General features: G+C 36.4%; 4 protein-coding genes across 8 annotated transcripts; all 4 read right to left on the bottom strand.

The window, feature by feature from the left end:
* Positions 1–22,361: 22,361 nt before the first annotated feature.
* Positions 22,362–24,384, bottom strand: LOC107773897 (protein RGF1 INDUCIBLE TRANSCRIPTION FACTOR 1-like). Of its 2 annotated transcripts, none has more exons than XM_075235991.1 (4): positions 24,182–24,384; positions 23,523–23,759; positions 23,098–23,238; positions 22,362–22,811 (listed from the first exon to the last, which is right to left on the bottom strand). In XM_075235991.1, the coding sequence occupies exons 1-4, from the start codon at positions 24,182–24,184 to the stop codon at positions 22,440–22,442; spliced, it is 753 nt and encodes a 250-aa protein (XP_075092092.1). In that variant the 5' UTR covers positions 24,185–24,384; the 3' UTR covers positions 22,362–22,439. The 2 variants fall into 2 exon arrangements, with proteins under 2 accessions (XP_075092092.1, XP_016448809.2); XM_016593323.2 differs by having other exon boundaries at positions 23,523–23,768; positions 24,182–24,382.
* Positions 24,385–82,213: 57,829 nt separating this feature from the next.
* On the bottom strand, positions 82,214–82,663 carry LOC142172428 (uncharacterized). The gene has a single exon (XM_075236039.1). The coding sequence runs from the start codon at positions 82,661–82,663 to the stop codon at positions 82,214–82,216; it is 450 nt and encodes a 149-aa protein (XP_075092140.1).
* A 2,607-nt stretch (positions 82,664–85,270) lies between these two features.
* LOC107773976 (putative methyltransferase At2g41040, chloroplastic) lies at positions 85,271–103,798 on the bottom strand. Of its 2 annotated transcripts, none has more exons than XM_075236633.1 (8): positions 103,478–103,798; positions 102,543–102,643; positions 102,319–102,459; positions 98,859–98,940; positions 87,633–87,826; positions 87,404–87,515; positions 86,522–86,626; positions 85,271–85,639 (listed from the first exon to the last, which is right to left on the bottom strand). In XM_075236633.1, the coding sequence occupies exons 1-8, from the start codon at positions 103,658–103,660 to the stop codon at positions 85,511–85,513; spliced, it is 1,047 nt and encodes a 348-aa protein (XP_075092734.1). In that variant the 5' UTR covers positions 103,661–103,798; the 3' UTR covers positions 85,271–85,510. The 2 variants fall into 2 exon arrangements, with proteins under 2 accessions (XP_075092734.1, XP_075092735.1); XM_075236634.1 differs by having other exon boundaries at positions 103,490–103,796.
* A 7,876-nt stretch (positions 103,799–111,674) lies between these two features.
* LOC107773629 (putative flavin-containing monooxygenase 1) lies at positions 111,675–135,396 on the bottom strand. Of its 3 annotated transcripts, XM_075236629.1 has the most exons (10): positions 135,284–135,396; positions 134,712–134,846; positions 132,625–132,721; positions 131,827–131,948; positions 126,754–126,818; positions 124,250–124,715; positions 122,162–122,399; positions 120,312–120,490; positions 113,085–113,446; positions 111,675–112,240 (listed from the first exon to the last, which is right to left on the bottom strand). In XM_075236629.1, exons 6-10 carry the CDS (start codon positions 124,688–124,690, stop codon positions 111,886–111,888), a joined length of 1,575 nt encoding a protein of 524 aa, XP_075092730.1. In that variant the 5' UTR covers positions 124,691–124,715; positions 126,754–126,818; positions 131,827–131,948; positions 132,625–132,721; positions 134,712–134,846; positions 135,284–135,396; the 3' UTR covers positions 111,675–111,885. The 3 variants fall into 3 exon arrangements, with proteins under 3 accessions (XP_075092730.1, XP_075092733.1, XP_075092731.1); XM_075236632.1 differs by lacking the exon at positions 126,754–126,818; XM_075236630.1 differs by lacking the exon at positions 135,284–135,396 and having other exon boundaries at positions 134,712–134,886.
* Positions 135,397–144,179: the final 8,783 nt, after the last annotated feature.

Genomic DNA, 144,179 nt, shown 5'->3' with positions numbered 1-144,179 from the left:
TATCCTGTTTCGCCTAATATCGCATGTCTACATGTCTTAAATGCTTATTTGAAATCTGTACAGCATGCTTAGTTGAATTTTTGTTTTTCCTTGATTTGTATTTAGTCTTAAATTGTAGGATTTTTTGTTATTAATTGTTGTTTCCGTCGGTTTTGAGCAGTGTCTTTACTTTTGGGACCATGAGGCGGTACCTCGGGAGATCCCTTGTTGCATATTTACTTTTGGGACTACGAGGCGGTACCTCGGGAGAACCCCGTTGCATATTTACTTTTGGGACTACGAGTCGGTACCACGAAAGATACTCTGTTGAGTATTTACTTTTGGGACTACGAGGCGGTATCTCGGGAGCGCCCCTGTTGTTTACCCCTATTTGTTGTGTAGTTTCCTCTTCTGTATTTCTCGTTGTTAAATACTCAGTCTTTCATTATATTACTATATCTTCTGCACATGTTTGTGTGCACACCCAGGTACCTCCTACCAGCTCCGTTATTAGTAGAGAGTCGTACTTCTGCTGTGGAGTCTTCAAGGTATATCTGCCAGTGTCCGCAGACCTCGGAGTCCCCATCTATCCTTTTATGTTGTTCTTCTTTATTTTTCCTAGATACTGATGTATAGAGACATTTAGAACAATTCCTTAGAGCTTGTGACTACCGGGTCTTTGGGAGATGTTATACTCAGAGTTGTTGGTTTTACTTGTATATGTCGAGCGGCAGTTTTCCAGCTTTATCTATATATATACTGATATTGTTAAGGTTTAGCCGTTATTTCTGTTATTATTTCAGTTATTCCGCAACTGTTAGGCTTACCTAGTCTTAGAAACTAGGTGTCGTCACGACATCTTACGCAGGGAGATTTGGGTCGTGACAATGCACACATCCATCTTCTTTTTCCTTTTTTTTCATCTATGTTTTTCTTAGTTTTCTACTCTGATGTTTTCCTTTCTATTTTCCCCATATTCAGCACATCAGTTTCTTCAGCAAATATAAAAAGGAAATTATAGAAAATTACTCTCCTTTTAAATTACAACCCTTTTGCATGCCGGTCAAAACTCCATTCTTACTCCTCTAATTAGTTCTGCAAAATTATCATACTTCTCCTCTTAAGTTTGACAAATAAATCCCCAAAAATACCTTATCCTTGATTAGCTCCTCCTCACATAAACCAAAGAGAAAAAGAAAATAGTGGAGTGCCACCATATATGCACACCAAAGAAAATCAAGAATATACAAAATCATACCCAAATATGGAATTTAAAGTATTGTTCATTCTATTAAAACCAAAGAGGTACACTTCAAAATATACAAAATATTTTATTATTCATTCTATTAAAACCAAGTAGACACAGCAGAGGAAATCAAGAATATACAAAATCATACCCAAATATGGAATTTAGAGTGTTGTTCATTCTTCTAAACCAAAGAGGTACTTATAAAACACATTCATATTGCAGCCAACATCATTAGGAAACAAAAGAACATTAGAGAAATGAATCGTTGTGAGAACCGAAACTCACTCTTCGGCACTATTTCTTTAAAATTTTGACACAAGCGAGTTATTGTAAGTATGCTTGTAATCTTTGGAGGGTCTACTTCTCTTCTGAGTTGGGGGAACCAGTTATTTCTCTGCAACAATTCCTTTTCCATCAATTATATTTTCGTTAGACTTACAGTAATAAAAATAGGAAAATAAATCAATGAAGTGATGGAATATAATGGGGAAAGGAACGTGGGTGTATTCGAGGAAGTAATTGAGTAGTTACTCAAGATGAGGGGATTCGTTGTTCTCAAACAATAAGCAGGTAGAGTTACCCCAAAAAAAAAACATGAGCAGATAACCTATAGAATATACAGAAAATTGTGAGAAAAAACTCATTATTATCTAAAAATCAATTGGAGAACCATATAGTACATATGAATGTATTCACATGTCTTAATTAAACTCCATTTACACTTAAAGAATTTGTGAATAACCTAGCTCCTTTTATTTATCATACACAAGAATTTCATAGTCAACGATTAATTTAAAATGTTTCCAAACTTTAGCAACACAAGATGTAATAAAAAGCAAACTATTGTGCACGACTTTCAACCAATATGCAACATTGACTAAATAACCCTAATTAGTCTCAAAAGCAATTGTACAATAATAAGATGAAAATGGGGAGGTGAGAAGCTTCACTGGAATATCTGCTTGGACTCATTGTTTCTTACGCTGTAACCTGCTCCAACAACTGACGCAAATTGGCGGCAAACCAACATAAGCCTCGCAATGAGAAAAGAAAAAGAGAAGATACCAATAAAACCTAAAGTTTCATCCCCTAAAAACGATTGATTTCTTCTTCTCCCTGGATTTCCGCTTTGAATTATGATGCGTCTGCAGACAAGTTAATGATGCTTTTCGGTTGTCCAATTTGAGGGACGACAGCAACGTTTCTCTCTACATAGTCGTGACTTTTGAACTTTCACATTCAGTAAGTTTAATGAAAAAAATTAGGTAATAAGTCAAAAAATGACAAAATCTATAAATTGTTATAAATAAAATTGTATTTAAGGTGAATGTCTATATTTTAGAGAGATTCTAGGATTTGTTACTTTATGACTAAATCACTTTTTCCCTATAAATAGAGGGGTTCTATTTCATTGTAATTAATCCCAAAATCAATTAGAATTCTCTCTCTTTCTTTGCAATATTCTTCTTTATTGTTTCATTATACGTTATCAGCTCTACCATCTCAAGAAACTCTTTGAGAAGATTAAGCAAATATGAATATCCCACAAAGAAAGTTTGGATCAAAGTTCAATTGTAAAAATATTTGTTTAAGTGATTCATATACGACGCATACGATATTCAAAGAGAAGAAATATTTCTCTCATTTAAGTACGTGTAAGGCAGATGTTACTATAATTTCTAGTAGTAGTAATCTAATCGAAGGCTCTGTTAGGGCTACTATAACTCTGCCTAGGGGAACAATACTCATTATAGATAATACAATATTCTTTTCCAAGTCCAAGAGGAACTTGTTGAGTTTTAAAGATATCCGCCGAAATGAATATCATATTGAGACAATAGATGAGAATAACCTTGAATATCTCATCGTTACCAAGAATATCTCTGGTCATAAAAAGGTTATTGAGAAGTTCACATCTTTGTCTTATGGCCTATATTTGGCAAGAATGAGTGCAATTGAGGCACATTCTATCGTAAACCAAAAGGTTACTGATTCCAATACTTTTGTACCTTGGCATGATCGTTTGGGATATACTTGATCAATTATGATGAGACGGATTATAGAAAACTCAAATGGGCATCCATTAAAGAATTTAAAGATTCTTTTACATAATGAATTTTCTTGCGCTTCTTGTTATCAAGGCAAGTTAATTATTAGACCATCACCAACAAAGGTTTGGATTGAGTCCCCTACATTTTTGGAACGTATACAAGGGGATATTTGTGGACCTATTCACCCACCTAGTGGGTCATTTAGATACTTTATGGTCTTAATAGATACATCTTCTAGATGGTCTCATGTGTGCCTATTGTCATCTCACAATCTGGCGTTTGCAAAATTAATGGCATAAATAAACCGATTACGGGCACAATTTCCCAATAACCCAATTAAGTTTATTCGACTTGATAATGCTGCTAAGTTTTCATCCCAGGCATTTAATGATTATTGCTTATCAATTGGGATAAAAGTAAAATATCTTGTAGCTCATTTTCACATTCAAAATGGCCTTACAGAGTCTTTAATTAAACGTTTGCAATTGATAGTGACACGCCCCGAACTCGGGGAGCGCGATTGGCGTTCAACCGAGTGAACCCGGTCAAGTAAGCATGTCAGATACTTTCTACCCAAACACACTTATGAATAAAGAGAATACATATTTTCATTAATTAGACAATAAGGAGATCATGTATACAATACCAATTCATTACCATTAGTTACTTTATTTTAAAGTCTCAAATTAAACAAATTTTCATGGTCTGAAGTGGAACAAGTAATTCAAATACAACATAACTTGTTTGACTTCTCCAGCACTAATATACAACCCAAACTATATCTACGAAGTCTCTAATATTGCCGGTAACAAAGCCCTAACTATACCTCAAATACAATACACAAGGAACAAAAGATACATGACCCCGAAATAAAGTGGTGCTACCAAGTCAGCTCGGAAGAGGGTGTACCGCTATCACTGATCAATGTCTCCTGCTGTGGAACCACCTGCATCCATTGAAGATGCAGTGCCCCCGGCAAAAGGGACGTTAGTACATTACTAGTATGAATGATAAAATACCCTCTCAATAGAATGATTAATATTACAAGCAAGAACAATCATATTATCAGTGGAAGCCTCAAACAACATCAAACCTCAAGTTAGGACAAAAACAGTGTTCAAATAAATTTCCATATCTTAAGTTGGGAGATCTTTAGTACCAATATGCCACCGTTCACAATACTAATATCACCGTACTTTTAGCACGGAGTCTGATCACGACCCGATCGGCTAGGCCGTCTCATCCGACACATCAACCACAATCACAATTTCAATTATAATTTCCAGCACAATCACCACCATATATGCGGCATGGCATCCGATCACGACCTGATCGGCTAGGCCGTCTAACCATAATGATATGGGAATCGACATCATCCTTTTCTACCAATCATCTCGTTTCATACTTCTTTCACATCTTTTCATTTTATTGGCACTAATGGTCACAACTATAAAATCATTCTTGGCACGTCGACCGTATTTAGTATTTCATACTCACCTTTTTTACTTTCAAACATCATCATCATTATCAACAACAAGGAATTTCAAATCAAGGTTTTAGTACACATGTGAACAAAGAGTCTTAGGCACATAGAGATTTTTCACAAAATTTAGCATAATAGCCTTCGTTTGAACTTGACTTGAAGTCAAAACATTTTTAATGCACAGCCCATACTTTGAACACATTCTCAAATGATAACATAACATGATAAAAGTATTTGGGATATATATTGAACATATATCTTTGTAACGACTCGTCCGGTCGTTTCGAGAGTTATAGCCTCGATTTTTCCATTTCTTCTTCCTTTTATGCTTTTCAGCTATATTATGATGTATCGGGTTAGTTGGTTCGGGTCCGGAGTGATTTCAGAGTGAATTGAGACGCTTAGTCTCTTATTTAGAACCTTAAGTTTGGAAAAGTCAACCGGATGTTGACTTATGTGTAAACGGTCTCGGGTTTGAATTCTGATGGTTCCATTAGCTTTGTTAGGTGATTTTGGACTAAGGAGCGCGTCCGGAATGTGATTTGGAGGTCCATAGTTGAATTAGACTTGAATTGGCGAAAGTTGGAAACATGGAGATTTCGGTCGACAGTGGAAAATTTGATATCGGGGAAGGAATGGATTTCCGGAAGTTGGAGTAGGTTCGTGGTGTCATTTGTGATGTATTTATAAAATTTGAGGTCATTCGAATGAGGTTTGGTAGGTTTCAGCGTCATTTGCGAAATTTAAAAGTTTAGAAGTTCTTAAGCTTGAATCCGAGGGTAATTTGGTGTTTTGATGTTGTATTGAGTGATTTGAAGGCTCGACTAAGTTAGTATGTTGATATATGACTTATTTGTAGGTTTGGTTGAGGTCCCGAGGGGCTCAAGGTGATTTCGGATGGCTAATGGGAGGTTTGGAATATGGAAATATAGCTGAACAGCTGCTGCTGGTGGTGTTTTTCCGCACCTGCGGAGGGGGAGCCACAGGTGCGAGGTCGCTGGTGCGCTTGGTGAGCTGCAGATGCAGACATAAAAGACTTGGGCTGGAACCGCAAGTGCATAAGATTGGTCGCATCTGCGAGCCCGCATATGCGAGGCTGAGTCGTAGATGCGAAAGTGAGGAGGACTGGCAGTTGCCGCATGTGCGAGGTCTTTTCCGAACCTGCGAGAACGCAGAAGCGGATAGGGAGCGCAGGTGCGGAGATGGGCACTTAAGTGATTTTCCACTTATGCAAAAATTTGTCTGCAAAAGCGGCTCCGCAGGTGCGCATTTTGAGTTGCAGTTGCGAAAAACCTGGACAGAACATATAGTTAGAATACTTCGCGAATTTTTGTTCATTTCCACCATTTTCAAGTCGGACCTTGGAGCTTTTAGAGCGATAATTTGAAGGGGATTCAAGGGTATTCACTGAGGTAAGTTTCTTGAGCTCTATTATCATTAGCTATGGTATTTTCCCGTTAATTTCTCACCTAATTAGTAGCATTTTTGGAGTGAAATAAGGGGTTAGGGCTTGGGATTTTGGAGAGAGTAATTTGGGGAGTTGAGGAACCAAATGAGGTCAGATTTTGATGAATTTAGTATGGGTAGACTCCTGAGTGAATGGGCTTTCAGGTTATGCGACTTTTGTCGGATTTTGATATGTGGGCCCGGGGGCCGGGTTTTGAGTGAGTTTCGGGATTTGGCCTATAAATTGGTATTTTCCTTGTGGGATTCATTCCTTTAGATTATATTGATCGTATTTTATTGCTCGTTGATAGATTCGGGTCATTTGGAGGCCAGTTCGAGAGGAAAGAGCATTCCGGAGTAGGAGTTCTACATTGTTGAGGTAAGTAACAGTTTTAAATCTGGTCTTGAGGGTATGAACTCGGAGTTTGGTATAATGTGACTGTTTGGAGGTGGCACCCATGCTAGGTGACGGGCGTGTGGATGTACGCCGTGAGGGATTGAGACTTGGTCCGTCCCGGGAGACTGTGAAGTCTAATAGCCTTTATTTGTGTTTATATGCATTCCTGTATACTAGAACTTGACTGCCTTTCATGTTAGAAATCATGCTTAGGCTATATTCCTGCTCCTGGTAGTTATATTCAGTCGTAGTGATTCTTGTACATGTTTACCTCAGTCTCTGCTATTTTCCCTGATTATATACTGTAACACTTTTATTTGGGTTGTTTTTCCTTTCTTTATTGAGAGCTATGAGACTAGAGAGGTTCATGACTGAGTAAGACCGAGGGGCTGGTTGTGAGGTATTGTTCTATGGCATGTGAGATGTTTGTGCGGATTCTTATGTTTATTCTATGGCACGTGAGTTGTCCATGCGGATTCAGATATGATATTATAGCACGTGAGTTATCCGTGCAGCATGTGAGTTGTCCGTGCGGATTATAGCGCTTGGGCTGTAGGAGCCTCTCATGAGTTTGAACACCCCTAGTGAGCGCAGGTACCTATTGAACGTGTGCATTGAGGGCTGAGAGTTGGGTGTTGAGTTATTGAGGGTGTGAGTGACAGTGTATGTGAGGTTTCATCTATTTCACTTTGTTGTTGCATTTAGCTGATAATTTTTTGGCTGGAATTGGTAATTATGCAACTGATCGTTTACTCATGTTTACTCTTAACTGTGAAAATTATCAACTGAATTGTTCTGTATAGCTCGTCACTACTTCTCAATTCCTTATTTATTTCTGTTACTTGCTGAGTTGGTTGTACTCATACTACACCCTTTACTACATATGCAGATCCAGGTGTGTCTGAGCACGGAGATTGTTGAGTCCAGGCCTGTTTGAGTTTCGGAGACTGCAAGGTAGCTGCCAGCATCCGCAGGAACTTGTTACTCCTTCACATTTCTTTTCGTTTTGTACTGATATTTAGACATTGGCTGTAATAGTTTTAAATACTTAGACGCACATGACTTGGTGACACCCCGATGTTTGGGGCTCGTTTTCCGCACTTTGTTCCAAATTTGAGTTTAACTTTGATTTTATGAAAACTTCCTGATATGGAAAGCTTTACTTTACTTTTATATTTAGTTTGGAAGTATTTTTGGGAAGGTCGGCTTGCCTAGTACCACCGATAGGCGTCATTACGACACGTTAGGTTTTGGGTACATATATCTTTCAACACAAGCTTATTCGGAATAGCCAATTTTATAATGAACAACTCGGGACTTGCATAAATTACATGAATACCGTGGGATTCAATTCTAAGAGAGGAGTTTAGCCAACATACCTCGATTTGAGCTTTCCTTAAATTACTACAACGTTCCAAAAATCCTAGCAACTCTAATATATTTTGAGACATAATAAAATTGTAACACAAATTAGGAAGATATTCATGGTTTCAGCTCATTTGAGCATTTTATCAAATACTAAGTGTGCAAATTTGGCTACAAGGTTCTTCTACAAGCTTTTCTTCATTCCACAACCCAATATTTACTTATTTGAGCTCAACAATCTTCCCACAAACCTTATTGGTACATGAATATATACATAATACTCTCACACCTTAGAATCATACTCTCAATCACCCATCTTTTACCCCAAACTCGAAATTGATGAATTGGGGAAAGAAATTCTTACCTCTTAGAAGTCCTAGCAAGGTCCTTGTGAAATCTCCAAGCTTTGAGTAAGAATTGATGAACAAAATGGCAAGGTTTTCTCTTTCTCTCTCTAAGATACTCTCACCTCTCTCTAAAAATATAAGATGAAACCCTTAAAAAATGACCCCTAAAGACATTTTATAAAAATGGGATCGGGTTATAAAAATCAAAAAAATAGAGCCCTGTCACAGATCTATGGTCTCATATACGACCACATAATGCTTCTGCGGTCCGCGGAATGGGCCGCATAATGGCCCTCCGGAACTGGGCAACACTGCCCCACTCTGCGACCGGTCTACGGTCTGCAGACTTGTTCTGCGGTCGCATAATAGACCGCAGAACCTTCTTCAAACCTTTCTCATGCTGGTTCTGCGATGGGATCTGTGGCCTACAAAATGGTTATGCGGCCGCATAATGGACCGCATAATGGTCCTAAATTTTGGCTCAAGTTTTTGCTTAACTCTGTGACAGATATGCGGCCCGCAGAGTGATTCTGCGATCGCAGAATGAACCGCAGAAATGCCCTACACTTCCGAAGATTTTTTTCAACTCCCCAACGCACCTCATACACGTAAGCCTACCTCGGCATCATTAAACCTTAAATTCCTTTGCAAAATTTTATGGGGCCTTACAGATAGCAAGACCGTAACTCATGAAAACGAGGTTACCTACTTCTCTTTGGGGTCATGCTATTTTGCATGCAGAAATGCTAGTTCATCTCAGACCGACAAATTATCATAAATATTCCCTATCACAATTAGTTTTGGGTCATGAACCTAATATATCTCATTAAATTTGGGTGCGCAGTATATGTTCCTGTAGCACAACCATATCGCACCAAGATAGGTCCCCAAAGAAGGTTAGGAATATATGTTGGGTTTGAATCGCCCTCCATTATTCGCTACCTCTAAACATTAATGAGAGATTTGTTCACTGGTCAATTTGCAGAAAGTCTATTCGATGAGACATTTTCCCAAAATTAGGGGGAAAATGGTGAAACCAAACGAGAATTTTTGTGAAAAATACCTACTGGGTACACGTTGATTTACGTACTCATGTTGTATTTCTGCACTAAATGTGTAGGATTTGACAGGTTTATTTGATGATTACCTTGGCGCGTAGGCGCACATGTTGAGGAGACTTCATGTGAGCTTCACTTCAGACAACGCATCGCATTCCACCGAGTCTCCATTGTACTAATTATTTTATTCTATCTTATTACATCCAGAACAGATGTTGTATTATTTTTATACTCCTTAGAAAATGCTCATGCACTTGTGACACCGGGTTTTGGGGGTTCCTACTGGTTGTTCGTTATTGTAGTTCACGTAGTTATTATTATTTTACACTGTAAATTCCATTTTAAACTATTTAAGCAATGGAGATTATGATTTCGAAAGTAATAAAATGAGCAAATAAATTAATAAATCAACGTTGACTTGCCTGACAGTGGCGTTAGGCGCCATCACGACCTATAATGGATTTTGGGTCGTGACGGCTTGGTATCAGAGCATTAAGTTCACTTGAGTCTCACGAGTCATGAGCAAGTCTAGTAGAGTCTTGTGGATCGGTACGGAGATGTCTGTACTTACCTTCAGGAGGCTACATGGTTGTGAGGAGCATTTCCCTTCTTGATTTCCTCATCGTGCGGTTTGATTCCATTGAGGCTTGTGTCTTTATTTCCTTCCTACTCGATCTTCTGCAACGTGAGACACTTGTTATCAAATTGGGCGTCGAGTAGTTGTATTGAAACTACAAACGTGGTGCAGGATGTTTTTCCCTACGTGTTCTGGCAGGCTATTATCGTCTCCTTGTGGAAGGGTGTTCTACCATTTCAGTTTAGTATTTGTACTTCCTATGGTTTTGAGGATATGCACAGATTGCTATGACGTTCATGAGTTATTATCGCCCCGCGTTGGTATAATGGTAGAGTGCTTATTTATGGGTCGCGGTAGTGAATGTAGGATTTCTCAGTGCTTTATTTAGAGGTTCAGCATTTAAATCTAGCAAAGGAAAGGCAATCGGACTATGGATGTTCAGGTTTTGGTTGATGGAGTAACGAGACTTGGTATCTTCGAGTGTGGTAGAATTTTCATTATGATGCAGTGGCGTCATCCCTGTTTGAACGTATTAAGGATTCGCCTGTGTTATGGTCTTCTTTGATTTATGCCTTCGAATCAGGGTGTTGTGAAATGGTGCCTAAGACGCGGTCGTCAGAGATAGCGGTGTGTAGCGATTCTGAATCGAATTGGTAATTCTAATGTTGATGGCTCGAGAGAGATTATCTTCCAGGAGGCTTAGAATTGGTAGCAATTTATTAGTTCGGGGGCTACAGGTATGGATTTTGGTTTGAGGCAGCAATTGGGCAGTGAAGAATGAGGAAGGACATGGCGGGAGGCATCTCATAGTGATTGGATTACTAGCAGGCCAAGTATGAAAAGCGAAGGTCAAGAAGTTGCTAAAAGGAGATGGTTTGACCAAAGTGAGAGTGGTAGAGTAACATATGGATTTCTGTGGTAGGATGGCCACGTACCTTGAGAATGATTGGAGTTATTTGGGAGGCATGGTGGAAAGTGACTAGGTCCACAAATTAAAATTGGAATAGTGGTTACTGTATGGAGAAAGATTTAATATGGCAGAAAGGAGTTTGCTTGAAATGAAGAGGGGTTTGAAAACTTGATTATCATTTCAGATGCAACATGACTTTGAGTTTGGAAGGTATTGTCGGACTTTCAGTTGATGTCAATGGGGAAGGAACAGACTTGTACAACTGGTGGACGAACATGGGCTCAGGAGAGTTTTTATTGATTTCGAGGTAGTTATATCCAGTGCAACATCATTTAGGGAGATGTCGGTATGAAATTTCCACAGGTGGGCTATCTCCTGTGAACAGGTTAACGGTTATGTGATGTTGATGAAGCTTCTACGAATAATTGTATTTGCTACCCGGTAAGAGGTCGGATATGGGATTGTGGCTGATGATTCAGAATGTTCATGAGATGTTTAACAAAAAGTCTTGAGAAATTTGGCGGGTTAACGGTGCGAGATCATGGTAATTTAGAAGGAGGAATCGTTGTGGGCTCTACATTATGTGATGGTAGCTTAAAGCTAAGTGGGGGAGCTCCACCGTCTATGATTGGATCGCGTGGTTGTCTGCTTGTGCGGTTTCTGGTTATCAATGCGTTGGTGGATTATTTATGACTGAGAAAAGAAGACATCAGGAGTAATTTGAGAAAGTAACTTGATGAATGTGTGCTATACTTCGCATTATCGATTGAGGTGCAGGTCTGGGAGGATTCAGAGTTTATGCTTCTTGTGGATGTAATGTAAAAGGAAACGAATTCAGCTGGTTGCTTCTTTGAGAAGGGTGTTCATGTGCTAGCAGCACGTTGGAGTTGGATAATATTCGGGAGGTCAGAGTGGGTGACTCTCAACAATGGTCTTAGTGGGTTCAACAATTAAAGTGCAATGCCTAAGGGTTTCGGTTCTGTTGTGTGGTTAAGTATCGAGTTGTTGCAGTGGATTATGAAAGGAGCTCGGAGTGTTCCATGTTATCATAGGGTCTGCGGTGCAGTATAAGAGGAAAGGGAGAAATAGCTTCGGATTCGCGGAAGTCCTTGCAGAATGTGTGTACCAGTTGGAGATGATATTGTGCACTTGAGAAGGGTGTGAGATGGTTCATGGGCATTGAGACGATGTGGTCTCGCGATTCGGGTCACTCGAGATGAGTGCAGATTGAGTTCGTTATGTTGTTAAGGGAGCTATTATTATTTCTAAGACAGGTCAAGAGTAAATTTAAAGAAGTTGGGTCGGTGAGTAATGGTTGAATCGACATGATTGTGGCAATGATCAGTTCCTTCGGTGTATGAAGTTATACATGTGGTTTATGATTGTACGTGCGGGCTCGACAGCCACCACAACTTGATTGATTTAGGAGGTATTTGATTCTAATGGCATCGTTATGTGTAGATGGATTTCGGAAGAGTTATGGTGGTTTAGACCATAACTTGAGGTTTGTATTTTCTGTGGTTTGGGGAATTCAGCTGCGTGTTGCATTGGTTCTTCTGAAAAGAGCTGAGTGAAAAGTTTCTCGCCAATGAAGTGTTTATTCTACTGGTAATTCAGGGGTTATGATGAATTCTAGTATTCCCGTGTAGCGGCATGATAGGTGCAGTGAGCGACATGGGAATTTGAAAGTTGAGGATCAAGGTTGCAGTTCGGTATTGTCAAAAAGGTCACGAGCTCGGATGGGTAGGGGAGAATTCAGATGTTAAGAGTAAGCTGGTATTTTCTTTAGTGTCACCTGAGAATAGAGTTCTGTGGAAGAGGCATTGTGTATTAAATTGCGGATTGTGGTTCGCCTTATAAAATTAGTAAGGTTGGTGGTATAGAGGTGCAGATTTTGCCAACTGGTGCGGAAGGTTGTGGGAGTGTACACCACGGGGAGATTTGTATAAGTGTGACATGTTAGTCACTTGATTGTCAAAAATTGAAACCAAGTATGGAGATTTTTGGTACTATCGTTAATGTGGGAGTTTGTCCCGGATTCGGCGGCTGCTCGTGTGTGTCATGAATGGGGCCATTGTGGATCCTTGAAAGGTTATTAGCCCAGCATAGTAGGATCAGCATCGGCTTGAGGTCCGTTGATGGGTCTAATGTGAATGTGTGCTCTACATCAGGCCGTGTGTGTTCATTCAGCATAGTGTTGCTTATGGAGGAGTCTTCGGACATTGGATGTTATTCTCGTCGTCAGTATTCCATGTAAATATCTATTGTGCTATGTGGGTTGTGAGACGGCTTGAGTATTCGCACATGTGTTGGGGTCCCGTGAAGCTTGTGGTGGTATATGAACAGGATGGCTCTCGAGATGTAGGTCATTTATTACACCTTAGTTGTGCTCGGGTTTCGTAGTGTATGGCACTATCCGTCTCCCCGGGATTTGTATTATGCACTTGGCATGCTTGTGGTTGATATTCGGGCAATTTCATAAGTATAAGCGTTACTCCTTGATGTGTGTGTTTTCTTCTTGATTGTTATGTGTGGATGGGGTAGCACTCCGCCACGGGTATATTGTTTGGATCGGGTTGCACGCCGCAATAGTGTCATGTCAGATCGGGTTGCACGCTGCAACAGCGAGATGTCGAACATAGTTCCTTACACTCATTTTTGTCTGTCTTGTTTTTTTTTACCTGAGGTAGGTCCACAGCATCTATTCAGCCATTTTATTCGTTACGCATGCTGGGTAATTCCCTGTCAGAGTTCATTCTTCCGTATGAGTTATATTCAAGTGGTGACTTATTGGCGCTTTGATGGTGCTGCATAAGATTTTGGTTAGTGTTTGAGGTGGCTTATTGCCTGAGCAGCTTGTACTGGGTGAGATGAGGTTATTGGACCTAGGATCAGTGCAATCAGATTTATATAAGGTACATTAAAGAGAAAATATTGTTATTCAGTTAGAATGAGGAAATGGTCCTGTCAGGAGGAGAGACTCCGTAATTTGTTGATTCGGTAGGCGATTATTAGTTTCTACACATCTCTGACATCGTGGCAGTATTTCGAAGGTTGGAACAGGACTTATATGCATCATGAGAGGTATTACGGGCACCAGATTCGTGAAATTCTAGCTAGTGTGGTCAGAGGATGTTATTATGGGGAACCGACTTATGAGGTGCAGGGCATGATTTCAACATAGGTGCATGATTGTGTTTTGGTACAGTGTGTGTTGATTGATACGGAGTTCGTGTGTTAATATCTGGTCTTGTAAAGAAATTTGGAAGTTGTAATTTGGTTCTAAAGCTTGTTAGCTAAGGTTATAGGGAGGATCTTCGGTCTGGCTCAAGCTAATGTTCTCCACTGGGTTGTGGTGGCACGGGCAGGTGATCGAGGTGTCAAACAGCGATTTTGGACAACTCCACAGCAGTTCGTAGCACGTTCGAGAACGAACGTATGTTTAAGCGAGGGAGAATGTAACGACCCGACCGGTCATTTTGAGCTCTAGCGCGTCGTTCAGCGGTTTGAGGCCCCGAGTAGCTTCACTTCATGTATTATGAATCATACATGTGGTCAGAATTAAATTTTGGGAAGTTCGGAGTTGATTTGGGAAGAGAATTCTAATTTCGGAAGTTTTAAGTTGGAAGAATTAACTAAGGTTTTACTTTTGAATAAACGACCTCGGAATCGGGATTTGAAGGATCCAATAGGTTCGTATGAGGATTTCGGACTTGGGCGTTTGTTCGGGTTGAGTATCGGATCACCCGGGAGCATTTCGGCGCTTATTATGGAAGGTTGGCATTTTAAAGGCTTAAGAATTTTATAAGTTTGGTTTGAAGTGGATTTTGATGTTATCGATGTCCGTTTGGGGTTCTGAGCCTTGGAATAGCTTCATTATATTATTTATGACTCGTGAGCGAAATTTGAAGTCATTCCGGATTGATTTGATACGTTTCGGCACAAGATAAAGAATTTGGAAATTTGGAAAAATAATAAGTTTGATTCGAGGCACGATTCATGATTTTGATGTCGTTTGACGCGGTTTAAGGCTTCAACTAAGTTTGTATTGTATTTTGGGATGTGTTGGTATATTTGATTAAGGCCCCAAAGGCCTCGGTTGGATTCTGAATGGTTAACGGATTGATTTTTGGACTTAAGGGAAAACTGGAAAATTTCTGTTGCTGGTGTGATTGCTTCTGCGGAAGCCTGGTCGCAGAATCGACCTCGCAGTAGTGAGATGGACTTCGTAGAAGCAGCCAGGCATAGATGAGGCGGGGGTCGCAGAAGTGGGCAGGTGGACCGCAGAAGCGATGTCGCACCTTCGGTGAATCGATCGCAGAAGCGAAAATGTGAGGGAGGGATGCTTCGCAAAAGCGGCAGTGTTCGCCGCAGAAACGAGTCCGCAATAGCGGACCTTTTGTCCACAGAAGCGAGAGAAGAAGCAGAAGCGAGGAGGAGCATCGCATTTGCGGAGCCTCAGAAGCGGCTAATGGACCGCAAATATGAAAGGTCGATGGGCAGTGTGTTCTTTTAAAAGCGGGATTTGGCCCATTTTCTTTCATTTTCACTTGGTTGGGGAGATTTTGGAGAGCTTCAAGGGGAGATTTTCATCAAGCAACACAAGGTAAGTGATTCCCACCTATTACAAGTTAACTATATGGTTTGTATATGGATTTAAACATAAAAATTAGTAGGAATTTGGGAGTTTTGGTAGAAATCCTAGAAATTGGTATTTTTGAATTTGGACCACGAAATTGGACATGAAATTTGGAATAAGTTATATATTTTAGTTCGTGGTGTTAGGGGTAAAGTTTATCTTCGAAAAGTTTCGAAATCCGAGCACGTGGGCCCGAGGGATGTCTTTGTTGGCTTTTAGAGTGGAGTTGGGGATTGTTAGGAATTGATTAATTATGAGCATTTGGAGTATATTTTGATCGGTTTGCACGTTGTTTGACTAGTTTTGAAGAGACGGGCATCGGGTTGAGGTGTTTGAGTGGTGTTGGAAATGGAACTCGTAAGTCTTCTGTCTAACCTTATGAGGGAGAAACTACACCTAGGTAATATTTCTTGTTATGTGTAACTAGTTGTGGGTGCTACGTACACACGAGGTGACGAGAGTCCGTACGTTGCTAAAGTATATTTATGTCCGGGTAGACTTAGGGATGTATCATGTAATAATTGAATTATTTGAACTCATTTTGCTGGCTTAATTAATTGAAGTTATAATTGAAATTGATTTGCAAATAAATATATGTACACTAGGCCAAGCCTTAACACTTTGAGTTGTGGGCGAGTTATTTGAGAAACAGTAAAAATTATATTCATTTTGTGCCCATGTATTGTATTGTAAACACATGTCTCGTAATTTGTTAACTTCCTTCCTTTATTGTGGAGCGGGCCGAACGCCTCGACAGTATATAGATGCATCTATGGTTCGTGTCGTACGACCCTTGGCAGTATACACATTATTCTGGATCGGGCCGAATGACCTCAGCGAAATCATGCGTTATAACGCTATTAGTCCGAATATTCACGTGATAAACCTTTCACTGATGCCCAGCATTTTATATGGTATTCCTTATTTATTTCAGATTGACACTTGACATTTTCTGAGCTGTTAAGGTAGAATACAAGATCTAGAAATTCATGCTTAAAAGAACTAATTGGAAGATTATGTAATTTGCAGATTTACCCCATTGTTGTCGTATTCTTCATATATGCTTATGTTTTATTATATTGCTTTAATTGGACCTTTAGTAAGTGTCGATGTCGACCCCTCGTCACTACTTCTCCGGAGTTAGGCTAGATACTTACTGGGTACGCGTTGATTTACGTACTCATGTTGTACTTCTGAACTAAATGTGCGGGATTTGACTCGTTCATTTGATGATTACCTTGGCGCGTAGGCGCACCTATTGAGCAGACTTCATGTGAGCTGCATTTCAGGCTACGCATCGCAGTCCACCGCGTCTCCATTATACTAATTATTTTATTCTGTCTTATTACATCCGGGACAGATGTTGTATTATTATTGTACTTCTTAGAAAATGCTCATGCACTTGTGACACTGAATTTTGGGGGTTCCTACTGGTTGTTTGTTATTATAGTTCACGTAGTTATTATCATTTTACACTGTAAATTCCATTTTATACTATTTAAGCAATGGAGATTTTGATTTCGAAAGTACTAAAATGAGCAAATAAATTGATAAATCAACGTTGGCTTGCCTGACGGCGGCGTTAGGCATCATCACGACTTATAGTGGATTTTGGGTCGTGACAATATCATTCAGGTCCAAAGTGAATAAAGAGAACTGAGGCCCAAAAGATATACATCTCTGAGAAATAATAGAAACAGCCCGATAAACTTAGCCAGCCCGATATTTGTGTCTGGAGTGTTCTGTGAAATTAGCAGAAACCTCTTCTCCGTCAACATACTTGTGGTTGTGGAAGCATAGGAAGAAACTAAAATTTATAATATGGAGCTTCCTTTTCCGATGATATGAACAAGATGATAGTTGATATAATGGGTAATATCATGTCATTATATTGCTGGCCAAATATTTTCCACATATTGAGAGGTTCACTTTTAAGAACTGGACATAGTGGACATGCATCACTCATGGAGCATCTTAAAGGAATTAAACCGCCATGAGAAGATATAATACCCTTTGTACTTCATAAATATCGTTTGAGAGATTAAAAATAATGATAAATTTTAATTAGATATCTTATTTCTCTAGGATTTTAGTTCAATTGGTCCCAACACCATCTTATCTCGTCAATCTCGATTGATCTAATAAATATATCAATTGATATCTCTTAAAATTTATGGAGACGGGGTACAATTGTTGAGACTTACTTAACGGAAAAAAGGAATTAGCCTCGCACGAATTCCATCACTAAATAATATAATGACGGATTAGTAACAGATTATCAAAGAAATCATGTTAGCTATGTTAGAGTTATTCATTGCTTGCAAAGAATGTACGATGTAGATTATGGAGGGTACCCTGGAGCATATATGGGCTGGTAAAGCGATTTTTTGCATTATTGTGCTAGGTTGAGGTTAGGTTGGACATATAACTAGGACTTAGTGTTGGTTTTGCAGGTTCAACTAACTAATCCATTTCTTTAATTTGGACTCAAATTATGCATACATATGACAAAATAAAATAAAATGTATGTATATAATAAAATCAAATGGAGTTTAAACCGGACTCTAGATCTAGGGGTGTCCATGGTTCTGTTCGGTTCGGCCAGTTATTTTATAAAATTTGTACCATACCAATTTTTCGGTTATTCTCTTATGTATAATCAAAATTAGATTTTTCGAAACCGTCCCGATCATGTCGGTTTCTCTTCACTATCGGTATGATTCGGTTAATTTTCGATATTTGTTTAAATATCATGTAAAATTCACCAGTAAAAGTAAAATGCAATGACATACGTTCTTTTATAGGACATAGCAAAACTATCTAGACATTTTTACTGTTTAAAGGGTGATGAATTAAGAAACATGAAAGATGGCTAGAGTATAGATCCGTCAACTATTCTACAGTAACGTAAAAGAAACCAAGCAAAGGCAAAGAAAATATAAATCACACGAGTTGAAAGATATTAACCAAGTTGGGACTCAAGAATAAAGTTTATAGAAGATTAAATATTCAAAAAGATAAATCTAAATTATGTGGAAAAAAACATATTCAATACATTATAGTTTGTTACTCATAATCGGTGGAATACTTTGTGTCTCCAATGAAGATACTTGAAATAACTTAGTTTAAGTAGAAGTAGCATAAGAGGTTTTAGGAATTAGTAATTTGAGTTTAATTACTTATTGACTTGTAACAATTTTCATAATTCCAAAACCCAAAGAAAAATTTAATACTTTATTATTTTTAAACATACTGTATAAATATATATTTCACGTATAAAATTTATTCGGGTGGGTTCGGTATTTTTTCGATTTAATTTTATAAAATAAAAAATATGCCCTAATTATCGATTCGGTTATAGATTTATATAAAAACCTATAAAAAACCTAAAAATCGGTTTGGTGCGATAAGGTTCGGTCAGTTTAGTGGATTTTCGAATATCCATCGACACCTATCTAGATCCTATGATTCGAGAGTGGAACATATTTTCCAAGAAGGAAACACTTCTGCTGATCGATTAGCCAATATCTGTGTTGAGAATGAAAAAGATCTTCATTTAAAAGCTGGTGGATTACCTCTCCTGTTATAAGGTTGCTGCTTATTAACAACACGAACTCTCCGTATGTAAGAATTCATAGGAAATAACTCACGCATTTTTACACAAATATCATATTCATTGTTTACTTTGTTTAGTCATATACATAATTTATACATTAAATATACGCAATTATACATATCTATTCGCGCATGTATTCACATCTATTCGCGTCATGCGTTCATGAATACAGTAACGGCAATCACCTTAAAAATTAGTTTGGCCAGCTATCTAATAACGAAAATAATATCAATTAGCGTGATACAATCCTAATATAACTCAGCAAAATCAATTCTAACATGCCTCATTATCAACCCAATTAATTAGAATGATTTTTCAGTTGTATTTAACTTTATATTTAGTGTGTTTCAATATTTTTTTACTATTGCATTCATTAGATTCAATGTTTGTATTTACTGTATTCGCTATTTTATATTAAGTGTATTCAAATGTATTTGTATTAACAATATTTTAGTTATTCCTAATATATATTATTTCTGTTATATTCAATATATTTCATTGGTTGTATTCACTGTATTTTTATTTATATTCAGGGTATTTTACTGTATTTTACTGTATTTTAAAATTAAATGTATCCACTGTTTATATTCTGTTCTATTTTAATATTTGTATTTAGTGTATTTCAATGTTTATATCTTGTATTCATGCATACTATATGTACAGTATGCATGAATACAGGTGTATTCAGTTGTATTAAAAAAATACAAACCTTCAAAATACATAAATATATGCAAAAAAAAAATAATGTATTTATATAAAAATATAATATTTATACAAAAATATAATGTGTTTGAGTGAAATTTGTACAGAATACAATGTATTTGTATCATTGTATGTGACTAAAAAGCAAAGAAGAGAAGAAAGTTCGTCGGAGATGGCATTTTTCGGACAAGACTCCTTGTATCGCTTCACTACATCTTCCATTACAATTTACAACGCTTCCAATTCGATTGTTTCTTCCTCTTTTCTCTCTTACTTACCGCACTAAGAATCCCTCTTTCTCTTCAATCTCTCCGACACCCAAGATATCTTCGCTTTCTTTTTTTGATCATGGGTTTACTTTCATGTTTGAGATTTTTAGGCCTTCTTTCATGATTTGTTTCTGTTTCGTGTATCTATGATTCAGCCTATATTGCTCGAAGAGAGAGAGAAGAAAGAGAGAGAGAAAGAAAGAAGAAAAATTGTGAGAGAGAATCGTATGTTAATTGAATGAAAGAGAGAGGAAAAACATAAATAGCGTATATGCCTCAATGATAGTAAATACCATATATAGATATTTTGCTATAATATATAAAAGGTAGCTATAAAAATAATATTTTAAAATAATTTTAGTTTATAATAAATAGGATGTATACCTTTGCTATATGAGGTAAAATTTCGTACAATTTTCTTACACTATCAAAATAATTTAATCGGTAATAATAATTAATATTTTTTTATCAAACTATCAATTAATATTAATTATAAAAGTTTTGAAATATAATAAATTTAGCGCGACTTGATCGTGTAAATATTTTTACTAGGGGTGCATATAAGTCGAGTTGGTTAAGATTTTTTAATCTCGACTTTTTTTGGGTTTGCGGGTTTTTCTTGGTAAAGTATTTATATACACAAAATATGTAACTTAAACTTCAATATTTCTTTAGTCGTAATAGGATACAACTATATAATATATTTTTTAAGAAAATAATATAGTAAAGTATTCAATAATAAAGATAATACAATTGTATTTAATAAATATTAGTACTAATTAATAAGCCATAATAAAAATAAACATAATCTAAATGTACTAAGTCATGCTAAAATAAGTAGGCTAAATTACATGACTAAACACTAAAGAAAAAAATGAACTAAGTTATGCATTTTTATTACAAACCAATGCAAAACTAAAAAAATAGATATACAACATATTGTCATTTCTAGTATTAAATTGAATTTTTTTTCTTAGCATTAGTATTGATCTGAACTTTATTTGAGTTAACAGATTAAGTACAACCATAAAATAAAACTATAAAAATTAAAAAATATTTATAAATTACATTACAATAAATATTTTATAAATTATTTAAATATAATATCAATTTAGTTTGATTTTGGCTTAATTATTTTTCGTTAAGACCAAATCAAATCAATTTTGGTAGGATTTTTTTTTCCAATGCAAAACTAAATCATAACGAATTGTTTTATTCCGTTTGACTAAAATGATCGATTTGTGCAATTTATCGATGTTTTCTATTACCCCTTACAATAAAAGTTGAACACGATAAGATAATTGGAGTACAAAAATGGTTGACTGGTCAATAATAAACACTAGTGTAAACAACTAAACAACCTCTGCTCCACCTCCATTCGTTTTTTTTTCTTTTTTTTTTTTACTTTTTCCTTTCCTTCTTGTTCTTTCATTTCTACTTTAAATATTAATTCTCTTTCTCTTAATTTTTAACTTTTTTCAGGTTTTTTCTCTTTTTCTTCTCTTATATTATGGTTTGTTCGTTAGAGTCAAAGTCAAAGAAATACTACTACAACTGAAATTATTGTTCCCCAATTTTCAAGCTTTAGCACGAGGGGGTGACAAAGATCATACTTTGACATGACTGTTTTACAATTTTTTAATTGCTCTTCTACGTTTAAACTTTTGTTAATACCAAATACTAATTGTGCTAGGTTTTTAATAAAAACCAATTGATCATTTTATAAGCTAACAACATATCTGATTATGATTAAGTAAGCTGTTGTGTTTATCAAATTAAATATTTTTTCTTAAATGGTTTAAAAGAAATTTCTTTTAGCTAATATCTTTTCAGTTTCATTAATAAATTGTTTCTACAAGTATCATGATAGTAATTTTAACTAACCGAAAATAGTCTAACAAAAATAAGAAATTAAATCATGTGAGTAACCAAAATCAAGCAGTCTCTAATATTTTCTTGAAAAAAAAGATAATTTATTTTTGACTGAACAAGCAACTATTTAAATGACACCTTCATGTGGTACTAGTACAACAACTTGCATGAATAGAGATCAAGCTAGATAAAAAGAATCCCTTCGAATTCCTAACTCAGCTATTATTATGTCATGTTAGAAATTTGAAATTTCCTTGTAGAAAACCACATAACCTAGAATCACGTGATGCCATTAAGACAAAACACCCCGACCAAGTAATTAATTAATCCCAAAAATTGTGTGTGTGTGTGTGTGTGTGTGAAAAAGGAGGGGGGTGGTCATGAGCAGTAAGCCAAGAATATATAAAAAAATCCTAGTTGAAGTAGTCAAATTAAGGAAATTAAAATGTGAGAAATTTTGGTGGCTACTAAATTAAATTCTAACACAAAGGAGACCTATGAGGAATGCCTTTTCTTCTACTCATACTAGTAGCCATATCCTCATCACTACTTAAGTTCTTATAATTACTATTAACTACTGTTCTTCCACATACATATAATCCACTTCTCTTCTTCCTCACAAACTCAGTGCATGGGAAAGTACTAGTACTCATCATCATCATCATGTTCTCCGATCCCGACGAGTCGGACATCGACGAGCCCCAGGGTTCGTCGCTGTCCACAATCGTCGAATGGGCCGTGTCGTCGTCGGCCATGTCTTGAGGGATAAAGAAATCTGGACTAAGTTGTAAAGTTGTGCATCTCCTTAGGAATGGAGAAATGTCCTTGTATTGTTTTAGCACAAAATCCACCTGATCATAAATAAAATTCAAAATTATTGGCACTCTACTAGAGAATTCTTGTCACTTGACCAAAATTATGTAATTCTTTGATTAAATTTACATGGCCCTATATATGTTAGGTCTTACTTAAGCAATTTCAAGAAATCTTAACTTTCAAGCATCAATAGAGCATTTTTGAACCATATTTTATATGAACTGAATTATGCTAACTTAGGCGAAAAATATAAGAATTATGGTTTAAAATCAAAACAATATTCACCATATAATAAATGTTATAAGTTACAAAGAAAATTACCTTGCACCCTAGAGAGCAATGGAGAAAGGGTTCTTGAAGACTTCTATCACAAGAAGTGCAATAATTTCCAGATCCTTTGAATTGCCTATTTTGAGGTCTTTTCTTGATAAAAATCACCTTAGCACTGTTTATTGTGTATGCCTAGTTTGAATTATGAAACAAATTATCAGAAATATTCAACCATCAAGAAAACTGTTGAGCAAAACTATCTTAAAATAATTAATGATTATCAAATTTCTTGTTGAAGGGCCGCCTTGGAGCAACGGTAAATTGTTTCATGTGATATATAGGTCATGAGTTTGAACCGTAGGTTCAGCCACTGATGCTTGTTATAGGCTGCCTATATTATAGGCCCTGTGTGAACGTGAGATGGTTCGTGCTCAGGCTGCCTTTTTTACTTGTTGAATAATTAATTAATTTAGTACCTGGACATTTGAGCAATCTATGAGCTTCTCCAAGTCTTCAAGTCGAACAACATCATGATAAACATAACGTCGAATTTGAACTAATCTGTGGAAACGATGAGCCATCACACAATGAGGGCAAATACTTATGCAGCAATCCAAACAACAAATATTCTTCTCGTTCTTCTTTGCACTCTCGTGAATTGGGCATGGGGCAAAGAATTTTTCTGTGCACATTGCTTCCAACCATGCTGGCTTCTGAATTCCCTAAAATCAACATACCATAAGACAATTGAGGAACTAACATACAATGTTCTCGCGCATTTGATATTTCTAAAGATATTTAAGTTCTATGTATTGATGGTTTTGAAAAATTTTATACACAAGTTCAATTATGATATAATTACACGTAGATAAACATAAATTGATAACTTGAATTAGCTTGCTATGATATATTAGACTACACGAATACTGTCAGTTTATATAGCTTAAGTCGTTCGGGAACAAAATTCAATCACGAAGAATGATGAGAAACTACTACTACGACAAAAGGAGGAAGTAAACAACTCAAGATTCTACGTACATCCGTTATAGAGGGTGCGGGCGGAGGACGGGGTGAGGGAGAAATAGGGCAAATAAAAGTGGAACTGAAGAATGAAATAGAAGCAAAGATAGCGTACCATGATCACATAAAACAGTAATACACCTTGACTCACAAAGTACTAAAGAGGAAGCTAAGCAATGAGAAAATGGATTTGATTAGAAGAAAGAGAGGGACTATAGGGTATGGATGTTAGTGTATTTATGGAGAATCACAAGAGAGGAAAGGATATATTTATTCCTCGGGTACATAACACAAAACATTTTGTCAAGAGGCTCAGTTGCAATATAAATTATACAGAACTTATATAGAGAGAGAAAGAGAGAATAAATAAAATATAGAAAAAAAGGGTAATATATGAGGAGAACGTGGGCGCTGTTCCTGTGTCTCCCATTGCATTTCTTCCCACATAAACTAATTTTGTCTATCTCCTTGTGTTGAGAGCTTAAACCCTAAACAAAAGGAGAGTTATTGAAAGAGCTGCCCCACTAATTTTATTTGGAATTAAGTTATATATATATATATATATATTGTAAAACAATTTACGTTATTAGTTTGGTTTAACTTGTGATAGTAGGTTAAATAGTTATATCATCTTTATCAGGTTTAAATTAATTTTTATTATATAAATTTATTTTTAACTATCTTATAAATAACTTGATTATGCAAATATTTTTATACGCATAAACTTATTGAGAATATATGATGTTGATGCTATGAGGGGTTGAGAAGAGGTAGAGGCAGGCCAAAAAAGTATTGGGGTGAGATGATTAGGCAGAATATGACGTTACTTTAGCTTACCGATAACATAATCCTTAATAGGAAACTGTGGAGGTCGAGAATCAAGGTACACAGCTAGTAGGTAGTCGAGAGTATTAGTGTTAGTCTTTTTTTACATGTTGTTCTTTTTGTTTCGATCGATTTCTTACCATCTTGTTGTTGTTACTGTTTGGTGCTATGGTATTATTTTTTTAAAAATAAATTTAACTGTTTTTCGTGAGCCGAGCGTCTATCGTAAATAATCTCTCTACCTTCAAGGTGGGGTAAGGTCTGCATACACAATATCCTCTTCAGACCTCACTTGTGGAATTACACGGAATTTGTTGTTGTTATTGTTATTGTAATGTGTAAACTTAAATTATATTTTATTTGTAGTTTTTTATCAATTTTTACTTTGCTTTTTGATTCTCATATCTCGGTAAATTAGGTTGGAGCTAGCTAGCTAGCTTCTTGTCTTTACTAGGTAAGTCAAGAAACATATATTAGTCCAATTTATTTGAAATTTTCTAATTTTTCCTCCCTCTTGTCTTTCCATCTCTTTTTCATTTTTGTTAATTATTTATTCTCCGTTTTTTCGTATAATCCCAATTCACAGCTGTTGGTTCAAAGTTTTCTTGACTAATAAAAGAGCAAGAACTTTAACCGTCCACTGGCTGACAGTTGAATTGTTATTTATTCGCGCATACATGGTGCAATCGTGGTGGAATTATAGCCATCTAACATATTTATTTAACTTCTATTCTATACACACACTGATGTCGTGAAAGAATTTGTATAAATATTAGATAGCTTAAAAACATAATTACAAGAAACCGTCCATAAAAATTGGAGGTAGGAACTAAAAAATAAAGGTCACTCGCTATAACAAGTTATATTGTATAAAAATTTGTGAATAAATGACGGGAAAAAAATCAGAAATAGTCATATTTATAACTCGTCATTGAAAATTAGTCATAGTTTCAAAATTAATCGAAATTTTGCCATTTTTTCATGTGAAAATAAAATCTGAACAAAAACACCCTTAAAAATTGAAAAAATTCTAGCATAACGTGTTGAAGTTAAAAAAAATTCACATATGGGATTTCAGCATAATGTGCAAGAATTCATAATGTGCTAGAGTTCCATGTTGGAAGTGTATACATAGGAGTTCCCTAATTCAGCATATTATGATGGAACTTTCCGTATTTCAGCTGAATATTTTTGTCTAGGTTTTATCTATGCATTAAATAATTGCTAATTTTTAATAACTTTGCAAAAACCGGCTATTTTTTAATAACCACCCATAAAATTGGCCATGCCATGCCACTTTGACAGGATTGACCTATATCGGCCAACAATAAACAATGAATCTGACTAATTACTTTTGTAAAAATCCCAAAAATTATTAGCCCATATAAGTTATGGTACAGAGTGATAAGTATCACCCGATCCTTAATCAGAAATATGGAGATCAACCCTAGGAATAAATTCTTTAAGGGACGCTTTACCTAGAAAGTGCGACTTTCCAGCTCAAATATGGTTAGTCGGCCACAGATAGAGAAACTAAAACAAAATTTCTAAAAGCGATGCTTTTGTTATCTTCTCCGGTATTGGAAATTGAGTTAGCAATTACTAGTTAAGTTTCTTTCTGAGATATTCAAATTAAATCATCAGCAGCCGGACGTCCACAAGAAATAGTTTAACATAAAAAATAATTTTATGACTTTACTGATGTAATCGGTAAAGTTTAGTCTATGTATGAAATTGACCTTCACATTTAATTATTTCACATTTAATTATTTAACTGAATAAAAATGAAGGATAAAAGGGAAAATTGCACGGGTATTTACCGTCTATCCTTTTATATACTCATATTAGTATTTAGTAGTTTACATAATGCTAACATATGCCATTGTATGGGTAAAATATATCCATACTTAATGATCGTACAAGAAAGCAATACGTGGAGCCGAATACAGAAGGCAGTCGAACCCGAAGGCAATGACTTCACTTGTCATCGGAAAAGAATAATATTCATAAAGGCGAAATAAATGTTTGTCATCCGGTAGCATTCAATGAAAAATATTCTACAACATTAAGTGCATGATCCGTTAGAGAATATGGCATTCACTGTCTGCCGTTACACATTCTTCAATGGCCCTCACAATTGTTATTTAAGAGAGGCTTGATCCTAGGACCTTGTTCCCTAGGTGTATCTATAAATAGTGAGCTCTATCATCATTGTAAATGGACGAATTTTCTTACAAGCATACATTATACTCTATCAACAACTCAATAACATTTTACTTTTCTTGCTTATTTATATTGTTCTTACTGCCTCTGATATCTCTGTGCCTGAGATCGAGATATTTGTTGTTTTATTTCAATCTTAAGGCTAGTCTTATATTTATGTCTAATTCATCTGTTATTTTAGGATCAAATTGTGATGACTCGATAGGTCATCTTTAATTTTAACCTTTATTTCTGTATTCTGAGACCTCGAATAGCTCCATTCAGTCTTACTCGATTTGCGTGCACAGTCCGTATCCTTTTTTCGAAAGGTTTTTATGAGAAAATTTATGAAAATGTAAAATTTTGCCTTAAAACTTATTTGGATTGATTTCGGTCAACGTTTTAAGCAAATGAATCCGGATCAGTATTTTGATGGTTCCGATGGGTCCGTATCGTTATTTGAGACTTGGGCGTATGTTCGAAATTGAATTCGGATGTCCCTAGCTTGATTTAATGCTATTTGTCGAAAACTAGAAATTTAAAGGTTTAAAGAATTTTTAAGTTTGACCGTAAATTGACTTTATTGATATCGGGATCGGATTGTGATTTCGAGAGTTGGAATTGCTCTGTTATGTCGTTTGGGACTTACATGCAAAATTTGAGGTAATTCCGAATTGAATTGATGTGTTTCGGTATGAGTTTTAGAAGTTGGAAGATTTAAAAATTTATAAGTTTGATTCAAGGTACGATTTGTAGTATCGACGTTGTTAGATGTGATTTGAGACCTTTAGTAGGTTCGTGTTATGTTAAGGGACTTGTTGGAATATTCGGACGAGGTCCCAAGGGGCTCGAGTGAGTTTCGGACGAATTTCGGATCAATTTCATGCATCTCGTATTGGCCTCAGTGCGGTATTGATGCAGGATATTAGGGTGATTGCATATGCATCACAGAAGTTGAAGGTTCATGAGAAGAATTACCTTGTTCATGACTTAGAGTTGGCAGCCATTATTCATGCGCTGAAGATTTGAAGGCACTATCTTTACGGCGTGTCATGCGAGGTACAGATCATCGGAGTCTACAATATTTGGTCAAACAAAAGGATCTCAATTTGAGGCAGAGGAGGTGGTTGGAGTTGTTGAAAGACTATGATATCACCATTTTGTACCATCCCGGTAAGGCCAATATGGCGGCCGATGCCTTGAGTAGAAAGGCTATGAGTATGGGCATCCTTACGTATATCCAGTTGATGAGAGGCCTCTAACTGTAGATGTTAAGGCTTTGGCCAATCAGTTCATGAGGTTAGATATTTCGGAGCCCAGTCGTATTCTAGCTTGCACAGTCGCTCGGTCTTCTTTGTATGAGCACATCAGAGAGCGTTAGTATGATGATCCACATTTGATTGTCCTTAAGGACACGGTGCGGCACGATGGTGCCAAGCAGGTTACTGTGGGAGACGATGGAGTTTTGCGAATGCAGGGCCGTATTTGTGTGCCTAATGTGGATAGATGTCATAAGTTGATTCTTGAGGAGGCCCATAGTTCTCGGTATTCTATTCATCCGGGTACCGCCAAGATGTATCAGGATTTGCGACAACATTATTGGTGGAGGAGAATGAAGAAGGATATAGTTGCATATGTAGCTCGGTGTCTAAATTGTCAACAAGTAAAGTACGAGCATCAGAGGCCTGATGGTTTGCTTCAGATACTAGAGATTCCTGAGTGGAAATGTGAGCGTATCATAATGGATTTTATTGTTGGACTCAAAGGAAGTTCGACGCAGTATGGGTCATCGTGGATAGGTTGACCATGTCGGCACATCTTATACCAATGACAGTTACCTATTCTTCAGAGAGGTTAGCTGAGATCTACATCCGTGAGATTATCCGTCTTCACAGTGTGCCCGTGTCTATCATTTCTGATTGAGGTACGAAGTTCACCTCGCACTTTTGGAGGGCCGTACAATGTGAGTTAGGCACGCGGGTTGAGTTGAGTACAACATTTCATCCCGAGACGGATGGACAGTCCGAGTGCACTATTTAGATATTGGAGGATATACTTCGCGCTTGTGTTATGGACTTCGAAGGTTCTTGGGATCAATTCTTGCTGCTTGCGGAGTTTGCCTACAACAACAACAGCTATCAGTCGAGCATTCAGATGGCTCCGTATGAAGCATTATATGGGAGGCAGTGTCATTCGCCAGTTGGATGGTTCGAGCAGGGGGAGGCTCGGTTATTGGGTACAAATTTGGTACAGGATGCCTTGGATAAGGTCAAAATTATTCAGGATCGACTTCACACAGCTCAGTCTAGGTATAGAGTTATGTCGACCGTAGAGTTCGTGATGTTGCATTCATGGTTGGAGAGAGGGTATTGCTCTGGGTTTTGCCCATAGAGGTTGTGATAAGGTTCGGAAAGAAGGGCAAGTTGAACCCTAGGTATATCGGACCCTTTGAGATTCTTGAGAGAGTGGGTGAGGTGGCCTATAGGCTCGGTTCGCATAGTTTATCACCAGTTCATCTGGTGTTCCATATGTCCATGCTCCGGAAGTATCACGGTGATCCGTCCCATGTGTTAGATTTCAGCTCAACCCAATTGGACAAGGATTTGACTTATAAGGAGGAGCCGGTAGCTATCCTAGCCCGGTAGGTCCGATCTTTGAGGTCTAAGAGTTATACTTCAGTTCTAGTGAAATGGAGAGGTCAACCGATCGAGGCAGCTACTTGGGAGAATGTAATGACCCGATAGGTCATCTTTAATTTTAACCTTCATTTTTATGTTATGAGACATCGAATAGCTCCATTCAGCCTTCCTCAATTTGCATGTACATTCCGTATCCTTTTTCCGGAAGGTTTTTATGAGAAAAATTATGAAAAGGTAAATTTTACCTTAAAACTTATTTGGATTGACTTCGGACAATATTTTGAGCAAACGGACCTGGATCATTGTTTTGACGGTCCCGGTGGGTCCGTATTGTGATTTGGGACTTGGGCGTATGTCCAAAATCGAATTCGGAAGGCTCTAGATTGATTTAACGCTATTTGTCGAAAATTAGAAATTTAAAGAATTAAAAAATTCGTAAGTTTGACCGTAAATTGACTTTGTTGATATTGGGCTCGGATTGCGATTCCGAGAGTCGGAATTGCTCTGTCATGTCGTTTGGGTCTAACATGCAAAATTTGAGGTTATTCCGAATTGAATTGATGTGTTTCGGCACGAATTTTAGAAGTTGGAAGATTTGAAAAATTATAAGTTCGATTCGAGGTGCGATTTGTAGTATTGATGTTATTTGATGTGATTTGAGACCTCGAGTAGGTCCATGTTATGTTACGAGACTTGTTGGAATATTCGGGCGAGGTCCCAAGGGGCTCGGATGAGTTTCAGACGAACTTTAGATCGATTTCATGCCTTGGATCAGTCTGGTTTTGGTATTTCGCACCTTCGACAGTTTGGAGCGCAGGTGTGACTTTGCTTCTGTGCGAACTGTGTCACTTCTGTGACGTTGAGGCAAGGGAGGAAACTTCGCTTATGCGAAGCTTTGAGCACATGTACGATGCCTTCTTCTGCGGCTCCTCTGGGCGCTTCTGTGCAGTCGCAAATGCGACTTAAATAACCGCAGATGCGGATCCTGGCCTGGCAAGCTGGCTTCGTAGATGCGAGCCTTCTTTCGCAAATGTGAGTTTGCAGAAGCGCAAACCAGTCCACAAATACGAAAGGACCTGGGCAGAATACTTAAGTTCGGGGGTTTGGTATTTTTGTTCATGTTTTAGATTGGAGCTCGGGTTTTGGGCGATTTCAGAGGGATTCTCCACGCGTTTGTGTTGGGTAAGTATTCTTTATACGAAATTAGTTATATTTGTTGATTTCATACTTATTTACATCATTAATTAGTGAATTGAATGGAAGAAAATTTGATTTTTGTAAAATCTTCCCAAAAATGGAAAATGAGGATTTGTAGGGGATTCGATATCGGAATTTGATAATTTTTATATGGTTGGACTCATATCGGAATGAGTGTTCGGATTTATAAATTTTTGTTGGGTTCCGAGATGTTGGCCCTGAGTTGACTTTCATTGACTTTTTTCGAAAATGATTTAAATTGCACCTCTTTTGAATTGTGAGTAGTTTCTAAAATTTAATTTGAATTGTTAGCCAATAAATTTCTAGATTTGGTTGGTTTGGAGGTGTTTTCGAAAGGAAAGGTCGTGGTCGAGTGATCGCTTGAGTTGTGAAGCAACGTAAGTATCGTAGTTAACCTTGACTTGAGGGAATATGACTTGTTTGCCTATTTGCTACGTGATCAAATGTTTGGGTACAACGTATATGTGAGGTGACGAGTACTTATGCGTTGTAATTGAGTTCAATCATGCGGGTGAAACTTGTTTCTTTATGATTTATTGCCTATTCAATTACGATATCTATGCTTAGGTTAGACTATTACTTATTTTATCATTCTTTTTGTATTTATTGCTTATTTAATAATTGTTGAATATTTTGGAAGTTGAGGTTGGTACCCTGGTATCATATTGGACGATAAATACTAATCCCCTCATTTAAATTATTTTCCAAATTTATATTATCCTTACTCCATGGTAAGGAAGAGTATAAAAGCACGAAGGGTGATGTCATGCCATTTTTATATCATCATTTATTGATTTATATAGTCAGGAGGAGAGTTAAAGCACGAAGGGTGATGTCGTGCCATTTATATCATTTATTCATTCATTTATTCAGTTAAAGCACGAAGGGTGGTTCCATTCTATTTTTATATTATCAGCTACCTGTCTTCATTATTGATGATTTATTTGGCTGCTACGTGATATTTCTCTTGCCGTAACTATCGCATCTTTTCCCTTTTGTATGTTCCCTCCCAATTTGTACATTGTTAATCATTGTGTTCATTACTGCTTCATATATGTACATACTTGCACATATTGTTTACGTCGGTGTCCTGTCATAGCCTCTTCACTACTTCAACGAGGTTAGGCTCGACACTTGCAGAGTACATGGGGTCAATTGTACTCATACTACACTCTGCACTTCTTGTGCAGATTTTTGAGTCGGTCTTAGCGGCGGTCAGTAGATTGCTCGAATTGATTGCAAGTTCGGAGATTTGAGGTACAGTTGCACGGCGTTCGCAACCCTAAAGTCTCCTTTTTAGCCTTATGCTAGTTGTTTATTTCATTTTGGAGAGTTTTATTTTCATTCAGACCATAATTTGTATAAATCTATTCGTTCGTGCACTTGTGACACCTGATTCGGGGATGTATTTAGATATTTCAGTTATTATGACTTTCCGCACTTTATTCCAGCCTTATTACAGTTATTTCAGTAATTGACATCAGTTTAATTCGATTTGTTTAAAAATAGCTTAAGACTATTCTAACGTTGGTTTGCCTAGCAAGTGAAATGTTAGGTGCCATCAGGATACCGAGGGTGAGAATTTTGGGTCATGACACAAATTAATTCACTTGTCAATAAATCACGTGTAAATTCAATTATACCGTTTTACGGGTAAACAGTTTGGCGCCCACCTTGGGGCATAGACAGTAGTGTAATTTAATTGATCCCTGCATCTATTACTAACTGGTTTGATTCTTTGTTCTTAGCAAAATCATTAAAAATGGCAGATCATGGTGTTAACAACACATACCACACTGAGGCCCAAGGAAATCAGTCAGCATGAAGATTCTATCAACGATACCCGCAACGAGGGGAACGAGATCATGCCAGTCCATGGTGGCCGATATCCGCAACATGTTCAAGAGGCGACTCATCATGATGTTGAAGAAGAGAACGTCGTCGAAGCAGTTTGGATCTGGCAGGAGCAACAGGATGCCATTATAAGCCATCTTACAACTGTACTCATGCGGTTTACGAGGTAAATAGACGTTCAAATAGATCAAATTCACGGTGCACCGCTAGTACTAAAAGGACATGATTCAAAGAAGTGCACACAATTTCCTTTCAAGCCAAGCATGGCAGCAGAATTGATCCCAAAGCGATTTAAAATGCCAGACGTGCCAAAGTATGATGGGACTTCAGATTCTCAGGAGCACATCACCACCTATACTACAGCAGTGAAGGGGAACGATTTAGCTCCCTACGAGATTGAGTCGGTCTTATTGAAAAAATTTTGGGAGACCCTAACGAAGGCAGCCCTGACATGGTATTCGCTCTTGCTCGAGCACTCTATAGACTCCTTCGAGGTGCTCGCGGACTCTTTCATCGAGACCCATACCGGGGCCAGAAAGGTATAGGCTCAAAAGGCCTACATATTTAGGATTGCATAAGGAGAGTCCGAGTCACTGCGGGAGTTGTGACTAGATTCCAGAAGGAAAGGATGTTGATACTGGCATCCAGACAAATGGGCGGCTGAAGCATTTACCAAGGGTCTGAACCCGAGAAGTTCCAACGCTTCCCGGAAGTTAAAAGAAAGTTTTCTTAAGTTCTAGGCGACAACTTGGGGGGATGTTCACAACCGCTACGAGTCTAAGATAAGGATTGAGGATGATCAGCTTGGGTTCCCGGTGTCGTCCAAGGGTCGGGATAGGGAGAAGAGTAAAGAGAAATCGAAAGATGGTTTCGATACAGATCAACGATCTTTGAGAGGTCGGTTTTGCCCTATGAACGGGATGAAGGACGCGGTAGAGGTTTTTGGTCAGCGGATAGATTTGCAATCGATAGGAGAACTGATCACAGCCAAAATAACAGGCCATTACAGAACAAGGTAACATCAGATTCTTCTTACCCTAGGCTTTCCGAATACAACTTCAAGGCAAGCGTAGTAGAGTTGGTTTCAGCTATGAGGAGCATTAAAGAAGCGTGGTTCTCGAGGCCAATAATATCGGATCCCAGCCAAAGGGATCCTAATTTGTGGTGTGAATACCAAGGGACAAACGGTCACCAGACTGGGGACTGTCGGCATCTGCGCGAAGAGGTAGAAACATTGCTGAAAACGGCCATGTCAGGGAATTTTTAAGTGACCGGTCTAAAAACAACTACAGTCGCAATCGTGGTAATGCAGAACCTTCGAAAGTAGGGGAGTATTCCCCGCGCCTCACGATCAACATGATTTTCGGGGAGGGGGGGAAACGATATTAATATGGTTACATTCAGGGCGGAAAAAATGACGAAGGTGTCAGTAACCCGCATCAAGAGACTAAAGGAAGTCGCTGAAGATGACATTACTTTCACGGAGGAAGACGCAGATGGGTTGTTGGTACCGCACAACGATGCGTTGGTAATTTCTTTAAATATTTTAGATTTTAAAACTAAACGTGTTTTGGTGGACCCGCGGAGTTCGGCCAACATCATAAAATGGAAGGTATTGGAGAAAGCCAAGCTCACCGAAAGCATCATTCCAGCCATAAAACTCCTCGCCGGATTCAACCAAAAAAGTTTGACAACCCGAGGAGAGATTCTGCTGCCCACAAATGTCGAAGGGGTGACGAAGACGACCCTTTTCGAAGTAGTGGATGGTGATATGGGTTACAACATCATCCTAGGGAGAACATGGTTACACAAGAAGAAGGCGATGCCATCAACAGATCATCACTGGCTGAAATTCCCAACCCCCGGGGTGATTAAACAAACGGAAAAGGGTCAGAAATGCCCTTAACGTATCAGAAATGGCTAAAAAATGCCCTCCTTCCACCTATGAGTTCAAATTTGCGCTTAATGTTATTTTTAGGCTTAAAAATGCCCCTCTTAACGGAAAGATAACATGATATTGATGGGCATTTTAACATTAAGGGCAAATTTGAACCCATAGGTGGAAGGAGGGCATTTTTGAGTCATTTCTAATACGTTAAGGGCATTTCTGACCCTTTTTCCGTTTTAATTAAACATGTAGCATTTATTTAGTCCGGAAAAGAGTGAATTTGTTTTTACTAAAAACTGAAAAAAAATAAAAATATTTTTTTTCATTTTTTACAAAAAAAACTGCTTTAAAAAAGCTGAAAAATATTTTCTAAAATAATATTTTTGTAAAAACTGAAAAAAAACTGAAAAATAATTTTCTAAAGCAATATTTTTGTAAAAGCTGGAAAATAAAACATTTCCTCTTCTTCTTCCTTCCTTGTTTGTCCATATGCTTTCTGAGTTCGTTTTTTTTATATATATTTTAGTTCTTCTAATGAGTTAGTACATCAAAACTAAAATATTTTCAGTTTTTTTTCAGTTTTTAGTAAAAGAAATTCACTTTTTTTCTGACTAAATAAATGCTACATATTTAATTAAAATATCATTTTTCCAGAACTCAGAAAGTCAATCTATTCCTAAATAAATGCTACATGTTTAACTAAATAAATGCTACATTTTCCGAGACTAATGAATTTGTTTTTACTAAAAACTGAAAAAAACGAAAATATTTCAGTTTTGATATATTGACTCATTAGAAGAACTAAAATATATAAAAAATGAACTCGGAAAGCATATGGACAAACAAGGAAGGAAGAAGAAGAGGAAATATTTTTTTCAGCTTTTACAAAAATATTGCTTTAGAAAATTGCTTTTTAGTTTTTTTTTTTTTTTTAGTTTTTACAAAAATATTATTTTAGAAAATATTTTTCAGCTTTTTTTAAAGCATTTTTTTTTGTAAAAACTAGAAAAAAATATTTTCATTTTTTTCAGTTTTTAGTAAAAAAAAATCACTTTTTTCCAGACTAAATAAATGCTGCATGTTTAATTAAAATGCCCATCAATGCCATGTCATCTTTCCGTTAAGAGAGGGACATTTTTAAGCCTAAAAATAATATTAAGGATAAATTTGAACCCATAGGTGGAAGGAGGGCATTTTTGAGCCATTTCTAATACGTTAAGGGCATTTCTGACCCTTTTCCGTTAAACAAATAAGAGGCGACCAACCGGTAGCGATATGCAATCTCAGTTTCCAATAGCAAAGGGAAGGAGTGTGCGACGTAGCAAATACAGGAACCGATGCCTGCTCCCGATCCGAGTGAAGACAACCAGGGGAAAGAGTCATCAAAATCTTATCAGGTACCGTGATATTTTCAGGTACCAGAAAAAACGGACGCAACAAAGTCGACAGCGGAAGAACTTGAACAAGTCGCATTGTTTGAAAAGTTCATGGAGAGGAAATTTCACTTGGGGATAGGATTGCACCCCGAACTCAGGTCTGGACTTATTGAATTCCTTAAATTTAATGTCGATTATTTTGTGTGGTCGCATGCGGATATGACAAGTATCCCACCAGAAGTGGCCATACACAAGCTAATCTTGGATCCCAGCATCCCTCCGGTAAGACTGAAAAAATGTCGTATTGCCGAGGTTAGAAATAAATTTGTCAAAGAAGAGGTAAATCGCTTGCTTGGTATCGGTTCAATCCGAGAGGTAAAGCATCCTGACTGGCTAGCTAACGTATTAGTAGTTCCAAAGAAGAGTAATAAATCTTGCATGTGCGTAGACTCTAAGGACTTAAATAAGGCGTACCCAAAAGACTCATTCCCATTGTCAAACATTGATCAAATGATTGATGCAACGGCCGGACATGAGTTAATGAGTTTCCTCAATGCTTATTCAGGGTACAACCAAATCAAGATGAACCCAGAGGATCAGGAAAAAACTTTGTTTATCACAAATTTTGGCACATATTATTACAATGTGATGCCCTTCGGGCAAAAGAACGTCGGAGCCACTTATCAACGGCTCATGAACAAAATGTTTGAAAAACAAATAGAGGAAACTATGAAAGTATACATAAATGATATGCTTTTTAAATCTTTAAACGCAGGTGATCATCTTAGACACTTGCAAAAACCTTTTGACATCTTAAGGAAGCATAACATAAAGCTTAACCACGAGAAGTGTGCGTTCGGGGTCAACTCCGGTAAGTTCCTGGGATTCCTGGTGTCACAGAGGGGGATCGAGGTTAACCCCGATAAAATTAAAGCCATCGAAGACATCCCGGACCAGCTGTCAAGCGTAAAAGAGGTTCATAGGCAAACATGGAGATTGGCCGCATTAAGCAGATTCAATTCTCGGTTTTTAGAGAAATGCCATCATTTTTTTCTCGCTGCGCAAAAAGAAGAACAACTTCAAATGGACCCCAGAATGTCATCAGGCTTTGATGGATTTGAAAAAGTATTTGTCAAGTCCTTCGTTACTGTCAAAACCGGAGGAATGCGAACAACTACTGATATACTTAACGGTCTCGGAGGACGCGATAAGTGTTATTTTAGTCTGTGAGGATGAAGGTACGCAATATCCTATTTACTACGTTAGTAAAACTTTAATGGGAGTATAAACTCGCTACCCACTTATGGAAAAAATGGCCTTGGCCCTCGTAGTCGCCACTCGAAAGCTAAGGCATTATTTCCAATGTCACCCGATAACTGTGCTGGCCACTTTTCTTCTGCATAATATTCTTCATAAACTCGAACTTTTGGGTAGGGTGGCCAAGTGGGCCATTGAAATGAGTGAATTTGAATTAAAATATAAGCCTAGGACTACGATTAAGTCTCAAGTTTTGACCGACGTTATGGTCAATTTCAGTCCAGGACTGTTACCTTTGGCTACCAAAGAAGCAATGATCGTATTAGAATCGGCATCAGGAGTTTGGACCCTATTCATGGACGGAGCTTCCAACGTGAAGAGGTCTAGGGTCGGCATAATATTAACCATGCCTTCGAGAGAAACCCTAAGGCAGGCCATAAGAACTGTTCCCCTGACTAACAATGAAGCGAAGTATGAAGCTTTGATTACAAGGCTCGAATTGGCCGGGGGACTGGACTCCAAAGTCATAGAAATCAAATGTGACTCCCAGTTGGTGGTAAATAAGGTTCACGGGATCTTCGAAGCCAAAGAGGAACATATGCAACAGTACATAATGAAGGTTCAGACTTTGCTCGCTCAGTTCCGCGAATGGTCAATTACGCATATCCCACGGGAAAAGAATGTCGAAGCAGATGCGCAAGCTAACCTTGGCTCATCTACAGAAATGAAAGGATCGAACTCCGGTACGGTCGTACAACTTAAGCACTCGGTACTGGACGCGGATAACAATTACGAGGTAAACGCGACTAATTTGGTTTGGGAATAGAGGAATGAGATCATTGACTATCTCGAGCACGGAAAGTTGCCTGAAGATCCCAAGGCATCTCGGATTCTACGCACTAAGGCAACGCGATATAGCTTCAAATGAGGTCAATTGTATAGAAAATCTTTCCAAGGCCCGCTGGCCCGATGTTTGGGAGCCTCCGAAGCTAATTATGTTATACGAGAAGTCCACGAAGAGATCTACAGAAACTATTTAGGCGCAGATTCCTTAGTGTTAAAATTAATTAGGGCAGGATACTATTAGCCTTGGATGGAACAAGACGCTAAATCTTATGTTAAAGAATGTGATAAATGACAACGCTACGCAACGTTGGTACATAAACTGGAAGATCCATTGCACTCAGTTTTGTCACCATGGTCATTCATGAAGTGGGGAATGGATATCGTCGGACCACTACCACCGGCTCCCGATAAGGTAAGATTGTTTTTTATTTTAACTGACTATTTTTCTAAATGGGTGGAAGCAGGTCCTTATCAGAAGATCGGCGAGCGTAAGTGGTAGATTTCTTGTGGGAGAATATAATTTGCATTTTTGGAATATCAAAGGAGATAGTCTATGAGAACATGCCACAGTTTATAGGCACAAAAGGTCACAAAGTTCCTCGAAGACTTAAAAATCAAGAGGATCACATCATCACCCTATCATCCGATTGCAAATGGCCAAGCAGAATCAACGAACAAGGTGATTATACAAAATCTCAAAAAGAGATTGGAAGCAGCTAAAGGAAAATGGCCTGAAGAGATACCAGGTGTACCATGGGCATACCGAACAACGGCCAAATCAAGCATGGGAGAAATTCATTTTTCTATTGTGTACGGGGCAGAAGCCCTGATCCCGGTGGAAGTAGGAGAACCTAACCTGAGGTATTTCCGGTCAAACAAAAAAAAAACAATGAAGCAATGTAAGTCAATATGAAGTTGCTCGACGAACACAGGGACCTAGCGCATATAAGGATGGCAGACCAAAAACAGAGAAAATAGAGATATTACAATCGAAGGGCCAACCTACGCTATTTCAAAGTAGGAGATTTGGTTTTAAGAAAAGTAACTCAGAACACCCGGGAGTTTAATGAGGGGAAACTAGGTCCAACATGGGAAGGCCCTTACCAGGTTTTAGTTATCACCGGGAAAGGATCATACGAGTTAGAAAATCAAGATGGAGAAAAGTTGCCAAGCAACTAAAACGTGGCACATCTCAAGAGATACTATTGCTGATAGACATCACATGTACTGAAAGTAGGTGCTGCACTCTTTTTTCCTTCGTCCAGTTTTTATCCCAATTAGGTTTTTCTAGAAACATTTTTAACGAGGCAGCAACATAAAGCATGCTACGAAGGAAGCTTCAGCAATAACGATAAGACCTTTAAATGACAAGGCACGCAAGCAAATAACCACTGCGGAGTGGTTAGTTAGTCTTTTGCTCGATAGCAAAGTTCCTACCGGGAAGTTAGGTTTGCTATCCAACAGAGTATACCCGACCGTTCACAAGTGCAAGCCACTAAGGGATTGTTAGATAATCTTTGGATCAATAGCATAAATTCCTAAGGGGAAGTGAAGTTTGTTATCGAACTGAAGATTATCTAGCAATTCACAAGTGAAATCCTCAAAGGTGTAAAACTTTCAGTGTTCAAATTTGCATTTTTCGCATTCGAACACTAGGGGGAATGATATGAGGATATGGCAACAATTACTACCACTTTAACCGGAATATGAAACCCGAAAACATGGTAGTATCATCGGGACCGGGGACTGCGCGGCCAGCCCCGTAGAAATAAGTTGTATGAGTTAGCCACAAGAAATAACAACTTCTTTATAGCACAACGAATGCTTATGTACTTTGGAAAATGGAAGGAATAAAGTAAAGTCCTTTTGTTTCTATCTTGTTTCTTGTCTGAATGATGAATTTATTTTACCATTTGAAAGTTAAACTAGTACTTCAAATGTTAGTGCCGTAATGAATAGGAGACGTCCTCTTCAAGAGCACCGTAAACATAAGAGGGCACTCTCTTATAAAAATTCTCACGTTAAAGGGTTGATTTCGGAAGAACTTATGTCCGAAAGCCAAACGCTTTCAAGGGAAAATATACCCAAAGCCTTGCACAATTATACGATACTCGAACGAAATAATGTTCTTATTTACAATAAATGTGCCAAGTAGCACAAGTACAAAAGTTTGAAAAGGAAATAAAAAAAGTAAGTTGTTGCGTCTCCGAAACTCGGAGGAAGAGAAGCATCTATGCCCCCAGCACAAATGGGTAGATCCACCGCCGGTTCGATATATTGACCCTCATCATTTTGGCCTTCAGCATCCTCACCTTGCGGTTCTTCTTACGTTCCCGAGAACTCAGAATCGAAATTAGAAGAATTGGTAGAATCAGGCCGGGCCGGAAGACCCCTTTTTGTAGCTAACTCTAGCTCACGGGCCTTAGCAATTTCGGTATCAAAGTCAATGACATCTGGTTTGGCCTCTTCCAAGGTTTTTCTCCTCATGCTATACATAACATATATTTTTTCAACAATGAGGGAAGCCGCTCGGTGCTCAAGTTCTTCTTTAAGTTGATCGACCTCAGCAGAAAGGTTATCCCGCGTGAATCTGGTGGACCGGAGGCTGACATCAAGCTCATGGACAGTAGAGCTGAAAATTCTATTATGCTTAACGGTCCTCTTACATTTCTCCTCCAATTGAGCATACTTCAGCCCGGCAACAGAAAACTCTTCAACTTTGGAGTTTAAGGCCCCCTCCAAATTATTAAATCTTTCAGAGAAGCCAGCCTCACGATCAGATGTAGCAAGAATGGCATTATGGGCTTCAACCCATTTGGCCATAGCCTCTTCAAATTGAGCCATCAACGGGGCAATCTATTGGCTAAGGGTCACTACTTCTTGCTCGTTGTGCTGCAACCGATCCTCCAATTCAACGTCCTCAGCAACTCGTGCTTCTAGCTGTAAGAGGCGAGCAACATTGTGGTCTCGCTCGGCCAAAATTTGATCCCGTTCGGAGTTAAGTTCCTCCTTATCACGAATCAGCCTTCGTAGGCCCTCGGAAGCAAAGAAGTTGACCTACAAAACAAAAATACAAATTTAAAATCCTACCATAACAAAGATAGAAGGAATAATAGAAAAAAATAAAAAAAATGTAATGTTGTTGCGTTATGCATGACATTGTTCAACAAGCATTCTCCCGAGAGAGCTTGTATCCTTTCCCTATCTTTTTCTGAAGCCAAATTTGAAGGTTCCACTGGCCGGGACTACAGATGGCATCTGGTGAAAACCGAGAGAGCAACGCTCCTCCTTCTTTGAGGATCTTCTGAGGGGGGCAGCATAATTTTGCCCCAGGTACCCATGAACTGGGGACTGGGGAAGAAGGACATCTCCCTCTCGGGAAACTGTAGCCGATGGAGATGATGCAGCAGTTGGTGGTGGCAGAAACGAAGTTGGTGAAGAAGGAGATGAAGTTGATGGCGTCAAAGGCAGAGAAACAACTGCGGCAGGTGCAGTGCTGGTTGATGTTTGCTCTTCAACTAATGATGAAAAAGGCTTGGTACTTAGCCCTACAGTACCGAGTGCGGCAGTTGGGACTCGGAAGCGTGAATTGGCATCTTCCACCACATCAAACTCCCCCCAAAGTGCCAAGGAATCGCCCTCGGTTGATGTAGCTAATTCAACAAATTAAGCATTATGTTGAATTGATGAAGGTTGTCGTCCTCTGTGTAGAGAAGCCCTCTCATCACTAACTTCTCCATCATCGTGAATCACCATTGTTTCTGGGACCGGCTAGGGCACAACGCTCATCACCACAACATCCAAAGATGGCTCGAGCGCGGCGCTCTTTGCTTTTTTATTTGTTCCCCCATTTGCGGATGAACGTCTCCTTTTTTGTTGCTTGTTCTCCGGTCGGGGCCTCCGAGAAGAAGCACTTGCACCAAAAGCAGGCTCGAAGACACCTGTTCGAGTAAAAGTCTAGCCGCATCAGCAGGATTAACCAAAATATCCTCCTCGAGGACAACAACTGAGCCCTGGGTAGACCTGAATTCAACAAAGGAAAAAGGGTTAATCGGCTTCCTTATGGAAAAGGGAAAAAGCAAGGTGAGTTTAACCAACCATGATTTTTAGATTTTTACCCGTATTTGAGGGCTAGTCCTTTCCATGTGCGGGTTTCGGGCATAGTAACGTCCAAAATATTTTGGACCCACTAGATCAAGCCTTCAACCCTAGGTGGTACCGACCGAGTCGGAAATAAGCAAAAGAAGAAGGTTCAATAACAATATGAGACAATCTTTGATGGAAGAAAAGACAAATGATGAACTTACGAGTACGGTTCCATAATTCCAGAAAGGATGAAGTCGTGCCGGAATGATGTCACCGGTGGTGACTACAATGAACTATTCCATCCAACCACAGTCGTTGTCATCATCCATGCTAGATAGCATAGCATGGTGGCCATGCTTGCTGAGATTTATCATTCCCCCACGGAAGATCTTGGGGGAATAAAGGTTCGTCAACCGAGTTAGGGTTAGCTCCTCTCCTGTCTCCTGGCATAGACGTCGAAGACAAGCGATTGTCCTCTACACAGAAAGACTTACTTGCGCGAGGCATACCTAGTAGCGGATGCAGAACTCCACGATGATGAAGTCAAGCTCTCCACTCAAAGAGAACGGCCTCAAGGTGAAGGGATAAGCATAAAAATACGTAAAACCCTTCTTGGGTAAGGTTATCCGCTCCGCCAGGCCAGGAGCGATAATATCTAAATCTTGGCAATGACAATCTTCCTTCACAGTAGGAATGCTTAAAGGACTGATGGAAGAAGGGTATAGACTAATGGACCACGTACGAGGGTGAGCGGAAGGATATTTCTTTTCGAAATCCTTAGTTGTGACGAGACTTTTTGGGATGATAGTGCTTACCGTAAGGGGAGCAACATCATCGGCTTTACCTTTGTTTTTTGAGAAATTAGGGTTTCTGGAAAAGAAGGCCATTTTTTATCAGAAAATAAGGAAAGGTTTTCTCTAGAAAAGAAGGTTGAAGACAAAGTACGAGTTGAGTAAAGAGAGTTTGAGAAAGTTTGGAGAATTATGAAATGTAAATGAAGAAGTTTGATGCGTATAAGTAAAAACATAGGCGGCTAAAATCGTGGCCATAATTATCTCGATAACCAGCAAAAGTGATGCTAAATCAAGGGATGACGCATGTTCAAAGCATTAAATACGGAGAGACGTGCGTCTAATCAACCGTCAGAAAATTTTCGGAGGGGGTCAGAGAATTTTTCGCCAAGAAAGGTATCTCTACCAATTTCCTAGTGACACAAAGTTATGCTACCGGAAAGCAGGGAGACTATCTGTATGGGGTAAAATATATTCATACTTAAATGATCGTCTGAGAAAGCGACACGTGGAGGCGAAGACAAAAGGCAGTCGAACCTGAAGGCAATGACCGCACTTGTCATCAGAAAAGAATGGTATTCATAAAGGCGAAATAAATGCTTGTCATCCGGTAGCATTCAATGAAAAATATTCTACAATATTAAGTGCATGACCCGTTAGAAAATATGGCATTCACTGCCTACTGACTACCATTACACATTCTTCAATAGCCCTCATAATTGTCATTTAAGAGGGGTTTGATCCTAGGACCTTGTTCCTAGATGTATCTATAAATAGTGAGCTCTACCATCATTGTAAGGGGACGAATTTTTCGACAAGCATACATTATACTCTATCAAAAGCTCAATAACATTTTACTTTTCTTGCTTATTTATACTGTTCTTACTGCCTCCGGCAGCTCTGTGCCCAAGATCGAGATATTTGCCGTTTCATTTCAATCTTAAGGCTAGGTCTCATATTCCTATCTAATTCATATGTTATTTTATGATCAAATTAATTCACTTGTCTATAAACCACGTATAAATTCAACTATACCGTTTTATGGGTAAACAACCATATGAGAATATGTAATTTTTAGTTGTCCAAAATTAATCAAGAGGAAGAGAAAAATATGTGTGGATATATTAACTATTCCTCAACAATGCAATTGTTCTGAAATCTATGGGTGTGTTGAAGGAAAATATTTTTCATGGAAAATGTTTTCCTGAAATATGTTTTCATGAAAAATGAGGAGTTTTATCACTTATTTTCCCTTGTTTGGTTGGTGAATGGAAAACTTTTTTCGGAAAATATTTTTAGTGTTCAGTTAAAGAGTATAAAATATTTTTAGTAAAATAATTTTTTATGCTACTCTCCTCACCTCACCTTCCCTAAATCCTCATTTTCATGTACTCCTCCCCCCTCCTCTCCGGGACTCTATTTTCTTCAAGAATTTAATTATTCTTTTTAAAATTCACACAAACCCAAAGGAACTAATGCATTACTTTACTTTTTCACACAAGAACAACGTTGAAATTTGAACTCGATAACTAAAAAGAAAATACTTTTTTTGTTGAAAAAGAAGGTATCATTTTTACAACATGAAAAGAAATTACTCATTTTGTTGAATGAAAGGAAATACTTTTTATAAATCATGTAAAGAAAATACTCAGTTTGTTGAAATGATAGAAGATATTTTTTCTAGATCATGAAAAGAAAGTATTCGTTTTGTTGAAATGAAAAAACATACTTTTTCTATATCATGTAAAGAAAGTACTCGTTTTGTTGAAATGAAAAAATATACTTTTTCTATATCATGAAAAAAAAAAGTACTCATTTTGTCGAAATGAAAGAAAATATTTTTTCTACATCATAAAAAGAATATATTCAATTTGTTGAAATAAAAAAAAGTACTCTATTTACAACACCAAAAGAAAGTACTCTTAATAATATTTTTATTTAGAGATGGGTAGTGGGCGAGATTGGGGTGGGTGGAGTGTGGTGGGGGTAGGGGTTGTTTGGGGTGGGGTGGGTAGGGGTGGGTTGGGGGAGATGGAGAATATGGTAGAGTATGCTGAAATGCTTCTGCAGAGCCGTAAGTATTCAAGGGGTGTTTTATATATATATAGACACACGCACCCCTTGATTTCTTCATATGTTTACTTTTTATATCTTGACCTCTTTTAATGAAAATTTTGGTTCCGTCACCAAATCCAACAGTATTTAAGTGCCCATCCGAAACATCTAAAATTGTTGCCCGGATAATTACTTTCTTTAATTACTTTTCTAGGTTTACATATTTTTTGCTTTATTTTGGGGTCTTCTGCTCTGCGATTATGATTATTATTTCTGCAGATGAAAATTTGTAACTCTACCGTGACACCAAAAAAAAAAAAAAAAAAATCATCAAGTAGAAGCTCTTTTAATCCCTTTTTATTCAATAAATTGTTTAATTAGACAACAAGAATTCATATAACTAACCTCAATTTATAACTAATTAGAACCAAGTATTGTTGTATTCAGTATGTCGTTGAATTCATTGAATACATCATAACCACACTAATGACATGAAAAGGAACAATGTAATCACTGCGGCGACCATAACAAACTTTACCCTAAAATTACTGCAAAAATTGCTTCACACAAAATTTCTTAATGTCAAAGCAGAACCTATTTCTTGACTTTAATACCACTTTAGTACTCATAAAGCTAAGACAAAGACATTAGACATGTACGAGGAAACTCGGATTCTGGGAAACTAAAACATGGCAAACAACCATTCTTAACAACTCCACTTATGAAAATAAAAATAAAATAAAAAAATCAGTTCCGTGTACTAAGTATTTCGCGTTCACGCAGGGTTCGGGGAAGGGTACTATCTTAAGGGGTGTGATGTAGACAACTTACCCTAATGCAATCATCACTAGCTGATTTTAAGGCTCGAACCCGTGACATATAGGTCATTTGGAGACAACTTTACTATTGCGAGAACACTTCTTATCAAAATTAAAATTAAAATAAGTTTAAAGCAATTAAACTTTTGTTTTCAAACAAATATAATGGTTATGGGCTTAATTAGAGATTTTGTTGGACAGACAAAAGACAACTCATTAAGCACTAGTTAAGCAAATTAATGACCTGATTAATTAATACGTACTATCCTTTGCTAGTTTTGAGGAAAGCCCTTGTTTCTTGCACCCTTATGCTTTAACCCATAAGTTATCTTGGAATTTTAAACTTTGACAATAATATAACAAAAACAAAAAAAAAACTTATAATTGAAATTTGTACTACATTAGTCTACTGTAACTTTTTTTACTTCTTTAATTTTTTTTAAATGTATTTGTCTCCGATTAAACCGGTGATTGGTGAAGCTATAACCACATGTATTTCTGCCATTATACAAGAGATAATAATATAGTACAGTATCATTCTTAATCTTCTTAAGAAAGTTTTTTTAAAAAAATGTTTGAAAGGTTTAACCGAATTCTATAACTATAAATGTGGCATTAGCTCAAGGATTGGTTAACAATTTGAGTAGGGAGTTGGGAAGGCAGGTGATATTATTAAACAATTATCTGAATTAACCATCATGATGATCATCATTAGCAATTGTTAATGAGCGTTGCTTAACGGTTTTGCTAATACGTACTACTTTTGATTCGGCAATATTCTCTTCATAAATCACTTCAGATTCTTTTATTTCCATGTAAAGATCATTTTCTTCCGGTTCAAGATGGGTAACTTGGACTCCTTATATGGTTTTGGATCATACTCACTTCATAAACAAGATTTTGATTTAAGTTAGACCCAAGGTCCAGTTATCATGATATTAAAGTCAGGCCCATCTCATTATTTACTCGATGTTGGACCCCTACCTTATAGTATCCACGCTCTAGTTGTCCAGTCCCGGGCGTGGAAATGATAATAGATGTTGAGCTAAAATGACCCAAAGATACTCTTAACATGGTGTGATATTATCTGCTTTTTGACCAAATCCGCATGATTTTCCCAAAAGGTCTCACACCATTAAGAATATCAAATTCCTTATAAGTAGAATATTTTTCCTTTCTACTTTTCATGTGGGACTTCGTTAACACACACCCAACAATCTCCCACTTGAACTAAGTTTCACATGACATATCACCATTTATGGGCTAATTTGGAGATTTATTGTGTACAACCCACATGATCCGAGTATTTATGGTTACCGAAACCCAAAGGATGTATATGCGTCTTCAAAGCTATGGGTAAAAGTCGTAAACCCCATAGACGGGCAAAGGCACTAAGCCGGGCCCCTCACGCCACAATGTGCCATCTCCAAACTCCTGTCAAACCATTGACTCTGATACCAATTGTTCAAGATTTGCTTTGTTAGCTTCCGCATGACACCTGATTATTTTGGTCCTAACAAGTGGTATCAGAGACTTGGTTATTTATTCGGGTTTTTACGAAATAGAGGCGGATATGAACAAGATGATATGTTTAAATGAGAGCAATTATAATGTTTGAAAAAGCAAGATTTGTTGTTCGTAAAGAATATGCATCTACCCGTTTTTGTAGCTCATAAACTCGAGAATACATCGGATGAAGATTGAGATTTTGAGCACCAACAAGTATGTAAATATATTCGATAGTAGGTTGAAGATAATGTTGTCACGACCCAATTTCACCTATAGGTCGTGATGGCGCCCAACACTACAGCTAGGCAAGCCAACTAATAAATTAAACGTATATTGATTAAATTTTTAATCCAAGAGAAATAATAAAATACCGATTTCTACCAATGTGTGTGCCAAGACCTGGTGTCACAAGTGTATCAGCATCTAGTAGATTATACAAAACCTCAAATATTGTCTGAAATAAAAATAGACAGAAGAAAAAAATACAAGGAGAGACACTGATAGCTGCAGAACGGCTCAGAAAGGTAGCTCACCACTATGCTCCTGGATAACGTGGGTGTAAGACGATAGGTCCCCCACTTGTACTTACCTCGGGTCCTGCACAAAAAGTGTAGCAAGTATAGTATGAGTACGTAAACAACGTGTACCCAGTAAGTATCAAGCCTAATCTCGAAGTGGTAGAGACGAGATGGCCGACTCTGACACTCACTATGGGTCAATAATAATAATTGAAATAAAACTAAAATATATAATTCAGCGTGATTCACAAAATATAACAATAATTTATTTAACCAACAGAAATAATTAAATTCCTTCAAATGCAACAATTCTCAATATATTAACTAAATTCCTTCAATTCCAATAAATTTCTAATTTATCAATTAATCTCATTTACAGGAATAACAATAATTCCTTAGCTAGCAGGGATAATAATCCTTAAATTTCAAAGATTTTCAAATTTATCAATTAGCTTCACAAGCTACAATAAACTATCAAAGTATCGTGTAATTATTATTATTAAGCACAATTTCTGCTGAGGTCGTTCGGCCCAATCTAAAATATTGTGTACACTGCCGAGGGACGTGTGGAACGATCCATAGATGCATCTATCATGCTGAGGCGTTCAGCCCGATTCACAAAAAAGGAGGACATTTTCTTATGTACCTCCGGAATAAGAGCATTTTTTGTAAAATTTATTCGAGAGGATAGCAATTTATTTCAACAATTAATTAATATAAAAAAATTAAGCATATGAAAATTTCATCTTTTACTACCTTTCATAACAATTCATAATATATACATCAAATATTTTAATTAATAAAGAATATAATTTACATAAATAATTTATACTTCGAGTCCTAAACTACCCGGACTTTAGCATTAATAGTAGCTACGCACGAACTCTCGTCACCTCGTGCGTACGTAGCCCCCCGCAATTAGCAACAATTATTTAATTTAATCACCTATGGGGTAAATTTTTTCTCACAAGATTAGACAAGAGACTGACTTCAATTTGCTCCAATTTAATCCACTAGAAGGCTCTTTCCTCGATTATTCAACTTTGATCGGATCGAATCTAACCAAAAATAATTCGATACAATCACTAAAATTTATAGGAATCAATTCTATAAGAAAATACTACATTTTCAATAAAAATTCCGAAATTAATTAAAAATTCATCCATGGGGCCCACATCTCAGAATCCGGCGAAAATTATGAAATTCGATAACCCATTAAATTACGAGCCCAACCATACTAGTATCACTCAAATCTCACTCCGAATCGATGCCGAAATCTCAAAAATTCGTTTATATAAGATTTCCAAAATTTTCCCAAATTTCAATCTCAAAACACTAATTAAATGGTGAAAACAATGATATATTTGTGTATATAGACCAAATCCGAGTTGGAATCACTTACCCCCAATGTCTTTCCTTGAAAATCTGCCAAAAGTCGCCTCTACTCAAGCTCAAGTTTGTCAAAAATGGCAAATGGGTCGAATGCCTCTGTTTTTATAACTTACAGATTAGTCAGGGAGTCCGATCAGGGAGCTCGATCAGGGAGCTCGATCAGGGAGTTCGATCATGGGAGCTCGATCATGGGAGCTCGATATTGGGCCTCGATTTTGGGCCTCGATCTTGGGCTCGATCACAGCCCAAAATTTCCAGCATAAGAGAAAAATTGCAGCAGTTGTTTAAGTGCAATATTTTATCCGTTAACCATCCGAAATTCACTCGAGGCCCTTGGGACCTCAGCCAAATATACCAACAAGTCCTAAAACATCATATGAACTTAGTCGAACCTCTAAATCATATCAAACAACGCTAAAACCATGAATCATACCCCAATTCAAGCTTAATGAAACTAAGAATTTTTAACTTCTACATTCGATGCCAGAACATATCAAATCAAGTCCGATTGACCTCAAATTTTACACACAAGTCATAAATGACATAACAGAGATATAAAAATTTTCAGAACTGGATTCCGACCCCGATATCAAAAAGTCAACTCTCCGGTCAAACTTCCAAACTTTAAATTTCTATTTTAGCCATTTCAAGCATAATTTCACTACGGACTTTCAAATAAAATTCCGATCATGCTTCTAAGTTCAAAATTACCATACGGAGCTGTTGGAATCATCAAAATTCTACTCCGAGGTCGTTTGCACATAATTCGACATCCGGTCACTCTTTGAACTTAAACTTTTAATTTTTTATCAAAATTCCATATCTCGGGCTAGGGACCTCGGAATTTGATTCCGAGCATACGCCCAAGTCCAAAATCACGATACGGACCTACCGAAACTATCAAAATACTGATCCGAGTCTGTTTGCTCAAAATGTTGACCAAAGTCATCTCCATTGAGTTTTAAAGCTCTAATTCATATTTTAATCCATTTTTCACATAAAAACTTTCCAGAAAATTTTACAGACTGTGCCCCCAAGTCGAGGAATGATAAATAGTATTTTTGAGGTCTTAAAATACAAAATTAATTATTAAATTTAAAGATGACATTTTGGATCATCACAAATGTTCGCATCCATATTGTGAATGAGACACATGCGAGATCATTGTGGGAAAAGCTAGAGACTTTTTATGCTTTAAAAATTAAGAACAACAAGTTGTTCATGCTAAAACAATTGATGACCTTTAAATACAAGGAGGGCAACCCTATCCTTGATCACATAAATGATTTTCAGGGTGTCCTTGATCAATTGTCTGGAATGAGAGTTACTTTTGATGATGAAATATAAGGACTTTGACTTCTTAATACTCTGCCAGATTCTTGGGAAATTCTTTGTGTTTCTTTGACAATTTCAACTCCTAGTGGTAAGGTGACCATGGAATATGCCAAGAGTGGTGTGTTGAATGAGGAAATAAGGAGAAAGTCTTAGGGTTCTTCCTCACAAGCAGATGTTTTAGTTACAGAAGACCGAGGGAGAGATAGAACAAGAGGTTCAAGGAGCAGAAGTAAAAGCATAAGTGAGTCAAGGTCCAAATACCATAATATTACATACAACCACTGTGGCAAGAAAGGACATATCAAAATATTCTGCCACAAGTCGAAGCAAGACATTAGAAAAGGAAAGAAAGTGAAAAATAATGAGAACAATGTTGTTGCTATTATTCAAGATGACCTTCTTTTTGGTTATGATGAAAATGTCAACAATTTGGTATCCCATAAGATGAGCTGGATAGTAAATTCTGAAGCTACCTCACATGTCACACCAAGAAATAATTTTTTCACATCTTATACTCCTTTTGATTCTAGAGTGTTAAAGATGGTCAATTGAAACGACCCGGTCGGTCGTTTCGAGAGTCATAGCCCCATTTTCCCCATTTCTGCTTATTTATATATTGTTCAGCTGTGTTGAGTTGTATTGAGTTGGTAGGTTTGGGTTCGGAGTAGTTTTGGAATGAAATGAGACACTTAGTCCCTTAGTTAGAAAGCTAAGTTAGAAAAGTCAACCGGAAGTTGACTTATGAGTAAACGAGTTCAGACTTGGATTTTTATGATTTGGTTAGCTTCGTTGAGTGATTTTAGACTTAGGAGCATGTTCGGAATATGATTTGGAGGTCTGTGGTAGAATTAAGCTTGAATTGGCAAAAATTAAAAATTTGGCGATTTTGGTCGGCAGTGGAAAATTGGGTATCGGGGTCGGAATGGAATTTTGGAAGTTGGAGTAGGTTCATAGTACCATTTTTTATGTGTGTGCAAAATTTGAGGTCATTCGGACATGGTTTGATAGGTTTCGGCGTCGTTGGCGAATTTTGAAAGTTTAGAAGTTCTTAGGCTTGAATCCGGGGTTGATTTGGTATTTTGGTATTGTTTTGGGTGTTTCGGAGATTCGACTAAGTTCGGGTAGTGATATATAAGTTGTGGAAATTATTGGTTGAGGTCCCGAGGGGCTCGGGATGATTTCGGATGGTTAACGAGAAGTTTGGAAGTTGGGAAATGCAGCTGGAAGCTGCTAGCGTAAGGCTACTGGTGTGGCTGCACCAGCGGATAGGGAGCCGCAGGTGCGATGATCGCAGGTGCGCAAATGCGGAGATGGAGGACTGGGGCTTGGTCGCAGATGCGAAGAAAGGATCGCACCTGCGAGCTCGCAAGTGCGGATGGCATGCCGCAGATGCGAAAAATGGAGGCCTGACATTAAGCGCAGGTGCAGAAGAGAGGATCGCACCTGCGAGCCCGCAGGTGCGAAGGGGAAGTCATAGGTGCGAAGCTTAGCATTTAAGTGCCTTTCGCAGATGCGCACCTCGGACCGCATATGCGAGTCCGCAGGTGCGAGAAAGGGTTCGCAGGTGCGGAACCCCTGGTGCAAAACCTATTTAAGCCACACTTCGCGAATATTAGCCCTTTCTTCACCATTGTTGAACGGTTATTGAGCTTTGGGAAGTGATTTTCAAGGAGGAATCAAGAGGCATCATTAAGGTAAGTCGCTTGGGTTTATTTACACGCATTTATGATGTTTTTCCACTGATTAGCCATGAAATTAGTAGGGGTTTAGGGTGAAATTGAGGGAGTTGGGGCTTGAGTTTTGGAGAGCTTTAAGTGAGGATTTGAGGGACCAAACGGAGTCCGAGTTTGACGAATTTTATATGGTTAGACCTGGGTGAGGACGAGGTTTGTTATTCTGCCATTTTTGACTGGTTTCGAGACGTGGGCTTGGACCCTGAATTTTGGCCGATTTCGGATTTGTAGCATATTTATGTAGTTTTTATTATGGAATTCGATTCTTTAGACTGTGTTGATAGTAATATTCTGATTTTGGTTAGATTCGGAGCTTTTGGAGACCAATTCCATAGATGAGGACATCCCAGAGTAGCATTTTACGTCGTTAAGGTAAGTAACAGTTTTAACTCTGGCTTTGAGGGTATAAATCCGGAGATTTGATATCACGTGATTATTTGGAAGTGATACCCATGCTATGTGACGGGCGTGTGGGTGTGCACCACGAGGGATTGAGACTTAGTCCGTCTCGTGAGGCTGTGGGGCCTAATGGCTATTATCTATGGTTATGTATTTATTTGTTGTCGAACTTATTTGCTTTCATGTTAGAGATCATCCTTAGGCTTTATTCATGCTCACATTATTTGCACTCAGTCATAGATATTATTGTACATGTTTACCTCAGTCCCTATTAATTTGCTGATATGCTGTGATAATTGACGCGGACTATGTTTCCCTTATTTGTTGATGATGGTGAGGCTAGAGAGGTACATGACTAAGTGAGGCCGAGGGCCTGTTGTGAGGTATTTGATTGAGGCACGTGAGTTGTTCGTGCAGCACGTGAGTTGTCCGTGCAGATCCAGGTATTGATACCATAGCGCGTGAGTTGTCCGCGTAGCACGTGATTTGACCGTGCGGATCCAGGGATTGATATTATGGCACGTAAGTTGTCCATGCAGCACGTGAGTTGTCCGTGCTTAGCGCTTGGGCTTTGGGAGCCCCTTCAGAGTCTGTACACACCCCAGTGAGTGCAGGTACCTATTGAGTGCTGAGTGGAGTGTTGAGTGCCGAGTGCTGAGTGATGGAGTGACATTGCTGTGAGGTTGCATTTACGTTTGATGTTGCTGCATTTTCCTGTTAATTTCTTTGTGGCATTTGTTGGTTTATGGAATTTACCTGTTTATTCATGTTTATTGTAAATTGTGAAAATAAATAATTGAACTGTTTTGCTTCGCTCGTCACTACTACTCAGTTCCTTAGTTATTTCTGTTACTACTGAGTCGGTTGTACTCATACTACACCCTACACTTTATGTGCATATCCAGGTGAGTTAGAGTGCGGCGATCATTGAGTTCAGGCCGACTATCGTTGGAGACTGCAAGGTAGTTACTAGCATCCGCAGGACCTTGTTACTCCTTTTATCATTTCTCCTTTTAGACTGTATTGACAGTTAGACAGTTTTATTTCTTAGTTCATAGATTTAGACTCTCATGACTTAGTGATACCCCGATATTTGGGGCTCGTTTCCGTATTTTCTATAATTATATTCAGGGTTGATTTAGTTTATGAAAAATTCAAATGTTGAAAATGTTTTATTAATTTCTTATAATCGATTTAGTAGTAATATTTTGGGAAATAGGCTTGCCTTATAACACGATAGGCGTCATCACGGCCATGGTTAGATTTTGGGTCGTGACAGCAATACTAGTGAAGTTAAGGTGTTTGGTATTGGCACAGTTTATTTGAAAACTAATAATGGTTCAATATTAGTTCTTTAAGACGTCAAGCACGCTCTAAACTTTCCTTTCAATATGATCTCCGCAGAAAGATTAGACGATGAAGGTTACCATAATACCCTCTTTAATGGCCAATGAAAGCTCACCAAAGGTTCATTAGTAGTGGCTCGAGGAGTTAAGTCTTCTCATTTATATGTGACACATGACTTTATTCTTAATGACTCCATAAATATGGTGGAAAGTGACATTATATCTTAATTGTGGCACAGAAGATTGAGTCATATGAGCGAGAGGGGATCACATGTTTGGCTAAGAAAAGTTTGCTTTCTGGAGTGAAACAAGTAAAGCTGAAAAAGTGTATCCATTGTTTAGCTGGCAAACAAAAAAGGGTTTACTTTCATAGCCATCCTCATTCAAGAAAGTCCGAATTATTGGAGCTAGTACACTATAATTTGTGTGGTCCTTTTAAAGTAAAGTCAAAAGGTGGCGCACTTTACTTTGTGACCTTCATTGATGATCATTCTCGTAAGCTCTAGGTGTATCTAGCTCTAGATGTATCCTTTGAAATTTAAAGATCAAGCACTTGGCGTGTTTAAGGAATTCTAGGCCTTAGGTGAGAGACAGACGGGGAAGAAATTAAAATGCATTCGCAGAGACAATGATGGTAAATATTGTGGACCCTTTGATAACTATTTCAAAGAATAAGAAATTTGTCATCAGAAAACTCCGCCCAAGACGCCTCAGTTGAATGGTTTGGCAGAGAGGATGAATAGAAATCTAGTTGAGAGAGTTATGCTTGCTTTCAGAGGCAAAACTTCCAAATATATTTTGGGCAGAATCACTTAAAACTGTTACTTATGTTAGTAATTTGTCTAGTGTTGTTGATTTGGATGGTAATGTCCCAGACAGAGTTTGGTTTTCCAAAGGCGTTTCTAATGATCACCTGAGAGTTTTTTGGTGTAAAGTTTGTGTGCATATTCCTAAAGATGAGAGATCGAAACTGGATGTCAAAACTAAAATGTGCATCTTTATCGGATATGGTCAAGATAAGTTTGGGTATCATTTTTATGATCCAGTCGAGGTTAGTTGTTAAAGGTTTTGGACAAAAGAAAGGAGTTGACTTTGATAAAATTTTCTCTTATGTTATAAAGATGTCTTCTATTCGTGTGGTTCTAGGAGCGAGTTTAGATTTAGAGGTTGAGTGGATAGATATAAAGAGTGTTTTGTTTTCATGGTGATTTAGATGAGGAGATTTATATGGAGCAGCCTGAGGACTTCGTAGTTAAGCATACAGATGAGCATGTGTTTTGCAGAAAATTGGCAGGCATGAAGCATGTCAATAGTTCCTCTACTTGAAGACATATTTGGCCCCTTGGCTGGAGGGGGAGTTTGCTAGGCTCATGCTCATGTTGTCTAGGCAAAGGCCCAATGGCCTAATCCTAATCTCTTTTGGTTTCCATTCCTATTCGAAATTGGATTCGGTCTTTATTTCTATTTAGAGTTGGTTTTGGCTTTAAGAGAAAGCACCACTATTTATCTATAAATAGAACAACCTTGAAAAATTATTCTATACTCATTGGTACAAGTCTTTGAAAGACTTAAGCACATAAGAGTGGTCTTTGAGAGAGCTTTCATTAAGAGAGAACAGAAGAAAAAATGTTTGTTTTGCTACAAATTGTGTTCCAACCAACCAACTTCAAATCACGTTTTTCGATTTGTTAACCGTTGGATCGGGCTGCAACTTTGATTGAGTTTTCCCAACGTTTTGCTATTTTATTTGAATGGTGAAGATCTGATTTGGAGGTCCTTAGCATCTGATTTTGACCCCGAACATCAGCTCCGTTTTGTGAGTTGTTTTCCTTCTTCAATTGATTTGTTGCGTTGCTCCGTATTTGACACTTGTTGTGTAGCCAATTTGAAGAACTTTTATAATCCTCTTATTGTTATAATGGAGTTTTTTGGTTCTTTGTGATCCCATGATTTTTACCTTCAATTTAAAGGATTTTTCACGTTAAAATTTAATGTTCTTTATCTTTTTCTTTTTTTTTTTGAATTTGCCTCTTACAAACATAACAATAGCGTCTCAAAAGGTAACAGTCTAAAGCTATCATTTTCCATCATTTTATATAAAGAGTTATTTTTTTTTTAATGAATTTGTGAAGGAGTAGGGCATACACGTACCAGAATTGGGTGGAATGACAGAACATATATTGAAAAATTATTCTTTGTGTCTATCTATTTTTATATTAACTTACATTGAATGATTATTTTGGTAATGATGTATATTTGAATTGAACTTACAGAGAGGAATGAGATTCAAATCGCCAATCCCAATTATTTGAGAATTGAGCGTAATTATTGTTGTTGTTATTTTTATGCACTTATTATTAAAATTGTTAAGCTATAAGTTGACTTATAATGATAGATAAATTTTCTTTGCAAATCTGATATGGTAACTTGCTATGAACGAAAAATAATTTAAGTTCACAGATACAAAATGTTTCTCTTTTTTTTTTTTTCTTTTTTCAAGGAATATTAACAACCATTTATGACGGAAATATAGTAGAAAAATATCTTTCTATTTTAGTATTACAAAAATAATTTTATATTAAGGAAAACAATACTTTTTCAACCACAAATGTAAAATGGTTTACATTTGCTCTCCGTTAATAGTTGGGGGTAAATATACCCTTGTTGTTACTAAAATGGGTCATATTTACCCTTGTTTCAAATGGAAAAATTATTAAGTACTAATTATCATCAAGTTTTGCCACATCCACTTTTATTTTATTTTAAAGTATTCTTTATAATACATCATCTTCTTCACCATGGAAAATTCTCTTGGAAAAATCACTTCCCAAGCTCAATCACCATTTTTCAAAATTAAAACTACTCATCACACACTCCTGGTCGTATAATTTATTTCACTATGTAAAATAATTCTCATCAAAACTCACCAATCTGTTTTCTTTCTCTTCATTTATCATCTCAAAGTCCACCATTTTCATAACCAAATATATATTCCAACCAAAGAAAATACAAACCGTTAATAATGGTAGATTGTAATTTAGCACTCATTCAACTAGTGTTTACCAGAAATTATAACTTTTTGGTTATGAAAATGGTGGAATTTGGTCATCCAATTTAAACACTCTGCAACTCACCAAACCCACCATTATGTTTCCTTTTTCATCATCTCAAAATCCATAATTTTCATATCCAAAGTTTCAGTTCAATAAAAAAAATCTAATTTTAGGAGGGGAGGTACTTGCCCAGGTGCGATTCTTTTGACCGTCCAAATCTGTCTCTAGGGGCGATTTTCGATAACACGATGGCGTAATTATTTTTCAGATTCCTGCAAATAGAAGAAATTATTTTTTAGATTCAGTCGATTCTTTTTTGACTGGGAAAGGAGAAATTTAGCAGTAAAAAAGGTGTTAAAGGGAGTGGTAAGAATTTAAGGTTACGAAGGAACAAGTTTGGATTTGAACGGGAATGAAAGCTTGAAAACTTTTACCTCATTGTTATTGACCAGAAATTTTTTTCTCTTTATCTTTTTGGTTCTTTTCAAATGGGGAAGAGAGTATTGGGGAGATGAATGATTTGGGCTAAGTTTTATCCACGTCAGCAGCAAACTATGCTTATCAGACTAATTAAAGATAATCGGTCCTAAATAAATTTTTGTTTGAAATAAGGGTATATCTGACCCATTTTAGTAACGGCAAAGGCATATTTGCCCCCAACTACTAATGAAGGGCAAATGTGAACCATTTTACATAGTTCATGGGTATATTTGGACCTTTTTTTGGACCTTTTTCGTACCATTTTTGTTAACATAAGAACAAGTGATAATTAAATCTGAAAAATAAAACACTTTTAAGCAACTTTTTCGACAATATATATTTGTATGTTGACTTCAAACTCGCCTGAAGAAAAAGTTTAGGCATTTGCTTTCCTTTTTGGTTTGAAATCATATAAATATGTCGAATTCTAAAGAAAAAAATATTGCTCTTAAGGGTGTGTTTGGTATAATGGAAAATATTTTTCAAGAAAATATTTTCTTGAAAAATAAGTAGTAATCTTATTCATTTTCCGGTGTTTGGTACGCAAATTAAGGAAAATAATTTTTCAAGAGTACTCATAAATAATTTAGATACAATAAACATGAAGTCATAAACTTTCGAACCAACAACCTTTCGAACCCACAAATTTCATAAACTTTCGAACCGCTAAACTTTCGAAATCGCAAAATTTCGAACCCATAAACTTTATAATTTCTAAACCCGTAAACTTTCAAATACATAAACCTCTGAACTCATAACTTTGGAACTTGTAAAATTTCGAACCTATAAACCGAATGATGAAAAAACTAAAACTGAAATTTGAAATTACAAAAAAAAAAAAAATTATCAGGGTGAGGGGTGCAAAAAAACTAAAAAATAAAAAATTTGAAATTACAAAAAATTTTTTTGGGGGGGGAGGTTGTAGGGTGGGTGGTGACGAATAAAAAAACTAAAATTTGAAAAAATAAAAGTCTTTTTTGGAGAGAGGGGGTGGGGTGGGTAGGCATAGGGTGGGTGGGTGAAGGTGGGGAAGGTTGAGAAGGAATTTTGAGAAATGTTTTCCCTTCTTTTAATAAGGAAAACATTTGAGTTCATAAGGAAAATATTTTTCAAAACATTTAAGCCAACCAAACATGAGAAAATTAGAAAATATTTTTTGAAAATTTTTTCCTTCGTACCAAACACACCCTAAGTCTTACCACAAAAAAAAAAGTTTTTCTTGCTAACCCAATTTACAAGCTTGTGAAGTGATTCGCACAGCGGCGGAGCCAGAGGCGAAGCTACATATTTTAAAGGGTGGTCACCCTTGATCGAAAAATTACATTGCGTATATAAGTAAAATATTATATTTGAATTTTATTTATTTATTTCAAGTTTGAACACCCTTGAGTAAATTTTTGACTTTGCCATTGGACGGAGCCATATAGGCCTGGAAGTAGTCGGTTGAACACCCTTCGATAAAATATTATAATTTCTAGGCCAAATATTCTTTTACACAAATATATTAAATTATAAATATTCTTGAACACCATTAACGAAAACTTCTTTTACATGCTTCATTATCAAAGAGTTATTAGCAACAACTTTTTCTTTTTTTGACAATGAAAACATTGAGTTCCCTCACAGCTTTTTTCTCGTTTCTAGCTTTGACAAGCCATTTGCTTTCTACTCTTTCTTAAAAGAAGAATGTACGGTTTCTGAATTTACACATAGGAAGCTACCAAAGTTACCACGTACTAAATCACAAAGGTTGATGGTTTATGTGATACATTTATTATTTAGAGAGTCAAAAAAATATATTTTTGTTGTGCTTTATTCATATATAATTTTGAATTGTTAATTATTGTGACTTGTAATATTTTTATTTAGTTTTTAAATATGTAAATTTTATTTCAAAATTTTTCTAAAGAATATGTATTCCAATTCATACAAAAAATTAGATAGTTTGATCCTGGTACTCCTAATCGTCTCACATAGAGTGAAAACTGAGGGAGTACCTAGAAAACCAGAAGGCCTTTAAAGATATAAGATAACAATTGTGTGATATTATACCCTTTAGCCTTTCGGCAATTGAAATTTCAAGTCACGAATAAAATAGTAATAAGCTAAACTCCAAAGAGAGACTTGTTCTGATTTTTGACAAATTAGAGAAAGAAGTTTCACTAGTAATTTATTCTCTTTTTGTTTTAGCAAAATTAAACAGTAGTAAATGTCTGAAACATGGCATGTATGACAAGAAACAAAAGTGAAGAATGGGTAGATTACACATGACAAAGGGTTTCTGATATTAAAATACTTGGTAGTCACAAAATCTCACATGCAAAGGATCCAATGAACTGACTTTCACATATGTAATCCATAATTGTTCCATTTGTCCATCTCGCCTCGTACTTTTCAAATATTCCTCTAACCCTCTCAAACTCTTTGTTGCTGACATACAAACACGTTACTACTAGATTTTTAATTGTTGAGTTTATTTTATACCCTAGCGGCACACAAAAACAAATGTGTGTATCGCAATTCAAGCTCATGGCACGAATTGTCCCTTAACCGAACAGAAATCACCAAATTTGTCCTTTATGTTATGGCACTTCAAGCACAAAAGCATGCTACAATGTGAACATATGCTTTGTTTTATATAACAGTTCACTTTCCTCTAATTTTCGATATAAAATTTGCCTAAAGTGTCGTATGCTTCACTTCTTCAAAAACCCATCATCAATCTAGAAGCCCAACAATCCTTCTCCCATACTCGCCCTTACTCTCATGGCTCCTGCCCTCGGTCATGGCATCTCATGCACCTCTCTTAGGGACTCAGTGTACTCCCTCAGGCTTGTTCTATTCTTGCATGATGGGAATTCGGCTATGATATCTAATTTGGTAGATTAAGCCAAGAAACTAACTTATTGTCCCGTTGGCCCAACATACCATATTGATTTGTCTCGAGAAAACTACTATCTATAACCCCTCAAAATTTTAATAGCTCATGTTTTTCCCACTTACACGAAATGGCCGTTCGGCCCAAACATATTACATCTAATAGCCCGAAATATCCATTTTGTATATTCTTTGTATAGTGACAGTCTATTTTGTATATTTTTTGTATAGTGACATTCTGTTTTATATAATGACATTCTATTTAGTATATATTTAGTATAATGACAGTCTATTTTGTATATATTTAGTATAATGACAGTCTAGTGTATATAAATTGTATAGTGGCAGTCTATTTAATATATTTTTGTATATTGACAGTCTATTTTGTATAGTGACAGTCTATTGTATATAAATTATATAGTGACAGTCTATTTTAATATATTTTTTGTATAGTGACAGTCTATTTAGTATATACATTGCATAAAATTTGTATATAGAGTGTATCGTGCATCTTGCAATGTATCCATAATATATCATTAATGTATCCCAGGCACTTTTGTGTATCCAAAGTGTATAGACTGTTCTACAATGTATAAAATTTGTATATATAAAGTGTATCGTGCATTTTACTACGTAGTGACATAGTAAAATATATATATGAAAGATTTTCTAGAATTTAATATTGTGTTAAAAATTACAATGATGATAGTTATTGACAATTTTTATATATTATATACTATTTATTTGAATGTACATTTACGTTCTTTGTAGGTAAATGGGTATTTGATTTAAAGAGTGAAGAACATATCATTCTGTATTAAATAAATAAATAAATCTAGAACATATCTTTCTAGATATTGGGCACCCTCCCATTCTATCAATTTTATACACTCAACTCACAATTTTCCAATTTAAAATATAATACCTACATAAGGTGGTACTATAATCACCATTCCTTCGGCATAAAAGTAAAGGGCAAGAAAATTATAATAAAATATTTTCTTGAAGAAACCAATTGATATATATAGAAGATTATAGCAGGTGTAGACGGGCCTACTACTTGAGTAATAGTTAGTTTTCAGTGTATAAAACATGTAAATTCAGGCGTCGGCTAGTGATTAGTGGCTGTTAAATTTATTTCTGGCTAGTGGCTGTTAAAAGTTTGGCCCGAGCGGCCAACAATGATAAAAGCTCATTTGTCTCTTGGGGTAATGCCATATCGAGCCAGAATTAATCGAGCGTACCATGTGTATTTATGATATCTCTAATAAAGTAATTTAATTTTCTTCATTTTGACGTGTAAGATTTGACTATGGTGTTATATATTTTTTTTTCTTCGAAAGCTTTCCAACCTAGAAGCCGATCAATCCTCGTTGCCCCACCGTCATCGAGTCACTTCCGTTATGTAAATCACCAAATTTCATTATCAAATTATCTAAAAAGCAATTACAAGTAGTTATTACAAGTTTGGATGAAAAATCTTTAAATAGATAAGATTAGTCATTACTCATTAATACCGCAACATCCAACTAAACCACAAACAAACAAGAAGAAATTGTAGTAATCATAGTGCTTTAATATATATCTTTTGAATAATAAATTATTAATTTTAAGTTATATATATAAGCAGTATAAATAAATTTCTAAATTATCGGTGCAATTTAATCGATTATAATAAATTATATTAAATTTGATATAAAAAAAGTTATATATTATTTTATATCTGAATTCTAATGGTATAAAAATTCTTTCTTTACAATCGGTGCACAAAATATAAACTTTTTAATTTTTTTTTTTAATGTTGGTCAAAGGTCAAAGATCCAGAAGTGCACGAGGGAAGGTAAAGGAACAAACAGGATGAATCAGCGTTTGAGCCGCACGAGGGGAGATCTGTGGTAAGTTTTTTTCTAGATAAAGCTCACTTTGTTCTGTTCAAAAAACCTTATTCTTATTGTATTGCCTTCTTCCACATGGGGCTCTTTATTCTACGATATTGTTTTCCTCTTTTTTAACTGCTTCCTTCCTCATATATATAATCCTACTAATTACTATAGGCGGTGTAGCATAAGTAAGAAAGCCAAGTAAAAGAAAAGAAAAACAAAAAAGACTCGTAAAAATGAAATATGAATCAAGAACACTAAACACAACCAAATATAATGGTACGGTAGTAAGCACCACTCCGTCCGTTTTATGTTCGAGCGTTAAAAATAGAGATGGCAATGGGGCGGGGCGGGGCGGGGCGGGTTTTGCCTTAACCCATAAAATTTCAACCCGCTCCACATAGCATTTTCATCCGCATCCACCTGCCCCACATCAACACACGCGTTCACCCGCACCGCCCCGCCCCACTCTACAAAATTTTTCCTTTATTATTTCTTTTAATTTGTAATATTTTTATCTTATTTAATTTTATTTTCAATTATATTCATATATGCACTGCCAATTTAAAAGTTCTTGTTGGAATCCAAATTGCAAACCAAAGAAGTCCAATTTTGAATATTCATAGCTATAAATCCTATCGAATGCTGTCAGTTTTAACTTTTAACAGTGTTCGATTTTAAAGTTTTTTAATACCAATTGATAGAATTTAAGGGTCCACCAAACTATATAGAGAACCAGGTTCTCTATTAGTTCCCACAGAACACACGCACACTGCAATAAGTAAATGACACAAAGAAGTTTTACGTGAAAAACTCCCAGCTCACGGGATTAAAAACCACGACCTACCCTTGTAGGATTTCAACTTCACTACTGAGCAAACTTTAGATTACAACCTATTGTAACTTAGGAATTAACCTCTTAATCTCTCACTAACTTGTAACAACTCTATTACAAGCCACTTTGTAATAACTCTATTACAAAGACTTACAACTCGACTAAACTAGCTAAGACATAAACACAAGGGTTTATGATTTACAAAGGTTTCCTACACAATTCTTCTAACTAAGCTAAGTAGGAATTACAAGTAAAGTCAAAACATAAGAGCAAAGCATACACAGCAAAAAGGGGAAGCTTTCATTAATATTTGGATATTAAGCAGGGAGCAGTTCCATTGTTACTAACACATCCACAAAATAAAAACAACAGAAACATAAGTAGCAGCCATAAACATCATCAGAACTAAAACAAAGGACAGACACTAAGACTTGACACTAGAAAGGGAACACTTTCTAGGGAGCACTGGAAGGGGAAGGCTCAGATGATGAGGCAAGGGTTTTAAGAAGGATGTCCATTCGAGCATTAGCTGACATTTTCTCATTGAGCAGTTTTTCCTTCAAGTCCTCAACCTGTTTCCTAGGTCGGCATTTTATTCGGTCAGACGGGAAATCTCTGTGCTGTGAGAGCTGCTGGAACCAGGTGCCTCATGAAGCTGACTTAGCTGACCCTCTAGAATGGCATTCCTTGCCTTCAGCTTCCTTATCTCATCAGTGGCATTGTTTTGGGCGTTGACCAACTGGGAGATAGTAGAAGTGCTTCCAGCCCCTCCAACCTTATCAATGCACTCACATTCCTCGAGGGTGGTCTTGGAGAAGGTTTGCTTACGAGTACCCACTTTAGCTTTTCCCAAAGGAACTTTGAAGAACTCAAAAACCTTAGTGAGGAGGAACCCATAAGGCAGCCCATAATTACCATCCTTGAGCATTGCCACCTTCTGCATGTGTTATATCATGATGTCAGGCAGGTAGATAGTTGTGTAGCCATCTAGTGCTTCTATGAGAACCAGGTCTGCTCGAGATATGATGGACCTTCTTTCTGCACGAGAGAGCAAAACTTTGTTCACCAACTCAAACAGCAGTTGGTACACTGGAAGGAGGGCCTTCTTGTGTACCTCTTCCCCTTGTTGAACTGTCTTATCCTTCAAGATAGCATTTCTAAAGTTCGAAGAGTAGGTTCCCTGAACAGAAGACAAACCCTCAGCATGCACTCCCAAAATAGTTCCCCAGCACAACAGAGTCCATCACAAAATCAACACCATTCACCATCATACAAATATGATCATCCTCAACTGTAAAGAAGCCGGCATAAAAACTTCGCACTTCTTCCTCATAAACTTTGGGACTGTCACTTGTGAATAGGTGTGTCCACTGTTGGAATTCACGGATCTCCACCAATTGGCACATGCCAGCCATATCCAGAATATCAGGGGAAAATGTACGGCCCCACATCACCTTTTGATTTTTCAATTTTTCCTTGCCAGCATCCTGGGTATCATCAACCTTGGCCTTTTTGGAGGAACCAGGTTCCTTACTAGCATCACCATTCCTTTTTACTAATTTGCGAGCACTCTTTCCTATCTCAACAGATTTCTCAAACATCCTCTTCTCAGACACTTTTTCAACTGATTCTTTTGTCACTTTTTCTGCAGATTCCTCAACTACCTTTTCACCAGAGTTGTCACCTTCAACTTTATTTAAACTCTCCATACTCACAGAGGACTCCCTTTTCGACTTGGGGATAATGTGCTTCTGTGAGAACTTGCGAGTTAAGGAACCAGGTTCCTCATCCACTTCATTATCAACATTGATAACATGCACTACTTTCTCATTCACAATCTTCCCATTCTTTACCAATCTTCTCCTCTTTTGTTGTTCTTGTCTTTTCCTAATAACAGACTCAAGAGACTCCTTCTTTTGTAACCTAGTGGTAGGTCTCTTAGGAGTTGGCGCTTGAGTAGTGTCAGGTCTACTCTTAGCCCTGATAAAACTAGCAATAGCTACATTATCATAATCATCTTCACTGTCCTCATTCTCCTCTTTAGATAAAGATCTTATTTCAGGAACAATCATGGACAAAGGCTCAACGTAGAAGTGAGGAGAGAGAGCAGGATCAGTACTGAGCTGGGGTGCTTAAGAGGAACCAAGGGTTAGCTCCTCTTGGGGGGAGGGATCAGGTCTTTCAGTTGGTGCCCCAGTAATACTGGTCGGTGTTGATGTTTCAACAGGCATCGGTTCCTTATTCTCCACTAGTGTACCATTTTCTTCCCCCTAAGACTCAGACACACATTCACCATTCTTAATAACATATCCCTCAGCAACTATTGACAATATATTTTCTATGGCATCTTCTTATTGTAACCCCATGGTAAACCCAGAAGTATGAGAAGTATTACCTGTAGACTCAAGGCCAGGGGATATCATTGTCAATTCATCATGGATATGACCAATATCTTGGTCTTTGCCAGAGCTTTCTTCCATTGGTAGATTGAAAATTTCTTGAATCTCTTCTTCTTCTACTGTATCTTCTTCAACCATTTTTTCCGGCGAGGCAGAAGGAGAGGTCACAGCCACAAACTTATTGGGAGTCAAAGTTTTGCGACTCCAATGAGAACCAGTACTCGATTGGGCTGGAGAGGAAGCATAGGGTGGTTGTGACTCTGTCTTAGGGTTTGGACTGGTCGGAGTGGAGAGTGTTGGTTCTATCACTGACATTTCAACAAGTGAGGACACAGTGGGGACGACACTTGGAACATGTTATGTTTCCTGGTGTTCAGACATGGTAGAGTGTAGTTAATTGAAGAAGAGGGAGTTTGGTTTGAAGGGAAAAAAAGATGAATTTTGGATTTTTGATGTGAACAATGGTGAAAGTGATTGTAAATGGATGTATTTAAGAGGGGTGAGGGACCGGTTAGGAATATATGGCAATTTGGGTAGTCGGGTCGCTTCATAACAGGAGAGACTTTTGGGTTCACAAATCGGGAAAGAAAAGAAACTGACAGTGTAATGATGTGGCACTATTTCAACCGTTTAAGAAATTATACATGAGAGTACAGAGAAATTACTAACCTATGTCAGGGGAACCAGGTTCCCTGACAGATTTTGAAAATGTAAGCCTCATCCTTTGACCAACGTGCAATGCATTAGCTGCTTGTTTGCTCTGTAATCATCATGTGTGTCTACCAGTAACGGTATAGAAATGAGTTAAACTTTGCTAGAAAATACTTTTTAGCTAATTTACCTATACATTTTTTTCATAACCAATCATCGAGGGACCAAGTCCTTGGCTTGGTTTTATCAACCCTAGCACCAAGAGATTCCTTTCAAAGTGTGCTCTGCTTAGTGCTTTGGTAAATATGTCTGCAATTTGATCTTCTGTGCTGCAAAATTTTATATAGATGAGCCCTTTTTCAACATTGTCTCTGAGAAAATGGTGTCGTACATCGATGTGCTTTGTTCTCTTATGTTGAACTAGATTTTTGGCCATGTTGAGTGCACTGGTATTGTCACACAGTAAGGGCACGCAATCAGAGAACACTCCAAAGTCTTCGAGCTGCTGCTTAATCTACAACAGTTGAGCACAACAAGAGGCAGCCGCCACGTATTCAGCTTCTGCAGTTGAGAGGGCCACTGAGTTTTGTTTTCTTGTACCCCATGAAATTAGACATGAACCCAGAAAATGTGCCATGCCAAAAGTTCTTTTCCTATCCATCAGATACCCTGCATAATCAACATCAGCATACCCAACTAAATCAAAATTATCTCCTGAGGGATAGTAGAGAACTAGGTCCTATGTTCATTTGAGATATTTCAGGATTCTCTTGGCTGCCTTCAGATGAGATTCCTTTTAATTAGATTGAAACCTGGCACAAAGACCCACACTGTCACGACCCAATTTCACCTATAGGTTGTGATGGCGCCCAACACTACAGCTAGGCAAGCCAACTAATAAGTCAAACGTATATTGGTTAAACTTTTATTCCAAGAAAATAATAAAATACCAATTTCTACCCATGTGTGTGTGCCAAGACCCAGTGTCACAAGTGCATGAGCATCTAATAGATTATACAAAACTCCAAATACTGTCTGAAATGAAATAGACAGAATATAAATATAAGAAGAGACACTGGTAACTGTAGAACGGCTCAGAAAGGCAGCTCATCACTATGCCTCGGGATGACGTGGGTATGTGATGATAGGTCCTCCACTAGTACCTGTCTTAGGTCCTGCACAAAAAAGTGCAGCAAGTGTAGTATGAGTACGTAAACAACGTGTACCCAATAAGTATCAAGCCTAATCTCGAAGTGGTAGAGACGAGATGACCGACTTTGACACTCACTATGCGTCAATAATAACTGAAATAAAACTAGGATATTTAAATCAGCATGATTTACATAATTCACAATAATTTATTTAATCAGCAAAAATAATCAAATTCCTTCAAATGTAACAATTCTCAATATATTAATTAAATTACTTCAATTCAAATAGTTTCCAATTTATCAATTAAATCTCATTTACAGGAGTCACAATTAATTCCTTAACAAGAAAGAATAATAATTCATTAAATTCCAAGGATTTTTTAATTTATTAATTAGCTTCACAAGCTAAAATAAATTATTAAAGTATCGTGTAATTATTATTATTAAGCACGATTTCTGACGAGGACGTACGACCCGATCCAGAGTGTCATGTACACTGCCGAGGGACGTGCGGCGTGATCCATAGATGCATCTATCCTGCCGAGGCGTTCGGCCCACTCCACAAGAAAGGAGGACATTTTCTTATGTGCCTCCGGAAGGAGAGTATGTTTATTATAAGATAAATTTGGGAGGAGAATAATTTCTTTTAACAATTAATTGATTTAAACAAAAATTAAGCATATGAAATTTTCATCCTTTAATATCTTTATCTAACAATTCACAATATATTCATATATATCAATTAATATTAATTAATTAAAGAATACAATTTACACAAATAGGGCATGCTTTGAGTCCTAAACTACCCGAACTTTAGCATTAATAGTAGCTACGCACGGACTCTCATCACCTCATGCGTACGTAGCCCCCCACAATTAGCAACAATTATTTAATTTTTAATCACCTATGAGGTAATTTCCCCCTCACAAGATTAGACAAGAGACTTACCTCGTCTTGCTCCAATTTAATCCACTATAAGGCCTTTTCCACGATTATCCAACTCCGTCTGGCTCGAATCTAGCCAAAATAATTCAATACAATAACTAAATACTACAGGAATCAATTCTATAAGAAAATGCTATATTTTTAAGAAAAGATCCCGAAATTAATTAAAAATTCGCTCGCGGGGCCCACATCTCGGAATCCGGCGAAAGTTATGAAATCCGACAACCCATTCAATTACGAATCCAACCATACCAGTTTCACTCAAATCCGACTCCGAATCGATACCGAAATCTCAAAATTTCGTTTCTATGAGATTTCTAAACTTTTCCAAATTTCAATCTCAAAACACTAATTAAATTGTGAAAACAATGATATACTTGTATATGTAGACCAAATCCAAGTTAGAATCACTTACCCCAATGTTTTTCCCTTGAAAATCTGCCAAAAGTCGTCTCTGCTCAAGCTCAAGTTCGTCAAAAATGGCAAATGGGACGAATGCCCTCTTTTTATAAAACTGCCTAGCAGCCTTCGGAACTGGGCCTCGATCGCGGCTTCGATCACAGGCTCGATCCTGGACCTCGGTCATGGCCTCGATCAGGGCATCGAGGTTGGGCCTTCGATCAGGACATCGAGGTTGGGCCTTCGATCAGGACATCGAGGTTGAGCCTTCGATCAGGGCATCGAGCATGGGCCTTCGATCAGGGCATCGAGCATGGGTCTCGATCCTAGCCCTCGAGCCTTACCTTCAATCATGTCCTCGAGCTGGACCTTCGATCGTGGCTTCGATACTGAGCCACGTCCCAGGCTTCGACTCAGGCCTCGATCGTGGGCTCGATATCTGGGTTCGATCTGGGGCTCGATCACAGCCCAGAATATACAGCAGAAGGGAAAATTGCAGCAACTTTTTTTTAAGTCCAACTTTTTGATTCGTTAATCATCCGAAACTTAGCCGAGGCCCTCGGGACCTCAACCAAATTTACCAACAAGTCCTAAAATATCATACAAACTTAGTCGAACCTCTAAATCATATAAAACAATACTAAAACCATGAATCATACCCCAATTCAAGCTTAATGAAACTAAGAATTTTCAACTTCTACATTCAATGTCGGAACCTATCAAATCAATTCCGATTGACCTCAAATTTTACACACAAGCCATAAATTACATAACGGAGCTATGAAAATTTTTGGAACTGGATTCCGACTCCGGTATCAAAAAGTCAACTCATCGGTCAAACTTCCAAACTTAAATTCTTGTTTTTAGCCATTTCATGCCTAATTTAACTACGGAATTCCAAATAAAATTCCGAACACGCTCCTAAGTCCAAAATCACCATACGGAGCTGTTTGAATCATCAAAATTCTATTCCGGGGTCGTTTTCACAAAATATTGACCGAAGTCAAATTTAGCACTTTAAGGCCAACTTAAGGAACCAAGTGTTCTAGTTTCACCCCAAACACTTCCAAATCCCGAACCAACTATCCACGCAAGTCATAAATCATTACAAGTACCTACAGGAAGTTTTATTTTAGGGAACGAGGTTCTAAAAGTTAAAATGACCGGTTGGGTCATTACATTCTCCACCTCTTAAACAAACGTTCGTCCTCGAACGAGTTTAAAATTGTACCTGGAGTGCTGAATAAGTGTGGATATCTGCTCCGCATGTCTTCCTCGACCTCCCAAGTCCCTTCCTCGACTGGTTGGCCCCTCCACTGGACTTTTACTACAGAAATCCTCTTGGACCTCAACTGGCCAACCTGTTGATCAACAATGGCAATTGGCTCCTCTTCATAACCCAAGCTATTATCTAGTTGAACTGTGATGAAGTATAACACATGTGATAGGTCGGCATGATACTTTCGGAGCATAAATACGTGGAAAATCGGATGAACTCCCGATAGGCTGAGAGGCAATGCAAGCTCATAAGCAACCTCCCCAACTCGTTTCAACACCTCGAATGGGCCTATAAACCTTGGGCTCAACTTGCCCTTCTTCCCGAATCTCATAATTCTCTTCATCGGCGAAACCTTCAAGAAAACTTTTTCACCTACCATAAATGATATATCACGCGCTTTTTGATCCGCGTAACTCTTTTGTCTGGACTGTGCTGTATGAAGTCGCTTTTGAATCAACTTTACCTTTTCCAAGGCATCACTTACCAAATCAGTACCATACAACTTAGCCTCACCTGGCTCAAACCATCCGATAGGTGAACGACATCGCCGACCATATAAATCCTCAAATGGAGCCATCTCGATGCTGGATTGGTAACTGTTATTATAAGCAAACTCGGCCAAAGGCAGGAAACGATCCCACTGACCTCCAAAGTCAATCACACATGCCTTGAGCATATCCTCCAAAATCTAAATTGTCCTCTCTGACTGTCCACCGGTCTATGGATGAAAGGCTGTGCTGAGCTCTACACGGGTCCCCAACTTACTCTGTACTGCTCTTCAGAAATGTGAAGTAAACTGAGGGCCTCTATCTGATATGATGGAAATTGGCACACCGTGCAACCGAACTATCTCCTGAATATAAATCTGGGCCAACCTCTCTGAAGTATACGTAGTCACAACAGGAATAAAATGTGCCGACTTAGTCAACCTGTCAACAATCACCCAAACTGCATCAAACTTCCTCAAGGTCCGCGGCAACCCAACTACAAAATCCATAGTAATTAGTTCCCATTTCCACTCTGGTATGTTCATCTGCTGAAGTAGGCCACCTGGCCTCTGGTGCTCATATTTAACTTGCTGGCAATTTAGACACCGAGCTACATACTCAACTATGTCCTTTTTCATTCATCGCCACCAATAATACTGCCTCAAGTCATGATACATCTTCGTAGCACCTGGATGAATAGAATATCTAGAACTGTGTGCCTCTTCCAAGATCTTTTTCCTCAGTTCATCCATATTAGGAACGCACAGATGATCCTGGAGTCGTAAAACACCATCTGCGCCAATAGTGACTTCCTTGGCACCACCTTGTAGTACCGTTTCATGAAGAACTATCAGGTGTGGGTCATCATACTAGAGAGCCTTGATCTGCTCAAATAGTGAAGACCGGGCCACAACACATGCAAGAACTCGACTGGGCTCTGAAATATCTAGCCTCACAAGTTTGTTAGCCATGGACTGAATATCCGAGGCTAATGGCCTTTCCTCTGCTGAAATGAAAGCCAAACTACCCATACTCTCCGCCTTCCTGCTCAAGGCATCTGCAACCACATTTGCTTTGCCCGGATGATACAAGATAGTAATATCATAATCATTTAGTAACTCCAGCCATCTGCTCTGCCTCAAATTTAGATCCCTCTGCTTGAACAAATGCTGCAAACTGCGATGATCAGTGTAAACTTCACAAGACACCCCATAAAGATAATGCCTCCAAATCTTTAGAGCGTGAACAATCGCAGCTAACTCCAAATCAAGTACTGGATAATTCTTCTCGTGGGGCTTCAGCTGACGTGAAGCATATGTAATAACTCGTCTTTCCTGTATCAATACATAACCCAAGCCAATGCGCGAAGCGTCGCAATACACTGTATACATCCCCGAACCGGAAGGCAACACTAACACTGGTGCTGTAGTCAATGATGTCTTGAGCTTCTGAAAGCTCACCTCACAATCATCGGACCATCGGAATGGAGCACCCTTCTGGGTTAATTTGGTCAAAGGTGCTGCAATAGATGAAAAACCTTCCATGAACCGACGATAATAACCTGCCAAACCCAGAAAACTCCTGATCTCCGTCGCCGAAGTGGGACGATGCCAATTCTAAACTGCCTCAATCTTTTTGGGATCAACTTTAATACCTTCGCCTGATACAATATGTCCCAAAAATGCTACAGACTCTAGCCAAAACTCACATTTAGAGAACTTAGCATATAGCTTTTATTCCCGCAATGTCTGAAGCACTACTCTCATATGCTGCTCATGCTCCTCCTTACTACGTGAGTAGATCAAAATGTCATCAATGAAGATAATGACAAATGAGTTAATATATGGCCTGAATACCCTGTTCATCAGATCCATAAATGTTGTCGGGGCATTAGTTAAACCAAAAGACATTACCAGAAACTCATAATGACCATATCTAGTACGGAAAGCAGTCTTCGGAACATCCGAATCCCGAATCTTCAACTGATGGTACCCCGACCTCAAGTCGATCTTAGAGAATACCCTAGCACCCTGCAACTGGTCAAATAGATCATCAATACGCGGCAACGGGTACTTGTTCTTAATAGTGACTTTGTTCAATTGGCGATAATCAATACACATCCGCATTGTTCCATCCTTCTTTTTCACAAATAATACTGGTGCACCCCAAGGCGATACACTCGGTCTGACAAACCCTTTGGCTAGTAACTCTTCAAGCTGTTCTTTCAATTCTTTCGGAGCCATGCGATACGGTGGGATAGATATAGGCTGGGTATCTGAAGCCAAGTCAATACAGAAATCAATATCACGATCAGGTGGCACACCTGGAAGATCTGACGGAAATACATTAGGGAACTCCCGAACTACAGGCACTGAATCAATAGCCGGAGTCTCTGCAGTAGTATCCCGAACATAGGCTAGATAAGCTAAACAACCCTTCTCAACCATGTGTTGAGCCTTTATAAAAGAAATAACTCGATTAAATGAACTAACAGGCAAACCCTTCCACTCCAGCTTAGGCAATGCTGGAATAGACAAGGTAACAGTCTTGGCATGACAATCAAGAATAGCATGATATGGAGATAACCAGTCCATGCCCTGAATAATTTCAAAATCGGTCATCTCAAGCAATAGAAGATCTGCTCTAGTTCGTAACTGCAGAATGTAATAATACAGGACCGGTAGATCCGGTTCACAACAACAGAATCGCCCACAAGAGTGGACACATAAACAGGAGTACTCAAGGACTCACGAGAAACACCCAGGAATGGAGCAAATAGAGATGACACATATGAATACGTAGATCCTGGATCAAATAATACTGAGGCATCTTTGCCACAAACAGAAATAATACCTGTAATCACAGCATCTGAGGCCTCTGCATCTGGTCTAGCCGGAAAAGCATAGAACCGAGCTGGAGCGCCAACTGTCTGGCCTCCGCCTGGCTGACCTCCACCTCTAGGACGGCCCCTACCCACATGTCCTCCACCTCTGGGTGGTCGGACCACTGGTGGAGCAACTGGTCCGGTAAGCATAGGCTACTGACCGTGCTGTACTGGTCTACCTCGAAGCTTGGGGCAAAACCTCCGCATGTGACTGGGATCCCCGCACTCGTAACAACTCTTCGGTGCGATGGGCTGATGACTAAGTGTCTGGCCCTGGGGACCGGAATACCCACTGGGAGGACCCTGAATAGCTGGTGGGCGGTAAGAACTCTCTGGGATAGCACTGAGATAAGGTCGCACTGAAGCACCTCGAGGAGGCGGTGGTGCTGGATATGGGGGTCTGCTGGACTGTCCCTTCACGAACTGACCCCTGCCCCCGGACGGAGCACCTCTGAACTCTCCAGAGTACCTGAACCGTTTATCTCTCATAATCTGCTCTCGGCTCCGCTGACGTACACCCTCAATCCTCTGGGCTATCTCCACAACTCGCTCATAAGAAGTACCCATCTCAACCTCTCGAGCCATAGTGGCCTGAATAGCAGTATGTAAATCGGATACAAACCTTCGCACTCTCTCTGCCTCAGTAGGGAGTATCATTAGTGCATGGCGAGATAATTTCAGAAAACCTCGCCTCATAATCAGTCACTGACATCTGACCCTGCTGGAGCTGCTCAAACTGAAACCGCAACTCTTCCCTCTAGGAGGGTGGAATATACATGTCCAAGAAGATACGGGTGAACCTGTCCCAAGTCATAGGAGGAGAATCTACTGGTCTGCCAAGAGCATAAGACTGCCACCATCTACGGGCTCTACCCTCTAGCTGAAAAGTAGAGAAATCAACCCCATGGGATTCCAATATCCTCATGTTGTACAGTCTATCCTTGCAACGATCAATGAAATCCTGTGGATCCTCATGTCGCTCACCCCTGAAGACAGGAGGATGTAGTCTAGTCCATCTGTCCAATAGTTTCTGAGTATCGACGGCTACAGCTGGCCTGGGCTCAGGTGTAGCTGCTGCTACTGGCTGGACTCCACCCACGGGTAGTGCACCCTGGGTTTGATATACAGCAGCTGCCTGTCCATGAGCCTGTGCGGTAGGGGTCTGTGCTCCCCCGCCCGCTTGAGATATGGCTGGGTCTGCCAGAAATAAACCGGCCTGAGTCATATTGTCCATGAATCACAGCATACGACCCATGACATCCTGAAATCCCGGTGCAGATGTGAAGTCCACCGGAGCTGGCTCTGCCACAGGCACCTCACCCTGCTCCTCAATAATGGGATTCTCTGCTGGATCCACTAGCGGCATAACTGGAACAGTCCTGGGACGTCCTCGCCCTCTACCACGGCCTGGAGCCCTCCCTCGGCCTCTGCCTCGACCTCTAGCAACTGGGGGAGTAGCTCTTCCCTGGTCTAAAATCTCATTAGAGCGTGTTCTTACCATTTGTGAGAGAATAAGAGAAGGATACCCTGCATAATCAGCATGTACCCCATGAAATTAGACATGAACCCAGAAAATGTGCCATGCCAAAAGTTCTTTTCCTATCCATCAGATACCCTGCATAATCAGCATCAGCATACCCAACTAAATCAAAATTATCTCCTGAGGGATAGTAGAGAACTAGGTCCTGTGTTCCTTTGAGATATTTCAGGATTCTCTTGGCTGCCTTCAGATGAGATTCCTTTGGACTACGTGAACCAAGTGCTCTGATACCATGTTGTCATGACCCAATTTCACCTATAGGTCGTGATGGCGCCCAACACTACAGCTAGGCAAGCCAACTAATAAGTCAAACGTACATTGGTTAAAATTTTATTCCAAGAAAATAATAAAATACCAATTTCTACCAATGTGTGTGTGCCAAGACCCGGTGTCACAAGTGCATGAGCATCTAATAGATTATACAAAACTCCAAATACTGTCTGAAATAAAATAGACAGAATATAAATATAAGAAGAGACACTGGTAACTGTAGAACGGCTCAGAAAGGCAGCTCACCACTATGCCTCGGGATGACGTAGGTATGTGATGATAGGTCCTCCACTAGTACCTGTCTCAGGTCCTGCACAAAAAAGTGCAGCAAGTGTAGTATGAGTACGTAAACAACATGTACCCAATAAGTATCAAGCCTAATCTCGAAGTGGTAGAGACGAGATGACCGACTTTGACACTCACTATGGGTCAATAATAACTGAAATAAAACTAGGATATTTAAATCAGCATGATTTACATAATTCACAATAATTTATTTAATCAGCAAAAATAATCAAATTCCTTCAAATGTAACAATTCTCAATATATTAATTAAATTACTTCAATTCAAATAGTTTTCAATTTATCAATTAAACCTCATTTACAGGAATCATAATTAATTCCTTAACAAGAAAGAATAATAATTCATTAAATCCCAAGGATTTTTTAATTTATTAATTAGCTTCACAAGCTGAAATAAATTATTAAAGTATCGTGTAATTATTATTATTAAGCACGATTTCTGCCGAGGACGTACGATCCGATCCAGAGTGTCGTGTACACTGCCGAGGGACGTGCGGCGTGATCCATAGATGCATCTATCCTGCCGAGGCGTTCGGCCCACTCCACAAGAAATGAGGACATTTTCTTATGTGCCTCCGGAAGGAGAGTATGTTTATTATAAGATAAATTTGGGAGGAGAATAATTTCTTTTAACAATTAATTGATTTAAACAAAAATTAAGCATATGAAATTTTTATCCTTTAATATCTTTATCTAACAATTCACAATATATTCATATATATCAATTAATATCAATTAATCAAAGAATACAATTTACACAAGTAGGGCATGCTTTGAGTCCTAAACTAACCGGACTTTAGCATTAATAGTAGCTACGCACGGACTCTCGTCACCTCATGCGTACGTAGCCCCCCACAATTAGCAATAATTATTTAATTTTTAATCACCTATGAGGTAATTTCCCCCTCACAAGATTAGACAAGAGACTTACCTCGTCTTGCTCCAATTTAATCCACTATAAGGCCTTTTTCACGATTATCCAACTCCGTCTGGCTCGAATCTAGCCAAAATAATTCGATACAATCACTAAATACTATAGGAATCAATTCTATAAGAAAATACTATATTTTTAAGAAAAGATCCCGAAATTAATTAAAAATTCGCTTGCGGGGCCCACATCTCGGAATCCGGCAAAAGTTATGAAATCCGACAACCCATTCAATTATGAATCCAACCATACCAGTTTCACTCAAATCCGACTTCAAATCGATACCGAAATCTCAAAATTTCGTTTCTATGAGATTTCTAAACTTTTCCAAATTTCAATCTCAAAACACTAATTAAATTGTGAAAATAATGATATACTTGTATATGTAGACCAAATCCGAGTTAGAATCACTTACCCCAATATTTTTCCCTTGAAAATCTGCCAAAAGTCGTCTCTGCTCAAGCTCAAGTTCGTCAAAAATGGCAAATGGGACGAATGCCCTCTTTTTATAAAACTGCCCAGTAGCCTTCGAACTGGGCCTCGATCGCGGCTTCAATCACAGGCTCGATCCTGGACCTCGGTCATGGCCTCGATCAGGGCATCGAGGTTGGGCCTTCGATCAGGACATCGAGGTTGGGCCTTTGATCAGGACATCGAGGTTGAGCCTTCGATCAGGGCATCGAGCATGGGCCTTCGATCAGGGCATCGAGCATGGGTCTCGATCCTAGCCCTCGAGCCTTACCTTCAATCATGTCCTCGAGCTGGACCTTCGATCGTGGCTTCGATACTGAGCCACGTCCCTGGCTTTGACTCAGGCCTCGATCGTGGGCTCGATATCTGGATTCGATCTGGGGCTCGATCACAGCCCAGAATATACAGCAGAAGGGAAAATTGCAGCAGCTTTTTTTTAAGTCAAACTTTTTGATCCGTTAACCATCCGAAACTCACCCGAGGCCCTCGGGACCTCAATCAAATATACCAACAAGTCCTAAAATATCATACGAACTTAGTCGAACCTCTAAATCACATCAAAAAATGCTAAAACCATGAATCATACCCCAATTCAAGCTTAATGAAACTAAGAATTTTCAACTTCTACATTCAATGTCGGAACCTATCAAATCAACTCCGATTGACCTCAAATTTTACACACAAGTCATAAATTACATAACGGAGCTATGAAAATTTTTGGAACTGGATTCCGACTCCGGTATCAAAAAGTCAACTCATCGGTCAAACTTCCAAACTTAAATTCTTGTTTTTAGCCATTTCATGCCTAATTTAACTACGGACTTCCAAATAAAATTCCGAACACGCTCCTAAGTCCAAAATCACCATACGGAGCTGTTGGAATCATCAAAATTCTATTCCGGGGTTGTTTTCACAAAATGTTGACCGAAGTCAAACTTAGCACTTTAAGGCCAACTTAAGGAACCAAGTGTTCTGGTTTCACCCCAAACACTTCCAAATCCCGAACCAACCATCCCCGCAAGTCATAAATCATTACAAGAACCTACAGAAAATTTTATTTTAGGGAACAGGGTTCTAAAAGTTAAAATAACTGGTTGGGTCATTGCACACACTGAAGACAATATCCGGTCTGCATGATGTCAGATACATAAGTGACCCTATGATACCTCTATACATGGTCTCATTCAGAGAGGAATCAGGTTCATCCATGTCCAGACGAGTGGCTGTGGCAATGGGAGTATCAATGATTTTTTATGCTTCCATGTCAAATCTCTTCAGCAGCTCCTTAATGTACTTCTACTAGCTTATCATTATCCCTTTGTGAGTTTTCTTCACTTGTAAACCCAAGAAGAAATCCAATTCCCCCATCATACTCATTTCAAACTCACTTCCTATGAGTTTTGCAAATTCCTCACACAGAGAGTCGATTGTTGCTCCAAAAATGATGTCATCAACATAGACTTGCACAATGAGCAGGTTCCTCCCTCGTTTCTTCAGAAAAATTTTGTTGTCAATTTTTCCTCTCGTAAAGCCATTTTCTAGAAGAAATTTTGACAACCTTTCATACCAAGCGCGAGGACCCTGCTTTAGCCCATACAAAGCCTTGTCAAGTTTAAAGACATGTTCAGGATGCTCATGATTCTCAAATCCAGGTAGTTGCTTGACAAAGACTTCTTCTTTTAGAAAACCATTCAGAAATGCACTTTTGACATCTATTTGGAACAATTTGAATTCCATATGCGATACAAAGGAAATAAGAATTCTGATTGCCTCCATTTGAGCAACTGGAGCAAAAGTTTCATTATAGTCAATCCCTTCTTCCTGATTGTAGCCTTGAACTACTAGCCTTGCCTTATTCCTTATTGTGTTTCCAAACTCATCAAGTTTGTTCCTGAATACCCACCTGGTTCCTATAACAATTCGATCCACAAGTCGTGGAACTATGTGTCATACCTTGTTCCTCTCAAATTGATGAAGCTCTTCTTGCATAGCTGTAATACAATCTGCATCTTTTAATGATTCTTTGATATTTTTGGGCTCTATTTGAGAGAGAAAGGCTGAGAAGGCAACTAAGTTTCTAGCATTTGATCTGGTTTGAATTCCTGAATCAAGAGGAGTGATTATATTTTCAAGAGGGTGTGAACCTTTGTGCTTCCAACTAGACACCTGAATCTCATTGATAGATGATCCGACGGTAGTCATTGGTTGCTTCTCATCTCAGCATGCGGGGTGCCTTGAACAACATCGACAACTCTGTTCTCAGCTTCAGTTGTTGTGATTGCGGGACCAAGTTTTTCTCCATCAGTTGGAGATATAGTTGCACCATCCTCATTTGACTCCTTTACCTGACTCATCATGTCAGCCTTTCCATTTTCCATGTCAATGACTTCACCAGGGACAATTGAATGTTCTCCGTCTTGATCACTCTTATCATGTAAGTCCTTTTCACAAGAGTGGTGAGATTCATCAAAGATCACATGTATGCCTTCCTCAACACATTGAATTCTTTTGTTGTATACTTTGTAGGCTTTGCTTTGTGATGAATATCCCAGAAAGATTCCTTCATCGCTTTTGGCATCAAATTTCCCAAGTGCTTCCTTGTCGTTGTTGAGAACAAAACATTTACAGCCAAAGGTCTTTAAATGTGTCAGCTTGGGCTTCCTTCCGTTCAATAGTTCATATGGTGTTTTGTTCAGAAGGGATGTGATCATGCACCTATTTATCAAGTAGCATGCAGTATTGTCTGCTTCTGCCCAGAAACCTTTTGCAATACCACCGTCAATCAACATTGTTCTTGCCATGTCTTCAAGAGTCCTATTCTTCCTCTCCACAACACCATTTTGATGTGGTGTTCTTGGAGCTGAAAAATTGTGAGTGATGCCATTTGCAACACAGAATTCATCGAATTTGGCATTATCAAATTCTGTCCCATGGTCAGACCTGATACATACTACATTATTACTCATCTTCACTTGGATCTTCTTGACAAATGCAACAAACACTTGGAAGGTTTCATCCTTGGTTCTGAGAAACAGAGTCCAGGAGAATCTAGAATAGTCGTCCACTATAACGAAGATGTACCTCTTTCCTCCTCTACTTGTCACCCTCATAGGTCCACATAGATCCATGTGGATAAGATCAAGTGGTCTTGAAGTACTAACTTCCTTTATGGGTTTGAAAGAGGATCTGATATGCTTTCTTTTTACACACACATCACACAACTTGTGGTCCTTGAAGTCTGACTTGGGCAGACAACGAACCAGGTCCTTCTTGACCAATTTGTTCAGTAACGTGAAACTTGCATGACCCAGACTTCTGTGCCAGAGTTCAACATCATCATCAACAATACTTAGACAGTTGAGATCACCACTCTGTAGGGACTCAAAATCAGCAACATAGACATTTTTATATCTTTTCGCCACTAACACCATTTCACTAGTCACAAAAGATTAGTGACTGCGCATATCTTTGACACAAATTCCATTTTGTTTCCCTTATCACAGATTTGGGAAACACTCAGCAAGCTGTACTTCAATCCGTTCACATAGTACACATTTTCAATAGAGTGAGAGAGAGACTCCCCAATCCTTCCAACTCCCAGAATGTATCCCTTCTTGCCATTTCCAAAGGATATACTCCTTCTTTGCAGGGCCTTCAGTGAAAGGAAATCGTTTCTACTTCCAGTCATGTGCTTTGAGAAACCATTATCCATGCACCATTGTTGGTTTCTCCCCTTCACTGTTCCATGCACAAGGAAATTAAGGGTTAGACTTAGGAACCCAAACAAGCTTGGGTACCTTGTAATGAGGAAAGGGATGAATGAGGATTCTTTTGGTCCAAGCATGCATCATGTGTCTTTTATATGAGGGACCAGGTTCTCTAGCAGTAATTACCTTTTAGCAAAAACTTTATTTTTCTATTGAGACTGAAACTTGGCCTTACAAGTTTCCTTAAAGTGCCCGGTGTTACCACAATGAGTGTAGAGCCAGTTGTCAGGTACAGTAACGTATTTGCTATGAGGGTTGTATGGAGCTTTTTCCCTTTGAAACTCGATTCCCTGCCCGTTTCCCCCATTGTCCGTGTACATGGCAGTGATAGCTTTAGAGGACCAGGTCCACTTGAGTATTTTTCAATATCACTATTGACTCTACCTACTTCTTCCTAAAGTTGTTTATTTTTCTCGAGTTCAACACATAGACTAGATTTCACTGATTTTATCTCATCTTCAAGCCTAAGATGTGTTTCATCCGCAACTTCCTTTCCCTTTTGAAGAATCTCATGCCTACATTTTCCTTTTAGTTCCTCAATTGTATCCTTCAGATCTATAACAACTACTAATGGGTCATCTCTCACATGCTCTATGTTTGCAATTTTTTCAGTTAAAGCATCTTTTTATTTCTTCAGACTCTCAATGGTTTCCTTTAAATCTACCACAATGACTACTAGGTCATCTCTCGATTGTTCTGCTTCTCCTAGTTCCACAGTTAATGCATTTTTATCATTTATAAGCATCAATTAAAATATTTACTTCTCGACTGTGATAAGCATCAATTAAAATATTTACCAAGGACATAAGTTTTTTAGGAGAATAAGACTTCAGATTTCTTTGAACATCTAGAAAGTTTACCTCATCATCATCGTCGTCATTTTCATCATTATCAGAGTATGCCATTAAGGCAAATATAGAGTCATACTCAGCTGCTTCACTTTTCACTGCCATCATGGAGTTGTCACCTTGATCATCATTTTCTTCATATTCGCTGGAAGAGTCTCCCCATGCAGCAAGAGCTTGTTTCACAACATTGTGAGCGACATTTTTCCTCTTGAAACGTTTGTCAGGAACCGAGTTACTCTTAGATGCTTTGTGTGTGTTGTGTTTGTATTGGTCTTGCTTGAGGAGAGGACAATCCTTGATGAAATGTTCTATCTTACCACGCTTATGACATAGGTCATAACCTTTTGGCTTGCTAGAGCTGCCCCTTTTTGTAATGCCTTCATTTCTGCGAACCATTTTCTGAAATCTTTTTGTCAGGTAAGTCATATCAGTATCCTCGCCACCTAAATCATTGTTGTCCGTCTTGAGGACAAGGCTCTTCTCCCTTTTGGGCTCTCTTATCTCATTATCCTTCTTCTTCTTCATTTCATAAGTTTTCAGATTACCAACAAGTTCATCAGTGGTTAGCTTCTGCAAATCCTTTGCCTCTGTGATAACATTCACTTTGCTTTCCTAGGAACTAGGTAAAACACTGAGTATTTTCTTGACAAGTTTGTTCCTTGAAATGATTTCTCCCATAGAATGAAGCTCATTGATAGTGGACATGAACCGAGTATGCATGTCCTGGATGGACTCATCGTCTTTCATCCTGAAAAGCTCGTATTTTGTAGTAAGCATGTCAATCTTTGATTGCTTAACTTGGGTTGTCCCTTCATGAGCTGTTTGGAGAGGTTCCCAGATCTCTTTAGCAGATTGGCATGTTGAAATCTTGTTATATTCATTAGGACCAATACCACAGACAAGAATTTTCTTTGCTTGAAAGTTCTTCTCTATGGCCTTGTGATCAGCATCATTGAATTCTTTTCTTGTTGTGGGAACTTTTACTGCTGGGTCATCACTGGTGTTTGTAGAGACGAAGGGTCCATCGCAGATGACGTCCAAGAGCTCTGAGTCTTCAACCATGATGAAGTCGTGCATCCTTGTCTTCCACCATCCATAGTATTGGCTATTGAATCTTGGTGTCCTGTAGGTAGATTGATCTTCTTCAAAGTTTGGTGGAGCAGCCATAAGGATCCTTTCTAGGTGTTAGCCTGATAGAAAGAACCTGCTCTGATACCAATTGATAGAATGTAAGGGTCCACCAACTATATAGAGAACCAAGTTCTTTATTAGTTCCCACAGAACACACGCACATTGCAGTAAGTAAATGACACAAGGAAGTTTTACGTGAAAAACTCCTAGCTCACGGGATTAAAAACCACGACCTACCCTTGTAGGATTTCAACTTCATTACTGAGCAAACTTTAGATTACAACCTATTGTAATCTAGGAATTAACCTCTCAATCTCTCACTAACTTGTAACAACTCTATTACAAGCCACTTTATAATAACTCTATTACAAAGACTTATAACTCGACTAAACTAGCCAAGACACAAACACAAGGGTTTATGATTTACAAGGTTTCCTACACAATGCTTCTAACTAAGCTAAGTAGGTATTACAAGTAAAGAAGTTTAACAAAGGTGCAACATAACTAAGGACATGTAATAACTCAATACATGAAACTGGTCCTTCGTTCTGTGGTTCTTTGTTCTTGATGCCCTTGAGAATCACTTGCAAGATTGATACAGACTTGAGAGAATGCTTGATCGATTCTTGAATGTGCAAATATTTTGTTTTACCTTTGCTTGATGTTAATAACTCATTTGTGACATCACTTGAATGATGTAAGCAAGTTAGATAAAGGGCATTCCCTATAAAGTTGACTGCTTCACTGTTTTTGCACTATTGCGTGTGCCAGCAGCAACTTTACAGCTGTGGGGAGTTGACTTGTACAGTCACCACAAGAATTGGTGGCCATATATTCCCTCTGCTATTCCTTTGACTCTGAAGAGTTGAACCACGTTCCCGAACTGAGACTTGTTGTTCTTTAAATACTTGAGGATGTGTAACAGGTTCCTTATCTAGTTCTTATCATTAAGTTTGTTATATCATCAAAACATAATAGGGATACATATGTAACCTATCACTTATTTCTAATTTTACATGCATCAGTATTGGAATTCAGTTTGATATATTAGTATGTCATTTCTAATAATTCAGATGTATCGTACAAGGCAATGAGATGAGATACATGAAAATTGAGTCAACTAATTATCTACTCGACTCAGATAAAGTAACTATATAGTTAAAGTGGGATCGACTTTAAAACACTAAAAAATATAAAATAATATTTTCTTCCCAAAGATGCGAATAACAGAAAAATGTGTATTTACAATCAACTAAACAAATATCCAATATGAAATACATGCCTCGTAAAAACCAAATTAGTTTGATACTAAAATAATCAATGCATAGGAGAAAGGAACCACAAGTTCAAAACTGAAAAAGTAAATATTTGCGGGTTGTAATAATATTTGCAATAGTTGAACGTTATAATTTTGCAAAAAGTTAAAACCCGCACCCGCACCACACCCACAAAGGATTTTTAAAAAAAATAATTTTGACCCGCACCGCACCCGCATATGTCTAAACCAGCACCACACCGCATATGCTAAAACCCGCACCGCCCCGCACCCATACCGCCCCATTACCGTCCCTAGTTAAAAATAGAATCGCCTTTAATAAAGAGTGTTGCATCTTCGCACGAATCCGAATTGTGGACAAGGTCCGTGTTGTAATAGCAAATTTAACTATTGATATACCTCAGAGCAGCTCCAATATGTGCAATATGAGCATTATATCTTATGTTTTTTCTAACCTTATTTTACGAGATGAAAATTATGGACTCTAATACCACCTTACGTTTATAGTTCATAAAGTGATACTTATGGTAATTATTGGAAGAAATTATTATTTTTTCGCATTAATAAATTGGGGGATCTAAGTCACATCTTATATAATGCTTGACTTAAAAAAAATTGCACAATCGGAGTAGTCTGCTGGCACAACAAACGCTCCGCAGGTTGATGCGCTGTAATGTATTGCTGAGTTAAGTTACTATGAGCCCGTTTGGACATAAGAAATTTTTCCTTTTTTTTCAAAATCAGTCTTTGTTCATAAAATTTTTAATTTTCACTTGAAAATTCATTTTGAAAATTTTCGAAAATTTGAAAAACTCCAAGAAGGTGTTTTCGAAATTTTCACTCAAATCACTCACAAAACTTCAAAAACAACCCAAAATTATATTCATGTCCAAACACAACTCTAAATTTCAAATACCATTTTCACTTAGAAAAATATTTACCCCCTATTTTGGAATTTTACAATTCTTATGTCCAAACGCCCACTATAATTATGCTCACTCATCATTCAGCCAATAGGCAGACTTATCTATATATGGTACTATAATTTTATAGTATGCTTATTCCCAAAAACCAACTTGTCACTAACCAATGACATACAGATTTTTTAGCATCCAATCATATACTAATCATTCACTTCTTATCCACAAACCAAAGATGTTTAATTTAAGTTATATTTTGTGGTTCTTGTTGAAGGATAATGATTTAGTGTCAATGTTGTCGAGTTACGAAGCTCAATTCAGAATTAATAAACATATACAAGTGATTCCAATAAACCATTTAAGGGAAAGTACTAGATATATATATTACATGTGTGCTCATATGCTATTTTAATGTCTAGTTACATTGTTTTACCAGCAGTGGTATTCACAGTAAAGAATGTGCTTTAACTGCCTGAATCAACTTATCTATTTACTATTATCTACAGAGTTGAGATACAATACATAAGTGAGTTTAAGAATATACCAAAACAGGGAAAATAATGAGATTTAACCAGCCAAAGATCAGGGTTTTTGTGCAGAAAACATGATGAAAGAATTCTGAACTTTACTGGTATAGTTGATGAGACCACAGGTTGTCACCAAGTCCTCGATCTCCTCTCGAGTAAAATAGCTGTAGGTTCGTCCAGCACTCTGCGATCAAAAGGAAAGTTATGTTCATATCTCTGACAGAAATGACAACGATCACATAGTTCTACTTTTATAATCACGTAGAGCCAGCTCTGACAAAGCAATGTGAAGCATGAGACGGAGCCTCATTCCACTATCCTCTTGAACAATATTTTTCCGGCTTGTCATGTTGACAGTTAGACTGGCTTGAATTCAGAGGCAAACTCAGGATTTGAAGGTAGTGGGAGCACATGAGTCGATTGCTCAACCAGCGCGCCTATCAGACTTTTGATCTTAAGGGTTCCAAGCAAAATATATGATCATTTTTAACATACATACACATATATATATCTAGAACTTTTGCCGAGGTTAACGGGGTCCACTGACCCCTCTACTCAAAACATAGGTCCACCTTTGGGCTTGATGATCGTATTGGCATTTTTTGGTTAGTTTCGAGCAACTTCTAATATAGGTAAGTATTCTAGTGGGAACAAAGCCGAACAATTTTTTGTTGTCTTTATGTGTTGGCAACTAATTGAACTCTTTAACCAATATAAAGTGAGATGGTAATTCTTTAAGTATAAATCATAGCAAGCAAAATGAGACCAATTACCAGGTCTTGAATATTCTGTTTGCAGGTTAAGCCCAACCATACCCTCCCAAATCAAATTTAAACAAAGAGGTCGGGGTGTTCATTTTTGAGTTGATTTAACTTGAGATATTTACTTGGGCAAAAATTGTAAATTACTAGGGTTCAAACTTCAAATGACAACTATCAGGTAGTTTTATTTTTTTTTGGGCATAGTGTAAGCCATTGTAAAAGCTGATAACCAATTACTATCACGCGAAGTATAAAAGGGAGAAAAATAAAGAGTATAAGTTGAATAATCACAAAACGAAATTCACCTGCTCCAAAGCCCTGAATATCGTCGGAGCTGAAGGATTAACTCGAAGAAATGTAGTACCAACAAACACACCCCCACTACGCAAAATCCGGTTGATTTCAGCAATCTGGCAGAGAAATAACAGCATAATCAACTGTAAACTCAACTTCATTCATTGAATAAATCATAAAACTTCAGTGAGCAACAAAGAATTCAACCAAAACTATGCGACAACAAGACAAATTATAAGTTTACGAATTAGTGTAGAACTAATAACTATCAAATACCAATGTTAGAACCAAAAGCAGCATGCAATCAAAACGTCCACCACCAGGTGCTCAAGTTTCCTGCAACTAACTCTGTCACCAAATATTTATCCACTTCAATTTTCTGCCCTTAAAATGAGCTCACATTTCTAGCGAAACTTTCCGTTATCAGATTCTTAGGGTTCGGGGTTGGTATTCTAAAATAGTACTCCCTTTGTCCCAATTTAGGTGATACTCTTTCTTTTTTACTCTATACCAAAAAGTGAGACCTAAATTAATGTTAGTGTGGGGATAAGTGAGAGACATAAATTAATAGTATACAGATAAGTGCTTGATTCAGATAACCTCTAGTCTTAAAAACACCTAATTGACCTTAAAAGACAAATTATTAACCACTCACAAGGTAGGGGTAAGGTCTGTGTACACACTACCCTTCCCAGACTCCACGGTGTGGGATAATACTGGGTATGTTGTTGTTGTTGTATTGGAATGGAATGGAATGGCAGGATAGAGCAGAATAGATATAAAGGATTCGTCTAGCTGACCCTGACTAGTTTAGGATTGAGAAGTAGTTCATTATTAAGTCGAGAAGTACAGGTTAATTTTGCCCAAGAAAAACTAAAATTTAAACAACTTACTGCATTGGATGGAGATGGCCAGCAATGCAAAGCAGCACCTGCATGTACAGCATCAATTGATCCGGAGAAGAACGGTAATCTGGAAACATCTGCTCTTACAAGAGCCAGATTGCTGCAAATTTTAATAGAAGAAGAAATTCAATAATATCTTTCTTGTCATAAGAGACAATTCCCAACTAATGAGACTTGCAATAACTTGATATCCTATATTGGGTAGAATATCACTTACGAGCTTAAGATACTCTCATCATTCTTTATGAAATCATAACACTGGCGAAGCATGTTTTCAGAAAAGTCGAGTGCGATGACTCTTGAATAGGTCCCAGATTTGGCAAATTTCCTGGAAAATAACCCACTCCCGCAGCTAACGTCTACAAGAACACCACCTTCAGCAACTTTAAAATATTCCTGAGCCATCTTAAACTGCATTTAATATCAAAAGGCCAATCCCACAGTAATGAGCCATCAGTGGACTATACCTATCCATGAAACTTTGAATACAGATTTGACTCTTTTCCTTAATGTTATGGGTATATAGTCAAGGGGCTATTCTGCGTAATGAAATCATGGGGTGTTCCATATTTTGAATCCATGAATAAATTCTTATATTATCATATATTGCACATATTAGGTCGTCATAATAAGAAGTTTTCAATTTGCTATAAAACCAATGACAAAAACGATACAAAGATAATGTCTATCCTTTCAACTTATTCTGTATTTGACAAAACATGTTAGCATATCATATTGCTTACTAGCATTAAGGATTGATCCACTTATAGTCACACAAATGTTATGTCATATTCCTTTTTTCCTCCCTTTTTCAAAAGTTTCAAAAGTCTTCCTTTTATTTCCTTTAGACTCCATGTCCGGTCAAACTACACAACATACAAATGGAAATGGAGATATTAGTAAGTTAAACATTCACAAATAACTAAATAAAAATGATAATATTTAAACATAGATAGAAGATATTACAGTAATAGGTTGGGTAAAGCCACGCAAACTAATTTTGTGTTACAAAAAGAGTTTCGACAATATAAAGATGGATACAGCTTCTATACTTAGTTAGAATATGACCATATCTTGTGATGCTACGGTGATATTTGAAACATTGAGTAAATCACACTCCATCACTAAAAAGTAATGATAGTTTCTTTGATGTTTCTTCCATTACTTAACAACATCAATTTCAAGAAACTTCTCATAATTAAGCTTTAGTTCATCCAGATTTAAAAATCTGGATTTCTAGCATTACAAGCACATTCACTCTCAAACATTTTAAATTTCTAGGTTACAATAGGTTGTAATCTAATAAGAAAAAATAGAAAATACAATTTCTTAATTAAAAAGTACGAATGAGGAGTACTTTTTTATCAAGAACAAAGTAAAAATACTTAAATCGAATACTTTGGATTTCTTTCGTTTAGATTGACTTCTTTCTTCACTTGATGTATATAGAATAGTAAAAGGCTAAAAGTAGTTGCTCCATTTTGACTATTTACATAATGATCATAGAGCTTGTACAATTTATTCCTCATTATTCTTTCTTCTCTTATGCAGAAATAGGATCCCCTTAGAGTAACAAAACCTTGGAGCAACGGTAAAGTTTTCGCCATGTGACCTATAGGTCACGCGTTCGAGCCATGGAATGGAATGCCACTGATGATTGCATCAGGGTATACTGCCTACATCACATCCCTTTGGGGTGCGGCCCTTCCCCGTACCCTACGTGAATGCGGGATGCTTCGTGCACCGGACTACTCTTAGAGTAACAAAACCTAAAACATCGCAATTTGAAGCGAGGATCACAGATTGCTCCAAATGCATGTACTACACTATACATACTATAGTTATTTATCAAACTTCACAGACATTCTTGAAGTCATTCCCTTAATAACTGCATCTTCATTATGCAATTTCTCCTTCAACATGCATTCAATTCTCCAAACTCGCACCAAAACAAAACTGGAACCGAAAATTTAAACGAGAAATCAAGTTAGTTATATCATGAAAATGCTCCAAGAATTCACATATATTCTCTACTTTTCTCCATCGACCAGATGTTGGGCAATAAACATAATTTCTATCAATCAATTGTATACTAGCAAAAGTCTTTCATACTAAAATGCAATCTCAGGCATCAAGTATGTTGAGTTCCATCTAGTTGACATATACAACCCTAAACCAAGATTTGTTTCAATTCCAACTTGCTTAACACATAGCTCAGATTTTCTATTCTATCATCGCATCCTTTGACATACTTATAACTTTCTTTAATTCTAAATAGGGCATCATTAGTTGCTTTTACACCTATTGAACAATAAACTTTAGAATATGAGAGCAATAAACAATGAAAGAACTCACCATCAAATAACTAGCTCTTTTGCAAACTAAGATGCCCTTTTGAAATATTTTGCATGTTATCAATTATTAATGGAATTATCCAAAGTGATCGATATATACCCAACTCTTCCAAACGATCATATATAGCTTCAGCCAATTTCACTGTAGTATGAGGAGGAATCAAATGACAAAAATTCAGAATTTTATCGTCAACATAATAGGCCGTTAAACAAAGATACCCTTCAGAATTACTTTGTTGTCCAGCAATGAGTTGTCAAACAAACTCTAATAGAAATCGTAGCTAAGGCTTATTTAACTGTTTCCTTCTCACTAAAATACACTTCTTGACACTTCTTGACAACCCGCAATTGGCTTATTTAAATCTTAGCTAAGGCTTATTTAAGTGTTCCTAGGAGGCATTATTAAATTCGAACTTATATAATTTGTCCAAACTCGACTTCCATCATATTCAACAAAAGAATATGGCAAACCTTACATGATGATGTTGTTCACAGGAAGCCAATTGGCATATTTTCTTGATTGTATTTTACCTTGCTGGATCAATAAATGTTTGACCCAAATCATGATATGAAATCTTTTTATGTTAGGTATATGATGATGTATATGTGATGCGTCATAGTTTGTACTTGTCGGTCATGGAGTTGAACCAGCCTTATATTCTTTATGACACCATTTACATATCGCTCTATCAACTCTATCTTCACCTAGGCCAATCTTTTCGAAATAACCAAACATACAATTTTACCTACTTGGGTTCTTCTGTTCAAATTCTGCATGTTTGTGTTCACCTCTAAACTAAGTACATGTTTAATATTTTCATGATTAAATAAAGGACTGAGTTGGGGCATTCACGGGCCAAATCCATTTTGACGGCTCTACCCATAAATGAAACTTAGAAATTAGGATTTATGCCCCTAAACCAGCAACAGATTTGGTCCATCTAAGTTGTTCACCTATTTTCTAGTTTAACTATGCTTCAATCCAAGGCAAGTTGGGATCGACTATATGAACCCCCACTAACCATATTTTTACATTTAAGTTCATCACAAGTAGAGTCGTCAAAATGGGCTTGGCTCGTGAAGCGGCCCAACCAATACCTTTATTTAACTAGGGTTGGGTTAAGGTTTCATAGTCCCCTTTAGATGTGAGGCTATTAAGCCCAAGCGCTGAACTGATCCCGTCACGTGAGGCCGGAGGAAAAAAAACCCAAATCAATTAAATAAAAAGCCCAAAAGTGAATTAAACAGAAAAGGAAGAAACGAGGGTATTAATGATTTAGTCTTATAGAAATCATATTCGTAATTTGTTTTCTTCTTGCGCGGCTGGTAACTGCAGCTCCTTGCCCCTGTTCTCCATTTCTCCTCGAGACTTGGTAGTCAGACGACCTCTTCGTCGGTTGTTGATGCTCCTTTAACCACTAAGATAATAGTTCACTTATTAAATCTTGTTGGATTTAGAACTCTTTTGTTAGTTCTCCTCCTCCATTTCAAATAGTTGACTTTGGGATGTCAGATTTATTTGTATTCATACCAGTAAATGTGAATGTGATGTCGATTCTGTTTAATTAGTAGATTATTTTAGTTAAATGGGATATGAGCAATTTTATTTTTTTTAAACTTTGTTTCCGTCTATGTTTGAACATGAATTTTACAGTTTTCTTGTTTATTTCATCACAGGAAGATCAATGGATTGGATGATCATGCAAATAGTAAACATAAACCTAGTCTGGGGATGAATCAGCCTGGAGAATCTGAACAGAAAAAACAGAAGCAGTTAACATCGAGTGATTGGGTTTATTCACAAAGATTTGTAATGGTAAAGATGGAGTTGAAAGGGCAAAATATGTAACGGTTGTCATGAAGAATATAAGGTTGGTTCAACTACGGAGCACAGACCCACAGATAATAACTACGGGGCATCACATTCACATCGCCATATTCCTAAATGTAAACAAATTTCATATCATGATTTGGTTTAAATGTTTATATATCAACAAGATAAATTGCAGAGTCTAGAAAAACAGACCAATTGCCTTCCGGTGAAAAGCTTGCTGAAGTTATCTTTAAGCATAATTATTCATTCTTTTGTTGAGCAAGTTGGAATTGATACAAAATATTGGTATAATGTTGGATGTGTCAACTAGATGGAACTCAACATACCTGATACTTAATAGTGCACTTCTGAAAAAGCTTTTGCTAGTCTACATTTGATTGATAGAATTTATGCTTAATTTCCAACATCCAATGTCAATGTCAATGGAATAAGTCAGAGAAAATATGTGAATTCTTAGGGCCTTTTTATGAGACAACTAACTTGATTTCTGGTTTGAGTTATCCAACCTCTAATTTCTTTTTTATGCAAGTTAGGAGAATTAAATGCATGCCAAAGGAGAAGTCGAATAATAAAGATGTAGCTATTAAGGGAATGGCTTCAAGAATGTCGAAGAGGTTTGATAAATACTAAAGTATGTATACTTTGATTCTCCAAGGTTTTCTTACTCCAAGATGGATCCTACTTCTGCATAAGAGCAAAAAGAATAATGAAGAATAACATGTACAGGCTATATGATTATTATGTAAACAATCAAAATGAAATAACTGCATCTACTATTTTGTGTACGTCAAGTGAAGAAAGAAATCACATCTAAACGACAGGGATCAGAATTATACGATGCAAGTAATTTCACTTTGCTCTAGATAAATAAATTAATGTTAAATTTGTGTAGATTGGTACTTTTTAATTAAGCAATAATATTTCTTATTTCTTTTTATTATCTGCATTTAACTTAATAGGAATTTAAAATGTTTGAGAAATTTGCTCTAAGCGCTAGAAAGCCCGACTTGGACCTTCATTTGGCCGAACAAAGATTAACTATAAGAAGCTTCTAGATATGAATATTGTTAAGTATTGAAAGGAACATGAAAGAAAATATTCTAACCTTTCAGTGATGGCGTGTGAAATATTCAATGTTCCAATTACCACCGTAGCACTAGAATCGACATTTAGACTGGTGGTCGAGTTCTCACTATGTATAGAAGTTGTATCCATCATGAAAATGTTAAAACTCTTGGTATTACACGAAATTGGTTGCATGGCTTTACCCAGCCTATTACTAGTAATATTTTCTATCAAGGTTTATATATATTATTTTTTATTTAGTTATTTGCTAATATTTAACTTATTAATATGGTAATATGTTATTGTAGATGAACAAGAAGCCTTATATGCGACTGACTTTTACCTTCCACTAGTGGCGGAGCCAGGATTTTCATTAAGGGGAGTCAAAATATAAAGAAATAAACTTACCAAGAAGTCAAGGGGTGTCATTATATAGTATATATACATATTTTTTAAAATAAATATCGAGCTATACAGTGTAATTTTCCGGCTTTGGTGCATGTGGTTCCCCCACTGCCTTCCATGAGATATCTGTCTTCCCCTCTAAGTCATGTGTTCTTTCCTCCAATAATTTTTTCCTGAAATGCTAACTGGTTAAAATTCTTGAATGCCCACCACTGAATTCTCGGTTGCTTGCAAGTCATCTCCTTTCTCACTTTACTCTTACGCTTTATATCCTAGACCACCAACCTGCAGTGCTTCTCCTAGAATGACCTTACAGTCCTTACATACGGCACATATTTCTCTAGTTTAAACCATACCAAATTTCTTAAGCAATTAACATAGGAAAAGGAAAATCACGGTAGTCTAGTTGGTTGGCTATTTAGAACTTCCACCTTGTTGACGGGGTTCAATTTCCCAGGGTTTGATTCCCACATTGTAATCCCCTCCCCGATTTCTCCTTCTCCTTCTCCTTCCCCTTCCCCCGTGTATAACAAAAAATTTAAAAAGAATTATCATTAAATAAATTATTGAGGCAAACATATCCCGTTTCCAAAATTTTGCACTAACATTAAACTTTGAAATAATTTCAGAGACCTCCCCTCGGATTTTGCTCCGCAACAATAACTTTTGATTTTTCTTGTAATAATTCTTTTAACCTATTTATCACTAATATAAAAAATTGCAAACTGACTCATTTACCCTTCTAACTTTTATTTAATTAATCTTGTAAACATATTTTTAAAATATTCTTAAACTTCAACAAGTGTTATTTTAAGTAGTTTTTTTTCAAAGTCCAAATATCCCAACTCAAAATCAAAAACGAAAAAACCCTATATTATTTCTCAATCTTCTTGAACAATCCAATAGCTAGCGGAGGAGGATAGATTTTAATAAGGAAGACTTTCATACTCATGGGCACTGCATTTGGAGAATACTTATATCAAAACTATGTCATTCTAAACTGCAACAAACTCATTGAAGAAGTCGCCTTTGTTAAAGCCGTTTTGCTTGAATAGACATATTGCAAACCTAAGAACGTCACTCAACAAGATCAATTCTATGAAAATTAACTCTAGTCGGGATCATGTCATGCAAAATCTAATGGGAGAATATCTAATCTTTTCTTTTCTTCTTTTTGTTTCATTTTTCTTTATGGTTGTGGTTAGGTTTAGATTTTGGTCTTTAGATTTATAATTTCTACGCGAATCAATATGCTTTCTTCTCGTAATTAGTCCTAGTTTGTTAAAATTGAACTTCATGGAGTAGTATTTTGACTTTGTCATTGATCAATTTGATTACCCTGAAAGTGGTTTGCGTAGATGTGAAAAGGAAGAAGAACATGGATGACGACCGCAAATATAGGGGAGGACTTCCAAAGGAAGGAAATTAGGTTTTTACTCTTAAAATTTTTTATTAAAGGAGATTCATTAAAACAAATTAATAGGAGGTTAATGTTTGAACAGGGCAAATCAGTTAGTTTCTAATATTTTACATTAATGATAAATAGGTTAAAAGAATTGTTACAAGAAAAATCAAATTAAGGGAGGTAAGCGTGATATCATAAACTACAAGGAAGGAAGTAAGAGTAATATCATAAATTACAAAGGAGGGTACAAAGCAAAACCTGAGCGGAGGTCTCTAAAATTATTCCTTAAACTTTTTTCTCTATGAGTGCTGCATTATAACTTTATCTTCTTTATCTCTAAATTAGTCAAACAACTAAATTGGGACAAAATTTAGTAATAACTTCAATGGTTTTGTCTACAGACATGACAATCATTGTGTGAGAAAAGAGTTGGTCAAACAACTAAATTGCAATAAAAAGTTGGTAATAATTTTAACGGTTTTGTCTACGGACATGACATAATCATTGTGAGAGAAAAGAGTTTGATCTAGTGGCCAATACCTTCAACCTCCCATGTCCAACATTTCCTCAACGAAATGGCATTTTATTGTGTCATGCCTGTTCTTGTTTGCTTTGGCGATGGATATATTGACGTGGCAAATGATATAGTGATGATTGATAAGACGCGAGGCGAAGTTAACGCTATACTGGAGGTTTGGCGACAGACTTTAGAATCTAAAGGTTTCAAGCTGAGCAGGTCTAAACCGAATACATGTAGTGCAAGTTCAGTGATGCACCTCATGAAGATGTCGTGCAAGTGATGCTTGATACACAAGTCAAACCTAAGAGAGAGTTTCAAGTATCTTAGGATCAGTAATTCAGAGTAACGGGGAGATCGACAAGAATGTCACACACTGTATTGAGGCAGGGAGGATGAAATGGAAGCTTGCTTCTGGTGTCTTGTGTGATAAAAAAGTGCCACCAAGACTTAAAGGTAATTTTACAGAGTGGTGGTTAAACCGACTATGTTGTATGGGGCGGAATGTTGGCTAGTGAGCTAGTCAAGAACTCTCATATCCAGAAGTTGAGAATACTGGAGATGAGTGTTGCTGAGATGGATGTGTGGGCATACTAGGACGGATAGGGTTAGGAATGAAGTTATTCGAGACAAAATGGGGTAACCATCGTGGAGAAAAAAATGCGAAAAATGAGGCTGAGATGATTCGGTCATGTGAAGAGGAGACGTCCGGGTGAGAAGGTGTGAGAGGTTGAGCATCGTGGGCCTGAGGAGAGGTAGAGGAAGGCCAATGAAGAATTAGGAAGAAGTAATAAGTCAGGACAAGGTGCATCTTCAGCTGACTGAGGACATGACACTTGATAAAAGGGTTGGAGGTCGAGGATTAGGGTAAAAGGTTCATAGTAGTTGTGCGTACTTCCATTCCATTCCGGTAGATGTAGTATTACTCTGGCTTTGGCCTTCTTCTTGGATTTCTAGTATTATCTGGTGATGCTGACTCTGTTGTGACTACTTGCTCGAGTTTAGGGTCTCTTGGATACAACCTCTCTACCCGCACAAGGTAGGGGTAAGGTTTGCGTACACACCACCCTCCCCAGACCCCACGTGTGGGAATATACTGGGTTTATTGTTGTTGTTGTTGTTGTCGCTTGCATGTTGTACACACAACCAAAAAAACACCGTGATCTTAGGCATATTTGCAATTTTGCATATATTTTAATGTTACTTTACTCATGTTTTAACCGCTCTTTGATGCTATTTGGTGTTGAAAATGCCCAACATATGCTAATTATTGATTTTTCGACTATTTAAGTTGTGATGATTTAGGACGATTAGATTGCAAAAACATAAAAAGATGTTGCAGCTATAGGAGAAGAGGTTGATGCATCACATGCAACCTAGCAAGCAATGCCAATTGAAGCACAAGTTAGCAATGAAGTTTCTAGAAGGCCTCCGGCACCTGGCCGCGTCAGAGTTGAAGGAACAAGGCTTGGATGCGAAGCATCGACCCTAACATCCGCTGTTGGGAAATCCAAGGTGAAGTAGACGCGAAGCATCCATCTTATCATCAATCCCTGAAGCCAACTCGGATTGGGAAAAAAGAGAACTTTGCCCCACGACTATAAAGGAAAAACGCAGCTTTTAGGTCATCTAACACACTTGGAAATAGAGAAAATCCGTGGAATTCATCTTGAATTCATCTTTTTCCCTTCTATTACTGATTTTTACGTAGTCTTGGAAATTAATTAAGATTGCTACCATGACTATGCAAGGCTGAACTCGTTTATTCTGGGGTTATGGTTTTACATGAATGTTGATATTCGAATATTGATTTGACGAGTTAATTTATCATATTGGATTGTTTATTCATATCCTGAGCCTAATTATTTTACTGCCTAGCTTAACAATGAAATACTAAATATGAATCTTGAGTTAACTTGAAAAAGGTAATTCTTGACTGCAATAGGATTGAATAGAGCGCGGTCTTGAACCTAATCATTGGGGAATTGATTTGCGAATACAGATAGAAATATACCTATTTGTCGTGCTTAGCCAATTGTGCCAAAAATTATTAATGCGTTCTTTTTATCTCTAATCTCATAGAAATATAGGGTTTAGAATAAAATGAATAGGCGAGTAGAAGTTGTCAAATTTCTACGAGTATTATTGTCTTGCAGGTTAACAATCCAGATAAATTAATAAGTCGAGTTGATTGAAGAATTCAACAGGATTGTTACATAACCTTGACCCTGGAATATTATTTCTCATTGAATTCAACCCTTCGTGTTAAGTGCGCTAGTTAATTAGTTCTTTTTTTAATCGCAGCTCGAGTTAGTAGAATTAATTAAGCAAATATCACTTTGAACTTGTTCTTGACTCGATAAATTAGAATTTGCTTGATTTAGTTGATAATTGATCACAAGTTTTCGTAGGAAGATAGAGTGCAAGTGAGGCTTGATACATGTGTCATCCCTAAGAGGGAAAGTTTCAAGTATATAAGGTCAGTAATTCAGAGTAACGGGGAGATCGACGAGGATGTCACACAACGTATTGGGGCAGGGAGGATGAAATGGAAGCTTGCTTCCGATGTCTTATGTGATAAGAAAGTGCCACCAAGACTTAAAGGTAAGTTCTACAGAGTGGTGGTTAAACCGACTACGTTGTATGGGACGAAATGTTGGCTAGTCAAGAACTCTCATATCCAGAAGTTGAGAATAGTGGAGATGAGGATGCTGAAATGGATGTGTGGGCATACTAGGAGAGATAAGGTTAGGAATGAAGTTATTCGAAACAATGTGAGGGCAGCCCCCGTGGAGAAGAAGATGCGGGAAATGAGGTTGATATGGTTCGGTCATGTGACGAGGAGATGCCGCGGTGAGAAGGAGTGAGAGGTTGAGCATCGTGGGCTTGAGATGAGGTAGAGGAAGGCCAAAGAAGAATCGGGAAGAGGTGATTAGGCAGGACATGGCGCATGTTCAGCTGACCAAGGACATACCCTTGATAGGAGGATGTAGAAATCGAGGATTAGGGTAGAAAGTTGGTAGTAGTTGAGCGTACTTTCCTTCCATTCCGGTAGATGTAGTATTACTCCGGTTTTGGCCTCTTCTTGGATTTCTAGTATTATCTGGTGATGCTTCAGCTTGGTTAGTTACTATCTCATTATTGCTTCATTTTTTTTAATGACTTTACTATTCTTATATTTCAATTTTACGTGTTGCTATGACTACGTGCTCGAGTCGAGGGTCTCTTGGAAACAGCTTCTCTACCTGCACAAGGTAGGGATAAGGTCTGCGTACACATCACCCTTCCCAGACCCCACGTGTGAAAATATACTGCTTTGTTGTTGTTGTTGCTGCTTGCATATTGTACACACAACCAACAAAACACCGCCTCAGCTATCGATAACTTTTCGAGCTTAAATCAGCCACAGTGACACACTAGTTCACCACCTACCTATCTTGGCAGTTTGAATCCGGTGGGAGTAAAAGTTTTCTCCGATAGAAAAGTAGGTAATGGACTGATTTGGGGTGTTAAGAGAGGTCGGTATTTTTTAAAAAGTTTCAAGTGCAGTTGGGTGTTACATCTCTGTTAGTTTTCTAACAGATATCGGTGTTTTTGTTACTCGGACTAAAAATGCTCATTTTTTTGCAAACTTAAAGGACAAATGGTGTTCAGTGTTATATTTGGAGGACAGTTAAATCTATCCTCAAAGATAAGGGATAATTTTGGCCAAAAACTCCGTCAATGGAAAAGTTAATGGATAAACGACAACATTTCTTACATGTAGGAAGGTGATATATGTGGTTATTTCTAGATTAACATTTAGTCAACCAACCATAACGCTACTTAGATACATCTAATCTGAGCAATCAAAAAAGTTTTACCTCTTCATCAGGACCAGGAAAACCACTAAGGTTAAAGTTTTGACGCCAGCCTCTCTCATACAAGAATGAAACAACTGGACTCCTGGGAAAGATAAGAGCACCAGTAATTAGAAATGAACATCTAAAAAAAATCTAAAAAGAAATTCATATGTAGAGCCACTTACATGAATAAAGAAGAAAAAATTAATCTAACAAAAGAGATAAAGGTCACAAACTAAAAGCACGAATAAAGAGGTATACCAAACTAAATAAATCATTCATAAATATACATATTTAACTGCAGTACTCGGGATCTGACAGTTGTAATAGAACAATGGGGTAAAAGCTAAATTAAGGTAAATATTTTCAACACTCCAGACCAGTAAGGCACTCCAGTAATAGAGAAGAAAAGCCTAACTTAACAAAAAAACAAATAGAAAAGAGAATGAAAAGATAAAAGGCTATTAACCCAGAGAAAGACATAGGAGGTAAGGGGCCGATAACAAATACAACAACAACAACAACCCAGTACAATCCCATTAGTGGGGTCTGGAGAGGGTAGAGTGGCTGTTTCCGGAAGACCCTCGGCTCAACAGATGAGACAATAATATCAGAAAAGAACAAAAGAATAAATCCGTAACAACAAAAGAAACCAGAAAAATAATAATCAGCATCGAAAGAGACAACAAATAACCCCATACTATACAAAACGAGAGAAATAGTGTGCACACAACAAAAATCGCTAGCAGTCCTAGACAAAACTCTATCCGACTAACCGGTACAACGAGCGAAAACCCTCGACTACCCCCTAACCTACAACCCTAATGCTCGACCTCCAGACATTCCTATCAAGAGTCATATCCTCGGAGATCTGAAGCCGCACCATGTCCTGCCTGATTACCTCGCCCCAATACTTCTTAGGCCGCCCTCGACCTCTTCTCGTACCTCCCAAATCCAACCGCTCAAACCTCCTAACCGGAGCATCTGGGCTTCTCCTCCTTATGTGCCCGAACCATTTAATTCATGCTTCCCGCATCTTGTAGTTCATGGGAGCAACGCCCACCCTCTCCCCAATATCTTCATTCCTAATCTTATCCATCCTCGTGTGCCCGCACATCCACCTCAACATTCTCATTTCGGCTACTTTCATCTTTTGGATATGTGCATTCTTGACTAGCAACACTCAGCCCCATACAACATGGCCAGTCTAACCACCGCTCTATAGAACTTACCTTTAAGTTTCGTTGGCACATTCTTGTCACACAGGACTCTAGACGCTAACCTCCATTTCATCCACCCCACCCCAATACGGTGTGTGACATCTTCGTCGATCTCCCCATCTCCCTGTATAATTGACCCTAAGTACTTGAAACTCTCTCTTGGGGATGACTTGTGAGTCAAGCCTCACTTCCACGTCCACTTCCCCATCACGCCGCTGAACTCACACTCCAGGCATTCCGTCTTAGTCCTACTCAACTTGAAACCTTTGGACTCCAGGGCCTGCCTCCATACCTCCGGTCTCTCATTAACAAATTGCTTGCCACAAACTAAATAGCATTTGCGAACAACCAATTAAAGTAGAGAGCATAGGGCTTAGAAACTGATGCAGAACTGGAAGGAAATGATAAGTTGCGTTAAGAAAGTAGCAAGTTCTGGGGGTATCAAAAGGCTATGATCTCAACACAAAAACTGTAGCAGTGGAATGAGGACGTTTTTAGGTGCATACTAATTTATGATGCACACTATTTGCATATTATATTATGTTAATTGATGAAACTAGTGAAGTAATAAGCCAAAAGGTGGACCTGTGGTAAAGACTCTAGAAATTAAGGGCATTAAGATATAAATATACACACACATACATACATACTGCAAATTTAACCCCCTTAGAAGGAAACTGTGAAGAGAGATTAGACTGAACTATAGCCCTAAGCACAGACAATTCGGTATATCATCTCCATCATCCAAAAGGTTAGCTTGATAGATGAATATGTAACACATAAAATTGAAATAGGATGGGTGATATGGAGGAATACTATGGAAGTTATATGATAGGAAGATAACGTACAAAGTGAAAATCAAGTTCCATAGAGTGACAATATTATATGGGAATGAATGTTGGTCCTCTACGGCCTAACATATCCACAAGATAATTGTGGCCGAAATGAGGAAGTAAAAATGGCTATGTGGTTATACAAGATTGGACAAGCTTTGAAATGCTCACATCCGACAAAAGGTGGCATAGCACACAGGATAAATTAAGAGAAGTCGCCTTAAATCGTTTGGTCAAGACCTATATAGACCTCCAAATCCACCTGTCTACAGGCAACAATATGGCGATTGAAAAAGAGACGAGGTAGACAAAAGTCTAACAAAGGAAAATTGTACCATAAGACAAAGTCTCTCGAAATCATTGCAGACTTAGCTAAGAAAAGATATAATTGAAGCAATGGTGATACTAGTTTTGTTGGAATTAAGGCTTAGTTGGTGTAACACTTGTAAGTCCAAGGTTTGTCCTATTAAAAGATAGAGAACCTCAGATTTTAGAGAACCTCCTAAATTGCGCTAAAAGAGATTTAGTATAAGAACGAAATGAGCTTAAATAAAGCGAAATAGATTTAGAAGATTCATACAGCCAACTGCAACTAGTTTAGGATTGAGGCATAGTTTATAGGTTTCAAAATTAGTAATTTTTTATACTAATAAGCCAAGAATAAAGGCTAAGGATGAGAGGACAGTTGAATATCTGCAAGTTTGTCAAAAGCTGATTCCTGTAACTTTGTAACTTTGTCAAAACTGATTCCGCAGTCTCTTATTTGTTATTACGTAGCACTTCCAGTGTAAGTAGAAATAATGAGAGGAGAAGAATTTCGAAAAAGAAAAATTATCTCCTTGATGCAACTTTTAGATTTTTGTGGGATTTACTTAAGTGCATGAGGTGGAGGGCTAAATCTTATGCAGCATACTACTATGTTTCGTGGACCTCTTCATTTTCGTCAACACGCACATGCCAAATGGGTTGGACACACGTCTCAATACTAGATAAGAAGCTTTTGAAACCATTTAAACTTGCTAAAATAGGAAGCACAGGTGCCTAATAGATACCACTGATAAATACTCACACCCCCATCCATGCAGTTAATTGGACATCAATGTTTTGTTTTTCACTTCTGTAATTAGTTTAAATATGGCAGGATTTTGACTCCAAGCTACTAAATGTAAATGTCTAAGGTCCATGCCTTGGATAGCTAACTTTGTAAAAGAAATAAGCTACAGTTCAAACACAAAAACTTTTGCATATCTTGTGTCGTGTCCAAAAGAACAGGAAAATGCAAGAAGGAGGGATGAAACCTTAACGACTTCAAAGTACAGTCAACATCTTTAGGCAAATAGTTTCAAACCCCCAAAAAACCAGAGTAACAATCAGTACTAGAACTGGAAATGATTTAATCAAGCAATAACAAGAAACTTGATAAGATACCTGAATAGCTCAGTCCGAGCTGGTTTAGATTCACTGTATTCTTTTGTTCCAGAAGTAATAGTGAGATCAAGGTAGATATTTTTGCTCGAATATGACTTGTTACACTTTCTGCATTTGAAGCCCGATCGGTAGATTGCAGGTCTGCAAGTTTTAAATCCAAAGTCAAACAACAACTAGGCCACATATAGAAGCAATGTTATTATGCATTTTCTATCTGAACTTACAAGTTAAAACCTGGAGGACCTTTTCTCATAAGTGGTTCATAACAAATTGGGCAAGAAAACAATTCAGCTTCTGTAGCATCTTGAGCTGGAGTTCTCAATTCCTGAACAAGACGGGAGAATAGATTATACATTAACTGAAAACAAAAGGTAATGCATAACTCAACCACATTAAGTTTAAAACTTTAAAAGAATGAAATAGGAAATCATGCGGCCAAAAAGAAACTCATGATTGTAACCATTTAATCAAGATGTTTATGTATCAACCAGCGAGGACGAGCTAAGAAATATAGCTATGTCCAGTTATCTTGATGTAATAATAGTTCAGCCAGATCAGGGGCGGATTTAGGCCTAAAATATGGGCACGTGAACCCATGATCTCTTTATCAAACTAGGTATTTTATGTACATTCTCTATAATTGGTGTACTATGATCTATTGGCACTCATGCTCCAAAAAGGTTGAGTGGTGCACTTGGTTCAAAGCTAAGTTATTTAGCTTGAGGATCAATTCTCACTTAATACATTTTTTTCTCCTTTCTTTAATGGTGCACCCATGTTCTAAAAATCTTAGATTCGCATTTGAGCCAAATAACAAGATAAACGTTTCAATTTAATTGTGTATCCAGGTGTCGCGCTTCCCCCTCTAATGGGTCTTACGCTGCGCAAATCCCAATTAGTCGGGGTCAAATGGGAAACCACCACCCAAAAAAAAAAAGGAAACTCAGCATCCAATTGCATTCACACACTCATCATAAAAACTTAGCTCCCTAATTTAAAATATGGTCACAATTAGCATACATAGAGCAGCAACAATCATATGGTGCATCATCAGTCTATGATCATACAACTTAATCAAAATTAAACAGTTAAGTAATTTTAGCATATGAAAATAATAAAAGTTGAGTGACCATTTATGTCGTAAAAAAAAGTCACAGACTTTTGCAATTACCGGTTCAACAGCAACAGCAGAGCTAGCTCTGATTCTTGAATTGAACCCACGAGAGGAAACCCTTGTAGGAACACGAATTCCTGAATTCAAAGAAACCCCGTGATATTTTGGAACCAAAGAACTATGATGATTTAAAGAAAATGAAGGGGAAACAGCAGCAGCAGTGGCCATTAATGAAATTCAGTGAGGGTTTCCTTGTCTTTTCTTACGACTTGACTTTCTTTGGGTACAGAGATATACAAATAAGCCTATGTAAATGGGTGTTTTCACAAGGGAGAGAAGAAGGGGAGGAAATTTTTGATGATTTTGATTCATATTTTATGAAGTAGGTATTTTGTTTGAGGATGAATCTTGGCCACATCACTTTGATTTAATTAGTTTTCTGTTCTTATAAATAAACCTCTATATAATTCAGAATGTTTGGCGCTGTCCACATGTCCAGTCCCATGCCCTATTTTATTTGGTAAAAATTTACGTGTAGTCGATATAACAATACCTACCACTCCGCCCCAAACAATTAAGAGCCCGTTTGGACGTAAGAAAAAGTTTACTTTTTTTAGAAAAAATTTTATTTTTTTCGAAAATCAGTGTTTGATCATAAATTTTCACTTGAAAATAGATTTTGAAATTTTTCAAAAATTTAAAAAATTACAAAAAGTTTTTTTTCAAAATTTTCACTCATATCAGTCACAAAACTTCAAAAATAACCCAAAATTATATTCATGTCCAAACACAACTCTAATTTTCAAACACCATTTTCACTTGGAAAAAAATTCCACTTTTTTCGAAACTTTACAATTCTTATGTCCAAACGCCCACTAAGATGTTATATGATCCTCACCTTCTCCATTTGGTCAACTCATGCCATCGTAACTCCGCCTGTATGAGCTTATTTATATTGTCGTCCCAAATTCAAATAAAAGAGAATTATTATACTAGGTTGATATCCAGCGTAAAAGTTGACAATCTATAATAAATTATCAATACTCGATGGTTACATTAAATTATATTACTATTTTTTTCTAAAATCATACTAATTTACTACGATTAAGTTTAAAATAAGGCAAAAATATATACTAATTAACTAGCATTTAGTAGTAAGAGTAAGTAAAGATATGTGTTATGTATTTTTTGAATTGATATAAATATTAAGTGCATATACATTTTATCATTATATTTCTCCCAAAATATAGAGAGAGATTTGATTGAAAAGGTTTAGTAGGCAATTGGATGATTACTTCATTTGAAATTGAAGCAGCAGAAAGAGATAACAAAGGTGACCTCTCATAATATTGGGTACACGAGCTTTTAAGTCAGGAATCGGGTTATAAATTTGTGCTATGAGCTTTGAGTTTTAGCTACTTTTGCAGTTCGAGAAAGTTGTATTGCATTGTGATCATCATAATTTTTAAAATTATGCTTGTTCTAGTGATTATGGATTTAGTATCACTTACTGAATTAGTAAACTCATTCCTCTAAATTACTTACTAGAATAGTATGTATAAGGTAGAATTAATAGATGACAGCCGACAGGTGGATGTTTGTCAAGTGAATATGTGACAGTAAAGACATGTAGTAACTGAGTCAGCAAATAGCTGACACCGAATCCAAGTATGTGATCAGTATTGTATGAGTTCTGAAGACTTCAAAACTGGAGAGAAGAATTTGAAAGCGAGATTCCGATTGAAGAAGGCAACATTAAAGGAGCAGCTGTTACGAAGAATCCTAGCATTACAATCAACAGTTATGCAGCTTTCAGGAGGGGTCTTTATTTACTTTAAAGAGGAGCTTGATTTGGGGATCTTGTCTCTCCTAAATTAGCTATAAATAGAGAAATTTGTACTCACAGAAGGAGAGAAAATACTTGTACGAAATAAGGTTAATATTACTTCCTTATTGTGCTAACATCATTTTGCTAAGCACTTTGTTCTTGATATTGTTTTTGCTTTTGGAGAAGTTCAATTTGTTGAGATATATACTATTAACCATGAGTTTGGTTTGGATATATTATTTATTATGGAATAATTATTTATTCAGTTTTAATAAAGTTTAAATAGATCGTATATTAGTCTGCGTCATTTACTTATATAGTAGATAATTTAGTGTATAGAGTTTAGCTTATACACGAAAGATTAAATCATCATTTCTTATAAGTATGAAGATCATGTTCATAATCTAATGATGGAATTGGACAAACCATCAGGAATGATTGTAGCACAAGCGTAAATATAATTTATCTTGATTATGGGAATGGTTTAATTCCGACTTCTTGTGTTATTATATTTTGTGTGTATTGAACGGACCAAGTAGAGATAAGTATTATATACTGACTTAATAAAATAAATTTCATAGCCATTAAATGTACTTATACTCTTAATCTTGATATAATTATTATTAGTTATGTATATTATTTATTGTTTTGATTTATTAAAAGTCGAAATTCTTTTGTGGGTCAATATGCCTGATAAATTGGACAATGATGATATACATTGGTGAAGTAATAGTTAGTTGATGGAATCCATGTCTCGGTCTAGAGATTGATGATACACCTTTATGAAAGCTTATAAGTTTTTATGTGTAAACCTTGCAAGTAAATTTTGTATCCGTCACATGAAATAAGTTAAGCGAAAGTCTAAAGAAAATAATCAATGAATTAAATTGTCAGTAATTTAACTTATTTGATTAGTATCTGAATCTTAACATGGGGAGTTAAATAAGGTTTAATGGAAGAATTTTAAAATTGAACTGAGGAGTGCAGTTACGAATTTTTAGTGAAATAATTCATAATTTATTATGGTAGTATTAATTCAGATATTTTGAATTAAGTCCATAATAGGAAGGCTCGTTAATTAAATATTGCGATCCCTGTTGTGCCCGAATAATTATGAATTAAATAAAATCATATTTCTTGGTGGAAAAAGAAGACTAGGTTTAGGAAAAAGTTTTAAACCCTAAAACTTGTGGCTATATAAAGGGGTCTTATTCCATAAGGAGGCTATGGTTTTACTACACGTTTTTCCTAGGAAAGCTGCCCACACGAATTTCATTAATTTCAGGCATTGTTCGGATCACACATCAGAAGACTGTGGAATTGGAGGATGATCTCGTGAAAGATTTTTCCTCTTACTTGAAGGCTCTTTTCGCGATCGCGATCGCGGTCACGCTTCAAGAGATAAGTATCAATTTTATGTGTGATTAGAATCTGTGATTATGTGTTGTCTATATTACATGCAAGTGATCCTGGCTATTTGATTCCGCTGTATATATCTGTTTTCATCACAATTCAAGTCTCATGCTCGTATTTTCTTCAATTACTCTCAATTTTTTTACTTTTTCTCTTCATTACTTTATATTCGCGGATCAATTTAATTTGTGTATCTATAAATTACGTTATAAATTTAATTGTACTATTTTAAGGGTAAACATAGTAGTGTACATATATGGGGGCTAACTACGAGACTGAGAACTTAGCCTAAAGACTTATGATTAACTAGCTGGTGAACAAACCCAACATATTGTTCTACGGATGCTATAGTATTATGTATTCTTGTTGATGTGAGACAACTTTAAAATGAAAAAACATGATATGCCTCTATGTTTTTCTTTAGGCACAGTAGCTTCGGAGGCCTCTATACTTGTCCAGTTTTGTCATGTCGGTGTTCGTACTTACAAGTTTGCCAACCAAATCCCTCTACCCTTAAAAACTGAGCATTTTAAACCCTGCTCATTCTATGTGGCATTTTTTACTGAAGTGCGTGTACTATACTCATTTTAAGGAGCGTGAGTGTAACGACCCGGCCGGTTGTTTTGACTATTGCAATCCTGTCCCTCCCCATCCCGTTCCTCCATTTACTGCTCAAATTGTGAATTACAGTTGTTATTTGGCTTGCCGGGGTAATTGGTTTGGGTTTGGTGAGGTTTTGAAATGATTTGGAGCGCTTAGTTCCAAGGTTTAGAATTTAAGTTGAAAAGGTTGACCGGATGTTAACTTATGTGTAATGACCCCGGAGAAATTTTGCTAAGGAAATTAAGGTTTGGTGGTGCCGAGGTAGATTAATCAGTACAAAGATTATAGAAATTTCTCGCGGCGAACTTGTGAACCGCGACTCGGACTTTTTGGGTTGAACAATGCACCGATGTGTAAAGAAAAATTTTGTCAGAAAATGGTCATTTCTGCGACCACTATGCGGTCGCAGAATCACTCTGCGGACCGCATAATGGTCGCAAAGTGGATCAGGAGAGGGGCAAGATTGAGGAAAATCTGCGGTGCACTATGCGACCGCAGACCTGTTTTACGGTGCATTATGCGACCGCAGAACAAGTATGTGGGCCGCATAATAACCGCAGACCGGATCAGTAACGCCCAGCTTTGGAGGCCAAATTATGCGGCCGGTATGCAGACCGCATACCTGTTATGCGATCGCATAACTGCGTCGGAGCTTCCATTTTTTCTAATTTTTTACCCGACCCAACTTCGATTTATAGCTCTTGAAGCTCATTTTTGAGCCAAAAATCTGCTATTTTAGAGAGAGGTGAGAGCATTTTAGAGAGAGAAAGTGAATACTTAGTGATTTATCCATCAATTCTTGTTCAAGGTTTGAAAATTTCACAAGGATCTTGCTAGGGCTTCAAAGAGGTAAGAATTTCTTTCCCTAATTCTTCAATTTTGAATTTGGAGTAAAGATGGATGATTAATAGTATGATTCTTGGGTGTAGAGTATCATATATACATACCAATAAGGTTGTGAAAAGATTGTTAAGTTCAAATGGGTAAGGATTGGGTTGAAAATGGTAGAAATCTTCATAAACTTTAATTGAAGATTTGAGGGTCGAGTTGGTGTCGTATTTTGGTGAAATTTATATGGTTGGACTCGTGGTTGGATGGGCGTTCATATTCTGTAACTTTTATCGGGTTCCGATACGTGGGCCCTACGGGTGATTTTTGAGTTAATTTCGAATTTTATTAAAAAAATTAGTATTTCCTTATGGAATTAATTATAATAATTTGTATTGACTGATTCGAATTAATTGTGGCTAGATGCGAGGCTTTCGGAGATCAATTCTCACGGTAAGGGCATAGCAGAATAAATAATTACACGGGTTGAGGTAAGTAACAATTATAAATCTGGTCCTGAGGGTATGAAACTCCGGATTTTGGTATCATGTGATTATTTTGAAGGTGGCGCACATGCTAGGTGACGGGCGTGTGAGCGTGCACCGAGGGGATTGTGACTTGGTCCGTCCCTAAAAACTGTAAAGTTGAATAATTTATTGTTAGCTTTATGATCTGTATGTGTTGAAAAAATTTGACTATAAATCATGTTTAGAAATCATGCTTAGGCTATGTTATAGTACTGTTGGGACCCGTAGAGGTCGCGTACTTGTTGAATTATTTGCTAATTGATGTCTTGTACTAAGTCATGATTTTTCTTGCGTATTATACCTCAGTCTTTCTGGATATTTGTTGATATACTATGTTATCTTTACTTGGGCTAATCTTTGTGATTTCTGAGAGCCCGAGAGACTTGATAATTGAGGACTGAGTAAGGCCGAGGGCCTGTCGGTGAGGTAAGGATATTATGACATATGAGTTGTCCGTACAGGATATAATAGCACGTGAGTTGTCTGTGCAGATTATGGCGCTTGGGCTGTAGGAGCCCCTCCGGAGTCTGTACACACCCCCAGTGAGAGCGGGTATCCATTGAGTATGAGTGCTGAGGGCTGAGAGCCGAGTGGTGGAGTTGTTATGATGAGCTGAATGACTGTTGCCTGAGAGGCTGTACTTGCTTGGCATTTGTTGTTGCACTTGGTTGCTATCTGTCATTGTTGTGAAATCTCTGAAAGAATTTATATCCGGATTACTTGAAATTGAACTGTATAAAATTGATTTGACTTAAACTGTCGGATTTGAAAGTATGTCTATTCTTTGCTGGAACTACTGAAAGTGAATTATGACTGTGTAGCTTGTCATTATCTTCAGTTCCTTAGTTATTATTGTTACTTGTTGAGTTGGTTGTACCCATACTACACCTGCACTTCGTATGCAGATTCAGGTATTTCTGAACATAGCGGGTGTTGATCATTTTGCGTAGTTGATTTTCAGGAGATTTTGAGGTAGCTGCCGTGTTCCGCAGACCTTGTCTCTCCTTCTTTATCTCCTTGTTTACTGTATTTGGTCTCAGACTATTATAGACCGTATTTTCCGGACTTGTACTCATATTAGATACTTATGTACTCAGTGACACCAGGTTTTGGGGAGTGTTCGTATTTGTATTTGGAAGATTTTGTATTGTATTTAAATATTATATTTTCAAACTTAAAAGAAAATATGGTTAAGTGACATTAACGGCTTGCCTAGTATCGAGATAGGCGCCATCACGACGGGTGAGATTTTGGGTCGTGACAGTGAGGCTTATTCAAAAGGCACCAACGGCCATTTTTTGGCTGTCATCTTCTTCCCGTTTGTTCATCCTCCATTGTTGAACAAAAGTGTGATTTTCTTCTTTGCTTTTTTCTCTCTCTCCAACATTTTCTATCCAATTCTTTTTTCTCTCTCTCTCTTCAATATTTTCTGTCCAATTCTTTCTCCCCTCCCCTATTTTCTTTGTTTGTTTCTTCCCTCAAATCTGAAGCTTTATCATGAATTTAGAATCCTCTGGCCAATAATTTAGTTCTCTTTTAAAATTCAATTATATACCTTTTTTGTAGAAGGGAAACCCATCAAACTATCAAAAATACCAACAAAGCAAAAAAAAAAAGTCAACAAAAAAATTCTCAAAAATCATCACACCTCAAAATTAACCCATAAAGGATTTTGAAGCACAAATTATACATCTTTCACCAATTAATACTTTAAAAGGATTAGAGCTTTTTGAGAAAATTTAAACCCCAATTTCAAAAATCAAACAAGGCAAGACTTTTCTCCTAAATCAGTTTATAAAAAAGAAGAAAAATAATGAATTATTCCCCCATTTTCGAGCTAGACAAAAAATGGACCACCGAACTTCTTCTCCGCCACCTAACACCTTCATACATAGAAATTGACCACCGAACTTCTTCTCCCACTTTTCGATCTGGAAAAAAGAAATACTCGATTTCTTTTCTTTATTCATTTTAATTTTATTTCGATAATATAAAAAAGGAGGAATTGGAAGGGGAGAGGAGGAAGAACATGAGAGAGAGAAGCGAGATGGGCAGGAGGAAGAACGTGAGGGGAGAGAGAGAAATCAATGAGGGAGAGGATTAATGTTTGAATTTTATTTTTATTTTTTATTTTTTTATTTTAATTATTTTTAATCTGCTATGTGACATAACATCTACACATTGTTATTTTTTGACGTGGCATCCAACGTGGAGGAGATTGTATTACATGCACTGCCAGCCTTCTGTCATAAGCATTTATTATACACGGTTTGAAGAAATGTAAGTGTTCAATTGGCAAATTGTTAAGTTTTGGGACAGCCATGATAAAGTGGCACAAGTATATGTGTCATTTAAGCCATTCTGCCTTTCTTTAAGTTAGTTGTGAGTTGCTTGATGATGACTAAGGGGTTGTTCGGTTCGGAACAAGAATATCTTAGGATTATAATTACGAGATAAATATATAATATTAAGATTTTGATATTAAATTTATATCAACTTTAACTAATATCAATATTCAAACAACAATAACGACAACAAACCCAGTATACTTTTACAAGTGGGATCTGAAGATGATAGTGTGTACACAGACCTTACCCCTATCTTGAAGGTCAAGAAATTATTTCCGATAGACCCTCAGCTCAAGTAAAGATGAAATACTAATAGTCAAACATAAATAAATATAATCCTTAATTTTATACTGGATTTCTTTTTTGGAACCTCAGGAAAACCAACCGCTGCAACCTCTGCCACAGCCTCTGCCCTTCGGGTGAGCACTCTGTGCGCAATGGGTAAACCCTCTACTGCATAATAGCCTGCAAACCACACAGAAAATGTAAACCGCACTAGGCAAGGCCTGTGCGACAGGCTCAACCTAGAAGGCATGGAGGGGGGATCGATCCCAGATCATCTGTATGGGTGACCGCCCTCCAAACCAACTGAGCCATCCCCGAAGGGACATTTTATATTGGAATTATAATCAAACAGCCCTTAAGAGAGTTAGGAATTGTTAAGCTGGTTCGCTTGGCGAGGTAAGCCCACAAAGTAAAAAGAAATAAGCTGTAAACTTTTCTATTTCATAATATATAGGACAGGAATCATTTGAAACAAATCACATCTCAAAGACCAAGACTGGGTAATAACGCCGTTCAAACAATATTTATCAACTACATATGGTTTACCCCCATAAAATTGAAGGCACGTGCAAATGTGCATTATACAGATAAAAGACTCTCAAATTCTCCAAATAGGACTAATTAATTAGTAGGACTTAATCGAACATAATCTGATTGCACATATGGTTGAAACCACTCATCATAGAAACTCTTCTTTCTTCTATTGTTGCACCCAATGTCTTTGCACAATTGATCATTGTACCAAATATGTAGAGCTGCAATGCAAGCTCTTTTATACTCTTTCCCTGCATATTTTTTCATGTAAATTTCCCACATTTGAATCTCTTTTTCCATCTCTTTTATGCTTGGCAACTTGAAAGTTTGATCAAGAAAATGTGCTAGCCATTGGCACCTCATCTCAGATGTGTGAAGATTTGTAATGCCTCCTGAGTATCCTATTATTGCTAGTTGTGGTATTCTTGGATGTATTATGTGCCTGCCCAAAATTTTGCAAAGAAAGAACATGGCAAATCATATCAGAAACATGAAGGGGAGCCTTTAAGTAACGGTAAAGTTATTTTCGTGTGACCTATAAGTCACGGGTTCAAGTCGTGAAAGCAGTCAGCTGTCTCATCACACCCCTTGGGTACGACCCTCCCCCGAACCTTGCATGAATGCGGAGTGCTTTGTGTCGGGCTGCTCCTTTTTTATATCATAAACATGTAACTTATTCTAGAGAAAATATCCAAATTTGCCCTTCTACTGTTAAAAATATTTTTAATATTAGCCTTCGTTATATTTTCGGGTCATTAATATTCTTGCCTTTAGCAAATTTCTCCTACTTTTCCTTGACCCTAACGGAGTTTCAGCACGGAACTCGGTTAAAATCTTAACATAGTGGATTCCTTGACTTTAAAGAACTATTGCGTATTTTCCTTGATCCTAATCGAGCTCCAAATATTAAGGATTTTTGAACCCCGCTAAAATCTCGATGCAGTGAATTTCACATGTTATGGGGAAATACGAGACGGTTTTCTATGATGAAGATATCAATGACCCGAAAATATAAATGAGATTATTTTTACAATATTTCTAGTAGTAGAGGTTAAATTTAGATCATTTCAACTTCTTTTTTCCTTGCGAGAATTGAGTGGGTGGTTTGATAGTAGTACATTTTTGTATCTTTTCTTGAGCGGAGGATCTATCGGAAACAATATTTTTATTTTTTCAATGTAGGGGTTAGGTCTGCATACATACTACCCTCCCAAACCCACTAGTAAGATTACACTAAAGTTGTTGTTGTTGATTTGATAGTATAATAAATTAGTAATAGTGTGTACCTGTAAAGAGGAACAATTGATTTGGGTGAGCCCATTATGTAGTTTTGAAAACTTTTTGAGGCAAACATATTCTTCAGCTTCTCTTGACCTTTATATCCAGTAGCAAATATAACAAGGTCTGCTTTTATAAGCTCATGAACTTCTCCATCAATAATCAATCCTTGTTTGTAGAAAGAGAAACACTGTGTTTGCTTAAGAATAATGCTTCCTTCTTCCACTTTTCCATAGAAATTCTCAGGTAATAAGAATGCTTTGCAAGAAGACATATCTTGAAGAAAGCTTTGTTTTGGTACCATATTGTACTTCTTCAATGGAAGATTCCATCTAAGGTAACTCTCCACAAATTTTGAAAAACTCCATCTCTGAAAAATTGTATTTTTCAATAAAAAGCAAGCATCAACAAATAAATTTATGTATTCAAAACGAAAAAAGGATCAAATTTGCCGATATACTAATCAAAATTGAGCAACTTTGTCATATGTGAAGCTTCTGTTGAGGTTTTTGTTATTTAAGATGAAATAGTCTTAAAATGAGGGTGAATGGGAAATAGAGGGAAAAATAAAATTTTTGAGTAAAATTTTAAGTTTTTCCTTTTTGACAATGAGACATTGTCTCATATTGGAAGAGGAAAAGATTTTTGGTGGGTATATATATAATTGCTCTTCTTGTAGCTCTTAAAGAGTTAAGAAGAAAGCAAGCCTCGCGCCGTCGTCGTCATTGCTCGCTCGGCTCGGCTTCGGATTTAATAGTAAATATTAATGTAAGATTATTCGCATTTGTAACTGATATGCTCCAATCAGTGTATTGACCACCAGCTGCAATAGCAGCCGCCTAATGCTCTTCCCACCATGGCCATATATGTGCAGCAGCTGTTGAAGAAAAAGACACCAAACTGAAAACGCTCAACTTTGGCTATACATTGCACTCCTTCCTCTCAGCATTTCCATACGATTTTCTGAGTTTCTACTCCTTTGTTCTGCATTGTTTTAACTTCAAACAAAGCAACTGTAAGTGTGATTTGCTACCGAACTTTGTGTTCGCTGAAACACTGGGGTTTGAAGTACTGCTACACCAGTGTGTGATTCGTTCTATCCTGGGAGGAAATAATCCATAACCTTGGGTACTAAGAGGGGATTAAATTCCTTAAGGAAACACTGTGAATTCAGTGGGCTCGAATTAATTACTGTTTCATTACGATAACTTATATTTCCCAGAATTATTATTTACAAATAAAGCAATATTGGCGGGACTAACAATCTTAAGGAATTTAATATTTATTTCTGTATTTGTGTTATTCTTATTATTCTGCAAACTAAAACCTTTGTGGTTTTGTGTACTCCCGTTTTGGAGAGTAAAGCCTTCGTGGCATTTTGTTGGAGATTAAAATCTACGTGATTTTTTTTCCAATTTGAAAACGTTTATTAAACGTTTGTTTGTGTCATTCTTTTACAGGAAAAAAATGACGACTGAAAGCGAAAACCAAGCTGTTCCGACAGTGACTGGCAACGCATCGACAAGCCGAACACCGGCAGAAAAACCCGAAAAAATTTTCGGAATTGATTTCAAGCGCTGGCAGCAGAAGATGTTCTTCTACTTAACTACGTTATGCCTACAGAAGTTCATCAAGGAAGATGTTCCTGATCTGCCAGATAAAACTCTAGAGAATGAATGCTTTGTCGTGATTGAAGCGTGGAAGCATTCTGATTTTTTATGCAAGAATTATATTCTTAGCGGACTGGATGATAATCTGTATAATGTATACAGTGGCGTGGAGACATCAAAAGAATTGTGGAATGCGCTTGAAAAGAAATATAAAACTGAAGATGCCGGGATGAAAAAATTCATTGCCGCAAAATTTTTGGACTACAAAATGGTAGATAGCAAGTCTGTTATTACCCAAGTTCAGGAATTGCAAGTGATTATTCATGATCTACTTGCTGAAGGTCTTGTCATCAATGAAGCATTCCAAGTAGCAGCAATGATTGAAAAGTTGCTCCGTTGTGGAAGGACTTCAAAAATTATTTGAAACACAAACGAAAGGAAATGTCCCTTGAAGATCTCATTGTTCGATTGAGAATCGAAGAGGACAATAAAGTTGTTTAAAGGAGAGGCCGTGGAAATTCAACAATAATGGGAGCAAATATTGTTGAAGATAACAAAAAGAGGAAGAAGGCTTCTGTTCCGAAATACAACCCAAGCAAGAAGCGGTTCAGTGAAAACTGCTACAACTGTGGAAAAATCGGACACAAATCTACGGAGTGTCGTGCTCCGAAGAAAGACAAGAAAAGGGGTCAAGCAAACATGGTAGTAAAGCATGATGATGTTGATAACTTATGTGCCATGCTTTCTGAATGTAACTTGGTGGGAAATCCTAAACAGTGGTGGTTTGATTCTGGAACCACTCGCCATGTTTGTGCAGTTAGAGAAGCTTTTGCTACTTATGCTCCTGTTGGACCCGGAGAGACAGTTTATATGGGAAATGCTTCAACAACAAAAGTTGAAGGATATGGGAAGATATTTCTGAAAATGACTTCTGGCAAGGTCATGACTTTGACCAATGTCCTTCATGTTCCCGAAATGAGAAAGAATTTAGTCTCTACTGGACTTCTTGTTAAGCACATTTTAAGTACTTTTTTGTGTCCAATAAGGTTGTCATAAGTAAGAATAAAATATTTGTAGGAAAATATTACCTCACCGAGGGCCTTTTCAATCTAAATGTAATGGTTGTGAAAAACAATAATAATATTTCAGCTTCTTCTTACTTACTTGAGTCAAATAATTTATGGCATGTACGTTTGGGTCATGTCAATTATAAACCCTTGCGAAAAATGATTAACTTGGAAGTACTGCCTAAGTTTGAATGCGAAAAATCTAAATGTCAAACATGTGTGGAATCTATGTATGTTAAACATCCTTATAAGTAAGTTGAAAGGAATTCAAATCCTTTAGACTTAATTCACACAGATATTTATGACATGAAGTCAATACCATCTCGCGGTGGAAAGAAGTATTTCATAACTTTTATTGACGATGGTACTCGATATTGCTATGTTTACTTACTGAATAGTAAAGATGAAGCAATAGACGCATTCAGACAATACAAAAATGAAGTTGAAACGCAACTTAACAAGAAAGTAAAAATGATAAGAAGTGATAGGTGTGGTGAATATGAATCTCCTTTTGAAGAAATATGTTTAGAATATGGAACTATTCATCAAACAACAGCCCCTTACACGCCCCAATCTAATGGGATTGCGGAAAGAAAGAATCGCATATTAAAGGAGATGATGAACGTGTTGTTGATAAGTTCTGGTTTGCCACAGAACTTGTGGGGGGAAGCCATTCTTACGGCTAATCGAATATTAAATCGAGTGCCTCATAGCAAACACAATCCATTCCATATGAAAAATGGAAAGGAAAGAAGCCCAACTTGAATTATTTTAAAGTATGGGGGTGTTTGGAAAAAAGTGTAAGTTCCTAAACCCAAAAGGGTAAAGATAGGACCGAAAACCGTTGATTATGTTTTCATAGGATATGCGACAAATAGTAAAGCATATCGATTTCTGGTTCATAAATCAGAAAATTCCGACATTCATAATAATACGGTTATAGAATCAGATAATGCTGAGTTCTTTGAAAATACTTATCTGTATAAAAAGGAATGTGAGTCGTTTGGTGAAGGATCTAAACAACCTCGGGAAGAAACAAAAGAAAGTACATGTAATCAGGAGGATCCAAGACGTAGTAAACGTCAAAGAACTTCTACTTCATTTGGACCAGATTTTGTGACTTTCTTATTGGAGAATGAGCCTCAAACATTTAAAGAAGCTATGACTTCTTCGGAATCATTGTTTTGGAAAGAGGCAGTCAATAGTGAAATAGAATCCATAATGAACAACCATACATGGGAATTGGTTGATCTTCCTCCTGGAAATAAACCTTTGGGTTCTAAATAAATTTTTAAGAGAAAAATCAAAGATGATGACACTATTGATAAATTCAAGGCAAGACTCGTAGTCAAAGGGTATAGACAATGAGAAGGTCTAGACTACTTTGATACATACTCTCCAGTTACAAGAATTACGTCCATACGGATGTTAGTAGTATTAGCTGCAGTGTATGGTCTTGAAATTTATCAAATGGATGTTAAGACGGCCTTCTTAAATGGAGAGTTGGAGGAAGAAATTTACATAGAACAACCTGAAGGGTTTGTGGTTCCAGGTAAAGAAAAGAAAGTATGTAGACTTGTTAAGTCTCTTTACGGACTAAAACAAGAACCCAAACAATGGCATACAAAATTTGACCAAACGATGTTGTCAAATGGTTTTAAGATAAATGAATGTGATAAATGTGTGTACATTAAAAATGTTCCAAATCACATAGTCATTATTTGCCTATATGTGGATGATATGCTGATAATGAGTAATGACATTGCCAACATAAATGCTACTAAGCGTATGCTCAATAGCAAGTTTGATATGAAAGACTTGGGAGTTGCTGATTTAATTCTGGGAATTAAGATCCATAAGACTCCTCAAGGTCTGGCATTGTCCCAATCTCATTATATTAAGATAATACTTGAAAAATTCAAGCACTTGGGCTTTAAAGTTGCAAAGACTCCAATTGACGTGAATCTTGCATTAGCAAAGAATAAAGGCCAAAGCATATCACAATTGAATTATGCTCGTGTGTTGGGATGCTTAATGTATATCATGAATTGTACATGACTAGATATAGCTTGTGCTATAAGTAAACTGAGTCGATATACGAGCAATCCAGGCAAATCTCATTGGATGGCAATGAAACGAGTTTTGGGATATTTAGAACATACCAAGAACTTTGACTTGCACTACAGTAAATTCCCTACAGTGATTGAGGGATACTGTGATGCAAATTGGATCACCGGTTCAACTGATTCCAAGTCCACGAGTGGATATGTATTCACTATTGGTGGAGGAGCGGTATCTTGGAAGTCGTTCAAACAAACATGTATTGCCCGCTCTACAATGGAGGTTGAATTCATAGCCTTAGATAAAGCCGGTGAAGAAGCTGAATGGCTCCGGAATTTCTTGGAAGACATTCCATTTTGGCCCAAACCGTTGGCACCAATATGCATACATTGTGATAGTCAAGCGGCAATTGGAAGGGCTGGAAGCGTTATGTATAACGGTAAATCTCGTCATATACGACGAACACATAAAACCGTTAGGCAATTACTCTCTAGAGGAATTATCACGATTGACTATGTAAATTCAAGTGATAATGTGTCGGATCCACTTACAAAAGGCCTAACTAGAGAGGTAGTTGAGAAATCATCAAGGGGAATGGGGCTATGGCCGAGAACAAGTTATTGTGGCGGTAACTCTACCTAGAAGACTGGAGATCCCAAGATCTAGGTTCAAGGAGATCAAACAAAGTCATTAATGACGGTTCAACATTGTCAAATAAAATTTTAGTCCGTTCTCGTGATGAGACAATGTTCAGTACCAAGGATAAAATATTAAGGCTTTTTAATGATTTCTAAATTTGATACGGGGTATATCAAATAGTGTATCTACAGGATGACACGTTTAGAAATCACCTATGTAAGTGTAAAGTGTTAGCCGCTTCAAGAAGAACTTTGTAAGGCTAGTTCTCTACGCACTTATGAAATCAGGCGGTGTTCATGGCTGAAACGAACACAACAATGAGAACCAAAGATGGTTAAGGGTTGATTGTGTGACTTATGGTTGTCTAGGTATACACCAAAGATCGACGGTTCAAAGATATCAAATCTACCGATTGACCGAGTATATCCGACATAAGTTCACTACGGAAAGTTCAAAGGGAAACCTACTTATCCAGATGCGATTAATCATTGCTTGCAAATCACACAGTTTTTCCATGCATACTTCCGTGATATAGCCATTCCCCATTCATGTGGGGGATTGTTAAGGTTTTTGTTATTTAAGATGAAATAGTCTTAAAATGAGGGTGAATGGGAAATGGAGGGAAAATAAAATTTTTGAGTAAAATTTTAAGTTTTCCCCTCTTGACAATGAGACATTGTCCCATATTGGAAGAGGAAAAGATTTTTGGTGGGTATATATATAATTGCTCTTCTTGTAGCTCTTAAAGAGTTAAGAAGAAAGCAAGCCTTGCGCCGTCGTCGTCGTCGCTCGCTCGGCTTGGCTTCGGCTTCGGCTTCGGCTTCAGATTCGGATTCGGATTTGGTCAAATGATTGATTGATTAATTTTTTGGACTAAATTTATTTGTTAATAGTAAATATTAACGTAAGATTATCCACATTTGTAACGAATATGTTCCAATCCGTGTATTGACCACCAGCTGCAATAGCAGCCGCCTAATGCTCTTCCCACTATGGCCATATATGTGCAGCAACTGTTGAAGAAAGACACCAAACTGAAAACGCTCAACTTTGGCTATACATTGCACTCCTTCCTCTCAGCATTTTCATACGATTTTCTGAGTTTTTACTCCTTTGTTCTGCATTGTTTTAACTTCAAACAAAGCAACTGTAAGTGTGATTTGCTACCGAACTTTGTGTTCGCTGAAACACTGGGGTTTGAAGTACCGCTACACCAGTGTGTGATTCGTTCTATCTTGGGAGAAAATAATCCATAACCTTGGGTACTAGGAGGGGATTAAATTCCTTAAGGAAACACTGTGAATTCAGTGGGCTCGAATTAATTACAGTTTCATTACGATAACTTATATTTTCCAGAATTATTATTTACAAATACAACAATATTGGCGGGACTAACAGCTTCTATCTAATATTACCCTAACCAATAGGAAAATCTTATTTTTACCCTCTAATGAAAGCTCTACATTGTCAAGTTGATCGAAACTAATTGCATTCAATCAATTTTATATATATATATATATATATATATATATATATATATATATATATATATATATATAAGAATATACATTTTGTCAGCTATTATTTTTTGAAACAACTAAAAAGATATGTTTCTCTAATTTTAAACTATAACTTAAAGTAGGTGTAAATTTGTACTTTTTTTCTCTCCCTCATATCGCATTTGAGCTACATTAATAGCAAGTTCAAATTTAAGACGATTGGTTAATGGTAAGGGTATAAATGAAAAAATAAAATGGAGGGCAAAATTGAGCAATTTTGAATAGTACACATGCAAATTTAGAACTTTTCCTATATATTTTTTATTTCTTAATGGAATGGATTTGAAGAAAATTTATACCAGAGGTGAAAGTAGGGTAGCCAAGGCACTGTATATGATGTTCTGACCAGGCTTGTGAACCAAGAGTTCTGAAAAGCGACTACCATATAGAAATCCAAGATTAATTCCCCACCAAAAGCATCCACTTGGAAGTGCCCATGCTATTGTCCTTTGAACCAATGTACAAGGATTTCCAGGACCTAATTTACAAATATAATCAAATTTTGGATCAGTTTAGATACTACCTGCGCGTTTGGACATAAGAATTGTAAAATTTCGGTAAAAAGTGAAAATGATATTTGAAAATTAGAGTTGTGTTTGGACATGAATACAATTTGAAGTTGTTTTTGAATTTTTGTGAATGATTTGAAGTGAAAATTTTGAAAAACTAATTTTTTGGAGTTTTTCAAATTTTTGAAAAATTTTGAAATTCTATTTTCAAGTGAAATTTGAAATTTTTATGACCAAACGATGATTCCGAAAGAAGTAAATTTTTTTGAAATAAAGTTAAAAAAAAAATTATGGCAAATCAGGACCTACATATATAGATAAATCATCAAGATATTAGGGAGAGTAGGGACAATATATTTGGTTGAAGTTGAACAAAAAATTATTTTAAATTGAAGCTGAAAACAAACATTTTGAAGTAATTTTCAAGTCTAAAACAAGACTTTGTTTTGACCTTTAGAAATAGTAAAGATGCATTTGTACTATATTTATCCATTTATTTAATTACTATTAAAAAGGGCCAAAAATACCCCTAACGTATTAAAAATAGCTCAAAAATGCCCTCCGTTAACCTTTTGGTCTAAAAATACCCTTAACGTTTTATTTTTGGCTCACATATACCCTTAACGTTTTATTTTTGGCTCACATATACCCTTGAAACTAACAAAACATGGATGGTAAATTTTTGGCTCACCTTCCATCAATATACCATATATTTTTTATATGTATTTTATACCACATATATAAATTATGTATATACATCATAATACATGTAAACAAACAAAATATACCATACATATTCTTTAAAGTTGTGTATTTTATACTTTATATATACCACTATTATATAATTTATCACATATCTATATATAATAAAAGGAGAGGTAAAAATACATTATTAAGATAAGTGGCATAACCACAAAAAGCCAAGTGACATTATTAAGACAAAACAAACTAGTACCTTTTTAACTAAAAAAACCTTTTTAAATTTTGAATTAATTGGTTACTCTATTTGAATTAATAATTAATAAATATAGATATCTTATAATTAGCTATATTAAAAAAATAAAAATATAAAAACAATAACTACTCATTCAAATTGGGGAGTAGTTTCAAGTTGGAGTTTTAAAAATATATTAAAAAAATAAATGAAAAAGTAAAATTAGCTATAATAAAAAACGAAAATATGTTGTATATATATAATTTATATATGTGGTATAAAAAACATATAAAAAATATATGGTATATTGATGGAAGGTGAGCCAAAAATTTACCATCCATATTTTGTTAGTTTCAAGGGTATCTGTGAGCCAAAAATAAAACGTTAAGAGTATATGTGAGCCAAAAATAAAATATTAAGGGTATATGTGAGCCAAAAATTAAACGTTAAGGGTATTTTTAGACCAAAAGGTTAACGGATGATATTTTTGAGCCATTTTCAATACGTTAGGGGTATTTTTGACCCTTATCAAGGGTTGTGACAGGATAAACAAGATCCCCTCGTCCTTAATCAAAAGTCTTGGTTTCGAGAGCCTTGGAAATAAAAAAAAAATCTTGATAGATGCAAATCCAGATTATCGCGACTCTAATTCAGGTATCAGACACCGAACGGAAAATAAAGGATTTGATCAAAAGCAGTTTCTTACCATTAGCAGCTGCACATTCAGCAGCAATATCTATAGCTGATTTTTGAGAGCCAATAACTGCAATTTTCTTCCCTTTAATCAACTCTCTAGCACTTTCATTGTCCATAGCTGAGTATTCCATAGAATGTATTACTGTCCCAGAAAAAACATCAGGCCCTTCACCTAAAGGGAACTCTGGGATATTTGGTAGACCACTATACCTCCCAACGCATAGAATTAAAAATTCAACTTCATAGTCCTGGAATTAAGAATATAATAAATTATGAGTTGAATTTTCATACGATAATAATATAAAGATTTTTTACAATGTCAAGTTAAGATGACATGCAGAATGATCTATAGGAAACCTAATTTGGTAACTTAAAAACAAAGTAATAAATTAATAATATGATATTACCGGTTAAAGTACACTAGTCAATCTGTTCCAATGTTATGATGCTCTTTCTATGTTGGTACCTTCGAAAACCATTATATTCTTTGTACAATGCCTTAAACTATTCACATTTTAACTTTGATCTGATATTTGCTTTCCCTAAAATCAGTTTATTTGGAACGAGGGATAAAGGATAATTAATCTTGAGATTAAATTTGAGATTAAGTTATCTCATGTTTGGTTGGAATAAAATCGTTGTATAACTAATCTCGGAGTTTAGTTATCCTGAAATTATAATGTTATTTTTCTCAATAGCAAGATGGGATAACAATCCCTGAATAATTAATGTTGGATAACTTGTTTCCAACCAAACGAATCCAATAACTTAATTCTCTTCCATCGTCACAAATATAATGTATAAAGTCAAATTAACAGTTTAAGCTACATGCTCATAAAGACATCCTTATAAAAAATGAAAAAGAGTGAGTAAAAGTGTAAAGATCTATACAATGGTAGGATATATATAAGGTAATTAATTAATTCCATAGATTACTACATCATCCGTTTTAGTTTATGTGAACCTTTTCGCTTTTTAAGAGTTAATTTGACTTATCTTTGAAGCTAAATTAGATTAAATTGACTCAATATTTGAAATTAAAATTTAAATATTTAAAAAACTATACGAAAATAGTATATAAGTTGCAATTCTTGTCAAAAAGCAAAAATATTTACATAAACTGAAACAAAGGAAGTACTGACTACCGGTGGAAGAAGGTTGAACGAATAATTTTTAAAAGAATTATTTTTACAGACTTAGTAACTAAATCAGAAATACGTTATCTATAAATTTTAAATTTCAGAACACATAAACGAGTAATTAACTAATCTTGGCGAATATAGATCTCTTTGGATCTCTAAAAAATGAATATGAATAGGAGCAACTTAAGTCAAACGGAGTTACAGGGTACGTATGAATCAAGTTATATTTATGGCACATGCGACATCTCTTAAGTATTTTTTTAAACTCTAATTTACAAATATTCCATTCAGTTTCAAATATCAATTGTTTTAATAAACTAAATTTATTTCAAAATATTGACCTTTAAATAAAAATCAAGAACTCATTTATTAATATATCTCCTAAATCTATCTTTTTTGTTCTGGTCCCAAATCTATCTTTACTATCCCAATTAGCAGAGTTTATTTTTTTCTTTTTCTTTTATTTGGCTTTTTACCCAGTGTCCGGTATCTGCATTGGGGCCCGATTAAAGTCCCACATTAGGGGAGGGTAAAACACTCCCTAGTAAAGGCGACTCCATCCCTAGGGTTCGAACCCGAGACCTCTAGTTAAGGATAAAGGAGTACTTACCACTCCGCCATAACCCTTGTTGGTAATTAGCGGATTTCATTAATATGAACCGAGTGTAGCCAATATTTTTTTTGGTTATTCCGTATTCAGTATCCGAATTGGATCCCGACTAATCCAAATTCGTTCTGCATTAGAATTTTCTTCATTCTCAGGGTTCGAACCCGAGACTTTTAATTTAAAATATGCAAAGATCATATACATCCCTACCACAAACTTTGGTGGTAATGCAGTAGATGTGATTATACAGCAACAAATTAATCAATCCTAAACAACTTAACATAAATGAAAGAAATTAAGAAAGAAGAAAAGTATTTTTGCTTTTATCTTTCAATTTAAATATACATACCTGAGTGGTGAAGTCCTCAGCATGTTGCACCAATATGTGCCATTTCCCCTTAGAGCCAAAGGGTTTCCCATTTCCACTCCAAAAATCCCAAGAATCCATTTCTTCATCAGAAACTCCAACATAATCTATTCCAATAACTTTTGTATTCAACTGAATATAAGGAAGCAACTCAAAATGTTGAGCATAAGCCTCAATATACTTCAAAACATCAGTGTTATGAGGATATCTCCCTCTAACTGAAGAAGGCCAAGGAAAATCAGTGAATTCAAATGTTCTCTTTGGACTTTGAAGTCTAGTTGATTCAATAGTTTGAGTCCAAACTCCTCCAATTTCTTTTGTAGCTTCAAAAACTACAGGAATAAAGCCTTTTTCTAGTGTGTATTTGCATGCAAGAAGTCCACTGATTCCAGCTCCAATAATAGCTACTCTCTTATTCTCCATATGATATGAAATAAGGATACAATTTCTGTTGAAGAAAATGAGAGTGTTAGGCAATATATAAAAGGGCAGCTCGATACACAAGATTTCATGCGTTCATATAGGGTCCGGGCAGTGGCGTATGCAGGATTTTAGGTAAGCAGTGTCAACATTTGAAAAAATGAACGAATGAATAAATTACTATAATAACAAGCGGTGTCATTTTTTATATTTATACCCATTATTTTATTTTGTATACTATATGTACATGCATATTTAATTAGAATTTCGACGAAACAGTATGATGTAACACCGTTTGCCGTAAGGTGTATCCGCCCCTGGTCCGGAGAAAAACCGTACCCCAAGAGATTTGATTTAGATAGTCTGCCCTAATACAAGCATTAACAAACTTGTAAAAGTTAGACAACTTTTTAGGCGCCGAATATTTAATTTAATTTTCTTGTACTCTTGATGCAATTAAGGAAAGGTGAAATAAATGAAATTTGTACTATTTTAAATTCATAGAGGTCCAGCTCTATCTCTAATAACGTTTGACAAGGATAGTTCATGAGTACAAGACAAAATTAGTTAGTCTACATCAAATCCGAGAAGAAGAATCCAATGAGCTATTACGTTAATAGGAGTAATATCATATCAAGCTGTTTTTTTATTAATTAATTATTACACCATCCAGTATACTTTTATTGATTTTTTAATTGTTTTCACATGAATTTACCTTTTGACATTAACTAATAATAAAAATGATCATATTAACCTTAATTTGTCATTGAAAATATGACAAATACTCTTAGGCTCTTTACTCCAAGTAACTTTGGAAAAAAAAGTTAATTCTTTTTTGATATTTGAAAAAATCAAATATTACTGAACACAAAAAAGATCAAAAAATTAATTAAAGTGGATCGGATTAAATATTGATTATCAGTATGTTGTATTAATGATCTGTTTACTTTTGTGGTATACATATATTTTTTGAGTCTGCGACTTGACATGTACATCGACAACACGCCATTGTTTATGTATGACCAATATGGACCAAAATTATTTCATTACTTTAAGTTAAACTTGAAATATAAAACAATGTTTGTTATGAAATTTATTTTATTATTTCAATTCCAACGCAAAATAGAAAATTTGAAATCGACAAACTAATTTTGAATAGTATTTTCAAGTGACATTCAAGTTTTTAGTCACAAAACTTCAAACTTCCTTACCAAAGTCAAATTAATGTTCAAATGTGTCAAACACAACAAATATTTTTTTATTCAACTTTAAATTTTTTTTTTTTTTTTTTTAACTTCATCAAAATATTGTCCAAACGCCTACAATTATAATTTCATGTACATAACTTACATTAAGTTATTTGCTGCTAGGTTAATCACTTAGGTGCAAACATAAAAGGAGAATAATTATGGAAAGTTAAAAGATCAACAAAAAAGACACTAATTAAAAACCGAAGGATGAGTAAGAAACTTAAAGGGCACATATGGAAATAAACGCAAATAATGATATTACTTCTGCCCCAATTTATGTGAAGCTGTTTGGATTTTGAGAATCAAATAATTCTTTTATCGTGATTCTTTCATGTGTCTTTAAATATATACTGTATTAATTATTTTGACTTATACTACTTTTTATGTAGTTTCTAAATATATAAATTTTATCTCAAAAAATCTAAAGACTCTATGTTCAAATTCACGGTTAAAATTAAGGGCCCGTTTGGCCATAAAAATCATTTTACTTTTTTTAGAATCAACATTTGAACATGAAAATTTTAAATTTTACCTGAAGTTGAATTTTGGATTTTTTTCGAAAATTTGAAATACCCCAAACGGTTTTTTGTTCTTCAAAATTTCACTTCAAATCACTCTGAAAATTTTAAAAATAACTCCAAATTGTATTCATATCCAAATATAACTCTAATTTTCAAGTACATACCATTTCACTTGATTTTTTTTTTATTACTTTTATTGAAATTTCACAATTCTTATGTCCAAACGCCACTAAAAAGTTTGAATTTCGATAAGCAAAACGTATCGCATAAATTGGAAAGAAAAACATAAGATTACCTGAACAAGAGGCTCTAATAATAAGCTGACGTCAAAACGAATGAGGTTATGAACACCCTCTCCCTCTACGGGGAAAAACAAAAGCAAATTAAAAGAGAAAGCGTTATATCAAATGTTCACTCAAATCCAATATGATAACTTACATTAAGACTTCAAGGCCTTTATATTAGTTAACAAAATTTTAATATTAGGAGTTATAAATCAATGTGGGACAAATAACCCCCACTAGAATACAAAATTGAAATATATGTTTAGATTAAAGTTAATAATCTTTTAAAAGTTGATGCTCATTAAATGTAATCTAAACTTACTTCCAAACTTGATTGGGGTAATTAATTAATTAAAGAATCCACTAATAATACATTAATTTGGGGGTAATTAATTAATTAAAGAATCCACTAATAATACATTAATTTGGGGGTAATTAATTAATTAAAGAATCCACTAATAATACATCAAGAGTTTTAGATAATATTCAATAACGAACAAAAATATTTACTCGTCACTCAAAAAGCAAATGAAATGAAACTTTTTACACTACCAATATGGTTGAACTAGCTCTTGAGAATAACTCTTCCCATGTTGCCAATACCTAATTACTACTTCATCCGGTCAACAATAAGTATTTTTTTTATTGTTTTTACATAGATTAAGAAATTTATTTTTTAACATTAATTAGCAATAAAATTAACCGTATTAATTAACTGTTACTATCTCTTCACATAAACACTCCTAACACATACTCCAACATTATTTACTCAAGGGCAATGTTGGAAAAAATAATCAGTCATTCTTGAAATCTGAAAAAATTAGATATTTTGGACCACAAAAAAATGACCAAAAAATTACTTATTGTGGACCGGAGAAAATAATAACAATCAATCAATAGTCATTTAATAGGATGTTTGTTGCAATTGATAAAAGTAGTTGATATGTGCCGGATGTTACAAAATACTTTCAAGTGTTGAATAATTAGTTACGTGATTAGATTAAAGTGTTGAGGTTGATAATAAGTCGTTAATGTGTCTAGTGAATAAAATATTGATCTTTTTAATTAAAATATATGAAATGCCTTACAGCTATTCAAAAAATACTATACATTTAAAAGTATATTATATAGATAAAAACTATGACAGAAATTAAGTGGGAAGGAGTAATGGTTTTTGTCTTGGCAAGCGCATTCGAAGATTACAAAAATATTAAAGATAAAATAGTAAAAATAAACAAAACAGAAATGCTTACAAAACTGAAAAGTTATATGCTGGTCTCCTCAACTTATAACTTTTGATTAGTTTTTACGTATAAGTTCTTTAATTTCTATCAAATGCATAAATACATAAATAAATGAAAACATATATAAACTACTTTGACCCGCTTGTATGTTTACTAAAAAAAACTTTCTAAAGTATTTCCATAGTGTAAGTCTAACCAAATGTTTCTTTACTCGTATGAAAAGTAAGATATAGTCAACGTGTTTTATTCGACAAATAATTAAAACCTTTTTCCTTCGTCCCTACTCCATTGTTTATATCAGTTGAACACTCTTCATAGCAAAACTACATATATTTTTTATATAGATCAAAAAATATTTTCTTATTAGTATATATATACTCATATATTTTTCTTGAACACCAATAACGAAATTTTTAACTTCGCGATTATTTGGTGCTATAATTTGAACCGCCTGATATTAATTGATAGACATAATATGTCCATGCTAAAAGATAACCTTGAAATGATTATGGAGAAAATAGCTTCATTTAAAACATAAAAATATTACTCCAGTAAAGCTAGCATATTAGTTGGGCTTACCGCAAATTCGTTCTCTCTGTCGGGGGCGGAGCCAGCATGCGAGACACGAGTTCGGCTGAACCCAATAAATTTGGTTTAAACTATGTATTTATCTTAAGAAATCTATTAAATATAAATAAATTATCAATTTGGAACATAACTTAAACAGACTAATATCACGAAATTATAAACTTCAAATCATTTTCACACCCGCATGTCTCTGTCAATGTCTCTTAATGCATTGGAAGTATCTGCCAGAATTATAACTTCCTTCCTCCATTAATAAAGTTCCACCAATCATTTTCATACCCGAAAATTTTCAGTGTGAACAGTAAATATCGATAAATATTACTACGATCCATATCCAAAAATATAAACCCATTTATGTCTTTCATATTCGAGACGTTATATTTCTATCAGAAGTATCCGAAATCTCTAATTAAAGGTGGTGAGATCATATCTTACCTATTAAAGGAGAAGAGTATAATCAATCATCTGAAAGGAAACTAGTGCCTGGGTGCCCGGTACATGTTTTGGACCCCCCGATTGATTTGAATTTTCATTTAAAGTCCATTAAAGGAGAAAATATTTCCACCAGAACATTTTTATTATTTTCGGGGCTCGAATCCAAAACTTTTAATTAATAATGAAAGAACCATGTATCCATCCCATCACAAATTTCGATGGTAACAAGTGAACTATGTCAAATGTAGACCACATGATGCCGGCCCTAGGGGTACTAGAAGTGAACAAAGGAAGGAAGACATTTTTTAATTTATGGGCATATTAAAGGTAGTAGTAGTTATTATTTTTTGTAAGAACTAGAAGTTGTCAATACCTTTAGCATTGTTCGATAAGTGTTAGCACTGTTTTAAAAGGCGTTTTTGAGGCGAGTCTCGGGGCGAGGCGTACCAAAAACGTCTCGGGACGATGGTGTGGGGCGAAAGTCTCAAAAGGCATACTCCCGGGCGTTCGAGGCGCATTTTTTTAGTGAGGACTAAGCCCCAGAGATTTTTTCAAATTAAAACAAAATTTGTTGAATTAGTCTTTCATATAATACCCAAATTCTCAAAAGTCAGTTTGGTAATTACTCAAAAGGTTTAAAAAGGAACTCAAGACCTTTTTTATTGATTTAAGCCCTAATTCATGGTTTTTTTAATTTTTTATCTTGTCCGCTAGTCTGCTAATATCTCCCAAAAGCAGTGAATATTTTTTTTTTTTACAAATACAAAGAGAATTAAATTCTTCTCCATAGCAACAAATTCAAAGTTCAAATTGCAGGTTAATCATCCCTTTTGTTCCTCCATATAGAAAACTTTATTCTTTTAGACTCAAATTATTTGTGCTTGTAAGTAGCGTATAATAGAACACACACACACACACACACACACACACACACACACACACACACACACACACACACACACACACACACACACATATATATATATATATATATATATATATATATATATATATATATAGTTTTCTTTAATTTTTATGCAATTTTACCTGTTTATAAATATTTACTGTCATTATATTATTTTATAAAATATTAAAAATTAAATACCTATGGGGCTTACGCCTCACTGAGACATATGTAAAACGCATCGCCTTACGCCCACGCCTTTTAAAACACTGCGTGTTAGCCGAAGATTACAAAATTAAAGAACAAATCCAATATCTCTAAGTGGTTAATTATATATTTTGTTAAATGAGCTTAACTAACTTCTATTTATTGTACTTTTACACTTTCTGTAGGTCACCTTAAAAATAATTAAAAGTACCAACATGGGTTGTGGTGGAATGGATAAGATCCCTCCACACTTAACCAAATGTTTCAGGTTTGAGCCATAGGTATGGAAAACACCTTATTAGGAAGTGCTTTCCTCTCAAATGGCCTTATGCGGGGCAAATTCAGATATAATCGAGCTCCAATACGGGTACTAGATACCGGGGAAAAAACAAAAAAAAATTAAAAGCAACTATTCTTAATCAGAAAAATTATGGAAATTATGCAAGAAACTTTATATAATAGGTTAAATTAATTATTATTAGTTGATATAAGATAAAATCCTTGTTAAATTATGATCAGTGTTTTAAAAGATGTTTTCGGGGCGAGGCGCACCAAAAATACCCCGAGGCGATGGTGTGGGGCGAAAGTCTTAAGAGGCGTACGCCCATTAATATATTCGTGGCGTATGCCCGGGCGTTGTAGTGAGTCGTAAGCCCCAGAGACTTTTTCAAATTAAAACAAAATTTGTTGAATAAGTCCTTCATATAATAACCAAATTCTCAAAAATTAGCTTGTAATTACTCAAAAGTTTCAAAAGGAACTGAAATGTATTAGATTTAAAAGTCAAGACCTTTTTTTATTTTATTGATTGAAGCCCTAATTTATGGTCTTTTCCAATTCTTTATCTTGTCCCCTATTCTGCTAATATCTCTCAAAAGCAATAAATATTCAATTATATTTTTTACAAATATAAAGAGAACTTCATTCTCATTCATAGCAGCAAGTTCAAATTTCAAATTGCAGGTTAACCATTCTTTTTGTTCCTCCATATACAAAACTTTATTCTTTTCGACTGAAGTTACTTGTAAGTAACGTATAATATATTGTTTTGACTAGTTTTTATGGGGATCACACACATACTCAAAAATCCACCTTGGTCAATTCTTCCAACTTAAAACTTCTAAAATGAGAATTTTCTTTTCAAATCAACTATGAACTCTGAAATTTCAATTCTGACCACGCGTACCAGTCATAATACCTAAAGTGAAGTTGCTCATTGCCTCAAACTATTGAACGATGCGCTAGAGCTCAAAACGACCGGTCGGGTCTTTACAAAATACCTATGGGGCTTACGCCCCGTGCCTCGGGGCTTACGCTTCGCTGAGGCATATGTAAAATGCCTCGCCTTACGCCGATGAAAGGATATCATTAATAAAAAAAATAAAAAAAGATCTAAATTAATAATGATACTCTTGTGGCAATAATTTGGAGATTCTTATTTTGGAACGGGCAAACTTCAAAAATAGCCATTTTTGGCTTTATAATTAAGAAATGGCTACAAATATAAAATCATTGAAAAATAGCTAATTTTAGAACTTAAAAATGCATATATACAATATATGTTTTGGTGGTTAAAAAAGAACCACATAACATTGAGATTATAGACATAATTTGTTGCAATAACGTTGAAGTGAGAATATTATCAAGAAATAGCTTCATTTAAACATGATTATTGGTAAAACTTAGCAATTATAAGTTGGGCTTACCGCAAATCTACTTCATGTTAGTGTTGCTCATCCAAATAATAAGAAGAAGAAGATTAACACCTTGATAATAACAAATGCTGATTCCCATGTCACGGGAAATATGGTTGGATAATAATTTTCACCTATCAATTTCAGACACAAGAAAATATTTCAGTGTAAACATGAGTAATGACGGATTCTATTTTTTTTTCCAAATATCTTCAGCATGATAAGACACTACTAGATACACGTATTTTTTCAAAAATTCAGAAATTCAACTTCAGGTAAAACTTAAAATTAAATAGTAAAAAAATAAATAAAAATTATGGCCTGGCCCGTACTATACTCTTCTTTTTTTCTTCCGTAAAAGCAATAATGTCTGAGAGTCCCGCTATAATACTCTTGCATAGTTTCTTCTAAGATACTTACAAAGACAAAATTGCAAGAAAAGTACTTTGTTTTGGGACTTAAAAGAGAATCCATGTGATTCTTTACTTATGTGCAGAGGACTTTTTTGGAATTGAATTGAAATCAGTACAACTTTTAAATTAAAATAAAACAAAGGGCAAGGACCACTACATATTCATGTACGTAAGGAAATAATGTTTGTCACATCATTCAAAGAGTAAACCTATTCCTTTTGAGATATTTTTTTAACTTCGCAACTGTTGGGTGGTGTAACTTGAACCACTTGATATTGATAGACAAAATATGTCCAAGTTAAAAAAATAACCTTGAAGTAATTATGGAGAAATCGGTTCATTTAAACATATACAAATATTACTTCAGTAAAGCTACCATATAGTTAGTTGGGCTTACCGCAATATCGTTCTCTCTATCAATGTATCTTAGTTAATGCATCGGAAGTATATATCTGCTGAATTATAACTTCCTCCCTCCATTTTGAAACCTCCACCTATCATTTTCATACACGAAAATTTTCAGTGTGAACAGTATATATATAATAATTTGACTAGTGGGGTATGAGGAGAATAATGCGTATGTAGATTTTATCCCTATTTTGTAAAGGTAGAGATGTTTCCAATAAATTCTCGACTCAAGAAAAGATAAACACAATAATATTTTAAAAACAAATACGATAGTGAAGAAGTCATGGAAATAAAAACAGTAACAACAACCAGAAGAATAAAAATAAATAACATGTAATAATAAAAATCTAAATATGAAAATACGAGAATAATACTAATATTATAGATATGGAGAAGAAATACAAGTATGAAAAAGGAGGAACAAAAAATGTTCAATCATATAGTCACTATCACTAACCTACTACTCTAACTATCGATAATTTACTGTAGTCCATATCGAAAGTATAAACCCATTTATGTCTTGCATATTAGAAACATTATTATATTTCTAACAGAAGACCATTGACTAGAGGAGCAAAATGCAAAATAGGTGGTTCCCTCTTACCTACCTTCCTTTTCAATCACATGAAAAGGAATTAAACAAGTGAACAATATTTTTTTTTTCCCACTGGGTATTCGGTACTGCGCCAAATTCAAGATTTAAATTTTATGGGTTCAACCTTTGAGATTTTTAGTATTAATGAGCCTATTGTATCTTTAAAGTTTTGGTAGATAAACCCACTATATGTTACAATTTTTATAAATTTTTACACTAAATTTATACTTCGTGTCAAAAGTACTGGATTCAGATGAACCCGGTACTATAACCCTACATACGCCTCTACCGGTACATGTTTTGGACCACCGAATGATCTGGATTCACGTTTAAGGCCCATTAAAAGGGGAAACATTGGCTACATGAATTTTTTTTATTTTTCGGGATACAAACCCGAGACCACTAGTTAAAGCTAGAGAAATCTTATTTATTCCACCACAAGTTTTTATGGTAACATGTAAGGGTGACAAACGAACGAGTCGGATCGGATATGAACGGGTCGAAAACGGGTAATACAAAAATAGATAAATTGTCCGACTCCATCCATATTTAATATGGATAAAAAACGGGTTAACGGGCGAATAATGAGGATATTCGTATTATCTATGACTTCTTGAATATGATCACTTTTGGAAGAATTCTTAGTCTTCTAAACTTGAATAACCTCAAATTGAAACTTTACAAATAAAAAAAATTAAACCCATTAGTTATTCATTTTCTAAGTAAATAATATGATTTTTATTCAAATTTGACCCGTTTTAAAAATGTTCATTACCCAACTCATTTTTCAATAAATAATATGAGTGAATAACTGTTTTCTTTTAACCATTTTGTCACACTAATAACAGGTGAAATATGTCAATGTAAACCACATGATGCCGGCCCTAGGTACTTCTCCTAAGAAGTGAACAGAAGAAGAAGACATTTTCTTAGTTTATCAGCATATTAAAGCTAGTACTTATTATTTTATAAGAACTAGGAGCTGTCAACACCCTTCGATACAAGAAGATCACAAAATTAAAGAACAAATCCAATATCTCTAGGTGGTTAATTATTATTTTGTTAAACGAGCTTAATAACTTCTATATATTGTACTTTTACACTATCTACGGGTCACCTTAAAAATAATTAAACGTAACTATTCATAATCAGCAAAATTAGTAACTGGAAAATAATGCAAGTAACCTTATAAAATAGGTTAAATTCATTGTTATCAGTTGAAAAAAGAAAAAAATCATTTTAAATTATGATACGATAACAGATCTAAATTAGTAGTGATAACCAACCTACATAATCTTTTCAATCATAAATTCAGTGGTAGAATATATTTTCTTGCATTTCTCGTATTTGTTTTGGTGGTTTAACAAGAACCACTTAACATAGAAATTTGTTGCAATAACGTTGAGTGAGAATATTATCAATAAATTGCTTCATTTAAACATAATTATTGGTAAATCTAGCATATAATAAGTTGGGCTTACCGCAAATTTACTTCATATTAGTGTTGCTCATCCAAATAAGAAGAAGAAGAAGAAGATTAGCACATTGATCATAACAAATGCTGATTCCCAGATCTCGCTTATAACGTCTCTTTCATACGGTTGAGTAATTTTCACCTATCAATTTCAGATACAAGAAAAATATTCCAGTGTGAACATGTGTAATAATGGATGATGTTTTTTTTTTTCAAATTTCTTTAACATGATAAGACACTACTACTAGAAACATGTGTTTTTCGTGTGATGTTTCCATTGAACAGAGTTTTCGATGTTCACATTTCTGACAAAAGTCTGTCGGAAAAACACATGTTTCCAGTCACATGCGAAGCTAGAATGTCGTGAACGTTTCGACTGAACCTAATAACTTTGATTCGAACTCTGTATTTTTTTAAAAAAAAGTATTTTAAATATACATAAATTCGTACTTTGGAACCTAATAACTTAAAACGATTAGAATTTTGGAGACAATTTTTTTCTTTCTAAGAAATTATCATTGATTAGAATGGAAAAACATTGAAAGAAAAAAGTTAAATGCAAAATAAAACTCCTCTTACCTACGTACTAAAGGAGAAGAATGAATCACACATCCAGGAAATCAGTGAACAATGTATAATGAGACTTAGCTTGTGGCAATATAATTTGTCTCAAAAAATGTGAAATTGCTAGCCGGCCTTAGGGTTCTTTGCTTAAAAAGTGATCAGAGGAAGACATTTTCTTAGTTTAAATCGGCTATATATATATATATATTAATTTAACTGAACTAGCTAGGGGTTCTCATCCTAATTAACATCGTTTGATACATGTTAGATGAAACAGGTACAAAAGAACAAATCAATATATTATATACTGACAGCGTAATTTATTTTTATATTATCACGTGACCTTGAAAATGATACGTGGATGCTAACCGAATAATAGTCCAATATACCAGGTTAAATTGTATTGACTGTAAAAATACATTTATACTGTCGGTAAGTATAACATATTGTTTTTTTGTTTTTAGCGTTGTATTTGGTTATGGTGATTAATAATATATATTTTCTTCACATAAAAAAATTATAACATAAATCCTTGTTAAATTATGATACAGTTTTCTTTATTTATTCCGAGGCCCGCCTTGAACATTTCCTGATCTGTTGCTCCAAAAAAACAAACATATTCCTGATTTTTGTAAATTTCAATTCTGGATTATTTTCTTTTCTCTCTTTGGTGTTTTTGTATAATCCGATGGATATAAGTATATATTTGGTAAACTTTTACCAATTAATAGATATACATCATGCGTTTATACGTTCATTAGTTTTTTCACCTAATCATGATTAACTTATATATATTCTTACCGCATTAAATTATCTGTTGGAAGTTGATATAATTTGATATAAATATTGAATGAATTTAAACCGTATATACTCATGGGCGGATTTATAGGAAGGGGTATGGGTTCACGTGAACCTATGCTCTCCTCTCTAAACTGCATATAGCACTGTAATATTTCTGATATTATACTTAATTAGATCCGGGTGAACCCATGCACAAGATGCCACTTTGGTCCGTTGCCGTGTGCCCCTTTGATAATCCAGATTAGGGATTCGAATCCTCTCTCTCCTATTTCCCTTTATACTTTTTGTCTTTTCTTTTTCTGTTTCTTGTCTTCCTTTTCCTTCTTTTCTTTTTTGGTCTCATTTTGTTGTTCTTCTCTTATTGTTTTATCTTTTCTTTATCTTATGTTTATTCTTTTCTCCCTTTTTCTTTTCTTTTTTGGTTCATTTTGAGTTTTAACTTTCCTAAAAAATTAAAATTCACATCTCCTCCTTACTTCTCTTTCTATCTCAATTTTTTTTACGAGTAACAATCATCCTCTAACTAATTTCTTTATCATTTCTCTCATTTATATTTTTCTTCAAATTTTTCTTTGATTTGTGAAGTGAGTTTTCTTCACATAACGATGCTATTATTAATCATTTTTAATGTATAAAATTTGTTAAGAATAATTGTAAACGGAATAATATTTCCTTGTGATAATAGTATTAACCATGGTTTGTTCGATAAGTTGTTGTCATAACAAAATTTTGATGGAGTCAAGTTAGACGGTAGTATAGTACACCCATACTTTTAAAATCTTAGATACGCCTCGGTATATACTATCCTATTTGTTTGGTTGCGTTAATTTGTTAATTAATCCTGCTCATAAATTACGTTATTGGATGTTGGAAATGACATCTGATTGAATGGCACGAGGAAAAATAACAAATAGCAAATTACTTTAATCGTCAACTTTGTCGCTAATCAAATTAAAAATTCACCTGGATTAATTCAATTGCATGTGCTTTGATTTTTCTTATTTTTCCCTTCTACTTTGCTGCTTCACTTTTTTTAATGTTCATGTTTCCTAATTAAGTTTACTGTTGAACTATTACTTACAATTTGGCCTTATTCATTTTTGTTGTTTTCTTACCTCAATCCTCTAACCTAGATTATTTTTGTTGTTTTCTTACTTTTTCCGGCTTATTTTTAATAAATTATTAGCATAGTTAATATGTTGCCTCTGTTTTTTCCTTCCTATACTATGGGCAGGATGGAGTGAATTGTAAGGATGGGTCAACACCTAAGGGTATGAAATGGTAAGAGAAAAAAATTGAGAAAACTACACAGCATAACACTTCCCAGAAATAATAATCAGCAAAATATATATTTTTTTGTATATTAATATATAATATACATATTTTATACATACTTTTTTGTATATTCTAACAACAACAAACCAGTGGTGAGCTAAAAGCCCAATAAGATCATATCTTCGCTCCCTTTCATACCCCTCAGAGCAATAATTATTGGAAATTTTACCTCATATAGCAAAGTAAGGTTAACACCTTATTTATTTTAAATAAATACTCTTTTAAAAAATTATATTCTATAGCTACCTTTTAATTTTTATAGCAAAATATCTATTTATGGTTATCTCCTACCCTTAAGCCGTTAAATACGCTATGTATTATTTTTCTCTCTCTTTTTTTCAAATTTTTCTCACATAATTACCGTATTTGATGTAAACTTCTCTCTCCATGTTCTCTCTCCCCAATTTCATACACACATAGCCATTCTCTTCCCCATTCTCAGAAACCACGATTCTTCACTTCCAATTTCTCTCACTCACATCGCCATTCTCTTCCCCATTCTCAGTCACCACGATTCTTCACTTCTTCATCTGCATTGTCTCTCTCAATTTTCTATATTTTTTTGCTCCAAATAGTTGTGGTAAGTATTTAAGTTGTTAGATTTTTGCTTATATTGTGTTTCTTCTGTTTATCTCTACTAATTTTTTTATAAATAATAACCATTGTTATGCTTTCAACAGAAAACTTGAGATTTCCTCTCCAATGGCTGATTCAACATCACAGAAGAGGGTTACTGTAACGACCCGGCCGGTCGTTTCGAGAGTTATAACTCCGTTTTCCCCATTTCTACTTCTTTTTGTGTTATTCAACTATATTATGTTATATCGGGTTAGTTGGTTCGGGTCCGGAAGGAACTCAGAATGAAATAAGACACTTAGTCTCATAATTGAAAATTTTAAGTTAGAAAAGTGGACCGAATATGGACTTAGGTGTAAACGACATCGGATTTGAATTTTGATGATTCCAATAGCTCCGTATGGTGATTTTGGGCTTAGGAGCGTGTCCATAATATTTTTTGGAAGTCCAGTAGAGGAATTAGGCTTGAAATGCCGAAAGTTTTATTTTTGAGAAGTTTGACCGGGGGGTTGACTTTTTGATATTGGGGTCGGAATTCGATTCTGAAAATTAGAATACCTCTGCTATATTATTTATGACTAGTGTGCAAAATTTAAGGTCAATCGGACGTGATTTGATAGGTTCCGGAGTCGTTTGTAAAAATTAAAAATTTCAAAGTTCATTAGGCTTGAATTGGGGTATAATTCATGGTTTTAGCGTTGTTTGAGGTGATTTGAGGGCTCCACTAAGTCCGTATGATATTTTAGGACTTGTTGGTATATTTGGTTGAGGTCCCGAGAGGCTCGGGTGAGTTTCGGATGGTTAACGGGTTGGTTTTTGGACTTGGAACTCTGCTTGAATTTTTCTGATGCACCATCTGGTTTCCTTTATCGCGTTTGCGAGTGGTGCCTCGCATTCGCGAAGAGGAACTGGGAGGCTGGTAATATTTGCTCTTCGCGTTCGCGAAGAGAGGTGTTACGCGTTCACGAAGAAGATAGGAAGCAGACGAAGACCCCAGGAAATTGGTCTACGCGTTCGCGTAGGGGGTGTCACGTTCGCGTAGTGAGGGGGAAATGAAGTATCGCGTTCGCGATGGGTTGAACGCGTTCGCGTAGAAGGCATTGAGGCAGAGATATTTTGTGCTTCGCGAACGCGAGGGTGATGTCGCGTTCGCGAAGGAGGAATTTGGACGGGAGTTATTTTGTGCTTCGCGAACGCGAGGCACTTACCGCGTTCGCGAAGAAGAAAAGTTTGGGCAGTGAGTTTAAGTTCTGAAAATGGGACTTCGTCCCATTTTCAGTTTTTGGCGATTTGGAGCTCGGAAGTGAGGCGATTTTGGGTGATTTTCAGAGGAAATATCGGGGTAAGTGTTCTTAGCTCAATATTGGTTAAATTACCCGAATCCATGATTGTTTTATCATTTAATTGGTGAATTGAATTGGAAAAATTTGAAAACCCTCTTGGTTTAAATTGAAGAATTGATGGTCGAGTTGGGGTCGGATTTTGGTAAAATTGGTATGATTAAACTCGTGATCGAATGGGCTTTCGGATTTTGTAACTTTTGTCGAGTTCCGAGACGTGGGCTCCACGGGCAATTTTTGAGCTAATTTTTGGATTTTTATGGAAAATCATTATTATCTTGTGGAATTAATTCCAATGAATTTTATTGACTGAAACGAATTATTTATGACCAGATTCGTGGCGTTTGGAGACCAATTCATGAGGAAAGGACATTGCAGAATAAGAATTTCGCGGTTTGAGGTAAGTAACTCTTCTAATCTTGGAGTTGAGGGTATGAACCCTGAATATATGTATTTTGTGAATTGTTGGGAGGTGACACATATTAGGGGTGGGCATAATACCGGCCGAACCGAAAAAATCGGCCGAACCGTGAATTTCGATTTTTCGGTTTCGGTTTAATCGGTTTTTCGGTCGGTGCACGATTTTTAAATTATTAATTTTTGGTTTTTCGGTGTGGTTTACGGTTTTGGTATTTCGGTTTTCGGTTTAACCGAATAACCGAAATTTTGGGTATTAGTTATTTAGTTATTACCCATTTTAGGCTGAAGCCCAATATCTATTTGAACTTTGAAGCCCAATTTAGTTTATTCAAATCCAAACTTATTGATAGTCTGTCTCTGTCTAATACCCAAAGTCCAAACCCATTGGTTACAACTCACTAAATCACTAATACACATTACACTTAGTCACTTCCCATTTTCCATTTTCCAAACCTAAATAAAGAATTAGATTTAGGGTTCTCAAACCTACATCAATTGAAAAGTTCGCCTCTTCAGTTCTTCCTTCTTGCTGTGCGACTGTTGCGACTGCTGCGACTCGTCGTCGCCGACTGCTGCGACTTCTTCTGAGTTCCTGCGAGTTCTGCGCCTTCTTCCTCAACTCAACTGTGACGCCTTCTTCCTCAGCTCGTCGCTCATCTTTCATTCTCAGGTTAGTGCAAGTTCTTCTGAGTTATGAATAAAGAAAATGTCTTAATCTTTTGTGTATGTTGATTTTCAATTAGTCTGACTGTTAGTCTTTTGTTTATGTTGATTTTTAATTATCTCACTGTTATTCTTTGTGTATGAAGAAAGAAAATGTCTCACTGTCTTATTCTTTCACTTCAATATATTTCAAAATCAGGTCTAACGTATGGACAGCTTTACTTTAGTATTAAGCACCACAATTTCTCTCAAAATTTCAAAAAGCAATCAAGTACACCAATAAAATAATAAGGTGCTTGGATGTTTCTGCCAAAGGAGGTTTATCAGTTTATGGCCAACCGAAAAAGCAAGGAATTTGCTTTACATACCACTACAATAAATAAGTATTATAAATAAACTCTAAAGTTAAAAGAGAAAGGTGCTTGGATTTAGATGTTTCTGCCAAATGAGGTTTCTAGGTAGATGGCCAACCTAAAAAGCAAAAGATTTGCTTTACATACCACTACAATAAATAAGTAATGTAAATAAACTCTAAAGTTAAAAGAGAAAGTTACAGATTAAACATGTTTTCACTTATGAACATAGAAAAATTAGTAGCTAACTAGCTATAGCAGAAGAATGAGATCTTGAAAGATCAATTGCATCCGAGCATAGTACAATTAACAAGAAAAACAGCATTGACAAATTGACAAGCCAACTATTAAGTCCAGGTCCAGTACTCCACAAAATAATTATAAAAAGGTATAAAAGGTCAAGAGCAATTCTAGTTCATGGTCAAAATAATGGCTTGAAAACATGTTAAATAAACTATAGCAGTAAACTATAGCAGTAAGTACGATTGAACAACCAAATAATGTTAATAATCTCATCACTACTAGTACAAAATCAGTTCAACATGAAAAGATGAATCAAAGAAAGTGCAAACTTTAATCTTATGTAAAATATTTTAAAGGCAGTTAACCAGAAATTTAATCCAGTGAACAACAGATTAGAATAGAAAAATACTTACCAAAATTTTAATATCAAAGAATTAATTTTTTTCGACATTTATTATATATGTCGCTAAATAAATGTCGTCGTAGTTATGATTTCTTGTAGTGTCTATTTGTTATAGACTTATAGGAGTTCTGACCTTAATTCTATTTTCATTCGATTTTCTATAGATGACAGAAGTTGAAAGTAGAGTAAGTGGGGTGGGTTCATCTGAAAGCGAAATCACATCTTCACCTACAAATTCAGTTGAAACTAGTCAAGACCCAAAAAAAAAAAAAATCGTACAATGTAGATCAACTGCTTGGGATCATTTTGAAAAGTTTAAAGATGATAATGGAGGTGATAGAGCAAAGTGTAGATATTGTGGTCGTGATTATAAGGCTGATTCACGATTGAATGGAACAACATCATTGAATACTCATTTAAAGAAGTGTCCAAAAATACCACGAAAAGTTGATAATACTCAAACACAATTGTGTTTAAAAAAGGATGGGCAAATTAATGGTGTGGTGCTTTGAAAATTTGAACAAGAACTAGTTAGGAGGGCTTTAGTTGAGATGGTAATTACAGAGGAATTACCTTTTAGTTTTGTTGAAAAGAAAGGCTTTAAGAAGTTTATGAGCATAGCCCAACCTCTATTTAATGTTCCTTCTCGTAGGACAATTACAAGGGATTATTTTCAAGTTTACAATGAAGAAAGGCTTACACTAATGAAAAATTTCAGAGAAGTAAAACCAAAAATTTGCCTTACCACAGACACATGGACTTCATTACAAAGAATTAACTATATGTGTTTGACGGGTCATTTTATTGATAGAGATTGGGTGTTGCATAAAAGAATACTAAATTTTTGCCCTATCTCTAGTCATAAGGGTGACGAAATGGCAAAAGTTATTGGTAATTGTTTGCTTGAATGAAAATTGGATAAGGTATTCACTGTTACTATTGATAATGCTTCTTCGAATGATGTCACGGTCAAAGAATTGTCTAAACAACTAGATATGTGGAAAACTAATTCGATGAGTGGTAAGCATCTTCATGTGAGATGCATGGCTCACATACTTAATCTAATTGTGCAAGATGGTTTGAAGGAAATTGATGTTTCTGTAAAACGTGTTAGACAAGCTGTGAGGTATGTGAGATCATCTCCGCAAAGGTCCTTAAAGTTTAGGGAATGTTGTGCACATCAAGAGGTAGAATGTAGCAAAATATTGTGTTTGGATGTTCCTACAAGGTGAAATTCCACCTACTTGATGTTGGAAACGGCGCAAAACTTTGAGAAGGCCTTTGACAAGCTTCATCTTTTTGATGATGGATTTTCTACTCATCTTTGTACGCATGTTTGTGAAGATGGGAATATTGCAGGTCCATTTGTATGTGATGATTGGGTGAATATGAGAAACGTGATAAAGTTTCTTGAAAGATTTCACGAGCTCACCAAAAAAATTTCAGGTTCACGTTATGTTACTTCTAATTGTCATTTTGAGGATATATGTGAGCTTGATAGTCATTTGAAAGCTTGTTTAGCTAGTGATGATACTAATTTGAGTAAGATGTCAGGGAAGATGAAAGAAAAGTTTAAAAAATATTGGGGTGAACCGGAAAAGATGAATAAAATGATATTCATTGCTTCTGTATTAAATCCTCATAATAAATTAGAGTATGTTGGTTTTGCACTTGAGGAAATGTTCGGGGAGGGACCAGGGAAGAAATTAACTGCCGAAGTGGATACTTATTTAAATTTTTTGTTTGGGGAGTATAAAAAAAAAATACTCCAAAGGATGTTATCTTCAATCATCTCCATCTAAATCTACTTCATCTTATGACACATTTGAGCCATCTAGTGGGAATGTGAGAACAAAATCTATGAGAACAAAGTAATTGTTGAAAAGGCAAAAGGAAGACTCTAGAAGTGTAGGTGCTAAATCTGAGTTGGAAAGATATATTGGTGAAGGACAAGAGCAGTTGTCTAATGATTCTAATGACTTTAAAATCTTAGATTGGTGTAAAATTAATGCGCCTCGATTTCCTATTCTATCCGAGCTAGCTCGTGATGTGTTAGCCATTCCAATTTCAAGTGTTGCATCGGAATGTGCATTTAGCACCGGTGGCCGCATTCTTGATTCATTTAGGAGTTCATTGACTCCTCGGTTGGTGCAAAGTCTTGTTTGTGTTCAAGATTGGTTTAGATGTGAGGGTACTCCTATTAATGTTGAAGAAGATTTGGAGTTTCTTGAGCAAATTGAACTTGGTAAGATTTTGCGTTATATGAGTGTTTTATTGAAAATTAGTTTACTTTGTAAGTTTAATTGACACACTTTATCAAATTATATTTAGATATGGCAACGAGCGGAAGAGAAACTTGCATTGTTGAAAGAGATAATAGCATTGTTGATGCATAGTTTGAACAAGTGGTAAGTTTAAAGATTTGCTTGTTTTATGATATTATTTTGTTATTTATAATTAAAAATATTTTATTAACTTGTGAAATTTTCTAATTTTTTTTTGTAGGTTCAACTATGCCTCGTGGTCCTAAAGCTAGATCGCCTATTTGGGAATATTTTGAACTAGTTAAAGTAAATGAAGAAGCCCGCAAAGAAAAGTGCCTTCATTGTGGCCGAGTTTATAATTGTCATCCAAAATATTATGGCACTTATGGCTTAGTGAAGCATATTAAGAAGTGTCTTATGCCTCATCCAGTGATTCGTATTTAAGGCTTTAAGTATCATTTTCTAGACTTACTTTGTGGCTTGTGACTAGTTTGCCACTGTTTTATTGTTTGG

The sequence above is a fragment of the Nicotiana tabacum genome, chromosome 18 (assembly GCF_000715075.1).
Source record: "Nicotiana tabacum cultivar K326 chromosome 18, ASM71507v2, whole genome shotgun sequence".
NCBI lineage: Eukaryota > Viridiplantae > Streptophyta > Magnoliopsida > Solanales > Solanaceae > Nicotiana > Nicotiana tabacum.
This window is presented reverse-complemented; position numbering and strand designations above follow the sequence as displayed.

Bases quoted from the DNA above. Each gene is read 5' to 3' on its own strand.
- LOC107773897 (XM_016593323.2), bottom strand. The intron at 23,239-23,522 runs GTACTAAATTAA...AATTCAAACTAG, and splicing joins TAGATTGCTCAAATGTCCAG to GCATACACAATAAACAGTGC. The intron at 22,812-23,097 runs GTAATTTTCTTT...ATTTATGATCAG, and splicing joins ATTGCTCTCTAGGGTGCAAG to GTGGATTTTGTGCTAAAACA.
- LOC142172428 (XM_075236039.1), bottom strand. From the start codon at position 82,663: ATGGTTGAAGACTCAGAGCTCTTGGACGTCATCTGCGATGGACCCTTC.
- LOC107773976 (XM_075236633.1), bottom strand. From the start codon at position 103,660: ATGGCCACTGCTGCTGCTGTTTCCCCTTCATTTTCTTTAAATCATCAT. The intron at 102,644-103,477 runs GTCTGTGACTTT...CGTCTTGTTCAG, and splicing joins TTGAACCGGTAATTGCAAAA to GAATTGAGAACTCCAGCTCA. The intron at 85,640-86,521 runs GTGAATTTCGTT...TTTTGATCGCAG, and splicing joins TATTCAGGGCTTTGGAGCAG to AGTGCTGGACGAACCTACAG.
- LOC107773629 (XM_075236629.1), bottom strand. From the start codon at position 124,690: ATGGAGAATAAGAGAGTAGCTATTATTGGAGCTGGAATCAGTGGACTT. The intron at 113,447-120,311 runs GTATAAATTTTC...ACAATTTTTCAG, and splicing joins CTACCCTACTTTCACCTCTG to AGATGGAGTTTTTCAAAATT. The intron at 112,241-113,084 runs GTACACACTATT...AATTTTGGGCAG, and splicing joins TCAATTGTTCCTCTTTACAG to GCACATAATACATCCAAGAA.